Source organism: Silene latifolia, chromosome 6, assembly GCF_048544455.1.
Source record: "Silene latifolia isolate original U9 population chromosome 6, ASM4854445v1, whole genome shotgun sequence".
Classification (NCBI taxonomy): domain Eukaryota; kingdom Viridiplantae; phylum Streptophyta; class Magnoliopsida; order Caryophyllales; family Caryophyllaceae; genus Silene; species Silene latifolia.
This window is the reverse complement of record NC_133531.1, coordinates 21,931,761-22,075,939: the sequence shown is the minus strand read 5'-3', so window position 1 is coordinate 22,075,939 and position 144,179 is coordinate 21,931,761. Positions and strand designations below refer to the sequence as shown.

The 144,179-nt window shown below is 38.6% G+C and overlaps 10 protein-coding genes across 12 annotated transcripts; 4 read left to right on the top strand and 6 right to left on the bottom strand.

The window, feature by feature from the left end:
• Nucleotides 1-23,638: 23,638 nt before the first annotated feature.
• LOC141586523 (uncharacterized) lies at nucleotides 23,639-31,350 on the bottom strand. 2 transcript variants are annotated; one of them, XM_074407779.1, is made up of 16 exons: nucleotides 31,265-31,350; nucleotides 30,975-31,172; nucleotides 29,924-30,267; nucleotides 29,548-29,668; nucleotides 29,060-29,177; nucleotides 28,316-28,398; nucleotides 28,127-28,195; nucleotides 26,690-26,758; nucleotides 26,516-26,596; nucleotides 26,321-26,440; nucleotides 26,122-26,196; nucleotides 25,937-26,017; nucleotides 25,079-25,152; nucleotides 24,913-24,973; nucleotides 24,592-24,647; nucleotides 23,639-24,140 (listed from the first exon to the last, which is right to left on the bottom strand). In XM_074407779.1, the coding sequence occupies exons 2-16, from the start codon at nucleotides 31,131-31,133 to the stop codon at nucleotides 24,056-24,058; spliced, it is 1,596 nt and encodes a 531-aa protein (XP_074263880.1). In that variant the 5' UTR covers nucleotides 31,134-31,172; nucleotides 31,265-31,350; the 3' UTR covers nucleotides 23,639-24,055. The 2 variants fall into 2 exon arrangements, with proteins under 2 accessions (XP_074263880.1, XP_074263879.1); XM_074407778.1 differs by lacking the exon at nucleotides 31,265-31,350 and having other exon boundaries at nucleotides 30,975-31,235.
• Nucleotides 31,351-38,429: 7,079 nt separating this feature from the next.
• On the bottom strand, nucleotides 38,430-39,450 carry LOC141586522 (calmodulin-like protein 30). The gene is made up of 2 exons (XM_074407777.1): nucleotides 39,089-39,450; nucleotides 38,430-38,884 (listed from the first exon to the last, which is right to left on the bottom strand). Exons 1-2 carry the CDS (start codon nucleotides 39,339-39,341, stop codon nucleotides 38,577-38,579), a joined length of 561 nt encoding a protein of 186 aa, XP_074263878.1. The 5' UTR covers nucleotides 39,342-39,450; the 3' UTR covers nucleotides 38,430-38,576.
• Nucleotides 39,451-39,990: 540 nt separating this feature from the next.
• Nucleotides 39,991-45,473, bottom strand: LOC141586521 (L-ascorbate oxidase homolog). Its single transcript, XM_074407776.1, has 7 exons — nucleotides 45,065-45,473; nucleotides 44,653-44,762; nucleotides 42,223-42,493; nucleotides 41,681-41,780; nucleotides 40,869-41,580; nucleotides 40,649-40,727; nucleotides 39,991-40,550 (listed from the first exon to the last, which is right to left on the bottom strand). Exons 1-7 carry the CDS (start codon nucleotides 45,197-45,199, stop codon nucleotides 40,335-40,337), a joined length of 1,623 nt encoding a protein of 540 aa, XP_074263877.1. The 5' UTR covers nucleotides 45,200-45,473; the 3' UTR covers nucleotides 39,991-40,334.
• Nucleotides 45,474-54,081: 8,608 nt separating this feature from the next.
• LOC141586520 (uncharacterized) lies at nucleotides 54,082-54,759 on the bottom strand. The gene has a single exon (XM_074407775.1). It carries the CDS (start codon nucleotides 54,619-54,621, stop codon nucleotides 54,295-54,297), a length of 327 nt encoding a protein of 108 aa, XP_074263876.1. The 5' UTR covers nucleotides 54,622-54,759; the 3' UTR covers nucleotides 54,082-54,294.
• A 24,788-nt stretch (nucleotides 54,760-79,547) lies between these two features.
• Nucleotides 79,548-80,780, bottom strand: LOC141587750 (F-box/kelch-repeat protein At3g23880-like). The gene has a single exon (XM_074409218.1). The coding sequence runs from the start codon at nucleotides 80,778-80,780 to the stop codon at nucleotides 79,548-79,550; it is 1,233 nt and encodes a 410-aa protein (XP_074265319.1).
• A 30,603-nt stretch (nucleotides 80,781-111,383) lies between these two features.
• On the top strand, nucleotides 111,384-113,066 carry LOC141658648 (F-box/kelch-repeat protein At3g23880-like). Of its 2 annotated transcripts, none has more exons than XR_012549332.1 (2): nucleotides 111,384-111,688; nucleotides 111,810-113,066. XR_012549332.1 is itself a non-coding variant. In XM_074465549.1 (2 exons), exons 1-2 carry the CDS (start codon nucleotides 111,549-111,551, stop codon nucleotides 112,575-112,577), a joined length of 915 nt encoding a protein of 304 aa, XP_074321650.1. In that variant the 5' UTR covers nucleotides 111,389-111,548; the 3' UTR covers nucleotides 112,578-113,066. The 2 variants fall into 2 exon arrangements, 1 of the variants encoding a protein (XP_074321650.1); XM_074465549.1 differs by having other exon boundaries at nucleotides 111,389-111,688; nucleotides 111,803-113,066.
• Nucleotides 113,067-115,634: 2,568 nt separating this feature from the next.
• Nucleotides 115,635-116,852, bottom strand: LOC141587749 (F-box/kelch-repeat protein At3g23880-like). Its single transcript, XM_074409216.1, has one exon. It carries the CDS (start codon nucleotides 116,850-116,852, stop codon nucleotides 115,635-115,637), a length of 1,218 nt encoding a protein of 405 aa, XP_074265317.1.
• A 9,523-nt stretch (nucleotides 116,853-126,375) lies between these two features.
• Nucleotides 126,376-128,114, top strand: LOC141586519 (uncharacterized). The gene is made up of 3 exons (XM_074407774.1): nucleotides 126,376-126,485; nucleotides 126,657-126,783; nucleotides 126,989-128,114. Exons 2-3 carry the CDS (start codon nucleotides 126,664-126,666, stop codon nucleotides 127,814-127,816), a joined length of 948 nt encoding a protein of 315 aa, XP_074263875.1. The 5' UTR covers nucleotides 126,376-126,485; nucleotides 126,657-126,663; the 3' UTR covers nucleotides 127,817-128,114.
• A 3,296-nt stretch (nucleotides 128,115-131,410) lies between these two features.
• Nucleotides 131,411-132,487, top strand: LOC141587748 (uncharacterized). Its single transcript, XM_074409215.1, has 2 exons — nucleotides 131,411-132,188; nucleotides 132,291-132,487. Exons 1-2 carry the CDS (start codon nucleotides 131,411-131,413, stop codon nucleotides 132,485-132,487), a joined length of 975 nt encoding a protein of 324 aa, XP_074265316.1.
• An 8,966-nt stretch (nucleotides 132,488-141,453) lies between these two features.
• LOC141587745 (uncharacterized) lies at nucleotides 141,454-142,658 on the top strand. Its single transcript, XM_074409214.1, has 2 exons — nucleotides 141,454-141,974; nucleotides 142,085-142,658. The coding sequence occupies exons 1-2, from the start codon at nucleotides 141,454-141,456 to the stop codon at nucleotides 142,656-142,658; spliced, it is 1,095 nt and encodes a 364-aa protein (XP_074265315.1).
• Nucleotides 142,659-144,179: the final 1,521 nt, after the last annotated feature.

The following is a 144,179-nucleotide window of genomic DNA, read 5'->3' as shown; positions in this document are numbered from 1 at the left end:
TTGCATTTTCTAGTATGGCACTACATTAGAAAGAGCCCTCTTGCAAGAGCTCCGAGAGGATGACATGGAGCAAAAGACAATGAGATATAGGCACAACATTATTGTTTAACACGCAATACTGTACCAATACATGAGTTAACATCTCTGAATTACGACTTGACGAAAATCGTTGTATAAGTAGGTAATTAGTTTACATGACATCTTAGATTCTTAAGACATTAAACTAGCAACTTCAAATCTCTCCCCCAAATCGTATTACGACTGAATTACATGACATTTTACGACTTGACGAAAATCGTTGTATAAGTAGGTATTAGGTTCTTGGAGGTGCTCAGTTGCCCACTGAACAGGCAATGTTGAGGCCTGAGGATAGAAAGTCAATGTTTCAATGCTGCCAATTTCTTATTTTTAACTTTAATTTTGGATAGCAAAAGTCAAGGGAAAGAGAGGGGAGAGGGGAGAGGGGAGAGGGAAGGAGGGAAGGGAATGGGAGGGGAATGTGGCTTGGATGTGGATATTATTTCTTTCTAAATTTTGTCTAATGTGGAGAGATTTTGGCTAGGCTTGGAGGAGAGAAATTAGATCCCTCCAAATCTCTCCCCCTCCATTTACCTCCACCCTCATTTTACTATCCAAACAAGTGTTTTAACCTCCCTCTCTTTCTTTTACCTTCCAAATCCTTCAATCCAAACATACCTTGAGTGTTTGCATCAATTTCCTTCCAAATTTTGTCTATTGTGTGGAGAGATTTTGATTTGCCTTGAAGGAGGAAAAATGGATCCCTCCATTTTCTTCCACCTCTATTTGCTATCCAAACAATAAATTTTAAATTTTTTATTCTCCCTCCAAATCTCTAAATCCAAATACACCCTTAATTGTGGATATTCAACGGGTATTGTGTAGTTGACTACTTTACCGTTTACATGGTGGATAAGGTGAGAAGGGAGGAAAAAGAAAATTAAATACGGAGACTTGATATGAATGAGGCAGTAAATTTTTCAAATACTATTGTCGCTTTTAGGCCCTTTTTTCTGCTATATTCAGTTCAACTTAACTCTTTAACTTCATCTAATAGCTCAGCTCATTCAGCTTATCTATTAACAAATTAACTCTTAGTTCAGCTCCATTTAATTTAATTCAGCTCAGTTTCATTCAGTTCATTTTTTTTCAGACGAAAAGAACAACTCCTTAGTCCTAGGGTTTGAGATCTCGACAAGGTAAACAGTTTTATTAGATATAACAGATGTTACAACAAGTCTTGCTTGTGAGTTGTGACGGTGATAACTCACGAGCTTGTGACACTTTAGAACCCCTTTCTTTTGTACGAAATAACATTTTTTTTATGACGAGGGGTTTAATCCCCCCCGGGCAAATACAACTGCAAACCACGTGTGCCAGGTAAAACTTCCCTTAGGATGACAGGTAACCGCAGCATGTAAGGAATTGAACTCGAGACCTCTTAATTCGTTGCCAATATGCAATGTTTTGAGGCACTCTTGCGCTCTACTATACTCAAGCCACTTTGGTTAAATTAGATGTAAATCGTCTAAAGTTTATGACGCTCACAAAAAAGTAAGAATATATGCAAATGTTAATTTATGCACAAATTTTCACTTTAGATGGACAATATCCGTCTAAATCTGTAGACGGATAGTGTCTCTCTGAAAAAATAAGAGTGGATAGTACAAATGGGTGTGAAGTGAATATTCTCACTTACCCTCCTATTTGCATTTTGTGAAAAGGCCACTATTAATTTACAGTTTTAGACGGATAATGTCCATCTATAATGACGGATTGTAATTTATGATAGGGTGGTGGTAGTAGCTAAATAGAAGTAGCACACAATGATGAAAAGAGAAGAAACTTGGGGGGTGCATCGAGCAGTGCAAACTGAAATGAGATGGACCTAACAAAAATGTTGGGACGTAAAATAAAAGGTTCCTGATTGGGCTAATCTCACACAAAAGCCCTTTTAGTCAAGTCAATCAACATAAATAGCCTTATATAGTCAAGTCAATCATTTTGATTTGACCCAATTAACACCACCTGAAACTTCTCTTTGACATGATGCTTTATCCCACTTTGCATCCCTTTTTTTCAGAATATTATTAATGGATTTAGTCAATAACAATTTTGTCAATAACAGTTTTTTTTTTTTTTTTTTTTCAGGTAACAGGTATATTCGCAAATTAATTACAGCTTAAATATTATTTATATGAGAGATAAGATAAAAGTAAAGTGCTTTAGGAAGTAACATTTTATTTTGTCTTATCTATTCATATGGGCACCATTTAACCTGTTATAAGCTTGTGACAGATATGCCCGCACAAGGAAGACTTACTATAACAATTATTAAAACGTACTTTATTTTCGCAGTAGGTATTTTACTCATTACAATACTATTTACACATAACTTTCCATTTGATACCCTCGTGTTAAAAACACTACTAAACCAATACGGAGTATCTCTCAATTCCTACCCATTCAATTACACTAGAAACAATCAATTTCTGCAATTGTGGATGAACAATAAAGTATATAAAATGTATATAATTTGTTAGCTGTAAACTATTAGACCAAATTGATGATTTTGTTCATTAATTTTGATGATTAATTGTTTTCATTAATGGTCCTCTCAACCCTAAAGCACCATGTATTACGCCGGTAGAAGCTCTGTTAATGCTGTTCCGGTGACTTCCGACGGTTCTTCGTCGTTCGATTTCGAATTCTCCTACCAAATCGACTGATTGACAAGTCGAAAATCAGTGTTTGTATCATTGTATGTTGTCTACCGACGAGTTGTTTCTTAATGGTCAGATTTGTACGATGGCGGGGCAGTTAATATCGCAGGTGGGAGGCGGTGGTGATCCGGTGAAGAAAATGTGGTGGGTCCGGTGGAGGGATCGGAGGTGTACTGCATTGTACAGTCTTTCTTTTCTTGAATGTAATACTAGAGGTTGAGAGGTAGATTGAGAAGGAAAAATGAGAGGAGTAGGATGGTCAACTACGTACTATAATGAGTAAAATGTGTACTGTGTAAATAAATATATTTCATTTTCTACCCCTTCAATAATCAAGAAGATTTTCAATTTTTTCTCACTAAAAATATATATTTTTTAACAAATACTCAGTAATATTTTAAATGAAATGCAACTCGTGGTAAAATAATGTTCTCTAAATTTTTTTACCAATATATTGTTGTAAGATGTAAAATTTTAAAAATAAAGAATGCTATCTACCTTATGTCCTTATCTCTCAACTAGACTTGGCAAAACTTACCATATCAGAATGACGCGACTTGAATAACCTAAACCTGATCCTCCGAATTAAAACCAAATTAGACCTGAAACCCGAATTTATGTGATCTCAATACCCGCCCCGAATAATTATTATCACATATGATTGTTATCTGCAAATAACTTCATAACAACTCACCCAACAATAACCCAAACTCAAAGTGACCCAACCCACATGAACAACCTGGACTAGAATTGACCCAGCCCCACCACCACCTAATTGACCTGTTGCCATGTCTACTCTCAACCTTCTCTTCTACCTTTTTCTCTCACAATCGTTTAAAATATTGTATATTTTGTTGCATCTACAATACTTCGTATATATAGTATAATCGGTTATAGCCTATAGGCTATAGGAAGGTGAAGGGAAAAGGTTGGAGAACCAGAGCAAGTGGAATGAGTATGTGAATAATAACTTTATGCTTCACTAAATAGTGATGTTGCCATGCAGAAGTACAGTGACGGAGCTAGGAATTAACTCTAGCGGGAGCGAGTGTGTAATGGCTTTAAGGAAATTCAAAAAAATATAGAAAATTTTAATTAAAAATTTTGAAATTTTCGATCATTAGTGGGGACGAGCGTCCCTACTAACCTCCCTCTTTAATCCGCCACTATTGGTGCATAATCTAATGTTGCATACTTGCATGTTTGATCCATGCTAGCAACTGTCGATCATATTTTTATTTCTTGTTATGCAGAAATATTAAGTTCAATATATTTTTCAATAGAAGCGCCCTTGTTTAGTTTCGAACCTAGACAAATAAGCAAATAAAATATAGTGTAACATAAGTACATAGCCCATAGAATCAACAAATTACTGAACAAAAGCCATGCAAACGGACCAGTGGCTGTAAAAATTAATTTATGTACTCTCCGCTACCTAATTTGTGTATTCTGAATTATATGTAGTACTTTCTCTATTTCATTGAATTATTTACAAAATTCAACTATTTTGTTGAATTGCTTAGAAATTCAAAATATGTGAATAGTTATGGAACAACGGAGGTCACTATTTGCTCCCAATATTAGACATTTAGACCCACAAATAGGTCCACGGACATAATGTTATTATAGAAGTTGTTGAGAACCTGGGACCTGAAGAAGCACACTTTGCTCCTCCTCCAAAATCTAATAATTGCATACCAAATTTCGAGAGTATAATAAAAATCATGATTATGTGCCAAAAATATGACTTTAGTTTTACAAGAATGTGTTTTGATTCTTGCGTAGATAAACTATCAAGTAAAATAATTAGACGTGTATGAGCTCGTTGTACATAAAATACTTTATAAATCGCCAATTTATTAATGAAACTAGCTAGTTTTATATGCGCTTTTATTGGATACATGAGCTTATAAATGAGTGTTATTAAATTTAAGTGTCATGAAAATTTAAATAAGTTTATAATAGGATATTCAATGTACCAAAATAATTCAAGTTCCTAATCAAAATCATCTGATGCAAACAATGGTACAAAGTGTAAAAATAATTTAGAACGTTACAAATACTCGAAAATAACAATAATGAAATTAAAGGTAATCTAATAATGTGTGTGTTTATAAATTCTAATAGAGTTATTAATAAATTTAATGTAACAAACATTATGTAACTAGAAAGAAAAAAACAAAATAAAAAGAAATAAAGAAGCTAAGCTAAAACGGGAACATCGGAACAAAATGTGGATTTTGACTAATCGGAGACTATTTCATTCATCAAAAGTGTTGCATATTTCTTCTTTAGAAATTCACTAAAATGTTTTACCTTCTTCCGAGTACTTTCTATGAGTTTTAGGACTTATTCCCGCTTTATTTTACATGCACTTCATTAGAATACCTTATTTCATAGGTATTTAAAATCCAAATACCCTATCTTTTCATATCAAATTTAGGTCACATTTATAAAATAGTACAATTATATACCATACCACTTTATTTAGCGAAAATCAATTAAATATGGGTACCCAATTTCAATGAGCCCTAATTCGCATCATATATATATCTTCACACGAGTTTACAACAATGGGATTTATAGGTACTCGTATAAAACGAATAAGGATCCTTTCTATTTCTTTTAGAAAATAATACCCTCAGTTTATCCCATTAACCTTTTATTTTTAAGGGATATTCTCTCGTGTACCACTGAACTTTTTCGTTTTCTATTGTGTACCCCTCGTTTTTCATAAAAAATCTTTGACCGACAATAATTCTCTGTTACGAGTTCAGGAAATGGTAATTTTTTTTCAAACCAATTATCTCATCAAGGCCTTCAATTTGAAAAAAAAATTCGCCGCTTTTTGAACTCGTAGCCGGTAGTTATGGTTGGTCAAACATTTTTTAACGAATAAACTTTGACCGACCATAATTCCCGACTATGAGTTGAAACGTCGGTGAATTTTTTTTCACACGGAAGACCTCTTAAAGACGGTCAATTTGAAAAAAAAGTTTATCGTATTCTGAACTTGTAGCCAAGAGTTATTGACGGTCAAAGTTTTTTTGCATGAAAAGAGGGGTATATCATAAAAAATAAAAAAATTGACGGGGTACACGAGAGAATATCCCTTATTTTTATGTATAAAAACTAGAAGAGTTCAATAATATCATAATGCAATCCGGACCACCAAATAAAAACGAATTACTCTCCATTATTTTTAGAAAATAAAGAGGATCTCCCCCCACACGGTACAAAACTGGTCAACTGCCAAACTTTAGTGTTCATAAGTTGGCGTATTGATATGAAGATACTTATGATCTCTTGGCAGATTATTAAGGTCATATCACAATAAGTTTACAAATTATTGTTAAAAAAATTCAAGACAGAAACACTAGATAGAACAAATTAATAGGAATAAGTTGTAACTTGTAAGAAGTCACACTTATTATAATTTTTAATTACTTATGTCAAAAAAAAAAATCAATTACTTTCTCCATCCCGCTTAATATTTTTACCATTAAGAAAAAAATGAAACTTCTAACGCTAAAAAATTACATACATAAAATCACACTCTACGAAGACCATTCTCTACTAATAAAAACTGAAATCCAACATTACACTAAGAACAATAATCCGTATTTACATATATTTAAAAAATTTATTGGGTAAAATTTTGTAAAAATTATCTCTTTTTATCATCTAAAAAACTCAAACCTTTGTAATGACCCGATTCACACAACTACACAAATCACGACTCTATGCTTCATTTTCAAAATAATAACGTCAAAGAAAGAAGGTACCTTACTAGGCCACTCGGACACTATCATGATATAGTATAAAATATGAGACGGTTTTAATTTTTTAATATGAGACGATATTATCACAATTCCAATAATTTAACTGTTTTAAAAACGGTTATAAATTACAAAGCGTCTTGCTTGTGACGGGCTAATCCCGTCACAAGTTGAAGATCTCTCACAAAAAGGGAGAGGGAACAAGGTGGGGCATCCCCCATGTGCTTCCCCACTTGCCTTTCATGGGTATTTTGTGAGAGGAAATGGTATCCGTCTTCAGCTTTTGACGGATATCGCCGTCTTCAATGAGATTTTGTGTATAAATTATACTCGTATGAGACGATTTTACATTATGGTAAATGGTCCCATTCTAGAAATACCCTCGCTCCTAAGTCCTATCCACCGCACCTTAAATACAAAGCAGACGTCCAAACTTGAGTTTCCACACCCACTTTTATTCATCAATCTTCATCCCTTTTGTCTCTCTTTCTTACTTTCTTTCTCCCTCAAAAAAGTGACACTAATTATGGAGTAACTTAACAAGTCAAGAGGGTTTGACATAGGGCGGTTAGCAGAGATCTTTGGCATTCTGTCCACCTCCATACCTTATTAGATCATATGATTAATACATATTTTCATAAAATTCATGTATATTTCCTATTTATATTAGTATAATTTAGGAGGTGGACATCCTGCCAATAGAGATCTGCTTTGCTTCCCTCTGTAAAACCCTATTGATATCTCTTCTTCATATTCTTCGTCTTTTTTTACCGATTAAAGGGTGGGTCGTCTTATGTTGTAAGACGGTTTTATTTCTTAATTTATGTGATTGTTCTTATTGTTTTGTTGATATGGACGTATGATGGTTGACTTTTACATTGTGTTATAGATTGATTTGTACGTTTTGATTTTAATATTCTGATCTTTTTTTTTTTTTTTTTTTTTTTATAATGAAACCCTAGCTATTTTATCAACTTGAACACGCCAAAGATATTTAGGGCTTGCTCTAATAAATCAAGTACAATTCTTGTGTTCTCCTTTAGGCGTAAGGAGGACGGTCCTCCTCAGAACACACGAATTTTTCATAAGTCAATTACTTGGTATTCAAGATTTATATTTTTCTGTATTAGATCCTTTGACTAGATGCAAGATGTGTCATATCACGTTTATTTGCCCTTATTTGTCACGATTTAGGTTCATGGTCAAGGTCACAAATCTGTGTGTGTGTGTTTTTATATCAAAATCTGATTTATAATCCTTCATACCACTTGTTCCCCAAGACCGTTTTAACTTATGACAACTTTAACACTCTATAAAAATGAAAATAAAAGGAGGTTGTGATAAGTGTTTAAGTGTAGACCGTCTTCATGGTATATGTCACTACTCAAAATTTGTGTAAATATTTTGTGATTGTTTTCTCCGTTTTCGTTAAGTGAAATGTAAATATTGTGAAATTTGTGTAAATTATGATTAATGTTTTCTCCCCTATATATACTCAAACGGTTTACAATTAGATTGAGTACTAAGTATATTTTTTTTAGTTGGAAGAGGAAGTATTTTAATTTGTTGGGAGACTATCTTTATTCCTAGATCCGATTTGGGTTTAATGACAAGTTCATGCAAGTCTAAAAACTTGTATTCGGATATTGTACATTTACTATTGTAAATTCTTAAGTTGTGTCTTAGAAATCTAAGACTCAACTGAAGCTGGAAATATAAGTATTGGCTTAAGTTTTACCATTGTCACTTTAGCGTTTTATTTTTGTATATTTAGCACGATAACTTTGCAAGAGTTGTTCGGTATCTCTAGTTAAACGTTTTGAAATCGACATTTCATGTAACAACTTTAATTTCTTACATATCACTGAACGCATTAAGAAAATGCGTCGAATCTAAGGGAGGAAACTTGTTATGAATTATAGTTTCGTTAGATGATGTAAAATTTCAAGATATATTCTTATTAATTACGAGTATGTTAAAATGGCTTGTTAATTAAAGTATAGTGAGAATATATTGTACCTAAATTTTAACACATTTAGGTTATTAACGTGTGCTCTATATTTTACAAATAAACGTAACGCTTTGAGTAATTAGTCTCCCTCACATACATGTCCTCATTAAAGGGAGTGTTAGGTTGCGGAAAATGGAAGGGTAAATTGAAGAACAGAAATGATAAAATGTAGATGATGATTGAGAGGGAAAGCGACACTACAATGTCATACGGAAGGTACAAACTTAAAAGCGTCCTAATAAATTGGTTCCACACCTCTTTCACCATTTAGGTCTTGTACTCTTTTTTTTTGAATTTCTAAATTGTATCACTCACTATGGCAAGATTTTATTTTCTTTTTTTTTTTACTTTTTTTTATATATATATATATTTGAAAGGATTGTAACAATGTTTATTCCACACCTCTTACAAATAATAAGCTCATTATACAACATGATGAAATGAACGCGTTTTTTGTAAAAGCAATACAAATATTGCTTAAATTAAGTTATTTAACACATTAGAATTTGTCGAAAATAGCATTGATCGGGTTTTGATTTGTCAAGTTCGACGCACAATCTTTATTCACAAGCAATATCCTATTAATGATGTTTTTTTGTAACGTTTGGTGCACACTTTATTAACCTTGAATATACATGATAGCCTGCAATAAACCACATATATTATATAAGGCATCGAAGAATGATCGCCTGTAACTCTTGTGTTTAAAGTCAATATTGCAAAATTCAAATTCAAGTGTTTGGTTGAGCATTTTGAAATGAATAAGTTAAAACTCCAATAAATTCTAATTTTACCCTAACCAATTGGAATTTCATACACACCTTCCTACTCGGGTTTCTAACTCCATCCCCTTCCACACAATTCTTTTTACTTATTACTTCCTAGACATCCTTTTTTTTTTTGTCTCATCTACTGTATCTGGCCCATCATAATCAAAACAGATATTATTGTCTTAAACAAGGATGCTTAAACAACAATGTGTGATACTATTGTGTAGTGTGGAAAGTGCAAATGACCTCTCTTTGCTGATTTTGAGAGACATATATGGGTAACATTTTTCATTACGATTAGTGCTATTATTTTGAATTGAGCAATGAAGCTACATTTGAGAACAAGGTACTTACAAAGCGCATAAGGATAATTTACTTGACACCTTCGAAGAGTGGATAAATAAGCAGTCAACATAGCTATCATGCGAGGAGAAAACGAAACCTAGTGTTTGTTAGTGGTTTGTTACTGTTAGGGATTGTTTGTTTTTCTTTTCCGTTCTTCTTTTATAAATTTGTGTGAGACCCTACTCGCTGTACTGGGTTCATCCTTTTTATTAATAAAAAAAAAAGTGTGGAAAGTGCAATTGAAATCTTCTCCATTTTCTCTCACAAATTCATTTAATACTATTTCCCCATTAAACACTATTAACCTTTTATTTCTATCCATAAATGTACAAGGTTCAATATTATCAAAATACAATCTTAACGGTTCAAAATAACTTGCCTTTAGGAAATAAAAAAGATCTTGATTCTCTAAAGTGTGTGTCAAGTAATTTCTCATGGGAAGTACAAAGGCGACTGGAAGCTAGAAAGCAGAAAGTAGAGAAGTTGTATAGTCGTATCTTGGAGAACACATTGACATAGCAGTAAGAATATAACGATACGGTGTTCTGTTGTGGTATAAATTCAATGCGAAGATGTGATGGGTTATATTTGTATTCATGATGATGGCTACCTTGCATTTAAGATGCTGCAAGTTTCTATGCTGGTACTATCAATTTATTAAAAAAATACCTGCAAATTATTGTAGCCAAATGGTTTCAAAAAACCTCGAGTCTTTCTTGTAATGGACATATACAACGGATATATCTGTCACAAGTTTGTGACGAATATGTCCGTCACAGATTAGAATTTGTGTTCACATAGTTGTAACATCAATTTATGAACTATACCACCACTTATACGGTGTAGAATCTAACTTTTGTAATAAAGGATCCGAGTTCTATTTTAAATAATACGCGCTTTATTAGTTAGTAATAGGACATATATAATTGTTGGACCTCAACCATAACCTTAAGGTTTTGGTTGAGATGGTTCATTTATCATGGTATCAGGGCCAGCGTGACCAAAGGTCACGGGTTCGAATCCTGGCAACCCCAATAACTCACGAAGTGGAAATTCGGCACATGGTATGAGGGGACTTGTGTACTAACCGCTCTTCGAGCCCAGAGGGCACTCGAGTGAGGGGACGTAATAGGATATAAATATAATTGTTGAACCTCAACCATAACCTTAAGGTTTTGGTTGAGATGATTCATCTATCAATTAGTATCCGATTTCAAGAAGATATTTTACATCAAATTATTTTAAAAAAATTCTTTTTTCGTCACAAAGTTAATAATAGGAGATATAGTTTTTATGTATAGATTATTTTAAATGAAAAATTAGTTTAATAAATGAAAAGATAATTTGTTTCCATACATAAGTTTGAGCACTTTGGAGGGAAAACTTTAGAGAAGTTGTATTATCTTAGGCTCTGTTTGGCAAAACTACTCGAAAAGGTAGTTTGAAACACGAAAAGGTAAATTTGAAACCCGAAAAGGTAGTTGAAAAACCGAAAGCTAATTGAAACCTGAAAAGGTAACTGATAAGGTAGCTGAAAATTAGGAGCTGATAAGGTAACTGATTATATAAAAATGTGTTTGGCAAACTAGCTAAAAAGGTAGCTGATTTTGGTAAAATGACGTAAAAGGATATGAAAATTATTTAATATTATAGAATAAAGGGGTACAAAATGAAAAATAAGTTATTTCAGGTACCTGATTTCTCAAATGCTACATGAGGTAGGATTTCATTTCAGGTATCTTATTTGACCAAATAAGCTTGATGGGGCATATTCTGCACCCGCTGACCGAGTCAACATATTGAGCAAGGTCAAAGATATCCAAAGCAAGTCAACACCTTGGACAGCCTAGCCGACGCAGCCTGTCGGCCTGTCCCTTGGGTCTCGGCCTGGCAACTAGCCAGCCGGGAGACATATCCGCGTACTCACATCCAAGACCCCTCGGCACGGAGTCAACAGGGCCCGTCGGCCTGCCATGGGTCCCTCGGCCGAGGGTAGAACAGACTTTCCACCTGCTACGCCACTTGGCCCACTTGGCCACTACGTGACAAAAGGTGAAAGTCTATAAATACTCCACTTCACTCATTGAGAAGGGGATCCACAATCTAACCTAAAAACTCACTATTCATCTGGTATAAACTCCCTTATCTCTCTACAATATACTTTGTCAAGTAACACACAACTTAATCCCTTTAAGTTTACTGACTTGAGCGTCGGAGTGAGTACGCTCGGTGCAAAGCCGAGCCCTCAGTTTGTTCATCGTTTCAGGAGAGACCGAAAGGAAGAGTCAAGACAAGGAAAGACATCATTTCACCAAGCTTACGTGGTAAACAAATCTGCTCTGGAATTATACCCGGAACAAAGCTACTTGCCAAACACTTGCAAAAAAATCAGGTAGCTGAAATTTTGGTCAAATAAGCTACTTTGGTCAAATAAGCTACCTGAAGTGTCGTGCCAAACGGAGCCTTAGTATATAGGAGGATTTATATACTTTTTAAATTTACATATCATTAATATTTATCAGTTCACTTAATTTTATTTTGATATGAAACAAAAAAATTGAAATGGAAAACTAATAAAAAAATTATTTAAGTTGTGAATTTTTTTTAGTGAATGTTTTTTTGGCACGAAGCTAATACTCCAGTAAGTATGTGTCAAGTTATTCTCTACAGTAATAATTATTGCATTATTGAAAAATTTAGCAACTTATACTTTATAGTTTAATATCAATTTTATTTTAATGAAAAAATTATAATTATGAATTTATTTAAAAAATTAGAGTTTATTCATAAGAATATATTCATTAAAAAGATAGAAAGAAAATTTAATTTATTACCCTATTTAGCTAGATGCTTTATAGAGGGAAAAATAAGAGAATTTTTATTCTCTTAGTAGTAGGATTCTATTTGTGTTGTAACATTCTACACTAGTACATCACCTTATTTTATTTTTAACATTATTTAAAATAATAATACGGAGTAACATCTTTCAAGTTTGTAATGCATCATAAATGAGAATTTCTGAGTAACTATATACGGTGCAAAAATTTACTAGTACAAATTATTGAATAACGCCATTTTACGATGTAAGATTTTTTAATTGATTAAACATTTATTTATTACTACTATTGACAAGCAAGTCGTGTTTTTGTATATATAAGGATTGTCTCATGCGGCAGAGCGTCTTTACACAATTCTCCATCCGTCTCAATCATTTGCTTAACTTTGGGTAGTATACCGTGAAAGTGGTAATTAGCCTCCGTAATCTTTTGTCAATTGTGAAATTAAGCAGCATAAATTACAAATAGAGTAATTAGGCCCCATAACTTTGACAAAAAGTGAAATCCAACTCAATTTCTCTTTTCAACTTAAATTATATCATTAAATTATTTTATATATAAGCTCACTATACACTAAATAATTATAAATGATGGGGCATATTCTGCACCGCTGACCAAGTCAACATATCGAGCAAGGTCAAAGATATCCACAGCAAGTCAACGGCTTAGGCAACCTAGCCGATGACGACCCATCGGCTGTCGTCGGCTGGGTCTCGGCATGGCAACTTGCCGGTAGAGGGCACATACCCGCGTACTCACATCCAAGACCCCTCGGCGGTGAGTCAACAGGGCCCGCCGGCCTGCCATAGGTCCCTCGGCCGAGGGGTAGATCAGTCTTTCCACCTGCTAGCCACTTGGCCACTTGGCCACTACGTGACAAAAGGTGAAAGTCTATAAATACTCCTCAACCTTCATTGAGGAAAGCATCCACAACTTAACCTAAGAAACACTATTCATCTGGTATAATCTTCCTTATCTCTCTACAATATACATTTAGCCAAGGAACAACTTATCCCCTAAGTTACTGACTTGAGCGTCGGAGTGAGTACGCTTGGCACAAAGCCAAGCCCTCATTTCGTTCATTGTTGCAGGAGAGGCCGAGAGGAACGATAAAGACAAGAAGGATTCAACCAAGGACATCATTCTACAAGCAACGGGTGGTAACGAATATCTGCTCTGGGATTACACCCGGAACAATTGGCGCCGTCTGTGGGAAAACGCTACTAGAAGCTAGTCACATTCATTCCCAAACAAAAAAAAAAAAAAAACAAAAACCCACCCAAAAAGCTAAGAAGATGTCGAAACAACAAGACGCAGTCGTGACCGACGAAACCGCATTCTACCAAGATGATACCTTCAACAATTCTCGAGTCGTGCGGCCCTCCACCGTGGAGTAATCCAACCGGAGTTTGGGATGCCAATAATACGGACACGCCGCGCCCAACTGACCAGTCACCATCATGGGACATGTGGTTGACATAGCAAAACTGAAAATGGTCCTGGACCTAATTAGTAATACGCCTGCTCACACTGTCACGCCGACAAGAGCGGCGGAAACCGTCCAGGAGACGAGGGCCCAAAATATGACTCCGAGAAATTTGAACGGAGCACTAGGAGAAGCTGACCCAGTCAAGTCGCCGGGGGAGCCCAAAGTGGGCGTGGTAGACCTAAGTCCTTCCCGCGCTCATGGGAGGACAGCGTCCCCGCAAAGACGAACGAGGCTTACCCCAAAGGAGCCAGAGGAGTCCGACTCAGCAGAGTTGGAGAAGAAGTCCGAGTCGAAAAAGGAGTCCTTCCCGCTACGAGGAGAGGAGCCGGATTAGGAATGCGAGGAGCCGATCGCCGCGTGTCGTTCGACGCGTGGTCAGACAGCCCCTCAACGCCTACGTCCTAGAAGTCCAGGTGCCAACTAAGCTCAAGTTGCCACCCCTATCATACAAAGGAGATAGTGATCCAGCCGACCACGCTGAGGCTTTCGAGTCTTACATGTCGGTATGGGAGCAGCCCGATGAGGTCTGGTGCCGAGTTTTCTCAACAACTTTGCATGGGATGGCTCAAAGTTGGTACAAAGGGCTTCTCGACGGCTCGGTATACTATTACGCCGACCTAAGAGACGCCTTTCTAGCCCAGTACTCTTGCAACAAGAGAAGGGCCGTGGAGACATCGGACCTCCTAACTATCAAACAGGAGGGGGGCGAGTCTCTACGAAGCTATGTGAAGAGGTTCGATGGAAAGGTTCAGCAGATTCGAGAAATTAATCCCGAACTGGCGGCCTTCGCGCTGATGAAGGGCCTCCCAAGGGGAGACTTAAAAAATGAGCTCATCAAGTGCGGAGGCCTGGGCTTGGATGCCGCCAGGAAGATGGCTGACCAAGCAATCAAGGTAGAAGACTATCACAAAACCTGGGTAGGCCCCAGCGAGGCCGAGCACTCAGACAAGAAGAGCCACCGGGAGGACAACCCGGATGAAAGACGCCGTGACCACAACGGGTCACGGTCCGATGAAAGACGCCGTGACAACAACGGGTCAAGGTCCGATGAAAGACGCCGTGAGAATAATAGGTCACGGTCGGACAAATCTGCCAGGAAACAGGACTCGACGGGCGCCGGGTGGAGTTCAGGAACGTACCACCAGAGGCGGTATAATGATAAAACCCCTCTCGTCGTATCAGCCGCCGAAGTCTTCGCCCTGAGCAAAAACGAGGGCCAGAAGTGGGAGAGACCCCCCAAGCCAAAAAGTGACGGTGACACGAGCGATCGTGAGTACCACGGCCACACCGGCCATTTAACCAACGATCGCCGGCATCCGAGAATGCCATTGAAGAGCTGATCCGGAAGGGGAGCCTCGGCAAGTACGTTGCCAAAGGCCAAAAGACCGACGCCGACGCCGGGTAAGAAATCCGTCTTCGAACGGATAGGAGTGATCCATGTTGTCATCGGGGGCAACGAGAACGGAGGGTCCGCTCATGGGCACAAACGGCACCTGAACGAGCTATATCAGGCCATCAACTTTGTGCCCAACACAGCGATCCCCGCTTCCAACATCCCCGATATAACCATTGGAAGGAAGGACTACGAAGGAGTCATCGCTCCTCACAGCGACCCACTTGTAGTCAATTTGGACATATCCAACCACCTGGTCAAGAGGTGCCTGATTGACACAGGCGCGTACACGAACATCATGTTCAGGGAGTGCTTCCTCAGCCTCGGCCTGAAAGTCAAGGACTTGAGCCCCTGCACCAACCCACTATACAGCTTCTCTGGGGCCGGCCTGGTACCACTGGGATCAATCAGACTCCCGGTGACGTTCGGCGAAAAGAATGCGGCTAAGAATGTCCTAGCTGAGTTCGTGGTCATCGACGGCTCGTCCGCCTACAACGTTCTCATAGGCCGAGTCACCCTGAGCGAGGCCGACGCAGGTGATGTCCATCCGGCCCTAACACTGATGTATGTCTCGGACCGGGGGGAAGCGCATAAGCTCGTTTCCAAAGACGAGAATGACGAGGTGGTCAACGTCCGGATAGGCGCCGAGGATGCAACATGCAATCCCTCAAAGTAGCAAAGAAATCGAGAGAAAGGGAAAAGTCTATCCTTACAACAGAGAGGCGACCTCATGGATGTAACTAGCGGCTGACTAGGACGGTGTGCCTTTGATAGGCCATTAGGACGCTGGTAATCTCGGGAATACTCTATGTAGCGGCGGAGGTGTCCAAAACAGCTGTGGGCACCCCGACGCATGTTTTTACCTAATGAAAAATCGTCCAAGTCTTCCATCAAAATGCTCGTCATCCCCCTAGTCACTAGGAAGCAGCAGACGCCGGCTCACACTGTCATACCGACAAGAGCGGTAGTCTTTATCGAAGCGATGTCGGCTCACACTGTCATACCGACAAGAGCGGCAATCTCCATGAAGAAATAGGCGCCGTCGCAGTCACCCCAAGTAGTAGACGCCACTAGCCACCCCAAGAGGTTTGACGCCGTCGCAGTCACTCCAAGTGGTAGACGCCACGGCAGCCTCCCATGAAGAAATAGGCGCCGTCGCAGATCACCCCAAGTAGTAGACGCCACTAGCGATCACCCCAAGAGGTTTGACGCCGTCGCAGTCACTCCAAGTGGTAGACGCCACGGCAGTCTCCATCAAGAAATGGGCGCCGTCGCAGTCACCCCAAGTAGTAGACGCCACGGCGAGCACCCCAAGAGGTTTGACGCCGTCGCAGATCACTCCAAGTGGTAGACGCCACGGCCATCACCCCAAGAGGTTTGACGCCGTCGCAGTCACTCCAAGTGGTAGACGCCACGGCGATCAATAACAACAAGCGGATGCTTTGGCACACTTCACACACCGACAAGAGCGGCAATCACCACCGGAGCGTACACCTCGATGGTAACGACCAGCAGCGGTGATACTCGCAAAGCGTTCAAAATGCCTCAGAAGCGTTAACACGATTGAGATACGCACTCTAGACCGCCTCGGCCAAGCCGAGGCGGAAACAAAAGAGACACTCAATTAATAACGTAAGGAGACAACCCAGACGAAGACGCTAAAGTACAATTGAGACGCTCAAATACTAGCGCAAGAAAAAGAAGTGAGGTAAAAACCTCGGCCAGGCCGGAGGCAGAAGAAACGAACTCTTATTAAAAATGTTCAACGAATTACAAGAAATTACAAGGATAAGCCAAAAGACAAAAGGTTACGATATCATCTCCTATGTCTCGTTGTTGCTCGCCATCGCCAGCGGTAGCAAAGACCTTCTTCGATGGGTAACCCAAATAGCCCTTAGCGACCCTCGGCCTTCGCAGCCTCAGCCTTAGCCTCGGCAGCCTCAGCTGCCCTTGCCCACTCGGCTTCCTCCTTGGCCGCCTTAGCCTTCTCAGCAAGAGCTGCTGCCTCCTCGGCCGCCTCTTGCTCTATCTTCACCCTCACCGCCTCCTTGGCTTTCTCCTCCACGGCCTTCTCCTTAGCTTCGAGCTTGTCGTCAAACAGCTCGTCGAATTTGCTCCACGGAAAGGAACCTTCAAGAGGGAAAAGCTCCTCAATTGTTTCCCTGGCAGCTGCTTCGGTCAGATCCCGGAATTCGGAGCACATGTCAGGGAGCATTTTGGTTTGGAGCATCTCAATGTCGTCCTCCTTTTGCCTGATGATGGCCTCCTTGCTCCGAATCACCTTCCCCTGGATCTGAAACCGTTCCCTGAATTCATTCCTCTGCTGGAAATAGAGGTCGGCGTGCCTCTGAACGAGGTCACACTTCGCCAGCTTTTTTCAACTTCGGCCGCAGCGCCTCTCGGCCTTGGCTCTCTCAAGAAGGACCTCCTTTTCAGCGTCCTCCCCGAGTTTTCTCTCGACAAGAGCGCCTCCTCGGCCTCCCCTAAGCCTCTGCTCATTGAGAAGATCCAGCTTCGCCTTCGCGGCCACCTTCTTAGTGGCATTAAGCTCAGCGGATTGAGCCACGACCTTCTCCCGCTCCATGATACGAGCACCGGTCGCTCGTTCCACCTCGCCTCTCTTGATCAACCTCGCGCTTTCCGCTACAAGCGAGAGGGGAAGCCTTCTGGGATGAAGAGCCGGTGGCGACGTTCGATCACCACTGCGGTCGGAAAGGGAAACCTTCTGGGATGAAGAGTCAATGGCGACGTTCGATCACCACGGCTGCGCGGGTTCTCCTCCACTTGCCGCTCAACAAGAGCGGCGGCCGACAATTACGATTTACAAAAAAAAAAAAAAAAAAAAAAGAAGGAGCATCAGTATCAACATACATAGGCATGCCGAAGAGCCTGTCATCGCGCGATGAACCGAAGCTAAATCTGAGCCACCGGATAGATCAATACCGTGCTTGGCCTTCTTGGCCGAAGGACGCATTTCCTCGTCAGCAGCAGGAGCAACGGCAGCGGTAAAGGCTGTCTGCTTTCTTTTACGGACAAGGGGCGACCCCTCCTCCCCATCGGAGTCATCCCCATTGGAGATATAAACGATCTCCACCGTCTCCTTCTGAACAGGGGGGATGGAGGGCGGAGCCGATGTCGACGCCATCACCGCCGAAGGATTTGTTTTTCGAGTGTGGCGTGGCACGTTGCTTACAACCTTCGCCTGGGCCTCCACCACATTCAAACTTTTCAGCTGCTGGTCCATAAGATCATTCGGCGACGTCCTACGGTCATGGGTCAGAGCCTTGGGATGCAAGTTAGCAACGGTTTTGTCTTTGTGCAGCCCCATTCTCCGGAGGATATCCTCAGACAAATCCGGTCCAAAGTAGTCTGCGAAAAAAATAAAAGCAAGAATTAAGTAGAAGAAATAAATCGAAGTTCGAAAAACAGGAACATTAAGAGCGGTGATGGGCCTCATACCGACCCCACTCACCCTGTGCTAGGGCCGGTATGAGGCCGACATGGCAGAGCGGCTCATCCTGAAGAATGATCTGCGTTGGGGGAATCCATTTTTTCGGCACCCCACCCTTGTCCGCCTCAAAAGCCTCATCGCGCCTTCTCATCCTCTTTAAGAAGGACCTTGCTGGCATCCATCTTGAGCTTCTTCCGGCTGACCCATCTGTCATGCTCCGCCTTAGTCTCACACCGCAAATTCACTTGGTGCTGAAAGGAGAGGGGCAGCGGATAGTCATCCGGCACCTTAACATACACCAACCGATCTCTCCAGTCTTTGCAAGAAGTAAGTTTGTCAACAGAGACATAACCTTTCTCCGTGTGCACACCGTACCAACCGACGCGGCCGGATCGATTGACGGGGGAGATAATGAAGCCGGCGGAATAAATTCACCGTCGGGCCTCCCCTTGAAGAGACAAAGCCACACAAAGCCGACTATCGTCCTCATGGCCAACGGATGCAGTTGGGCCACAGCGACGTTCATAGCTTTAATGATGGCCATGACGTACTCATTCAAGCGAAACCGGAGCCCGTACTCCAAGTGTCGCATGTATACGCCGGTATGGCCCGGCGGAGGGCAACAGACGGCCGACCCTCCTCGGGGATAACAATCTTGTATCCCCGCCAAAGAAGAAATGGCCCTCGAAAAATTTCTCACCGAACAACCGGCCAACTTATGGGTCCAAGCTCGGTCAACGCGTACCTTGCAGACGTCACCGTGATCCATAACGTACTGCCTCCCCTCTTTGGGACGAGCCTTTTCAGCATCATCACCAAAATCGTCTGCGTCATCATCGACATCAGAGTCATCCTCCCATTCCTCCAAAATCCGAGGATCGACTTCAGGAGAAGGAGACCTAGGGCCCCCAGGCCTTATCAGGGGGGCGTCCAACTTCTCCTCCTCATCAAGACGCGACGGGGAACCCCCCGGCGCCGGTTTACTAGGCCCGGCATCAGCAAAAGACATGTTTACAATAAAAACTTACAAAGTTAAGAAGTTGGAAAGTTTGTTTGTTTACCTTGAAGAAAAACACCCGCCGGAGTAACAACTCTGAAAATTAGAAGACAATGAAACCCTTGAAAGTTTAGAGAGGAAAATTTTGGAGAATGAAATTGGTGGCCAATTTCACGGAATAACTGCCCTATTTATAGGGAAAAGCCCATGAAGAAGGACCAATCGAGAATGTACCCCATGAAGCGTCAACCAATCAGCGTGCAGACACGTGTCGGACATGCAACCACGGGATGTCAATCGTTGCAACAGTCGAACGTCAATCAATGCAACAGTGACCAAGCGTCTTCAACACGCCCATTCGTATCTCCCCGCCTATTCACCTTCCTCAACAAATTCCCAAGCATCTGTTCTCCGCCGGCCACATGATCAACCAAGCTAAGTAGCGCCGGCCGGGGGCAATCAAAAACAACCGGCACTCTCAACCCTGGTCTCGGCCAGCGTCGCTCTCTTTTCCACATCGGATGACCTTTACGCATCCATGCGGAGGGAGGATATGGTACGGCCTAAGAAAAGACCAGGCCGAGGTAAAAGAAGCCGCCGCAGAAGAAGCCGATGCAGAAATTTTTTTACAAATTACTTGCGCAGAATATACGCTCAAACGTACATCGGAGCCCATACCACGGCATAGACTACGCTGGGGGGCAAATTATGGGGCATATTCTTGCACCGCCGACCAAGTCAACATATCGAGCAAGGTCAAAGATATCCACAAAGAAGTCAACGGCTTAGGCACCTAGCCGATCGACCCATCGGCTGTCGGCTGGTCTCGGCATGGCAACTTGCCAGCCGAGGCACATACCCGCGTACTCACATCCAAGACCCCTCGGCGGTGAGTCAACAGGGCCCGCCGGCCTGCCATAGGTCCCTCGGCCGAGGGGTAGATCAGTCTTTCCACCTGCTAGCCACTTGGCCACTTGGCCACTACGTGACAAAAGGTGAAAGTCTATAAATACTCCTCAACCTTCATTGAGGAAAGCATCCACAACTTAACCTAAGAAACACTATTCATCTGGTATAATCTTCCTTATCTCTCTACAATATACATTTAGCCAAGGAACAACTTATCCCCTAAGTTACTGACTTGAGCGTCGGAGTGAGTACGCTTGGCACAAAGCCAAGCCCTCATTTCGTTCATTGTTGCAGGAGAGGCCGAGAGGAACGATAAAGACAAGAAGGATTCAACCAAGGACATCATTCTACAAGCAACGGGTGGTAACGAATATCTGCTCTGGGATTACACCCGGAACAATAAATATTATAAAATTATTTATTTAATTTATTTACATAATTTTTAGAATATATTTAATATTTTACTAATTTTAATATAATTCACATATACTCCGTATAAGATATTACGTTTACAAAAGTTCAATTTTGTGTAATTCATTCAGATATTTTTTCCCCAAAATGTGTAATAAATTGCATACACCATTTTTAAATTTATAATTTATAATAAGGTTTATTGTATGCTTATAAATTATATAAATAAATGAAATTGAATTTTTTGGTGCAATTTTAGTTAAAAATAAAAATTGGGTTGAATTTACTATTAACAAAGTCAAGGGATCTAATCACTACATTTGAAATTTAAGAGATAATCTCACAATTGACAAAAGTAAATAGACTAATCACCACTTCCGCGGTTAATATAACTATTACAAAAAATAAAATGATAAATAAATAAATGACTGGAATGAAGGAAGAAGGAATATGATGCATGAGTCATGACGATTTTATTTGATAAATTCATAAATTATTTGTAAAATAAAATGCAGTGGCGGATTTAGGGAGAGGCTAGAATAGGCGCTCGTTCTGCTGCCCAAGGAAAAATTAGGTTTAGTTAAAGGGTTATGATAAATACAACCCAGTGGGTTGTATTTAAGCAACTAAAAGAGGAAATAAATAGTTAATATATGCATTAATTGCATTGATTTATGTGTAATTTACTCTCTAATTTCTAAATTAATGTCAAATATAGAAGGGTATTAAATGCTTAAATACAACCAGTGAGTTGTATTTATCATTTCCCTTAGTTAAAATTACCAATTTTTTTTTCCAAATTTACCATTATTTATTCACTCTTGCTGAAATTTTTTCGTTTCCTAACCGTAAATCCTAGCTTCGCCACCATTTAAATGCAAAGGCCAAAGAGTAATAAAAGAGGTGGGTTTGATGATTGAGTCACGGGTAATGTATCCTGCTGAAAATTAATTGCATCCACCTTCTTGTATCTCTTTTGTTGCTAAAGTTGACATTTCTAGACTCTCGCTTTCTCCTTGTTCCATACTCCATAGCCTCCTAATTATTCCTATTTTTACTCTTGATGACAAAGAATATCCATCCCAACTTTTTTACTTTTTACTTTTCTTATTCAACTTTTCAACTTTGGCCAAGGAATTAATGCTCTACTTGAGTGGTTGAGAACTTGAACTCTCTCCTTTTAAGAACTTCTCGTTTGTAAGTAGAGTCAACAAGTTTGATTAAGGATAAATTATAAAAATTTTTAAAATAAGACGGTCTTATCGCATCATACGGTCTTTTTATCATTTATTTTTGTTTGGTACTAATAAATGAATGACTTTTATACAAATGGATCGTTTTATAGCGTAACTGCATGAGATCGTCTCACACAATAACTACCGTATAATATACACCACGGAGTATATTTTTTTATAAGGAAATGAAATTAGGTGAAGGTTCTACATTAGAAAGATATAGATAATCTTGTCTATTAAAAAAATAGGTGAAATTCACAAATTTTTCTTCCAAAAAATATATTTTTATACAATGAATCTATTAATAATCTAATTGTATTTATTAAATAAGGAAATTAATAATTATAATGTATTTCATTATATAATTCTTTCTATTAAAATTAATCTTTTCATCAAATTATATAATTTTCACTAAACACTAAAGTATAATATTTTTACTATAGTATAAATAATATAAAACTATAAACTATTAAATCTTTTATTGATGCTATTATTTGAAAATGACTTGACTCATACTATTCATATTATGTATAAACAAAACTATAAATCGTTTTGAGTTTTGATTACTTTCATAACAAAAAAACTGAAAGAATTTATAAATTGGTATCATTAGCTTTGTGGTATAAAAAACTTTTTAAAAATAATACATTCCAGTACATTACTTAATTCTCGTGGATTAATTTTCAGTTTTAATTTTTTTTTTCTCGAAATAAAATACAATAACGAGAAAAATGAACAATTAATGAGATACCACTATTATTTTACAGTTCAGTTTTACTCAGTTTTTTTGAATAATTTTATAGTTCAATTGTTTTTTTCTCGTATCAAAATATAATGACGTGAAATATGAAAAATTAGTAAAGTGTTACTCTAGCATGATTGAAGAAATACAAAAATAAAAATTCTATAGACTATACTGTGCATTTATTGCGCGAGATTTAAACTAGTTAGTTTTTGTGTAAAGCAAATTACTCGGTAGTATTGTAGACTTGTAGTAGTCTCGACAACAATGAGAATGAATTTACTCCATTTACGAGAGGACTTCGATTCTACTATCAATCATTACATACGGAGTACTTAAAAGAAGAAATTATAATATGGAGCGAGTCTTGTTATAGAAGTTGTTAGGATATAAGCCATGATAATGATCATGTATGCTTGAATATTTATCGAATTACATTTCGAGTATCTCAATCATATTAATCGAATTCCGAATTACTTATACTCCACCCTTGCAGTTCGCCTCCAGAAAGCACAAGCAAAGAAACTTGGTGCAGTAACTTTAATAATACAGAGCAAGGCCTTGGAAACATACTCATTATTCAAGATGTTTATCCACCAGCAAAACACGCAGTCACACTATATCTGAGAGCTATTGGAAAACAATGTACGATGAAATGCCGGTATTATATGACTGAACATTGTAATGCTTCTAACTTAAGAATACAAATATGGTACATTGTCTATAACAGCAACCCCGCTTCAAATGTCAAAATGGGTTGAACAAGAAATATCCATCAAATTATAAAATACTCCACCTCCCGTATCCATTTTCAATCCTTATGTTGAGTCAACAACGAATCTCCATGTTGAATGCAATATGGGAATGAACTCGAACCCAAAGCTTCAGCCATCAACTGAACTCGGCCGTCCATAAAAATGAAGATGAAGATACAGGTACATCAATTCATTCAGTCATGAAGCAGTCCATCTTGACATCAGTTACATCAAGTTGTAGAATCTCCGCCCTACAACCTAGTATTGAACCCAGGCTGCACCGCACATAAAAGAAATTCAGTCACAGACATCATAACAGCAGTGCGAACAAACATTGCGACCAAGCTCAAAAGGTGTGAAGGATCAGTCCCGCCTATGGCATCAGCATACAAGGGGCTTGGATATACTATAAGTTGTGTAATTCAGGATTCAGATCCATTTCCGAAGAATTCAACTTGATTTTTTATAAAAATGACTTGACTTTAACCTACGAGGAAAGTACCATTCCACAAATTCATCTATTCAAAGAACAGTGCTAATTTGCCGAAAGAAAAATGATTAATATGTACTATGTACTAGTTTTAGACTTTTGTTTTGAGTTTTAAGCTCTCAGAATGTATTTATACAAGTGCCCTAAACGTAATTTTGTCTGCCTCTCCAATATACCCCTCTTAATCTGAGAAATGTGGGGGCCTAAAATCCCTTGATGAGTTAAGTACAAAATACCTTGGTTGAGTGCGTCCTAGATCCCCGTGCACAAATTCTTTGATGTATGTTCCAGCCTAGATTGAAACAATATGCCAATGTATCAAAATGACAGTCTAGGAAGTAGATAGATTTATAGATAGCAAGAGGACGATAAAGAGAGTTATAAACAAAGTTACTAACACCGACGAAAGGTTTCGTGACTAGTCGGTGGTTCAATCTGGGTATAATACCCAATTTCTATATTGCTTGATGCTTATCCAATCTAACCAAACCACAGATATGAAGATACTGTTTCAGGATTTAGAGTACGAAGGGGGAGTTCTTGGCCATTACACACACCTGGGTACAGAGATGCAGGAGAAAGTATTGGCTACTTCCAGAAATCTTCTCTATCTTCATCCTGCTCGATATTAAATAACATAATAGACTTCATTTTCAGCAAGAGGAAAAAAAAATCTAGTATCGGGTAAAATCGAGGAAAAAAACATTATAGAGGAGGTCTCACCAGTGGATTATCTTTTCACGTTCTAGAGGACTTCGGCGGTGAAGCACTCTCACTGGTGTCCTCTGTAGTACTTGCTGAAGCAGTAAGAAAACAATTTATCAGACGCAAAATTATCATCAAGAATACAGAAATTAATGAGTAGCAGCAGGTACATAAAAAATGCGAGATTTAGTGAACATATATATATATATATAGCCATAGGATGATTATCAAACATCAAAACTACTAACTCATAAAAAGTCAATTACAGATTTACAGCTGACCTAAAAAGCAATTCATCAAATTCAACTGGCAGGCTTTGATGAGAAGACTTATAATGTTAACTATGACAATAAAAAAAATTAAAATCACAAAGTATCATACTCAAGATATTTTTCTATAGTAGAATATTCCAGATTTAATCCAGAGGCTGACTAGTGACAACAGCTAAATCACAGATCAATCTCCAAGAAAAACCACTCCGCCCTAAGGAAGCTGATAAGAAGGGTAAATGTCTAAGGTAAGGGCAACCCAAGCGAGTGACGGCAGTCCTCATCCGTAAACTGCAGGTGGAATTCTTGGTAAATTTCGGATTTTCAACTGTGCTCGTTCAATTGCTGAGCAAAGGTATGGAGGGTTTGGGACATGCGAGCCCTCTTATCAGCAAAGCTCAGGTCACTAAAGGGCTCTACTTTCTCTTGCAGGAAGTCGTATGTCTCCTTCTTAATATGACTCTCTTAGTGGAGGCATACTTCATAAATTCTTTCTAAATTTGCTTGACTGGGCATGATCTCAAAGAGCCTATTACCCAGATGGTGAATCAAAATAATTAAAATAGTAAACAGAAAGAATGGTGTGATTCCTATAAGCTAAACCCACCAAATCCTTTAACGAAGATATAGTCTCCAAGTCTTTTTCCTCTAGTTCGCGAGAAATCCACACCAGGGCAGCATACTCCTTCTGCATAACATTCAAAAGTTTTAACATAAGTTTGTTAGTCATACATACCAATTGAATCCACTACATTAATAAAAAGGATAATCAAGAATTGCGCCAATAGCTACCTGCTTTTCTGCTTCACCTTCACGCATCAGCGTCCACCCTTGTTCATTGACAACTTTGAGATTTTTCACTTTCACCTATACAATTCACAGGTGTATGACAAGACAGAAACGTAAACATTATTCAAACAATCAGACAGCTAAATGAAAAGCTAACTGAAAAAGACTCGGAGGGTTAAGAACGCGGAATGCTATATCTTACCAATTTGCTTTCTGAGTTATTGATTTTGAATTCCATCTCTCTCAATGATGCTTGTGATGGCTCAACCTTGGGATTTTGGATCTCAAGTAAGAATGGGCGTCCAGAACCTAACATTCGGACCTGAAATTTGCAACTCCAAATAAATATAACCATATCCATCAGATTTACTAAACTAATAACTCACATAATCAGTACATCTATATCTTCTCTACCAGCAGCGTGGAACTTGCAGTTATCACCCCTACACATTGGAAGAACACTATTTGCCAAGATCTCCTACACAATTGGGAAAAATTCACCCTGTCAATATCAGCTAAATCACCCTTTAAACTTACAAACATACATCAGAGTATCAGAGGTTAGCAATACCTCAACAGATGCTTCTCCCATTCTTTCATCATCGATAATCCAACGTGTCTGACTCACATTCCTTGATAACTGCGTCACATTGGACATCACATTAAACACCAAGATCTGATGAAGACAAGGCCAGGAGTTTACGCACTAGTGGCAGATATTGCTCAGTTCTCCTATCTCAGTTAATTGCCAAGGCAAAGGGTATGAAAGAGTAAAGGCCAGGCAAATATTGAATACATAACCAATAAACCATGCGCCTGATTACAACCAGAATTGTATTGGTGGTATACTGGTATGGGTAAACTATAGATAGATCGTACAATTACGTGCAACGGTGCAAGTTATAACCGTGATAGAGTAACTAAGGGTTCAAGCCAGCAAGGCAAAATTTGCTAACTTTACTGGTTGTTTTTTTTACCTAAAAATACCCCTTCCCCTGTTTTGTGTAAAGAAAGAAATGTTACAAAATGGTATAAATGGATTGATTCACGATGATAGTTGTATAAAAGGATTGCTATATGATGGTATAAACGGATAGTTTGAAAATGGTATAAATGGATCGTTTCACTCTTTAAATTTCAATAACTGTCAACATATGTAAAATTATGAAATTTGACTTGTGAAAGCAGCATTTTCCACTATGGAACTACTGTACAAGTTTTATAATCTTACAAAATTGTAATATTGTCCCTCTTTATAGAAATTATTCCAGAATATATTGGCAATAGTTAGGAGATAAAAATCAAACCAACACCATGGAAAAGCGGAAACACCATATAAAAACAAAAGGAAGTAGAAAGTATGAAGTACATTATTTAATTGTGTATGTCATTTCTATAGTGGAAAGGTTGTGTGCAGTGGTAGATTCTGCATTGTTGGGAAAGACCCCGACCCATGCTTACAATCTAAGTTCATGCCTATTTCAGATACAAAAACTAGCACCTCGGCACCGCACCCCCAATGATCAATGGTTATGTAGTGGATATTCTAAACCAGAGGTCAGGGCTGTTTGGCTCCCATTTTTTACTGCTCCAAGATCAGCCATTGGTAATGCGCATTTGGACTCTCTAGATCTAGTGACAACATAGTCACTCTAGGATGAGGGCAGGTCAACTACAACGTTTTAGGGGAGTGCAAAAATCAACATAATATGACCAATGTGAGCATGTCTTAATTGGTGTACTCAGAATGCTCTTCCACATACACCAAAGAGACATATTCTTTCAGAGTTGCAGCTCAAAACCCAAAGAAGTTTTAGGGTATGGTATGATTCAGGCAATCTCTGGAGCCAACTTGAAAATCCAAGTAGCATTTGAAAATCAAAAGAAAAAGTTGAGGATGGAAAAGCAACTGATGCAAAATGGTTGCGTACTACTGTAGTAGTGTAGTACGTATACATTCAATGGTTGGAACAAACCAAAGTTTTTTTATTCAGTAGCTTAGTATTACCTTCAAGTATCTGCCACCGATAAAGATGGGTGTTCTATGAAGTTGTATCGTCAAGCAGCATGCGGAAACCTAGAATTATAGAAATTGGTAAAAATCCAAGAACACGTGCCCCCAACAGGGTCGAATGTAATATAGTTCCTATAATCATGACTTATTGCAGAGAGAACAAAAAAGGTACAAATCAATCACCTTCCCATTTGTGAGAGAATTTTCATCCTTCAAATTGTCACCAATATCAGAGCCATTACTAGTTCTTATGCCATTGCTGATACCTGCATTTGGAAGATAGAAACCATCGGCTTTTGATGTCAAAAAAACCATGTATGAACTATAGGACTGATTCATGCTTTTATCTGAAAGCCAAAAGGCAGATAAACAGGAGGCTAATTTTGAAGAAACAAACACTAGTTTTCAGAAAATACAACTCACTTCCGCTGAAATTACTCTGTTGGTCATTTGTCAATGGAAAGAAAGATTTCCATTTCCAATGGAGTTAGTGAGTTATCATTCTTTGGTTTATAGTCAAGAACTCAAGATGATGGGACATCTTACTTGCATGCCTCATTTGTGTCTGTACTCTTCAATTCTCAGCATATATCCATTCACATACATTTAGTTCTCTTTGAACTTGTTGGAAAAAAATTATGAACATACTTTTTTATCCCTTTTTGCCCAGTGGAACTCGTGGATGAAGAAATTTACAAGCAAATAGCAACACCCTTGACTCCAAGCAAATATATGACGTTCAAGGAAACAATTCCCTTTGGAGAGACACATCCAGTATAAGCAAAACAGTAGTATTCATATTCAACTGATAACAAAAGACACATGATGTCCTGAACTAGTATTCAACCTACATAGGTAGCTACCAGTCTAGGCTAATGAACTTGTCAAAGAAGTGCAAAAGCAGCAGACAATAAAATGTAGTCATGCCTGTTTTTTGTTTCTTGTACGCCTGCTTGCTCTCCCTTTCATTTACAGTCTTCGTTGGGTAGTCAGAAGAAGTGTAAGTTAACCGAACACGGAAGGAGCTCGTACCAGATTTGATACCCTGCAAAATAATACGGCTAAATAAACTGCAATCTCGTGATTGAGAAATGTTGTTGCAAACACACAAGTCAGCCAAAAACAAGTTTGAACTTTGGAAAGGTAAGAATAATGCTTCCACATACACTATAGTACTATCATGACAGAATAGACTTACTTCCTGTCCAATTTTCTTTATGTTTTCCTTATTCAGGTTTCTCAATCATTTCTTTACGTTTACCTTTTAAGCATGTAAAGTTACCTTTTCTCTTCATGTGCAACTGTGCAAGTTGCTTTTTCTCCGTTTCTATTTGTTAAGCATACCCTCTCTCTATTTATATGTCATTGTGCCAAAAACAAACGTAAAATTAATCGAGGCGGGAGGGAATACTTACTAACAGTGTCTCGAGGGGCTGTGTGATAGATATCTTTAGGGCATCCTTCACTGAAAGGGCTTCTGATTGAAGCACGTCTTGAAACCAAATTTCTGAACCATACTTCTCTTTTATAAATAACCTACACATTGATTGATAAAGCGAATCATAAACAACATAATTCTGATGATTCCTTGTGAAATAGCAAATTTAAGTGAGTACAAGATAAGAAATGCGATGTCCAATTTCAAACAAACAAATTACAGGGGTGCAAACAGAAAAGCTCAAGATATGTGAGAAGAAACAATAAAAAAACGGTGCATTAATTTCATAAACCGTGCACAGGAAAGAGCTACCAGCCTATAACGAATAATGGCTGTAAACAAGGACAACTAACCTTTTAGCATTGTCTTTCTCCACAATAATAGGAGGGATAGACACTTCAAGAGTAAAATCATCAATTTGATGGCCTTCTTGCCTCGCAAGTTCCGCTATCAATACAGCTAAGTCATTGGCACAATCCTTCTTGACTAGGGATTGTTTCTCATCAGCATAAATAAACTGGAGGATACCAAAACAGACACTACAATAAACATCCTTCTTATCTGATTCCCCCGACAAAGAAACATCAGAACTGAGCTGATCGCCAACAACTGCAGAGAACAAACTAAAGATGCTCGACGAGTTGCAGTAACTTGGACCATATTTCCCCAATAGTCGTAGTACACACTGAGGGCATACCTGGTATTAACACATTACATAATCTACGAGTATTAACTTCACATAATTATCTCATAATATTACATAAAAGAATAGTATTGAGCGTCTGGATGTGATCATTGCACTTCGTAATAAAGATCAAATTCGATAAAGTTGCTTTTCACATAATAGAGAGACATAATGTATTCCAATGAGTGCATATTCCAAAGCCGAGATTAATCACATCACATATATTACAAAAACATCTGACACACCATAGTCCCTTAACCGTGTTCGTGACGTTCCATACATAAGACCAGTAAAATACTGACGACTTCATTGACAGCTTCATAGTTCGTACATAGTGTAAATTGCATTACAGTGAACTCACGAAGGCAGGCCAAGATAATTACATTGCCGAGATTGTATAATTAACGCAAACGAGCGAATTAACTGACAAATAACACGAACATCTGCATTCAACAAGAATTCACAAGACAATCCTGATCACCAAAATTACTCTTTTAGCATCATTATCATAAAAACAAGCAAAACATGAATCTTCCACTGGAATTTGTAAAAATAAAAACAAAAACTAACGATATTCAATCGATAAACAAACGAACAGTAATCAGACTGTTTGTAATGCTACTGATAACCTAATTGAAAAATTAGCAGCGCAAATTCAACAAACAAAATGCAAAATGCAAGATAAAATAAAATAAATTAACGGAAACTATATTATTAACCTCTAAGGATAGTAAGTCCTTAACTACTGCAGGCGGTAGGGATCGAACGACGTCGTCAAGGAGGCGGAGCTCTTCGTCGGCGGCGGCGGCGGAGGATAACGAGTTTTCCGGCGGATGATTTGCGACAGAAATAGATGCTTCGTCGTCTATGGCGGCCATTGTTTAATGATGAAGGTGTGAAGGGAGCTTCAGTTGGAGCTGCAATGGCGGCACAGGTTTAAGTCGAAATTGAAGAACACAGGGAAGTGAGGAACTGCAAAACTGAGACAGAAAGAACAAAGAGAAACTACCTCGAGTTTGACCCGTAAACTCGACCCGTATCGATCGCGTCAGGTTTGGATTTCTGTTTGTCTCAAATCTGTCAATGTTAATTGGGTCCTTACTCATTGTCTCTTAGCCCGAACTAGACCGGATTGTACAACGCAACCCGACTTTTTTACGGATTTTTTCAAAACAAATTATTGTCAATCTGTTTAACCCATTAAGGCTATGTTCTTTGAATCCATTTTTGAAATAATGCTCAAAAATAAAAAATTTGTCGGTTTGGGTCGGTTTTAAAAATATTTGTCAAAATGGTGCCCACGTAGGCTCGGGATTTCTGGACCTAAAACACGCCACTACCAATGGCGTGTTTATAATGAGTAGGGAAAGAAACTTCATTAAAAAATGGACTAAAACAAACACGCCATTGGGAATGGCGGGTTTCGGAGCGGAAACACGCCACTCCCTATGGCGTGTCTTTGTAATTTTTTTTTTTTTTTTTTTTTTTTAAAAAAAAAAAAACTGTCAGTTGAAGAAAAAATTTGTTGTAAAGACACGCCACTGCTAATGGCGTGTTTCCTTCACAAAACACGCCATTGGTAGTGGCGTGTTTCAGGTCTAGAAATCCCGAGCCTACGTGAACACCATTTTGACATATATTTTCAAAACCGACCCAAAACGGCAAATATTTTATTTTTGAACATTATTTCAAAAATGGACTCGTGTTCTTTTGGACTTAATTTTACTGAATTTTTTCTGAGCTGAACTTAAAGTACAAATATATTTGTGAAAAGGTGAGCTGAACTAAACTGAATTAAACTGAACTGAAATGAGCTCAAATTAAGGAAAAAAAAATATTTGTGTTTGAGAAATTGGGATGGAGATTGAAGAGAATAATTACAAGTGTATATACGTTTCTTGGGAATATACGTTTTTCACTAAAATTATACTCCTTTAAATAAAGTATTCCTCGCAATAAATAATACTCCCTCCTAGTCGGTCATTTCTTCCCTCTTTCCTTTTTCATGATAGTCGGATTTTCTTCCATCTTTCCTTTTTTGGAAAGGTTTGTGTGGTCCAAATTCATTTGCATGTGGGGTACAGTGTTTTGTGTGGTCCAAAATCATTTCTTATTTCTTGTGCAAAATGATAGGGGAAGAAATAAACGAGTAGGAGGGAGTATGATTTTGGTGCATGAGATGAAGTATTAAATTGTCTTTATAGCTCATTAAGTCATTCACAAAATCTCATTTGTGACGGCACATATCCGTCACTCTTGAGTGACGGATACCATTTTACCTCACAAAGTACCCACTTTTTCTCTCTCTGCAACACTATTCATGTGGTCCCCTTTCTCCACTAACCCATTTTGTTACCATTTTAACTCACAAAATATCCGCCACAAATGATAACCCGTCACAAGGGAGACCAATTATAAGTCATTAACCCCATTTGACGGAAGACTAAGATAGTTCCAAATTGTATGTCAATAGACTAATGATACTCCCTCCACACACTTATTTTCACTCTATTTGTTTTATTGCGATTTTCAAGACGACACTTGATTAGCCAAATACTAGATCGTTAAAATACTAGAATTAACCTATCAAATTAACAATTTATAGCCTAAACTTTGACTCTACTAACTTTAAATTAAAACAATAGTAAAGCGGAAGTAAAGGGTCGAACCCAAGAGAAGGGATTAAGACTAAAACTTGAATCGTAAACTATTGACTCCTAATGACAAAGCTACAGACAAACAATGATTATCAACAATGACAAACAATCGATAAACATAGAGAAAGGGGGGTTTTTGAGTTGATTGGTAACATGAAACAAAGTAAAATTGCAAACTTTGTCTAAGAAACAATATAACAAACACTTGGTGAGTAAGATGATTCAATAATTAAGAGAAACTTGGTGCAATTCTTCCTTTGTAACCAACAATGGTAAAGTTTAACTCTTTAATAATTCTCCTCTTAATTTCTACCCAATACTTTCAAGTCAAGATGTTAACATACACAAATTAAACCATCTATGTATATTCTTCAAGTTTAACCAACAATTCATTAAACCATGAGTGCAAGTTAAGCATGAGCATTAAAGTTATGCCAAGACAAGAAGCTAGGATCAATTCTCACAAGATTAAACCATACAAATGAGAAAACACATGAAATTTCCTACTTATTGCATGAATCCTTTAAACCAAATCAACATACAACAAGCTTGCTCCAATTAATTCTAGATAGATTAAACCATTTCTCTAGAATTTGCACTAGTTGAACAAATATCAAGCATGGATGGCCAACCCAAACATAAACTCATTCAACATGAAGATTAAGCATAAGGAAAGATCATTAGATAAATAAGAAGAGATTAAAAGAGTCTTACAATACCAAAGTTGGAGACTTTGGATGAATTACACCAAGAAGGGAAGGATTTAGCCTTCCATAGTCTTCATAAACCCAAACAATAAGGAAAGATTACAACTTTCAATGGAAATTGTCTTCTAAATTATTACAAACTTAAACCCTAAGAATGAGATTAGATGAGATGATATGATGGTAGGTGAATGTTTTAGGTCTTCAAACTTTCAGGTATAAATAGGGCTTCACGAAAACCTAGAAAGATTTCCAATTAAGAAGCCCAAAACGAAGATTAGAAAACCCGTAAAGCGGAAGCCGCGCAGTCGCGCAACCATCTTTTCTTACTGCTGCGCAATCGTGCGCACCTGCGCACCCTGTTTGCGCAGGCTGCGCACAGGCTCGCATATTTGGACTTCTAATTCCCAAGAGCTAGACCTCTTCAAATGCCTTCATTTCTTCCAATCTTCACTCCTACTTCTCCCAACTCGTTTCTAGGTTACATGCGAGCCTCTTGTGCTTTGTCTTGACCTTTGAAAGGTGCTCTATGCCTCCCGGGTTCCGTGCATGAAGATCAAGTGTCCAACCGAGGTAAATTAACACAAGTTACCACATCATACCCAATTGCCAAGTGCTAGGAAAAGCATACTAAAAGACCCATATTAAAAGACATGAGGGTGATAAAATCACCCTCTTAGACCGACACAAAACGTTACTATCAACACTTTGACCATATTTATCGACGTCTATATGTTACTTATTTTACTTGAAATTTTTTTTCTTGAAAATTGTCATGAAAATAAGTGTAAATGTTTTTGTTTTATAATCTAATCTAATATTTTTTATTCTCCGACCTTCCAAAAACAAATTAGGTGAAAATAGTTGTGTAGGGGGAGTAAATGGTTATTGGGCTGGGCGTGCCACTTCTTGATCTAAAAGTTTGGTATGGACTTGGCCTAATTCGATCTTTAGAGGAGTTTAGGTTAACTCGGCCCGATTGAGCGACATTTTCGGTCCACTTTATCATTTTGCAATGGTGAAGTTTGAGAACCTTTAATGATCCAGGATGTTTAGAACATTAGGGTAAGGTGCCTTGCCTGTCCACCAGATGCAAGTTAAACATATTGTGATCAACTAAGCCAACTTATATAACCAAGATGCAAAGTTTAGAAACTTGGACCTTCCAAAAACAAATTAGGTGAAAATAGTTGTGTAGGCCTGAGGGGGAGTAAATGGTTATTGGGCTGGGCGTGCCACTTCTTGATCTACAAGTTTAGTCCGTACTAGGCCTAATTCGATCGTTGGAAAATTTTACGTTAACACGGCCCGATTAAGCGACATTTTCGGTCCACTTAAAATTTTGCAATGGGTGCAGTTTTGAAAACCTTTAATGATCAAGGATGTCTAGACTCTAGAACATCAGGGACTCAGGGTAACTGAGTACACAAATTCTTGTTTCAGACGGACATTTTTGGTCTCATTTGTCAGACGGATAAAATGTTGCCATTTTTTAAGAAAATGTAACCAATTAATTCACAAAATGTTATGACTAGAGGTGTCATTTTTTACCCTGAAAATGATGTGAACAATAATGGTAACATGTTATCAGAAAATAACAACATTTTATTGTAAAATGATGACATGTTACCCGTCTTATTTCAGACCAAAAGCAATGGTCTTAAGAAAAACGGACTGAACTGAGTAAGGTGCCTTGCTTGTCCACCAGATGCAGGATAACATTGTGATCAACTAAGCCAACTATATAAGCAAGAACTAGATACAAAGAACCTTTCATGAATTGTCGACTTTAAAAAAACCCCAAAAATAAAAAACCCCAATTATCCACCTTCTCCTCGCCGACGGCTACTCCGGCTGCCACTTTGGGTCGCCGGCGAGACTCTTTTAACCTTCTCTTTCCTACCCCTCACTGTTAACCGGTGAGTTTTTATCGCATTAGTTTCGCTTCACTTCGTCAATCGCGATTGGGATTTGGGGACTTGCGCTTTGTCGCCTGCGAGCATGACGGTTGTCAATACCGACCATCGCATCTCCGTTTCTTCACTCTAGATTGATCTTTGTCTCTTTAAGGTTCAGGTTTGTTTCCTTTTACGCTATTGTCTGATCGTCTGATCGATTGTTTCCCGTTGTTGTTGGTATTTTCGTGGCTGATAATCACCAGGGACACCGTCTTCTCCAATCGTCTGCTCTCTGTTGTTGTCAGCTTGTTTTTCTGGGTATTTGTTTTTCTCTTTTCAAGCCTGGTTGCTGGGTGTTTGCTCTCTGTCGAGGGGTTTTGCTTCCGTTTTTATCAGTTTTTATAAGTAGTTTGTTGTGGTGTATTGTACCCCTATTTCGGTACTGTGTATTTATGGCTTCCGCTACCGTTTATCATAAGTTTCTTGAAGCTTTTGCTAGTGCCCATGTTAGCGACGGGTTTATGGAGACTGATGGGGATAGGATGTTAGGCTACTTTATGAATTTGCACGGTCAAAGACCGTTAATCTTAGGCGAGGCGAAGGAGCTTAAAGATAAAGGGAATGGTCTTTTTAGGCAAAATTTCTTTGATAGTGCCGCAAAGATGTTACGATGAAGCTTGTAAATTGCTTAGTCTGAGCTTGGGAAATATTGAAGGTGAAGATATTCAAGCTCTATCTCGATCTTCTTGTTTCCCTTATGTCTAATATGGCCGTATGTGCCACGAAACTTGAGGAATACTGAGTCGCCTCGGGTTTATGCTCCTTGATTTTGAACACTTTCCCTCATAATGTTAAGGCACTTTTTCGTAGGGCGGTTGCTTATATGAAGTTGAAAAGGTTTTCGAAAGCTGAATTGGATCTGGTTCAGGCCTTAATGGTTGAACCTAGTAATAAGGATGTCTTAAGGGAGTTAGAGGTGGTAAAAGGTCACCTTCTAATCAAGGAAAATGGTAAAAGAGTTCTCGAGGTTGCTCGAAGATTGCTTGGATGGGAACAACAAGAAGTCCTGTTCATGTTCATGTTTCGGCATCGGCATCTGGTACGGGTATAAAAGATAGTGAAAGCGTGGTTACGGAGGTGATGGAAGAACAAAGTGATGTGAGTATAATGGATGTGAGTATTAATGATACTCTGAGTGTGAATATGGAAGGAAAGGAGGTTCAAAGTATTTGTGCTAAAAAGTCGGTTCTTGAGTTCTCCAAAAAGGGAGGCGGTAGTTCCACTCTAAGGATCCCCGCAAATTCTTATGAAAAGTTGTTGGAAGGTAGAACGGTGAGCTATTACCGTAAAGGAGATATGTCAACTTTAACAATTCGAATTCTTAAGGGTGTGACTACTAAAGAGAAAGACTCTATAATAAGAGAACGATGTAATGAAAAGAAGAAGAGAAAGAAGAAGAAGAAGAGGAGAGGTACTAAAAAGGGGAAATTTAAGATGATGGAGGCTATGAATGAAGACATTCCCCCTTCTGATGTTATCAATGTGGAACCTGATATTCCTAGCGTCATTTTGAGCTCGTCCTGTACCGAGGACGTGACGTCTTGCGCATCTTCAATTTGTGATAATTTTCCTCCTCCTAGTACTCATTTCCCCAAAGCTCGCCCTAAGAAGTGTCAGATTCCCTCGTTTGAGAAGCCTTCGGGCGCCCCTTTTACTCCTCTGTTTTGCAGGTACCCCTCTACTCATAATGTGCACGAGAAAAGGAGAATCGCCACTTCCAAGAAGAATCAAAGCCAAGGGGATGAACCTCCAAGACACAATTTATCTACTTTCTCAAAAAGTAGATCTCTCTCCCATAAATCTCTACGTCCTCGTGGCGTAAGTGTGTCTTGTTGGAGGTACTCCACCGAAGCTCAGTTAATGAAGAAGAGAAAAGGAATATTCGCGCAATTGTCAAGCTCTGATCGTCCCATTAAGAAACCTTCTTTGGCTGTCAACCCCATTTGTAGTTTACTTCCTTATGCTAATAATGTACCGACCCCATCCCTTAGCTATGCACCTAGGTCGTTTAATAATATTGTTCATGACCTTGCATGTAAGGTTATGACTAGTTAGGGATACCTCTTTTTACCGCTGCCAAAAAAAAAAAAAAAAAAAAAAATGAATTGTCGACTTTAGGTCGGTAGACCGATAGACAACTAATACTAACTAGACCTGTATTCGGGGCGGGTTAGGGCCGGGCCGAGTTCTCCTGGTCAGACCCGGGCCAGGCCAGGGTGAGGGGCGGGCTTGGCCGGGCTGGGATATGTTTGACCCGGGCCAGGGCCCGAGGCCGGCCAAGGGCAGGCCGGGCCTTACCAATTTATTTATTTTTTTTTATTTTTTTTGCTAAAATGGTGGGCCAAGGGCTGGCCGGGCTGGAATTTTAGGACCCGTGCCAGACCAGAGCCAGCGGCAGGCCAAGGCCGGGCCGGGCCAGGCCAGGTTGCATAAAATAACGGGCCAAGTCGGGTCAGGTCCGGGCCGGGCCAGGTCAGCCCGTGCTGATGACCAGCTCTAATTACTGACCAATATGTAACCGATCCTAGCCCAAATATCATAATCGATGCAATCACCATTAGACCGAACCTGAGAATCATACGCATAAATCTTAAACACAAATTGTTGTGTAAGACGACTCTATCCATAAGACTAGCCCAATACCTAGAAACCCAAATAAATTAGTTAATAAACTTGTAAAAAATTATTTTAGTTTGATAACCTAAAATTTTATATTGATAAATTGTATTTTTAGATTGGTTAGTTTTCATCATAAAATGTCAAGTCGCTAAAATAAAATTAAAATATAACTAAATTTAATTGTTTTCTTTGGGCTTTTCTCTTTTGGGTCAGTCTTATGCTATAAGACGGTCCTATAGGAGAGTTGCTGAATCTTAAATAACCTCAAGAAAGTTACATAGTGAATTAGCAATCTTAAACCGAACCTAATTCCTCATGTATTCCTTATTTCCTCATTCAAACATTAGGTTAATGATAAGTCTCGCTCTGGCACATGATCAAGTCTAGAACCGAGTCATACTACGAGTCATCATGGTCATAAACTCGTCCATACTAATGAACCCATCACCATCCGTATCAACTGCAACCACCATACGCCTGCAATCACCAAGACTACACCTTTCTCCTAGCCTCTTTAACGTCTCATGCAGTTCCTCTGCACTTATCTTCCCATCCTTGTCCATGTCGAATGCCCTAAAAGCGTTCCTGATGTCCATCGCCCTCACTCCGCCTCCATTGTTGTGTAAAGCCATAAATTCCTTGAAGTCAATGTACCCATCTTTGTTCGAATCAGCCACTTGAAATATCTTTCCTGTTAGAACAACATAGTCAAGAATTAGATTGTGATATTAATAGAAACTCCGGTTTGACTGTACTAATCTAGCGCACATGTCAGCTAGCTTAACTGGTAAAGTAGTGAGGGCCTGAGGGGTGTTACTCATGACCCGGGTTCAAATCTCGTCAGCATGACAACAAAAAATTGTACTAATCTACTAGTAGTTATTTTTAACATTACCTACTTCAAGCATGGTACTTCCGGTCTTCCCCATAGCGCGAAGAATGGCCTTATATTCCTCTTGTGAAATCTTTCCATCCTTGTTTTTATCAAATCTATCGAAAACCTGTTTCATTTCATCCGGGCTTGGCTGAAAAACTGGTACGGAACTAGAATATTGCTTGTTACTAAAGGAAAATAACCGCTTTGTGTTCGTTGAAAACATGTTTTTTGACAGGCCATAATGGAAATCAAGAAAGCGTACGCTCGTCATGAGTTCCGAATTGAATGGTGGGCGATTCTGGTTTGGAGTTGAATTTTTGGTAGGAAAGTAATGGCCAAGAAGTCCCTTTATAACAAGTCTGCAGTATAATATTTCGATGCGAAAGTAAGGAGATAAGAACTAAAATACAGGCACCCCATGAATGCACAAAAGTTGATATTCCTTGCTTACTTTTTTTTCCTTAAGAAGTTGAAAGTTACAGGAGATCAGGAATATCAAATTGACAAAAGGTAAAGAAAGATTATTCCCTGAAAAAGTGTGGAGTAAAGAACATATTTTTTCCCTGCATAGTGCAAGAAATTCTTCTGTTACGATATTCGAAAATCTGTGGTTCAAATGACTTGTTATACAGCCACAAAAGTAAAGAAAACTTTGATTGTTCACAAATACTTGTATGTAAGGCGGTTTTACACAAATTTATTGTAAAACAGGATATTTTAGTAACCACCAAGAGGATTGTGTTTGGTTTTGTTTTACAACTATATAGTGTAAAACCGCCTTACACAGGGCTAAATCTTGTTCCGAGCTTGAGAGTTGAGACCCTAGGAAAACAACAACAATCGCTAGTCCATTGCGACTCTAGGATTCAAGTTGAACAAGAAGATACATACCTCAAGGGAAAATAAAGATAGTCTACATGTTCTTCAAAGACAAATATTATTTTGGAAAGAATACGACGACCTTGAGAGGAGGTCGTTGCAAATGTAGTACTAATGATATAAGCTTACGCTGGGTTTAGAGCGTCGTGATACATTTTCTTTATAGAACTACAAAGATAAGTATATATAATTATATATATTCTAAAAAGACAAATATTACGAGTATTAGAGATGTAAAGAATACGACCTTGAGAGGAGGTCGTTGAAAATGTAGTACTACTAATACAAGCTAAAGGATATAATCTGCAACTCAAGTGAAAGCAAAAGATTTGCTTTCTCTTGGCTCAGTCTCAACATTTGTATAAGTTACCAGCATGACTAGTCACTAAACCAAAGGACGGGTTCGTCTGCCAGCTGCTCTTCCACAAGTAAGAGCATTCTTAGGAATCGGGTACTCATCCCTTAGGGATGTCGATGGTGTGTAGACGCGGAGGTAAAATTGTTGTCCTAGGTATTGTCTAGCCCAAAACTCGGTCCTCAGGTTCCACATTCCGACATTGTCTAGCGCTACCCATATTGCTGTCCATGAGTTTGGATACACCTACAGTTTACAAAATCATCAGTTTTTTACCTTTCTGTTATGATTAACAGTCAAATTTAGCAGAACAAGGAATTGGTCATTTCTTGCTAATAAGTTACCTGTGTGGTACTTCGGAAAACTGCATCGCGCAGATTATACTGGCTTCTACTAGCTTCTGACCATGTTCCACCATCCATCCTGTATTGCAGCAGGTAATTTATGGTCAGATAGGGTTTTTTTTCTACTTGATCACTAATTTCTCCGTATATATGGTCAGAGAGAATAATACCGTGTTAAAAGGATGGAATGATACTAAGAAATGTGATTGGTAACACTTACCCAACAACGAAGAAGCTGTAACCATCCAAATGGTAGCTCTGAACAATGTCTTCAGGGTTCTCAAAGACAATCTCAACAAATGATCTGTAGTCTGCACCCATAACAGCAGTGTCTTGGTAGATTCCTCCTCCATATGGAGTGCTAGAGATACTTCCCACTCGGAAAACTCCTCCGATATTAAAATAGTCTGCGAGCTTGAGAGGAGTATCAGCAGGGATAAACGAGACGCTGTTGATGGCATATCTTTGCTTGCCATTCACTTGTCCAGGGGAATTTTGTAGCCTAATCGTCTTGGTTGTGTTGATCATTCCATAATGGTATGACCCTTGGGGGTTAGGCCTCGGACCACTGGCTGAAAGATTGGTCCTGATGGCACGCGCCTGGTTGAGGGACCAGTCGATTTGGATCGTTGGTCCACCAGGGATTGGGCCGGAGGCAGAGCCAGCAGAGTTTGCATATCGAAGGATACCGGTTGTGGTGAGGACAGGGTTAGTAAAACGGGATGAGACCACAACGTAGTAGTCCTGACCAGGTTGGTCGGCTGTCACAAGTACCGAGTACGACTGGCCCACGTGGACATCGAGTGAGGAGAAAGTGGTTTGGAGGGTATGGGTCCCTTCAACTTCCACTAACTGCATCTTGTGACCTTGTATCCGAAAGTTCAGAGAGTTTTGCAGTCCAACATTGGAGATCCTAAGCCTGTATGTCTTCCCTGTTTTAGCAAAAATCATATTTTAGCATATGGTATGGTGAATTGTTTAATTGTCTCCTCCATGAACGCATAATATCGAGCAACTTTGGAGAAAACAGACCTTGTTGTACGTTGAAAGTAGCGCCACTTCCACGTCCATTAATTAGGATACCATCTGGAGATGGTAGCTTATGTCCGTTGTCAAGGATTTGTTGCAAATCCTGCAATCCACCAAAGAAATCGTTAGTCGTTGGTGAGACTGTCTCAGAGATGCCATTAATATCAGTCAGATTAAATGCATAAATAGGTGACTATGTGAGCCCATCTCTATTGACATTTTCTGAAAAAGAAACACATCATCAACAGCTACGGTCCTACGGATATCTACTATAGCCTTAAGACAAATGCAATGAGTGTTAGCGCCCATACTCGCATATGTAGGAGCTACAGCAACCTACACTCCTTTATTGTTATTGTAAATGGAGCCATAAGAGCTCTTTTGACGCAGAAGCGGTATCAAACGCAGGTCATGAGTACCGCTAGTTAAAAGACTTTGCCGTAATGCCATCAGTTAACAGTCTAGCCACGTACGAGCTATATCAACCTAAACTTGTCTTTGCCTTATAATGACTTATGTATAAAAAATGGTTGCTGCAAAATTACCGTGTGATTAGATTTGTACCAATCACCAATGAGTACAGTGTAGTCCTCGGCAGGCTGAGGGAATGGGACAGGAATGAGAGGCCGACTTAGGATCCTAATACCTCCGAACCCACCAGCAGCCTTGTGGAAAGCGAGAGATGGGAAGTAGTAGAAGCTACCGATCTGATCTTTGACTTGGAGAATGTAAGTGAAGTTCTTCCCTGGAGGAATAGGGCAAGTTGTTCCATATACACCATCTTCATATGAGTTTCTTCTGTTCTGAACTCCATTCCTAAGGTATGCACCAACACAGTACCAATTTAGCTATGAATGTCCATTTTAACTATGATGGACATTTGAACATATCTCATCAACATTTAGCTATAAATGGAACAGAAATTATGAACCTGAAGACATAATCTGATAAATGAAAATATCTATAATGACATTGGTTTTCGATTATGCGCTTAAACTAAAAAGCGTAATGAAGTAAAAAAAATCTTTCTTAATCAAACTTCAAATGGTTGGGTTGTCAGAGAATCCCCTGATTAAGTGGTTCTAAATAAGGGTTGTCACAGAAAAACTTTGAATGGTCCGAAAGGATGATCAGCCACACTGGAACGGGGCTGAAACACGGGCGAGACTCCTACGGGAGGCAGCAGCGGGGAATTTTCCGCAATAGGCGAAAGCCTAATGGAGCAATGTCGGGTGGAGGTCTAGGACAATCATTCAAAAAGACGGTAATCCAATCTAAATTCGTGAACGGATCGAAACTAATCAAGATAACTAAATAGTCAACTCGAACAAGAAACTAGCAGAATCCAAATAAATCAAAGAAGATAACAATTTATGCAGAACTCCATACTTATAAAAATACACAAAATCTCATTGAAGACGGCACGTATCCGTCACTTTGGAGTGACGGATACCATTTCCTCTCACAAATGACCCAAATAGAGGAGAGAGGGAAGCACATGGGGTGCCCCCATCTTGTCCCCTCTATCCGTTTTGTGAGTGATATTACCCGTCACTTGTTCCGACCCGTCTTCAGCAAGACTAACTGATAAAAATAAAGGATAAAGAGTGATGGCTAACAGTACAGCAATTAGTGCCATAAGAGTGATAAGACCCATAACATTACTAGTTTAGCTCAAGGTTCCATTTCGCGCTTTTAAATGAGAGATAGCAATTAATAACGGAATCCGGGACCATAACTCTAATATTATGTCCACTAGACCACTACCAGTCTACCAGTCCACCACCCTTTTCATTGAAACGCAAAATACTTCAATAACTCAGATTATCATCACTATATAACCGAAATTGTCCATAAATAGTAGCGGAAAAAAATATATCCACAGTTAGTCTTTGAATTTAATTCAATTTTATAATTTATGTTTTTAACTTGACATAAGGCATTTCGTTAATTTTAATATTGAAAAAATATATAAAAAAGTAACTTATAAATTTTCCAGATAAAAAATAAATAAAAATTCAAGGTCTGCGACGGTGTAAAATGACACTACTTTCTTGCATATAACGTAGCCATATTCATCAAGTATATAATATAATCTTTTGTTAATCTTTTATTCCTTTCCGTAATTACTTGTTTGAGCTGCAGTTTTACAGTCCACAGTTCAAAGTAGGCAGACAGCTGAAAAGCAGATTAAATAACAACTGCAGTGGAGAATCTACTGATCATAACAGCTGGTAAAAGATTAAAAGGTGCCATTAAATTCAAAAAAAAAGAGACACGAAAAGCCAAGACATTTGGATCCAAAACCCAGATCTCAAAAATCAATACTTTAATACTTTTATGTCATATTGTCATGTTTAATATTTGTAATAGTACTTACTAATCATAGTAATTAGCACTATGTAATGTGTACAAAATCACGTGTAAACCGTAGACGACAATCAATTAAAAATCAATAAATTCCTAAACAAAACATATTTTTGACAGACTAAAAAACAACATTCTTGAATTTCTAACAAATCCTCCTTTTTTTTATTAGTTCGATCAATGTATATCGTCACTAGATCGCTACATGACAATGTAATTTAAATAACTTAAAAACTTTTTTAAAGACGTATTTCAAGTCCTAGAGTACATTTCAATGTGACATTATAATCAACCTCGGATTTAGGAAATCCAATAAAATACTACTAAAATCTAAATAAGACGGAAAAGAGAAGATCGGTAGCAAAACTCGTTAACCAAACAAGAAACTCTCTTTGTCTGACACTAACTAATACAGCTCAAAAACAGACCACACATTCATACACACATCTATTAAATAATTTTTTAAACAAGAATCTCTCTTTGTCTGAACTCTGACGTAATTTTTTTACACTTGTACTACCACTGAAAGTTAATTTACACTTGTACTACTTCATTAACAGCAGCAGTAAAGTAATCAATCAAGTAAATGGGTAACTAGAGAAAATTACCAGGAGAGAAGGAAAGGAACATCAAGACTGTTGTAAACATTGATTATAAGATTGTCATTAGTTACCGAGTGAATATCTGGTCCGGGAAATTGCCCATTAATTAAAATACCCTGCACATTACAAAAAAAAACCCGCTTATATAAAATTATCACAAAACCAATTCTCATATAAGACGATCTCAACACGACACGATCTCGTAATAAAATTGAGACCACTAACAGATATAACTAATTAGTTATGACATTATTGTCTTTACTATAGGATAAAATGCTAAATGAGTCCACTACACTTAAATGGGTTGATCTCATTTAACATATACTTAAAAGCGGCCGACACAGCTTAAACTTTTGGTTGAGACATTATCGACTATAACCACTAGACTAAAACTTGGTCGAGAGAAAGATGGGCAAACCTGTTGAGGAGTACCAAGAGGCCAAATAGTGCCATAAGTGACATTCCAGTCAAAGAATCTATAAGGATCTTCAGCAACGACAATGGAGAAATAAAATACTAGGCATAAAAATGCCTGCATTATTCTTTCACTCATTATTTTTTATTTTTTTTATGAAGTTCAAAAAATGAAAGAATGAGTAAAATGGGGGTGTGTTTTTTGTGTGATATAGTGTATGGATTTATGAAATGTGGGGTATGAATTTTGAATATATTTATGTGGTATGAGAAAATAAGTGCGGTACAGAGAAGAGACAGAGGAGAGAAGAAGAGGGAGTGATTGGAGGGAAAATGGTGAGGGAGTGTAGTAAGTTGGTTTGAGAGTGTAGAGGCCCCCAACACAAATTAATAGAGAATGACAAAATGTGCTTAATTTGAAATGTGCCTTGTAATATCATGCAACTATTCAACATTCAACAAGTTGTTTCGAGGAAGAAGAAAAATAAATACTCCCAAGAAAATTAATACTACAAGTTGATAGTTATAGACTTATAGTACATAATCCTAAGGGATATGGTTGTGATCTTTTTGGGGAGATTATTTTTGTGAGGTAGATTTAATAGCAAATTCATGTTTCACAAAAAAAAAAAAAAATTCTCTTCAACAAATAAGATGGAGTTTCATGATTATTTTATGGTTAAATGTAGTCACAATAGTTCATCTACTGTTATAGCTTATGATAACTTATTTTTCAAAAGCCGACTTAAAACCCCGTCTTATTGTTTTAGACGAACAGCTAGTCTTGCTATAGACGGATATGACTTAAAACCCCGTCTTATTGTTTTAGACGAACAACTAGTCTTGCTATAGACGGATATATCCGTCTATAAATTTAAAACGAGTCAAATAAATAACGAAAGTGCGTCATCACTAGTTTCTTTATAGACGGATATATCCGTCTTATAATAAAACGGTCAAATAAACTTGAAAGTTGTGACATTTTTGGCCCCAACCACCCCAATTGTTGCTTGTCCTGTTAGGAATGTGATATTATATTTGGCCCGTCTTTAGTTATAGACGAATATGTGCCGTCTATAATGAGAGTTTGTGTTAATGTTTAGGTGAGTTTTGTTCTCTCTTTTATAAAGTATACGTGAACTATTGAGTCATATTCTTTTGAATTTGAAACTAATCGATCTGACGAATCGAATCAACTTATAGGATCTGAATCGAATCGAACTTATAGGATCTGAATCGAATCAATCGAACTTATAGGATCTGAATCGAATGAACTTATAGAATCTGAATCAATCGAACTTATAGGATCTGAACTAAACTTATAGGAATCAAACTCGGAATCAACTTATAGGATCTGAAGTGAACTTAAATTAAGTGAGGTATAGGATCGAATCAACTTATAGAATCTGAATCAATCAATCAATCGAATCGAACTTATAGAATCTAAAGTAAACTTAAATTAAGTGACTTTAAGTCCAAAAGAACAGGGTCTGAGTAAGATAGATGAATTATTATTATGCTAATTTGAAGGAGCAAAATGCAAGCAACTCCTTTTGTCCAACTATTTGGAATCTCTTACTATACGTTAAAAATTGGATAAAATAGAAGGAAAGAAATCCAATAGTCTATAATACTCCCGAAAAAGCATTGTCAAAATAGTTAAAGAATACAGACTACTTACATCTAAGACCCTGTTCTTAACAGGACTTAAAGTCACTTAATTTAAGTTTACTTCAGATCCTATAAGTTAAGTTAAATTCAGTTTAGATCCTATAAGTTCAGTTCAGTTTAGATCCTATAAGTTGATTCGATTCGATTCAGATCCTATAAGTTGATTCGATCCTATACTCACTTAATTTAAGTTACTTCAGATCCTATAAAGTTGATTCGATTGATTCATTGAGATCCTATAAGTTGATTCGATCCTATAAGTTGATTGATTCGATTCGAGATTCTATAAGTTGATTCAGATTCCTAATCCTATAAGTTGATTCGATTCGATTCGAATCCTATAAGTTGATTCGATTCGGATCAGATTAGTTTCAGTCCAAAAAAACAAGGCCTAAGTAGTAAAAATGGATACGATCAATATGTTATCCTCTTTATCCAGAGACATCTTCCTTACTATTATATAGTCGAATATTGTTCTATATCAGTAAAAATTAAGATGACAGATAAGTAGTTAGTGAAGTGTTCATCCTTTTATGAATTATTAAGTTTAAGTTGAAATCTCGCTCAATCTATGCTTGTTGAGACACTGATCGAATTCATGTAAAGTCGAACTTATCATTAACCGGAAAAAAGCAAATAACGTCTACACATTAAGGTGTAAAAATGGAAAATGAGTTTACTAAAACTAGAACAAATCCTCTATATACTAAATGAATAGGAAAAATTCAAAGTTTTCCCGCCTAAAATATTTCCCATATTTTGATATAATCTCTTATTTTCTTTCCTATTTCAAATATAGTTCCCTATTTAAGATTTGATTTTAGGTTTTTAATGATAAAAATTTCGTTCTCGATACAATAAGTTGTACCTAAAAGATATGCTATTAAAAAAGTTATAAAACAATATCATTAAATCTGTGTAAAAATTTTTTTTTCATTAAGAGCATGTGCATCAGTGGGATTTTAGTTCCCCAAATGCTACCTCTCTCCTAATATGGGGAGCCCCATGAATGCTTCTAGTGTCCCAAAAATTGGGGTTGCTCACTATATAGGGTAGGTTCCCATATTCAAAAGCCATGCATGTGAACACATAATTACGTATTTTAATTATCGAATATTGTAGTCGAAAATTTATGGTGGGCCATGAAAAGGTAGAAAAAATGACTTTGGGGAACCCCATTGATGTAGGGTGTAATTGTGAAATGGAGAGGGCAGATTAAATAATTAGTGAAAAATGATGTGGAAAAGAGAGAGAAGATATGGGGCACCCCATGAGTGCCCATGCTCTAAAAGACACATTTCATGTTATGAGTATTACTTTTTTTTTTTCTCTCAAATCAAAATACAATGATGAAAAACGTTAAAAAATAATGAATTGTCAATTTACACTCTATAAATATAATATACTAAAAGGTAAAATTCTATAAACACTGTGCATTCATTGCACGGGGCCTATACTAGTTCATGTCTAAATGAATAACACAACATAGTTGAAGCAATTGAATCAGAAATGACTCAACATAGTCTTAACGAGATCACCAATCAACAGAATAATTACTCCGTATTATCCAAAAGCATTCCATTAACAGAAAAAAGAGGACAAAAAAAAGGGAAAGTAGGAAAAAAAGGTGTCGGTGAAGTCTGGGTGGGGGCTACTAAGAACCGTGTTTGGTTTGTTGGTTAGCGATATCTCACATGTGACTGTCTGTGTCTCTGCTAAATGAGGAGACTACGTAGTAGTTAAGCAGTGAGACTGTTAAACATGGAAATATAATTAAATGACTAATTTGGTCTTGCTTGTTAATTATGTCGTTGACCATTGAAAATTTTTGGCCTGAATTGCTCTGAAAATAAGGTGTTTTGGTATTTCAGATGTACACTATACAAATGACGCAGATAGGATTGCTCATTCAGTCATTCCATAGATTCAACCACTTAGTGTGTGAGATCGGAAACTTAATAGGATTGCTCATTCCATTGCAAAAGCTGCTATGGACTGATCATGACTATTATTTTTTAAAAAAAAAGAAAAAAGTGTGAGATCAAATACAAATTAAGCTCCAATAGCTTTTAACCAAAGTCTCGAGTGTATGGTTAAATCGCCCTTGAGAGCATAGTCATATTACTCTCCAAGTCATAAAAAACATTAAAGAAGATTCTTTATTGGAGAGGGCAACATAAAAAACCCTTCAAATTTCAACCAAGTTTTAATCACTAAATTCCACCATTACGAGCAAAAATGTTCACTTCTAATTACATACTACCTATTATCATATGCATTGCATAGCAAAACTCCTAATTCCTAAATCCTAATCTATGGTTTTAAAGTTTTCACTTTAATACTCTGAAGCTTAGTCTATACGAGTATATTCTTTCTTTCAGGACCTATGTAGATCATCAATTAGCCTTTGAAGGTACAAGGTTTCACTAATCTTAACATTTGGGCTAAGTTCTCATTGTCGGCCTATGCATTAAGAGGTCCTTGACTCTTTGCCAATTCAAAATTATCAAGAAACTATGCTTTCACTTTCACATATGAATAGAGGGGTCCCAAACCGTAGCGTAATTGGCGGCTTCACTATTACAAGAAAATCAAGATACACTCAAATCTGTAGAGGGAGGAGAGACTTGACAATTACAAGAAAATCAAGCTATGAGTGTTTTAAGCTGGCTTGTCGAGCCCTTGGAATAATTTTTGTTAAGTAGAGCTTGACCGAATCCAAGCCGATCTCAAGCTAAGTTAAGACCCAGATCAGAAGCTCCTAATACTCTCCGGCATGTGTCATATTTTTTGCTTTTTGGAGAGAATAACTAAAAGCTTTTGCTTTCCTATATGGTGGCTATATGGAATACTTATTACATAGCAAATGACCACAATACCCCCACAATCCACCTGCTCTTCTACCCAAGACCCAACCCACCCTACACTAAGGCTTAACCCAAACCCACTGCACTCACGACCCACCCAAAAGACCACCGCACCCAAGCCCTAACAACAACCAACCCCACTTCACAAGAAATACAAAGTGTGAATGAGAAAGTCTTGGGTACACGGACGTACCATTTCAACGTACACCCTACCAGTGAGAACAATAATTAGGCTTCTAATTGGTAAGAGTATACGATAAGCTTGTACACATGATATACCTGAGAATTTCAAAAGTGCGAATCCAATATATAAACTTGATCTATGGAATGGACTAAAATCCTAGTGAAGAAATGCTACCATCTCAAAATTCCGTACTCTTCGCTCTCTTATTATGAATCGTCAACATTTTGAAAAAACCCGTCATATATGATTTAGCCATTCCATATTTCCATCCAACTAATACGAAATGTATCACAATCAAATATCACGAACTCGGAATGCACAATCTCACAAATCTTGCAACACTGTAGACCTGAAATCTCATTCAAAACATTCCTCAAGTAGCAAAGTTAATAAACTCATTTCTTTCCTTTACTAAAAAGGGAAGGCAAAATCTATTTTCTTCGTTAGAAACAATTCCAAAGAATGCAAATAGAAGCGAAACAACAAGCACAAAAGCAGTGAGAAGCACAAGATTAAATCTAAGACTGGGAAAAACTTTACTCCATTGTAGCTTGCTCTTTTCCCTCTCCCACTTAATATCCCCAAAAGATAACTTAAGCCCAGGTTCCCCCATTGTTACCTCACTTCCGACCAAAATCGAGTTGTTTACTCCCTGAATATTATTGCTTATGTAGATATTCATGCCACAACATTCTGGTACTTCTTTCATACTGCTATGAGTTACGCTCATCACTGCACCTACGTTGCTTCCATCTACGTTGACCCGATCAAAGGTGGCACGACTACCCTCTCCTCCAGTCATGAGCTGGTGCACTAACCCCAGTAGTTTGGCACTAGTTTCAGAACTCCCTTCTTTAGAGTTGATGGAGCTCTTCATGTTTTTTTTTGGTGCCACCTTAAGACTTTTGTGCCTCCTTAAAAATAATCTAGATCTGATTTCTATTTTCCTTCTAGCACAAGTAAAACCTAGATTCCCTAGGAATAACTTCAAAAAGACACAAACTTTGATGCATAGCTTGTTCAATGTAGTGAGCTGTAAGTTTCAAAGCGATGTCTAGATGTCGTAAACTAATGATAAGACTCGTAACTAAGAGTCTCTGAAGAGGAACTCTAGGGTGGATGGCAAACAAATATGTGGAGATCAGAGAAGAACACTCTTTATAAGACTTTTTTATGTTTTCAGATATAATAAAGAGTAAAGACCATATAACATTTAGTTCATCTCTCGGAGAACTCGAGTTCAAGGGCCTAGGAAGGTAGTGGTTACAGCCACAAGTACTTAAAACCCAACAAAGTACCTAAGTTTTGTAAATGAACATAGTTATCCTAAGGAGAAGCAGATATTAGACACTGTGGACACATTATGTCTCTGTTATTGAAAAAGACGAAAACAAAATAACTACTCCCGTTGTGCAATGTCAAAATCAAATTGAAACAAAATAGCTAATGCTTTGAAAATGGAATGGAGTTACCCTAAGAAGCAGATTTCTCACATTGTGGACATGATATCTTTCCGTTGTTGAAAAAAATGAAAAAAAGTATTTCTGTTATTCAATGGCAAGATCAAAAGAAACGCGTGGGTCATTAAACTCTCGATTCCAAAAGTTCCGGTTTGCCATGTTTATACAAGCATCTACGCATCAGTAAGACAACAGGAACGACAAAGAAAAATGGAAAAATCGGTACAACAAAAATTGAAAAGAGATTACCTTTCAAAGCAGGGTTCCGAGCAGTCGTCGGTCGTCACTTTCAGCATAGCCATTCTGGAGCCTTTAGAAACACTGCTCTATCCTTTGATCCTCTGTTTTTTATCTATAGGCCTGCCAATTCAGTCTATCACATAATTCACATTTTCAATGGCTAATAATACATGCTAATATTAGGTGGGAAAACAAGAATGATGTACAAATCATTATCAGAAGCGATATCGACACAGAACAAGGTTGTCAGTCCATGTAAAGTGTTACGCTAGTGAACACACATCACTGAGTATGACCCTACTAAGATCAACATCAAATCAAAACACCCAGCCTTTGTGAGACCCGAGCAGAAGTATCCCTTGTAGCCAGATGGAACCAGAATTACCAGATGAATACGTGAAAAGCGGGCAAGTCTTACTAGAATCTCCAGAATCAGGATGCCAATAGCCAAGTGAGAGGATAAGCATTAAAGTATTTATCACTCAGTCCACCGAATCCAACAACAAACATTACCTAGTGCCTCAAGGGCTCCGGGGTCCCACAACGATGCCGGAGATTAGCCAGTGATAGGAAGAAGCATACATAAGCAAAAAGTGAGGGTACAAGCTCTGAGCATCTATCATCCAAGTAAAGGATGTTACAAACGTAGGAGGCGTTGTTATAAGGTAAGACAGTAAGAGCCATAGCGTGCTAAAATCATAATGCGAACAACAAGATCCTTGATGTTTTGAATCAACCTGATTCTCCTTCTCTAAGGGTGTATTTGGATAGCAAAAGTGGAGGGAAAGGGAGGGGAGGAGGAGGAGGGAAGAGAAAGGGAGGTAAGGGAAGGGGAGGGCAAATGGGGTGTGGGTGTATGGATACAATTTCCTTCCAAATCTTGCCTATTGTGGAGAGATTTTGATTTGCCTTGGAGGAGGGAAAATGAATCTCTCCAAATTTCCCGCCCTCCATTTCCCTCCACCCTTATCTGCTTTCCAAACAAGGGATTTTATATCCTCTACTCTCCCTCCCTTTCTTTTACCTCCCAACCCCTCAATCCACACACCCTAAGGGTGTGTTTGGATAGCAAAAGTGGAGGGAAAGGGAGGGGAGGGGAAAAGAGGGAAGGGAAAGGGAGAGAAGGGAAGGGGAGGGGGAATGGGGTGTGGGTGTTTGGATACAATTTCCTCCAAATTTTGCCTATTGTGGAGAGATTTTGATTAGGCTTGAGGAGAGAAATTGGATCCCTTCAAATCTCCCCCCCTCCATTTCCCTCCACCCTCATTTGCTATCCAAATGAGGGATTTTAAATCCCCTACTCTCCCTCCCTTTCTTTTCCCTCCAAATCACTCAATTCAAACACACTAAGTAATATCTACTCTTTTTTAAACCAGTTCAGTGAGTAGTGAATACTATTCTGGTTGTGGTAACACTTACACAGTCCTACACCACTCGGTAACACCCCAGCCCCTCGTTGAGAACCCAATCTACACCATTCATAAATGATCAAATGATAGCTTACAATAATTGCAAATGATCAAATGACCCATTAATAAACGCTTCACTTTCTACAGTCAACTATACCCTCAAGGCCTCAAAACATGAAGCCATCTAAATATCTAATTACGAAGCGGTGTGTTCAACCAGTGTATACTACACTTGTTTCCTTCAAGTAGAATGATAAAAAAAAGTCAACACTCCAACTCCAGCTTCACTTTTGATATCTCAATTTGATCAGTGCAACTTTAACCAACAAACCAAAAAAACCCTATAACTTAGCTAAGCTACTTTAGGAACAACTGAACATTCAACACCCTGAGTTATGTAATTTCATAAAACAAGAAGTATAAACTCTAAGAATGTAACATAAGAAAACGAGCTTTATTATAATCTCGCAAATAACTACACCAATCTAAGTTTTCATCATCATATACTATAGCTAAATCTAGCTCTCTACAATCAACCTAAAGTTGCACACTGCAAAATTTCTATTCAAACATGATAGCATAAGGTATCATCATCAACCCATTACAATACTCAAAGTTGAAGTGTTAAAACACTGCGAGATTGCAAATCAAATAGACAATTACTAAAAAACGCTGCCTCAGTTTCGCTTCTCTAGCTCTCTACAATCAACTCTAAAGTTACAGTAGATGGTGTTGCACCAATGGCAACATGCAACATCATATACTGTAAGTAAAGTAAATCTAGCTCTCTACAATCAACTCTTAAGTTAAGTGGTGCACAATTCAATTCAAACATAACATAAGTTATAATCATCAGCTCACTACCAAACTCAGAGTTAAACACTGCGACGTTGCAATTCAAATAGACAATAACAGAAGTCATCAATCATACGGAACATGGCAAAAGAAACAAACTTTTAAATCAGAAACTAGCATTTATACTGCAATATTGTCAATAGAAACACCGAGTAGTATCATTAAACCTACAGCTTTCTGTCATTTCTGCAAAATGCACAAAATTACCCCACATTATCTATTCTAAACCCTAAATCACTACATCATTGCCACAAAATTAGCAATCAATCACAACATTATCTCCTCATCACACTCATTATAACTCTTAACATAAGTATAATAAATCAAAATCAACATAACAAAAGAAGTAAACTTGCATAAATCATAAACTCGAATTTATTTCGCCAAATTCTCCGCAAAAAAAAACAGAGTAATCTCATTAAGACAACATTCTCGCAATTCCACAAAATGCACAAAACCTACACCAAATTATCCGCCCTAAACCCTAAATATCACATCATCATCATTTCCATCAGCAATCAAATCGCCAAAACAACGAAAAACTAAAATCAATTGTCATTATTATCGCCGAAGAGAATGCGAAGACGAGCAGCGAAGACACCAGAAGAATCAAGCGAAGCTTCGTGAAGAAGACTAGACTTGATATGCGCCAATCTTTCGACAAGAGAACGGTGTTCATCTTCGAGATCGGCGGCGTCTTGTTGAAGGTCATGAATGCGATACTTTTGACCTAATGATCGGCAACTGAGAAGAAGGATTCCAGTCATGGCGAAGAATTGGACGAAGCTGTGCTTTCTTTTCATGGCGTTTCTGAAGAAGCTCGGTGTTCGTTTTTCGGTGGTGGCGGTAGGGTTTGGTTGCGGTAGAGACGCCATTGTTGGTGGTAGTTGAAGGTCGGATGCAGGTGTGATTACTGATTAGTAGAGTTGGATAAATTACGAGTTGACGACCATAGGGGACATAGAGGGAGTAGGAAAGATTGGGAACCTAACCCGAGTGCTGGAAACTGGAACCGAACTAGAAGCCGATTAAAATTTCGGATAGATTTGTGAGAGACGGTAGGGCCCAGTTTTTTTGGACTGAAATTGTCTGAACTGAACTGCACTTAATGGAGTTGAACTGAACTAATCTAAACTGGAAAAAAAAGAAGATAATAATAATAATATTACCAATAATAATAATAAATATTATAACAATATTATTCATTATTATTATTATTATTATTATTATTATTATTAATATATTAATATAATATAATAATAATCTAATAATATATATATAAAAAATAGTAATATAATAATAAATATAGTAATAATAATATATTAGTAATATAAATGATAACATTATTAATAATAATATAATATTAAATAATACAATATATTAATTATAATAACCAAAAAATAAATACGGTAAGTATAATATAATATAAATATTATAAATAATTTTAACAATTAATATAAATAATAATAATAATAATAATAATAAATATTAATACTTTATACTACTAATATTTCCATTAATCATAATAATATAATAATAAATAAATATATTAAATATAAATAAAATAATAAAAACAATAGTAATATAATAAATATATATTAATATAATAATAAAAATATTAAATAGATTAATATAATTATAATAATGATAACAATAAGAATATAAAATAAGAATAGTAGTATTAATGTTGAACTAAACTGAACTGAGCTGACCTGAACTGAACTGAACTGAATAGAGCTGAACTGAACTGAACTGAGCTTATAAGAACTGAAATTAAGTCCAAAAGAACATGGTCTAGGTCTCATGAGAGACCGTCTCTCACCTTTTTAAGTAATTTTTTTTTTCTTTTTTTAAAATCCCGGGTACTAATTTATACTATCACTCAAATCTTCGGGCGCAGCAACAACAACGTTTTGTGGGATATCGTCCATCCATACTCTTCTACTCCACCTATTATTATCCATGTTAACACAAAATTTGTTTTTACTTTTTAGTAATCCTTTTATCGTTATTGATCTTGGCTTAAAATGCTCATTTCATTGGCAGTGATTATTTTTAGTGAGTGACAATTTTTAGTGAGCATAAATTGATTGAAATTCAAATAACCAAACTTAGTAATGATCCAAGTAGATCTTGCTGAATAATGACTATGGGCATTAATGATTTAAGATTGACACTAATTGAATACCGGTTAAGCTTGGTTTAACAAAATCAAATAAACCATTTTCAACCGTAAAAATTCTCTACCTTTTTCAGGTAATTATATGATTGGTTTGTTTTAGGATTCCATGTTTTTCTTCCCTTTATATTAGGGATGACAAAAGGTAGGCATGCCACTACTTGAGTAGGGTCCTATACCACATCCGTTCCCGTATTCTCATGACATCCAAATCTGGCCCATAACCAAATCGAGACCAGTTTGGTGTTTTATATGACATTACTACCTTGTCAAAATCGGGCTTGATGCTTTTGTGCCGAAAGGTAGAATTCAGTGGTTTTAACCCTGATTAGTGAAAATCGGTTTTGGTGAATTTTATATACCTAAAACGAATCAGTATTTCGATTTCGATCCATTTTATTATTTCGGCTCACTGGACGGAACCGACGGTTCGGCCATACAAGACTTTAGAAGCCCATTAGTGATCATGTCCAGTATAGACGACCAACACAAGCAATTTATATTACCAATCGGTCATCCCCATTTCTTGTCGACCATTTACTTCGCAAGCACAAAGTGTTGTGGAAACAATGAAGAACAATAATAATCCCGCAATTTCCTCAAATCTGCGGCAGATTTCAGAAACTTCATCAAACATTCTGAGGAGTCTATTGATCGAATACGAAAGAGGAGGGGAGGGGGGTGAATTGAGTATTAAAAACGATGACCGCTTTTTCGAAATATATGATATAAATTAATTACTTGATTTTATTGATTAAAATCAACTAATTAAATCATGAACAATAAATGCAAAATCGAAATAACAATAATAAAGAGAGAGAGAAAGAGAGACACACAGGATTTTGAAGTGGTTCAGTTTCACAAGTCGAAACCTACGTCCACTATTCTCGATTAATAATTTTTAGTACCTTTCTCCGGATTACAAAAATTATCAATCCACTCGTATAATCAACTATATGATTATAACTCAGATTGAGTATCGCTAAATACTCTAGGTTGCTCTTACGTTAATAAGAAAAATACAACGATAAATACTAATCTCACGTTATGCGAGTGAGTATAATACCTTTGTGTATTTAGTATCCTATAACGATTTTTCTTCGAGTGATTGACAAATTTGATGCGTAATTTTTGTATAAGCAAATTTGGAAAATAAGAATTAAAGCTCAAATGATTTTTGCTTAAAAATATTTTTCTCTCTAAAAGTGTAGATGTGTGTTCTAACTTTTATTGTTGAATGAATGAGAGTATTTATAGTAGAGTGAATTAGGGTTTGGAATGTTCTGGAATTAGGGCATATGAATATTCTGGAAGAATAAATCCTAACAACTTGATGAACAAGTAAGAAGCAAAAGGAAGGAGGAGTTTGGCCTCCCTAGGGTTTCGGCCACCCTAGGGTTTCGGCCTCCCTAGGGTTCGGCCCACCTAGGGTTCGGCCACTAGGGTTTGGCCGACCTCTAGGACTCCTTCGGTCCACTTCTTGCTTCTATAGCCCGCAACAAATCGAGATAGAATTTAGTTAAAGCCCTAGGTTGCATGACTATATAAATATCGTGTTACAAACCAATAGTTTATTTAACTTAAATTCTAATTAATTAATTCCAACTAAAATAAATACTCTCTTATTTTTATAAACCATTAAAAATATATTTTCCAAAAATTAACGCATCATTTTTGTCTAGCAATGAAGTTATGTCTATTAGGTCATAACTTCACTAACCTTTAAATCAAACAAAGTAAAACCATTACCGAATGACGACCTATACTATCTAATCTTCAGTAGATCTTCAGTAAACGAATCGTCTCTTCACAAGTCTCTCATCTTGAGTCTCGTGGTTGATTTCCAATCTTGATCTAGCTTGAAAAATCTCGCTTGAAAACATCGATCAAGTATATTTGAAGTTGTACCTTCTTGGTCCAAACTTCAAGCTTGCGTCTTTGTAATTATTCCTTTCTAAATTAAAACTTAAGCACACAATTACACGCATATGTTTATATATTAAGTCCACATACAAATCATTACTGTCATTATCAAAACAATTAATAAGGACTAAAGGTCCAATAAATTCCCCCTTTTTGATGATGACAAGTCTCCTATGATTTGTGTCTAAGTCTAGTTCCTCCTCAACATAATACTTCCCAAATTATAGAACAGTTGAGCGTAGAAACTAATGATCTCTTCAAAGTTATAACTATAGAACGCCATGAGAGAATTAACGTTGAGACGGTCGCAAATCATAAAAACAAATATTCCCCCTCTTGGCATCATTGAAAAGATAAGAACAAACATAAAACGACCAGAATAATATATTATGAGACAAGAATTAATCAGAAAAACATATTATATTAAACGCAATCTAGTTCTTAATTAGCATAATAATATTATAAACTTGCAATCACAAAAGGAATAATGCGGAATTGAAAAAGCTAATATCCATAAGAATGGATTTTTATTGTGAGCAAAGGAATTAAAAAGATAAGGCTAGGTTGAATGGATTAGGGCAAGATGATCAAGGGTAGCGTGGGCTTGGCGGGTTGGACCTAGGACGAGTTCGGTATTCCAAGTCCTCGAGTCGCGCATGACAATGGTCTAGGAGTGCAGCTTGGGCAGTTAATCGAGTATCGAAGTTACCAATCCTCAAAGTCATAGCTTTAACTGCTTCATATATAGTTTGCATTTCAGACCTCATCTCCTTCCCAGATTGTAAAAGCTCATCACCAAACTTAACCAAACCAGCCATACCTTCCTTTATTTGAGTAGACTCGGAGTGAGTTCGTACGACGGCCTTAAAAACACTGTCGAGTCGTGTATCAAACCGTGACAACACGGTGTTTATACGAGCCGAGCTCACTTCACTTGGTCCACTAGTATCAACTCTCCTTTCCTTTTTAATTAGATCAAACAACTCTCCTAATTTCTTGTCTTGCTCATTAATTCTTCCAAGAATAGAAGAGAAATTCGATTCCATCTTAGAATCCAACATCTCAAAGCTCACATGGCTTTTTCCTTCTTTTTCTCCTTTTGTCTCAAAACCTAATTCGTTGCCATTAATAACGAGCTTCATATAAGATAGATAAAGATCGCTCATCTCGTCATTAGTGATAACTCCATAACTATGCTTCCCAATTACTCCTTTCTTCTCTAAAATTCGTGAGATCCAATTCCCATAAGGCAAACTTAAAGTAGAAGCTAAATCATCCATCTTAGCCGTTACACTAGCTTGTATAATTTTATGAAACACAAGCAAGGGTAGACTAACCTTTTCTCCTTCAAGCCAAGCCTTCATAATAATCATCTCATGAGCCCCGAATTTATCTCTACCTTCTTTTTGAGGAACAATGGTATTCCAAAGAAAGTTCAAAAAGAACCTCAATGTTGGCGACAACTTCAGATTAAGATAGTCTCGGACGGTTGCATCTTGTTTGAAATACCGTTTCACTATCAACCTTTTTTCAGGTAACATACTACCCCATTCTACGCTTGGATTGATTTCGATTCCTCCTCCAGGAACTCGAGCCAAGTCGCAGAAATCACCAGGTGAGACTTTTATGGAAGTCTCATTGACCACAGCAAACAAATTTCCTTCCTTAAGATGAACAGAAGCATAAAATTGATATACCTCAATAGGAAAGACATGACCACTTACAGCAACAATATTTTCCCATCCTTGATCCTTGAGAAAATTTCTGAAAAACCCAAGTGCTTTATATTTCTTTAACCAATCAATCGAATATACTCGTCCTGCGTGAATGCGATATTGAGCAACTTGATTGACATCTCTTCGTTCTACTTGAGTTAATCTAAGATTATTCAGTCCGTTATTGGTGTAATCATCCATATGCTGTGCGTAAAGAATACGTGAAGAACCATCTTGAAGTTTATAGTTTTCAGTCTTTGAACTTACCTCAATTTCCGAAACCAACTTTCCCTTACCCTTAAACAATTTTCGTCGCTTTGTGAGGTTGGCGGGTTGGTCGACGGCGGACCGTGGGGAGCGAGGGGTGTCGGCCGGTGAGGTGGAGCGGGTTCTTGGCGGTGATTGGCTTACCTTCTTTCTAATAACAACATGTTTCTTGGATTGAAAACGGGTTGTAGGTTGATTAGTCATTATTACAATTGAAGATAGTAGTAAAGGTAATTAGGGTTTAGATGATTAGAATTGATGAGAATTATGGAGAGATTAAAGGAGTATATATAGCATAAGGAATTTGAGTTTAGGTAAGAATATGATTCCTTAAAAGATACAGAATAATACCAATTTCCTTATTTCTTTAATGCCTTTTTTTTTCGGCATCTTTCCTTTTTTTTTTTTTCTCGTGCCTTTTTTTTTTCTCACGGCACTTTCCCTTTTTTTTTTCGTGCGTTTTTTTTTCTTCGCACTTTCCCTTTTTTTTTTTTTGCATTATCTCCTATTAGATGTAAGATTAGGAAGGAATCTTTTGTATTTGGAGTTTAGGCAGGATTTGTGTAGGAATATGATAAGATAGAAATATCTTTATTATATTAAGGCAGTTTATTGTAGATTTTGTCGATTTTTGTAAGGAAATGTGATTATGCAGAATATAAAATACTACCATACACATAAGCAAGATATAACACGTAAAATAAATATTATTTAACATAATTAAACTTGCAACAAAAATATACGGACACAATCGTACAATCTTATCTTCCTAGCCAGTCATTTAGGTTCCCAGACATAATTATGACGGATTTAATTATCACTAATTAAACCAATCTCAAGTCTCAATAACTCAAAGCGTTTTCTAGCTAATGCCTTAGTCAAGATATCAGCCCATTGCCTTTCAGTACTACAAAATTCAAGTGAAATATTGCCTTTCTCTACATGATCTCGTAGGAAATGGTGTCGAATATCTATATGTTTGGTCCTCGAGTGCTGGGCAGGGTTCTTAGAAATTACTATAGCACTCGTATTGTCACACATAAAAGGCATACGACCTACATTTATACCATAATCACATAGTTGTTGCTTTAACCAAAGTAATTGAGAACATACTAGTCCCGCAGATACATACTCGGCTTCAGCAGTAGACATTGCAACTGAATTTTGTTTCTTCGATCCCCATGTGATAATACAAGGTCCAACAAATGTTGCATACCCAGAAGTGCTTTTCCTATCTAAGGAACATCCTGCATAATCTGCATCTGAATATCCTACTAGATCGAAATTACACTCAAGTGGATACCATAAGTATAAATTAGATGTACCAATTAAATATCTCAAGATACGTTTAACTGCAATCATATGTGATTCTTTAGGGCACGATTGAAATCGCGCACAGACACATACGCTAAACATTATATCAGGACGACTTGCAGTTAAATATAAAAGTGAACCAATCATACCTCGATATGTAGTCTCATCGACACACATACCATGTTCATCTATAGTCATCTTCTTTTCAGGTACCATAGGTGTATCGTATGATTTTACATTTTCCATACCGAACTTTCGGATTAGTTCCTTGATATATTTCTGTTGGTGTATCTTTATACCATCCTTTGTTTGTTGAATTTGTAAGCCTAGAAAGTACTTCAGTTCTCCCATCATGCTCATTTCAAACTCAGAAGTCATTAGATCAGAAAAATACTTGCACAATTTTTCATTAGTAGAACCGAATATAATATCGTCTACATAAATTTGCACAACAAGTAAATTAGAACCCTCGGATTTTAGGAACAGGGTTTTATCGACAGATCCTCTTGTAAAATTATTTTGTAACAAGAACTTGGATAATCTGTCATACCATGCCCTTGGAGCTTGTTTCAAATCATATAAAGCTTTGTCTAATTTATAAACGTGGTTTTGAAACTTGCTATCTAAAAATCCGGGAGGTTGTTCTACATAGACTTCTTCCTCCAAATAACCATTAAGAAATGCTGTCTTAACGTCCATTTGGAACAGTTTCATTCCTTTATGAGCAGCAAAGGCAATAATGAGACGTATAGCCTCAAGTCTCGCTACAGGTGCAAAGGTCTCGTCATAATCGATCCCTTCCTGTTGATTGTAGCCTTGGACAACTAGTCGTGCCTTGTTTCTTGTAATAAGTCCTGTATCGTCCAATTTGTTTCTAAACACCCATCTTGTACCAATAACAGTTCGATCACTAGGTCGTGGCACTAAGTGCCATACCTTATTTGTGACACCCTTCAAAAAATAGCGTTATCTAATTACTTAAATGCGTAAATTCTACGGAAAAACTGGTAGGATATGTTTGTAAATGGTTCAACTAGACCAAATCCTGCAATTTCAAAAAAATTTCTAACTAAACCATTCACAACCAATCCAACATTCCCAATAGACGGGTGCCAAAACCTGCAATTGCTACAATCTAACTTACTTAACACCGCTAAAGGTAAGAAAATACATAATGATACAACCCAAAATGGAAAAGGAGACATATGTCCCTTCAAATTATATACAAACCAAAAGTTAAAAGGTTATTTACATAACCAAAAGATAAAAGGTTTCTACAAAAGAAAACCAAACTAGGTCCAAGGTTCCTTGCTCACTAGCTCGTCTGTGACCCCAACTAAGCATCAACAACCTGTCAATCGCATTTTATACAAACACGAAAGCCACAATTCAGTGGGGAGTAACTTCGAGTCCTCCCAGCCACGAATCGTCAAAATTAATGTAACATGTAATGTAACATGTAAACAATACTATAAACGATGAAATTTTCATATAATCTAACCTATGACCCCTAAACTGACCAAACTAAACTATCATGTGAATCATATAATTCAAATAGTAATCCAAACTTTATCAATCAGAACCGGCTTACATCTTACCTATTACGATTTCATAAAATCACCATACAAGAAAGGGCAATATATCAAAGACAGGCATAAGTTCTTAGTACGGTCAATAGTCACTTTGTAACTCGAGTCTATACCACGAGGTAGGGAAGGTAATCGAACCGGTATCTTGGCTCAGCGGTTAATATTAATAAAACATGGCCAAGAGACAACACAACCCTAGCCTAAAATCACAAGAGACCTAGACATGCGGATACACACCACCGCACCCAAGACCCACAACTTTTTTTAAAACAAAGTGAAGTGAGTACCCTAAGGAGTCCACCAAAGGGTTGGCTAGTACTTAAGCTGACCACTTACTATCAAAATAAGTAACTGAGGTCATGCCCCAACTTGGATAAACATCCACTAGTCAGGAACACAAAGGCTATCAAGCAGTGAACATATACTCGTCAAAGACTATAAAGACCTATCTATGATGAAGGCCGAAATACTCACCTAGGACCTAGTCCCAGCTAGTCCCAGCTTGAATACTTTAGCCCACACCACCCAAGACTCACCACACAAGTCAAGTAAGACACCCACTTAACCTTAAGAGGGCAAAAAGTCCAACTACCAACATAAATTCTAACCTTCTATCATGTGAAAGGCTATATAAATGTCTATTCAGCAGATAAACCAACAGTTCCTCAATAAGTATTCGATGCTGATTACCAATTCTAACAATATTAACAATATTAAAGGCTTTAGGGGAAATCTAGGGCCATTACTACAAAATAAGAAGCTATTTAAATTCAACTAACTAAATAAGAAGCTATATAAATTCAACTAACTACACATGTGAAATAGAGATATAATAAATGGCCTAAAGCAAGAAAAAGGCCGATTATCTAATTCATTCAACCGAATTTTTACCCGCAACCCCACCTGCGATGTGCGGGTCAAATTGCGGCTGACCAATCACTCAATTAACTGACATCGCATCAGTCAAAGGGACTAAGGCTCAGTTTTCGGCACAATCAACAAAACATTACATTTATCGCTATAAAATTCATTTTGTAAACTATCCTAACATGTGATAACTATTAATATAAGCATAGTTTTACCATTGACATAATTTTTATTACTAATATGATTCAATTCCTAAAGTGTACTCATACTAACTATGTCATTAATAAACCCGAAATGACAAATTTTGCATGGAAGACCGCGAAACAAGCAACGGACTGACCCGGGCCATCCGTGGGCTAGCCGTGGGCCTGCTGCCGCCACCCATACTCCTCTCTTTTTTTCCGTTTTTCTTCATTTTAACTCGTTTTAAGCATAATCTAATGGTTCCCATATCATTTCCATACTATTATGATAATTTAAGCTAACAATTGACATGCATGCAACCATTCTAAACATGTGAAAATTACTACACCAACAAAAATTACAAAACATACAAAAACAACATAGCTTGTGACGATAATTCGTCGAGTAACTCGAAATATGTTACCTTAAGCTAGAAAAAGAGCGATTAGCACCTCAAAAACCCAAACCCTAACAACAACTAGCCGCTATCCTCTACAATATACGAGTCCCCGAACTCGTCCTCCAATTCTTCACCTAAATAAACAATAAAAACACAAAAATTAAGCATATATACCGAAATTCCGAAATTTCATCTTAAAACAACTTCAAGAAAACTGAAATTAAATTATACCAAGTTGTAGATCTCGTCGAGGGGATTCCGGAAAGGTAAATTACGCGAAAAACCGATAAGAAACGAGGGAGTTGTGTCGATTTTAGCTTGGAATTTAATAAAAATGGAGTTTTTGGTCTTTTAGAATAAGGAAGAAGATGAAGGAGGAATGAAAATCAGAAAAAAAAGAAAAGAAAGGGGGAAGGGGGCTGGTCCGCGGGAAAGGGAAGAGGAAAGGAGAAGAGCGGAATTTTTAGTCGGGATTTTTACGAGTCGGGTTTGACTTGTTTCAATAATAATTAAATCCGTAAGTCAAATGCAAATTCCGTCAAGACCAAAGTTTTTAAACACGAGATTACAATAAAATTGAGTATTCATACTACCATTTCCAAATTCGTTTACCTAACGTTCAAAAATATTGTCATTTTCCCCCCGATACGCCCTTATTTCGAAATAAAAAGTTTTACACGGTTTAAACTATTTTTAAACATTTCAAAACTATCAAAATAAATACTTTTCTTCAAAATATAATAAAATTATATTTCTTTGAATTATTTTTACTTTAAATACTTAAATATCACTTTTATTTGATTAATAAATTATTTCTGAAATGTATTAACAGTCCGAAATTACGGGGCGTTACAATCACCCCTCCTTTTAAAAAGTTTCGTCCTCGAAACTTAGAAGGAGAAATTTTAGTATACAACATCTTAATAATATAATTATAAGAAAATATAGGTATCTTTTCAATGAAACGGTGATACTCTCGTTGATCAGACAAGAATATCCACATTCATATCAAGATATAAAAATATCTCTACACCAATAAATGAGAAAACCCATTATTGGGACGTCTCCAACAACGAGATTTAACACTCATTAATGTTAAAACCATTAAAAATCATAAAAGCATTTTCAAAATTTTAGTTTAAAGTTCTATAATAAGAACAATAATCAAAAGAGCTGTATGAATTTCATGAGGTAAGAATTGAAGTCGAACCTAAATGGGTGTCAAAGATGGAGTTTCATAGGTTACCAACATCAAACTTATGAGAGGAGATAAAACATTAAGTCTCTCTCAACTCAAGAACTCTCAAGAGTCAACTAATACTAAATCACCAATTCATTATGGTCATCAACATCCCAAGGAGTATTTTTTTTTTTTTCAAATTTGACATCCTAAAACGTGCTTACCACAAAATTCCCAAGAAACAAGGTCTTAATTGTAACAACACCTTATCGCCTCAGAGTTCCCAAAACCATAAATTGAAACTATGTTCTTTAACCTAACGATTTGTGTTAACCATACCATTACCCTTTTCTATTTTTGGTTTTGTATATAATTTGAAGGGACATATGTCTCCCTTTTCTATACTCAAGAACTCTCAAGAGTCAACTAATACTAAATCACCAATTCATTATGGTCATCAACATCCCAAGGAGTTTTTTTTTTTTTTTTTTCAAATTTGACATCCTAAAACGTACTTACCACAAAATTCCCAAGAAACAAGGTCTTAATTGTAACAACACCTTATCGCCTCAGAGTTCCCAAAACCATAAATTGAAACTATGTTCTTTAACCTAACGATTTGTGATAACCATACCATTACCCTTTTCTATTTTTGGTTTGTATATAATTTGAAGGGACATATGTCTCCCTTTTCTATTTTTGGTTTGTATCATTCTATTTTCTTATTTAGCTATGGCATGTAAGTAGTTCATTAGCATTGCAGGTTTTGGCACCCGCCTCTTGGGAATGTTGGAAATGTTGTGATTGGTTTAGAAAAGTTTTTGAAATTACAGGTTTTTGGCTAGTTGAACCAATTACAAACATATCCTACTATAAGAATAGCCAAAAACTAGGTCCAAGGTTCCTTGCTCACTAGCTCGTCTGTGACCCCCAACAAAGCATCAACAACCTGTCAATCGCATTTTATACAAACACGAAAGCCACAATTCAGTGGGGAGTAACTTCGAGTCCTCCCAGCCACGAATCGTCTAAATTAATGTAACATGTAATGTAACATGTAAACAATTTGATAAACCATTTACTTATCATGTATTCTAACCAATGACCCCTAAACTGACCAAACTAAACTATCATGTGAATCATATAACAAATAGTAATCCAAACTTTATCAATCAGAATCCGCTTACATCTCACCTATTACAGTTCATAAAATCACCATACAAGAAAGGGCAATATATCAAAGACAGGCATAAGTTCTTAGCACGGTCAATAGTCACTTTGTAACTCGAGTCTATACCACGAGATAGGGAAGGTAATCGAACCAGTATCTTGGCTCAGCGGTTAATATTAATAAAACATGGCCAAGAGACAACACAACCCTAGCCTAAAATCTGCGCAGACCTAGACATGCGGATACACACCACCGCACCCAAGACCCACAATTTTTCTAAAACAAAGTGAGTACCCTAAGGAGTCCACCAAAGGGTTGGCTAGTACTTAAGCTGACCATTTACTATCAAAATAAGTAACTGAGGTCATGCCCCAACTTGGATATAAATCCACTAGTCAGGAACACAAAGGCTATCAAGCAGTGAACATATACTCGTCAAAGACTATAAAGACCTATCTATGATGAAGGCCGAAATACTCACCTAGGACCTAGTCTCAGCTAGTCCCAGCTTGAATACTTTAGCCCACACCACACAAGACTCACCACACAAGTCAAGTAAGACACCCACTTAACCATAAGAGGGCAAAGAGTCCTACTTACCAACATAAATTCTAACATTCTATCATGTGAAAGGCTATATAAATGTCTATTCAGCATAAAATCCAACAGTATCCTCAATAATTATTAAATACCAAATTTCAATTCTAACAATATTAACCATATTAAAGGTTTCAGGGAATCTAGGGCCGTTTCCACAATATAAGAAGCTACTTAAATCAACTAATTACACATGTGAGATAAAAATATAATGAATGGCCTAAAACAAGAAAAAGGCCGACTATCTAATTCATTCAAAATTTCATCCAACCGAATTTTTACCCGCAACCCCAGCCCTGCGACAGGTACGGGTTAAATTGCGGCTGACCAATCACTCAATTGACTGACATCGAATCAGTCAAAGGGATTAAGGCTCAGTTTTCGGCACAATCATCAAAACATGGCAATTATTGCTATAAAATTTACCTTGAGCCTAATCATTACAATTTCATCTTATAAACTATCCTAACATGTGATAACTATCAATATAAGCTAAATTTTACCAACCTCATTATCTATACTACTAACATTATTCATTTTAAGCCATTTTATTACCATTTCATTTTATAACCTATACTAACACATGCTAACTACCAATATAAGAATAATTTCTACTACTAGTATGGTTCAATTTAAAAGTGTACCCATATGTGACTTATACAACTCTAACATTAATTAACCCGAAATGACCAATATTGTACGAAAAACCGCGAAACAAGCACGGACCAACCCGGGCCAACCCCAAGGCCGGTCGTGGGTCGCCGTGGACTCTCATTTCTTGGCCGTCACCCCTACACCACCATTTTTCCATGTTTGTTTAGTAAAAGACCGTCTGAACACTAATTAATCGTTCCCAATTCAACTTTGTTAATTTAAACTAACAAAAGGCATAAATTAAACATGCATGCAACAAATTTTACATGTGAAAACTACTATTCAAACAAAAATCACCAAACATACAAAAACAACAAAGATTGTGACGATAATTCGTCGAGTAACTCGAAATATGTTACCTTAAGCTAGAAAATGAGCAATTAGCACCTCAAAACTGAAACCCTAACAACAACTAGCCGCTGTCCTCTACAATATACGAGTCCCCGAACTCGTCCTTCAATTCTTCACCTAAATAAACAATTAAAACACAATAATAAGTACCTAAAACCGAATTTCCGAAAATTCATCTTAAAACAACTTAATAAAAACTGAAATTAGAATATACTAAGTTGTAGATCTCGGCGAGGGGATTCCGGAAAGGTAAATTATGCAAAAATCCGATAAGAAACGAAGAAATTATGGCCAAAACAGCTTGAATTTTTGTTGAAATTTGTTTGGTTTTGGTTTTAGAGGATGAAGATGACTTAAGAACAAAAAAATCAGAAAAAAGAAAGAAAAGGGGAAGGGGGTGCCGCGTAAGGGAGAAAGGAAAGGAGGAAAGGAAGGTGCGGGATTTTTAGTCGGAATTTTACGAGTCGGTTTTTGCTCGTTTCGATAATAATTAAAACCGTAAGTCAATTGCAAATTCCGACAAGACTAAAGTTCTTAAACACGAGATTACAAGAAAATTGAGTATTCATACGACCCATTTCCAAAATCGTTTACCCAACGTTCAAAAGAATTGTCATTTTCCCCCCCCGATATGCCCTTATTTCGAAATAAAAGATTTTACACGGTTTAAACTATTTTTAAACATCTCGAAACTATCAAAACAAATACTTTACCTTAAAATATAATAAAATTATATTTCTTTGAATTATTTTTACTTTAAATACATTAATATTAAATTTAACTTGATTAATTAATTATTTTCGAAATATATTAACGGTCCAAATTACGGGCGTTACAAATCACCCTCCTTTTAAAAAGTTTCGCCCTCGAAACTTAGAAGGAGAAATTATAGTTATAAGAAAATATAGGTATCTTTTCAATGAAACGGTGATACTCTCGTTGATCAGACAAGAACATCCACATTCATATCAAGACATAAAAATATTTCTACACCAATAAATGAGAAAACCCATTATTGGGACGTTTTCAACAACGAGATTTAACATTCACTAATGTTAAAATCATTGAAAATCATAAAAGCATTTTCAAACTTTTAGTTTAAAATTCTATAGTAAGAATACTATCTTTACTAATTATGATTATACAAGGCTTAGTAACTCGGAAAAATAATAAGAAAAGGAATCATTACACAAAACGAGAAATAGTTTAGGTATCCAATTGAACACTAGGGTTGAAAGAGAGTGAGAAATCATTTTCAAATGTTATTGAAAGAGGTCAATTTGTAGATTTAACTCCAAATTAAGGAAAAATGAACCAAAAGTTTACTCAAACTATATAGAATCTATGTAAGATGGAAAACAACTCGGGGACGAGAAGTGCAAGTCGCGATAGGGAACTCACACCCAACAGACAAGAAGGAATTAAACTCTTAAAGGTGGAACTTTTGGATGAAGTCAATAAAGATGTCAACGAACAAGACGCTTTACTCAAAAGGTCAAATGAGTTCCATAAAGGCGAACACAATGGAACAAGCCAGAATAGCAAGAATGACAATTGTCAGAGATCGGAATTAGGAAGATCGGTACATCGAGAAAGGTTCACTCAATTTTCCAACAATATTCCAATTCCAATAGAAAGATTCCTCAAAGGATTAAATATAAGGTTGATATATACAAAACCAAAGTAGAAAAGGTTTACTAAAAGAATAGCCAAACTAGGTCCAAGGTTCCTTGCTCACTAGCTCGTCTGTGACCCCAACTAAGCATCAACAACCTGTCAATCGCATTTTATACAAACACGAAAGCCACAATTCAGTGGGGAGTAACTTCGAGTCCTCCCAGCCACGAATCGTCAAAATTAATATAACATGTAGTAAAACATGTAAACAATAATTAAACAATGTAATTATCATGTAATCTAACCTATGACCCCAAAACTGACCAAACTAAACTATCATGTGAATCACATAATTCAAATAGTAATCCAAACTTTATCAATCAGAACCTAAACACATCTCACCTATTACAGTTCATAAAATCACCATACAAGAAAGGGCAATATATCAAAGACAGGCATAAGTTCTTAGTACGGTCAATAGTCACTTTGTAACTCGAGTCTATACCACGAGGTAGGGAAGGTAATCGAACCGGTATCTTGGCTCAGCGGTTAATATTAATAAAACATGGCCAAGAGACAACACAACCCTAGCCTAAAATCTGCGCAGACCTAGACATGCGGATACACACCACCGCACCCAAGACCCACAATTTTTCTAAAACAAAGTGAGTACCCTAAGGAGTCCACCAAAGGGTTGGCTAGTACTTAAGCTGACCCCTTACTATCAAAATAAGTAACTGAGGTCATGCCCCAACTTGGATATAAATCCACTAGTCAGGAACACAAAGGCTATCAAGCAGTGAACATATACTCGTCAAAGACTATAAAGACCTATCTATGATGAAGGCCGAAATACTCACCTAGGACCTAGTCCCAGCTAGTCCCAGCTAGTCCCAGCTTGAATACTTCAAGTCTATACTACGAGGTAGGGAAGGTAATCGAACCGGTATCTTGGCTCAGCGGTTAATATTAATAAAACATGGCCAAGAGACAACACAACCCTAGCCTAAAATCTGCGCAGACCTAGACATGCGGATACACACCACCACACCCAAGACCCACAACTTTTTTTAAAACAAAGTGAAGTGAGTACCCTAAGGAGTCCACCAAAGGGTTGGCTAGTACTTAAGCTGACCCCTTACTATCAAAATAAGTAACTGAGGTCATGCCCCAACTTGGATAAACATCCACTAGTCAGGAACACAAAGGCTATCAAGCAGTGAACATATACTCGTCAAAGACTATAAAGACCTATCTATGATGAAGGCCGAAGTACTCACCTAGGACCTAGTCCCAGCTAGTCCCAGCTTGAATACTTTAGCCCACACCACACAAGACTCACCACACAAGTCAAGTAAGACACCCACTTAACCATAAGAGGGCAAACAGTCCTACTTACCAATATAAATTCTAACATTTTATCATGTGAAAGGCTATATAATTGTCTATTCAAATACAAATCCAACAAAGTGTCCTCAATAAGAATTCAATACTAACTTCCAATTCTAGCAATTTTAACAATATTAAAGGCTTTAGGGAATCTAGGGCCATTACTACAAAATAAGAAGCTATTTAAATTCAACTAACTAAATAAGAAGCTATTTAAATTCAACTAACTACACATGTGAAATAGAGATATAGTAAATGGCCTAAAACAAGAAAAAGGCCGATTATCTAATTCATTCAACCGAATTTTTACCCGCAACCCCAGTAGTGCGACAGTGCGGTCAAATTAAGTGACCAATCACTCAATTAATCGACATCGCATCGGTCAAAGGGACTAAGGCTCGATTTTAGACAATCAACAAAACATTGCAATTTATCGCTATAAAATTCATTTTGAGCCTATTAATTACAAATTCATTTTGTAAACTATCCTAACATGTGATAACTATTAATATAAGCATAGTTTTACCATTAACATAATTTTTATTACTTATATGATTCAATTCCTAAAGTGTACTCATACTAACTATGTCATTAATAACCCTTAAATGACAAATTTTGCATGGAAAACCGCGAAACAAGCAACGGACCGACCGACGGCCAACCGTGGCTAGCCGTGGGCTCCTTGCAGACCTGCCGGCCTGCTGCCCGCCCCCCTACACCACCATTTTTTCCATTTTTATATAGTAAAAGACCGTCTGAACATTAATTAATCGTTCCCAATTCAACTTTGTTAATTTCAACTAACAAATGAATTTGTGTGGTGAATTGATTTTGGCTCTTAGAACCAATTGAGTTGAGGAATACCTACCATTGTGGAGTCCTTGTTAGTCCTATGATTTGTTAGACTTTTGAGGCTTTGTTGAGCACCTTAGTGATGTAACTTTATCATGTCGATCATAAGCTTTGATGAGTGTTTGGTAAGCGGTAACCCTTTCATTATGCCACTTCTGTTCTCCTTTCTTTCTCTTTAACGTTCGTAGAACCCTGTTCTTATGCCAAAGTTTACGTATCTTCTTCTTGTCCGAGATATCTTCTTAACTCGAATACCTCTTATTTTTGGGTGATTGTAACGCCCCGTAATTTCGGACTGTTAATTTATTGCGTTCGAATTGTTGAAGCTCATCTTGCATAGCGGTTATCCAATCAGGTTCAGCAAGATCTTCTTTAATATTGGTAGGTTCAATAGTTGATAGAAACGAGAAGAACGAGCAGAAATTATTCAAGGACCTTCTAGTTTTAATGCCTTGCTCTAGATCCCCTAGGATTTTGTCCAAAGGGTGGGAGCTTTGATGTTTCCATTTTTTGAGAACTCTAGGCTCATTATCATTTGATGGACTAGCATCATCTCCAGACGAAGAATCATGATTTGTTCCCCCTGAGTTGGACTCGGGATTTTCTTCAGAAGCATCACTAACTTCATTAGAAATATCATGATCTGGATCGGAAGTTACAACATCATTAGGTATAACTTCAAGATCTCTTTCTTTATCTAAGGAAGGGTCGATAGTATCATTAACTATGGACTCATCACTTCTCTTAGGATTGTTTGCAGAATTTTCTAGTTCATCATTGATACCTTGAATATCTTTATCTTCATTTAAGGGCTCATTTCTTGCTAGAAAGAAATCGGGCTCATCTGGATCCTCTTCTTCCTGTTCAACTTTATCATACACATTATCTTCGTCAAAGAGAACATGAACACTTTCTTCTATGCGCAAGGTTCTTTTATTGAACACTTTGTAAGCTTTACTATGATCCGAATATCCCAGAAAAACAGCTTCATCACTTCGGGGGTCAAATTTTCCTAAATTTTCTTTTCCATTATTGTGAACAAAGCATTTGCTCCCGAAGCAACGGAGATGTGATATATTGGGTTTTCTCCCTCTTAAAAGTTCATAGGGAGTCTTTTTCAAAATAGGTCGGATCATAGCTCTATTATGCACATAGCATGCGGTACTAACGGCACGCTTCCGCCCGAAAGCTTCTAGGAAGGCCACTACACAAAAGCATAGTACGAGCCATATCCTCTAGGGTTCGATTCATACGTTCCACGACACCATTTTGTTGTGGGGTACGTGGTGCGGAGAAGTTATGCCCCACGCCATTTTCCCTACAATATTCTATAAATAATTGATTATCAAATTCCGTGCCGTAATCCGTCCGAATCGAAATAAGCTTATTATCATATCTATTTTGGGCAAGCTTCATTAATACCACAAATTCATCGAAAGTTTCATCTTTAGAGGAAAGAAAGATTGGCCAGACATACCTTGAGTAATCATCGACTAGAACAAATACATACTTTGATCCACCACGGCTTCTAACTCTCATAGGTCCACATAAATCCATGTGTACCATCTCAAGTGGTCGTTTAGTGCTAACTATTCTCTTAGGTTTAAAAGAGGATCTAACATGTTTTGCAAATGCGGGTACATGAGTCACACATTGTCTCTTGCTCGAATTTAATTGAGGGCAAGCCTTCAACTAAATCCATGGACTTAAGTTTCTTTAAAATAGTTGGACTAATGTGTGCAAACCTCTTGTGCCACAAGCAAGACTCATCTGAAGTTACTTTCATACACGCAAAGGAATTTGTATTGACAACATTTAAGTCAATCATATACACATTCCTCATACGGTGACCCTCAAGTAAAACATTACTAGTACCTTCAATTATGATACGACAAACATCGGTATGAAAAACAACTCTATTTCCTTTGTCACATAATTGAGAAATACTAAGTAAATTATGTTTAAGACCACTTACCAGATATACTTTATCGATTGAATGAGATGTTGAAATTCCAATTCTTCCTACTCCAATAATCATACCCTTCTTGTTATCTCCAAAGGTAACCTTGCCACCAAAGAAGGGCTCTAGTGAAATAAAAAGATTTCTGTCTCCTGTCATGTGTCTCGAGCATCCACTGTCGAGATACCATAGATTATTTTCTTTCACTTCTACCTGCAAATGAATCAAATACAACTTTTAGGTACCCAAGCTAGGTTGGGTCCTTTATGGTTAGTAATTCTATATATTTGATCCTTTCTAACCCATACTTGTCTTATTATTCTTTTGGCTTTAACATTGGGTTTTCTTGGTCTTTGTCTAACAATCGGAACATAAGGTACTCTAGGTTTTGTTCTATCGAAAGTAGCTTTAGGTCTAGTACCTTCATGAGACGCTTTAGGTTTAGGGTTATGAACTTTAGGCTTGAATGTATGCTTTCGATTCTCATTTATTTTGTTTGATTTGAAGGAACAGATGAGTAATCAAAAGCCATATCATAAGTCCATCTAAACTCATTATTGCGTTCTTCATTGTCGTTAAGTTCATCTATAGTAGAGACATCATCTTCCACTATGAAATCACAAGTCTTAACAGTTTCAACATTCTTTTTCTTATCCCAAGCAAATTTGACACAATTGACTTGTATATGTCCAGTAGAGCCACAGTAATTGCAAATCAAGTATTCTGGAAGATTAACGTATTTTCTTTTTCTGAAATCATTTTCAGAAGTATTAGATTTGCATTTATCATGGTCTCTACGACTATAGCATTCATGACCAAGTCCCATCTTCATGTTATTCTCGTTGTTCGATAAGGAAGTTTAAAACCTTTGTGCTTCCTTCCCACTTATCATGAACTTTTCGTGCATGTAAAAGTAATTCTTTCAAGGATTCAATTTCTTTTTCACATTTTGAATGATCTACACTTGAATCCTTGGAAGAGTTACCTTTCTCAAAGTCTTCACGAAATTTATCAAAACGTTCATTCAAGACACGTTTCTCAATTTCATGTTGTTCCTTAAGTTTGGACAGACTTTTACTAGCTTCTTCTAATTGCTTAGAGAGAAATACAATTTCTCTCTTGTGTTCGGAAACCACACTATCTTTGCCATTAAGCTCATCTTTTAAAATCTCATTGACTTTCTTCAACTCAGAAGTTATAGCATCACTAGCTGTAACTTTAGCTTGAAGATGCTTAATGTTGAGTTTAAGCTCTGAAGTTATGGCATCACTAGCCTTAACTTTTGATTCAAGAGCGTTCTTCTCAGCATTCGTCATGTTTGAAGTTATAGCTGGAGTAGCCATAACTTTAGATTTGAGCTTTTTGGCTTTGGCTTTCGAAGTTGGTTCTCCTCAAAGAATATCTAAAATCTGTTCCTTAAGGTCTTTTAACTCTAGACTTTGTTCATGACAATGATCAAGGGATTGTTCACAACATTTAATTAAATTATCCTTAGAAAGTTTCTTAACACGCTTTTTAAGTTCAAGATAATTTACCTCTTCATCCTCTCGAATCAATCAATTTCCAACAAGACACTTCTCGATTTGAAGCATTGCTTTCATTGTCGCTTTCGGAGAATAGGTCAAGACTGACGCTACTTAGACAAACGTTGGCGCTTTCTTCTTTATCTTGGATTCGCCATCTTCGTGGTCCAAGTCTCCCAACAATATGCCATCTTAACTTGCTTGAATTCTCTCTTTGTTTTGTCACGTTGATTTTTGTCTTTAATTTTCTTCCATGTAGGGCAATCTTTGATCATGTGATCATTATCACCACACTTGAAGCATCCACGATTAGAGAAGGACCCTTTTGACTCAAAAGTTTTCTTGGGAGTTTGCTTTGATTTGTTATTGGTCTTATTTTGATTTTGAAAGAAGGGCTTTTTCTTAAGACGTTTAACAAACAATACAGTTTCATCTTCAATATCTGAAGAATCATCAATCTTGCTAGACTCAGCTTGTAAGGCCATCTTTTTGCTTGTGCCAACTTCCTCCTCATCCTGATTAAGAGTAATCTCGTGAGCCATTAAGGTTCCGAGTAGCTCCTGATAGGATAATGAAGTTAGTTCCTTACATTCTTCTATGACAGATACTTTATGTCTCCATCTCAGACATACTTCGAGTATTTTTCTAGCAATTTCCTCGGAGTCAAAAGTTTTTCCTAAATTCTTTAGCTCATTGATGATGCTAGAAAAGCGAGAGGACATGCTATCAACTGACTCGTTTTGCTCCATGGCAAACAGCTCGTATTTTCGCATTAGTAATGCCATACGTTGCTTTTTGACAACAGTGGTTCCCTCATAGGCTAATTCTAGACCATCCCATATTTCCTTGGCAGATGAACTGGTTGAGAAACGATCGAATTCAGTGGCAATCATACCGTTTTGCAATAAGCTTATTGCTTTTGAATTCTTCTCAGCCTTTTTATAATCCGCCTCAATATAGTCTTCTTCTTTCTTTTCGACGGTAGTGCCATTGGTGGTTGCAAGTAAGATCTTATTCGGACCATTCTTGATAATCAACCAACACTCCCAGTCGTTTCCCTTAATGAAGTGGGTCATCATATTTTTCCATAAATCATAATTCTTCCCATTGAATATAGGACACTTTAGGTGTTTGGAATCCATTTGATAAAAAAAAATAAATGCAGCGAAAAAGACGATAAATAGACTACAAAAAAACGATAAACTCTAGCTGTTAGGCTATCAAGAGCACGAGGCTCTGATACCAATTGAGGAGTCTATTGATCGAATACGAAAGAAGGGGGGGGGGGGGGGGGGAATTGAGTATTAAAAACGATGACCGCTTTTTCGAAATATATGATATAAATTAATTACTTGATTTTATTGATTAAAATCAACTAATTAAATCATGAACAATAAATGCAAAATCGAAATAACAATAATAAAGAGAGAGAGAAAGAGAGACACACAGGATTTTGAAGTGGTTCAGTTTCACAAGTCGAAACCTACGTCCACTATTCTCGATTAATAATTTTTAGTACCTTTCTCCGGATTACAAAAATTATCAATCCACTCGTATAATCAACTATATGATTATAACTCAGATTGAGTATCGCTAAATACTCTAGGTTGCTCTTACGTTAATAAGAAAAATACAACGATAAATACTAATCTCACGTTATGCGAGTGAGTATAATACCTTTGTGTATTTAGTATCCTATAACGATTTTTCTTCGAGTGATTGACAAATTTGATGCGTAATTTTTGTATAAGCAAATTTGGAAAATAAGAATTAAAGCTCAAATGATTTTTGCTTAAAAATATTTTTCTCTCTAAAAGTGTAGATGTGTGTTCTAACTTTTATTGTTGAATGAATGAGAGTATTTATAGTAGAGTGAATTAGGGTTTGGAATGTTCTGGAATTAGGGCATAGGAATATTCTGGAAGAATAAATCCTAACAACTTGATGAACAAGTAAGAAGCAAAAGGAAGGAGGGTTTCGGCCACCCTAGGGTTTCGGCCACCCTAGGGTTCGACCCACCTAGGGTTCGGCCACTAGGGTTTGGCCGGCCTCTAGGGCTCCTTCGGTCCACTTCTTGCTTCTATAGCCCGCAACAAATCGAGATAGAATTTAGTTAAAGCCCTAGGTTGCATGACGATATAAATATCGTGTTACAAACCAATAGTTTATTTAACTTAAATTCTAATTAATTAATTCCAACTAAAATAAATACTCTCTTATTTTTATAAACCATTAAAAATATATTTTCCAAAAATTAACGCATCATTTTTGTCTAGCAATGAAGTTATGTCTATTAGGTCATAACTTCACTAACCTTTAAATCAAACAAAGTAAAACCATTACCGAATGACGACCTATACTATCTAATCTTCAGTAAACGAATCGTCTCTTCACAAGTTTCTCATCTTGAGTCTCGTGGTTGATTTCCAATCTTGATCTAGCTTGAAAAATCTCGCTTGAAAACATCGATCAAGTATATTTGAAGTTGTACCTTCTTGGTCCAAACTTCAAGCTTGCGTCTTTGTAATTATTCCTTTCTAAATTAAAACTTAAGCACACAATTACACGCATATGTTTATATATTAAGTCCACATACAAATCATTACTGTCATTATCAAAACAATTAATAAGGACTAAAGGTCCAACACATTCACCAACAATTCACCACCAATATTTCAGAATCTAAGTACTTACCCCCCGAAGTTTGGACTCTGATTTTGTTATCATTGCCGGCTAAAACCCTATTAAAATTCAGGTGCATATGTAAATCTTGGTGCTCTATTATCGATGACCCTCATTTCATTTACATGCATTATCAACTGTGTAAATCAATTCTGGGAATAATCAGCTATTGGTATCCCTCGAGGGTTTTGGGCGCAATCGAAATAAATGGTGTTTGTTGACAGTTTGTCAGCCTGAAACACTACAAAGCACCAGTCTCATTTTTAGTAAATCTGATTCGTACCGCTACCGTATTGCAAGTAGCTGTAATGGGTTGCTGTTAGTGGTACAACATCGCCCTGATGGTTCTCATATAGAATGGAGATTGTGGAACCCTTGTATTCGCAAATCTTTTCTACTTCCTACTTGCCCACTCCACATTTGTTGGTATTTGTTTGGGTTTGCCACTGATAGTAAGGATTTTAAAGTGGTTGCATTAACATTTGAAAAACGTTCGGGTATACGGCCTAGGAAGATACTTTTTGCAATTTATTCACTCCGTGATCAACTCTGGACTATTAGAAATCTGAACACTACTTCCGTTACTTGTATCAATGTGCTTTATTCTCTGTCAAAAGCTTTGTTCTTTCAAGAGCAGCATACTGGCTTGCAGAAAATGATTACCAAAGGGATGAACCAACTCATCTTGGTTCCTTTGATTTTGAAAAGGAAAATATCGACTTTTGGAATCGCCATTTAGTTTGGACGCCAAATGGCTTCTACAGGTTTCTGTTTCTTCTTGGGGGGTCATTAGCCGTTTTTAGTATTTCCAAGGTAACTTCCAGCATATGGGTGTTAGAACAAGACAATGAAAAGGGGCCGTGGACTCTACGGTTTTCAGGGAAATCAACTTCGGATGCTTATCAATTGTTCTTCGATTGCATTATTCATCATATAAAGTTGTTCTATATTGAGAGTGATGGTGGCTTTTTTGTTTTTGGGGACAAGGCTGATAATATAGCTAGTTGCCAAGTAAAGAAGTTGATAAGTACACCGAGCTTCTATTTTCAACTGGAAGCGTATTCCGAGAGCTTGGTGTTGTCCAAAGGATCCGGAGCCCGTGATTTGAGGGATTTCCCATGAACACCAGAATATTTCTCCTCCGATCACTTGTAAGAATCTATAACGCAGCATGAAAGCAAATTCATAATTCATTCATATAGGAGAAATTGCACATAAAAATTCTACGCATACGACATAAGATAATATAAACTCGTATCAGCAGTTTCGATCCATACAAAGCCAGGGGGATGCCAAGAAAAAAAGCAATATGCTAGGAATAATACAATTTCTCACTAATCAAGTAGCAAGAGCAATGAGAAACAATTGACATATTCAAGATTAGTCGACTAACAGCGAGAGGTTCTTCCCAAAACTAGTGGTAAATCCCTCAAATCCCAGGCTCCGTATCCTTTGGACAACATCAAGCTCTCAGAATACGCTTCCAGATCAAAATAGTAGCTCGGTGTATTCTTCAATTTCTTTACCTGGCAACTAGCTATATTATAAGCCTTGTCCCCGCAAACAAAAAAACCACCATCACTCTCAATATAGAACAACTTTATATGATGAATAATGCAGTCGATGAACAAGTGATACGCATCTGGAGTTGATTTCCCTGAAAACCATAGTGTCCACGACCCCTTTTCATTGTCTTGTTCTAACACCCATATGCTGGAAGTTACTTGAGAAATACTAAAAACGGCTAATGACCCCCCAAGAAGAAACAGAAACCTGTAGAAGCGTGTTTCGTCCAAACTAAATGGCAGTTTCAAAAAGTCGATATTTTCCTTATCAAAATCAAAGGAACCAAGATGAGTTGGTTCATTCCTTTGGTAATCATTTTCTGCAAGCCAGTATGCTGCCCCTCGAAAGAACACCGCTTTTGACAGAGAATAAAGCTCACGCATACTAGTAATGTTCAGATTTTTAACAGTCCATAGTTGATCACGGAGTGAATAAACTGCAAAAAGTATCTTTCTAGGACGTATATCCGAACTATTTTCAAATGCAAACGCAACCACTTTATAATCCTTACAAACAGGGGCAAACCCTAACAAATACCAACAAGTGTCGAGTGGGCAAGTAGGAAGTAGAAACGATTTGCGAATACAAGGATTCCACAATCTCCATTCTATATGAGAACCATGTTGTACCACTAACAGCAACCCATTACAGCTACTTGCAATACGGTAGCGGTACGAATCAGATTTCATAAAAATGAGACCGGTGCTTTGAAGAGTTTCAGGCTGACAAACTGTCAACAAACACCCTTTATCTCGATTGCTCCCCAAACCCTCGAGGGCTACCAATAATTGATTATTCCCAAAATTGATTTTACACAGTTGATAATGCATGTGAATGAAATCGGGGTTATCGATAATGGAGCACCAAGATTTACATACGCACCTGAATTTTAATAGGGTTTTGGCCAACAATGATAACAAAATCAGAGTCCAAACTTCGGGGGGTAAGTACTTAGATTCTGAAAGATTGGTGGTGAATTGTTGGTGAATGTTTGATGAAGTTTCTGAAATCTGTCGCAAATTTGATAAAGTTGTGGGATCCTCACTGCTCTTCATTGTTTCCACAACACTGTGCTTGGCAGTAACAGCAAGAAATTGGGGATGGGCGATTGGTAATAAATTGTTGGTTTTTTTTTATAGGATTATTTCATGGGAATAATCCCACCTATGAGGGCTATGACCCCCTGCAAATAACACTCCGATCTATCAGTAATTCGAATTAAATCCATCTTATTCACTAGTCTTCCCATAACACATTAAGAAGACCGGAAACTTGAACAACCGGTAAGCCTTGTTAATTTTAGGTTAAAATAATGAGAAGTGTGTTCAACACACTTTAAACACACAAAACTGACTCTCTCTCTCCTACGTCTTCATCTCTTTGGTTGTTCATCTTCCAAAAACCCGTCATTCTTAATCTTCATCATCAACTTGTAATTTCTCCATTAATCTTCATCCATCTCATCAATTTACATCTGGTGTTCGTCATCTTCATCCATCTCACCATTGGGATCTTCAGCGGCAATGGAAAAAGTAAGTCTCTCGTTTACTTAAAAATTTCAATTTGATTTTAATTTTAACTGTTTAATCTTGTTATACTATGTGTTTTAGCAGGATTTTCCCTGAAAGGATCCGGCTTGATTATAGATTAATTTGGGTATCTAGCTCAATAAGTTTAGAACAATAATATAAATGAATAATAACAAAGAACTATGTATAAGACGTATTACTTTGGAAAACTAAGTACTGATTTGTGTATATCGATCACTGGATATTCAAGAAGGGATGAGAAGAAAAATATGAATAATAACTATTGAATCATGAATCCCTTTAAAAAATGGCAGATTACAATATTTATAGTTCTCAAAATACTAACGTTGTATTGATCTCAACGTTCCTCTCCATAGTCGGAGTTGTTACCGGATTAATAGGGCACATTCCCTATTAATTCGGTTGACTCGTTCTCCTTTGATTAATCTTTAGCTTTTTCTCCTTTTTGCACGTCTAGGTTCATGGGTGATATAGTCTTATAGTTAGACTTGGTCTTCCTTGAGAATAGGACATGAACATTTATCTTTGTATAACCGTTTTGCTGCTCTTCAGCTTAATCCAGCCTGCTTAGGTGTGCTGCCAGGCTATTCCGTGCTTACCATCAGGCTTCTCTTCCAGGATTTAGTAGCCTGCTTACTATAATATTCTTCAATAGCCAAATTGTAGTTAGACTTGTCCGATCTCTGGTTGCCTCAATCAGCCTAGTAAGGTCAGGCCAGGTTAGAGTCGGACCGAGGCTAAATGGGCTAACAATTGCCCCTTGACATTTTACCCGTGCTGGATCAGGCCAGGGGTGAGATGTCAATTTTACCGGGCTAAACAATAAAGAGAGTTATATTTGCTTAATGACTCTTAGACTTCTAGTTACCGTTAAACACTATAATGGCTAATGATGTCATGCTGACAGTTTTGCATTTTCTAGGGTTTTTGCACCGTTATTCCCCTTCTATAAATACGGTATTTGTGATGAGAATGTTTTTCACCAAATTTCTCCCACTTTCTTTGCTAAATTTTCTCTAAAATTCTCCCCTATTTCCCAGGAACTCCATTCTGCTAACTTTATAAAATAAAATTCATCACAATAAACTAAATAATAAAGGATATGGGAGCCAAAAAGTGTCCTGCACCCCATAAAGCTGCTGCTGAACCTGAACCCAAAGACGTCCAGGAGGAGGAGGTGATTGAAGTTGATCCTCCTGCTCGTGCTATAGCTTTTAAATATCAGGATTCCATTTTTTCCGCTCTTCAATCTCTGGATCCTTACTTTCCTGAAGAAAACCTATTGAAAGCAAATTATGATAGGGTTTTAAGGGAGAAGAAATTAATTCTGATTCGATTTGAAGTATGGATTCACGAGTCTTGTCGATCGAGCTAACTGGGTGTCACCTGGTTGGTTTTGTATTTTCGAATGGGCGTTCAAAGCAGGTTGTAAGTTACCTTTTACTCTTTTAATGATTGATACCATTCGTGCTATGGAAGTATCACCTTTTCAGATTATGCCAATGGTTTGGAAACTTGTTCATTCCATTGAAAATTTATGTGCTAAACACAATCTTGTAATTACTATTAATGATATTAAGGCAATATATCATATGAAAAATCCTGTTAATGGTCGTTTTAATTTGAGAATCAAGTCGAAGATGTCTCCATTAATCACTAACCTGGACTCTGGAGATGATAAAAGCTGGGCAAAGACTTTCCTGTTTATACGGACTGAGAGTCTGGGGCAGGCTTTGATTACCCGAGATATCCCCTCGGAAAGTGGTAGGTTTCTGTCTTTGCTAGTTTGCAATATATATTATGCGAAATTAGGATGTTTTGAGTTTCACCTGTGTATTTTTGATGACTTTTATAGCTCCTGATTAAAACTCTGATCCTCTTGACGAGGAAGCTATTTCCAGGATAGAGGCTTTCCTTGCTATTCCTGAGGAAGAGAGGGCCTGGCCTGCTAGTCTGGGCAGGGATCTATTGCCCCGGTATATGAAGACCAAGCTGAGTGTGGTCAAAGTACCCAAAGGCAAGCCTAGCTCAACTGCTCTTTCATGTACGTCTTCTATATGTCTTTATGTCAATTGTTGTCTTCTTATCGCTTCTCATCTGATATTTATGTATATTCTTTATATATTCAGTATTCAGGTCTTCTGCTAGGTTGGCCGACTTTGGGGAAGATTTAAAGGTCAGGGTGGCTAGAATTGCTTGATCGGTCCAAGAGCCGGGAGGCTAGTGGGAGTGATAAGACGCTTGATATTTTGGTTTCTGATGTCCAGCCTCCCCAAGAACCACCCAGGCTAGTATCGCCAGAGGTCGTTCAGGCTTCTAAAAGGAGGAGGGAAGATGTTATTCCTGAAGAGGAAGGGGGAGAGAAAGAGCCTATTCAGGCTCAACAAATCAGGAGTATCAGACAAGTGTCTGCTAGGATTGACGATATGGACGCTGCCCGGGCACGGATAGATGAATTTTCTGCAAAAATGGGCGGCCAGCTTTTGTCTGCTAATACCCTTGAGTCTTCTACTAAGGTGGTTTCTATCCTGACTTCTCTTGTGACAAAGGCTGCTGAACTTGCTTCTCAAGCTAAGGAGGTTAGTTGTAAAGTGATGTTTTAATTGTTTATGTGCTCTTTGTGTTGCTTTATATTGGGCTGATTAATTTTGTTTCTTGTAGGGATTGGATGTCGGGTTGGCTACTGCTTGTCAGCTCAGGGATGCCCAGGCTAGGGTTTCTAGCCTGGAAGAAAAACTGGATAAGGTTAACCGCGAGCTGCACACATCCAGGGGTAATGAAGTAGTACTTCAATCTCAGCTGGCGACAGCTAGAGAGGCATCCAGGGCTGCTATAGTTTGTGAGGTGGCTGCAAAAAATGTTGAGAAGGTTGTCACGCAAGAGTTGGAGGTCATCAAGGGAGAGCTGGGTGAGAAGCGGTAGGCAATGCGGGATCACCGAGGAAGAATGAAGAGCTTGGTCTTTGAGAAGGAATTAGTGGAGGCGCGGCTTGCGATCTTGCTCGGTACTTCTTTGGGAAAGGCCAGTTGATGCTATGAGGGATCCGGAATCGACCGGGCTAATTGGGATCCTGACCGGGATGAGACAAGATCGGACACTCGGTATCCTGATTTGGCCAACATGGGTCAAGAAGAAGAAGTGGATTCTCCTCCTTCCAAAGAAAAATCTGGTCATCAGGAAATGGTGGATGGTTGTGAGTCGGTTACTGGCTCAAAACCTACTTAGATTTATGTATTTCTTTTTTGTTTTGGCCCATCCAGGGGGGATGTTCCTGGAATGAATATTTAGGTATTTTTTGGCCCATCCAGGGGGGATATCCCTGGAATGGATAATTATTAAGTATGAGGCAAGGCCGGCTATTTTGGATGAATAAATATTTGGTCTTTGTTGGTTCCTTTTTGTGTTTTGATAAGGTACTTTTGTAGTATTGGATGTTTTTACTTTGGATCGGCCGATTATTCGATTGATCGGGCGATTTTGTCTTTGATCTCGCCAGATTCATCGTGTTATGGGTGGGGTTATTGCCTGTCTGGAGGGCTTACGTCCCATGCCTGTCTGGAGGGCTTATAACCCATCTATGTTATACAAGTCAGGAAGAAGTTTTCCAGATTTGTATATTAAGTGGAGCTCAATATTTAAGGCCTGTTTTGCAACTGAAAATTAGGTATCAGTTGGATATTGGCGAGGTGGCCCCCAATCTTTATGATTTGTTTTAAATAAAATGCAGTATGTAAAACAAGTATTGAAGATTCTACTTGGTAAAAGTAAATATGAGAATATTGACAAGTACTTGGGCACATAATTGAAGAAATCATATACGGCATTTATTCATATAATGACAAGTATCATACATTTAGTTTCATATCAGGCCAGGCAAGAAAGGTGAAAATTATACCTGGACTGGGAGATATATTTTATATGTGAAATAGTTTAAGTGTGAAATATTCCAAGCTCTTGGGATCATTTCGCCGTCCAGGGTTTGTAATCTATAAGCTCCCTGGCCGACTATTGAGTCAATCAGGTTGGGGCCAATTTGCCAGCATTCTTTTCTTTTGTGTTTTGGAAGACTTTCCTGAGGACAAGGTCTCCTACCCTGAATACCTTGGCTTTGACAGTCTTGTTGTAGCCTTTTGCAACTCTTTGCTTTGATATCTTTGGCAATCTAATCTTTGTTTGCATCTCTTAGCTCTTCCGTTAAGTCAAGGTTGTCCTCCATTAGAGGTATATTGCTTGTTATTGTGTTCAGGCTGCATCTGGCTGATGGAATGTCGACCTCGGCTGGGATTAATGCTTCACATCCATATACCAAGGAGTATGGGGTTTGACCTGTGGATGTTTTAGGCGTGGTTCTGTCAGCCCAGAGGACCAAGGGGAGCTCTTCAGCCTATCTACCTTTCCTTCTTTCTAGCTTCTTCGTTATGCAGGTGATTATTACTTTGTTCTTTGGATTACACTGGCCGTTAGCTTTTGGATATCCTGGCGTGGAGGTTACAGTTGATGTTCCATTGAGCACGGAAGAAGGTCTGCTGTTCTTTTTCCCACGAATTGTGTGCCATTGTCGCATACTATTTCGGAGGGGATGTCATATCTACATATGATGTTGTGTTTGATGAATGCTATGACATCCTTTTCTTTGACTTGCACGTATGAATCGAAACTTCTATCCACTTGGAGAAGTAATCAGTCATTGCTAGCATGAAAACTTTTGTCCGGGTGCTTGAGGTAGTTTCCCTACTATATCCATGCCCCACTTCATAAATGGCCAGGGTGCAGATATGGAATGTAGTTCCTCAGATGGCTGATGGATATATGGTCCGTGAATCTGGCAAGCTTCACATTTAGAGCTAAATTCCACGCAATCGGCCCTCAAGGTGGGCCAATAATAACCTGTTCTGAGTACCTTGATTGCCAGGCTCCTTCCGCCTTTATGATTTCCACAGTATCCTTCATGGATTTCGATAATATCATCCAGACTTCTTGTGGTTCCAGGCATCCGAGGTGCGGCCCGACTGCGATTTCTTAAAAAGCACGTTGTTAATGATAGTATATGAAGCAGCTTTTATTTTTAGTGCTCTGGCATCTTGCTTATTTAGGGGAAGGATTCCCTGTTGTAGCCCGTCGTAGTAGGGTTTTGTCCAAGAATTGGCAACATAAATTGGGAAACTTTTATCTTGTCTATTTATTGCAGGTTCTAATAAATGTACGATGGGTATTTTGTCGAAGTCAAGGGGACTGAAGTTGGATCCTAGGCCGGCTAGGGCATCGGCCTGGGTATTTAAGTCCCTGGGAATTTGGTCAATATTAAAATTGCGGAATTTTGATTTTAAAATTTGAACAACTTCCAAATAAAGCATCATTTTTGAGTCTTTTGCAGTATATATTCCGTTTACTTGGTTGGAAATAAGAAAGGAATCAGTACGTACCTTTAGGTTTTGCACACCAAGGTCAATACATACCTTTAATCCAGCTATTAGGGCTTCATATTCTGCCTCATTGTTGGTAGCCTCAAATGCACAACTTATAGCTTGTACTATCTTATCCCCCTGTGGCGATTTTAGTACTACCCCCAGGCCTGTGCCTCTCATGTTGGCTGCACCATCGACAAATAGGGTCCATTCTAGGTCCATTTTGGTCGTTTGGTCGAGTTTATTTACTTCTTTTATTAGGTCGGGTTTTAGGGTTGGACTAAAATCAGCCACAAAGTCTATAGTGCTTGTGACTTAATTCTTGTCCTTGGTTCAAATGTTATGTTATATGTGCTTAGGCTGGGTGACCATTTGCACATTCGACCGGACAATTAAGGCTTCCTAAGTACGAGACTTGATAGGAAGATTGTTCGACTATTATAGGGTGGCTTTCAAAGTATGGTCTTAATTTTGTGCAACTCATAATTAAAGCTAAAACATATTTTCAAGTAGGCCATACCTGATCTCTGCGCATCCGATGAGACTTTTACTTACGTAATAGAAAGGGGTGTTGTTGTCCGTCTGCTTCTTTGACCAAGACTGCACTGATTTTAGCTGGGATCGAGTATCTTTGTCGGGGTTCATCTTTGATTTGGTTTTGCCGGAAGGGAGGAGAGGATAGATATATTTTCGAGGCCCTCAAAGGCGGCTTTGATGATCGTAGGTCCATTGAAAGTCTTTGTTCTTCCTTAGCGGACTATAGAATGATTTGCATCTCTCGTGATCTTGAAATGAACCTGTTCAGGGCCGCTATTCTTCCAATCAGCTTTTGTATGTCTTTGACCGTCTTTGGTGGTTCTAGCTCCGGATAGCTTTGATCTGTTGGGGGCTAGCTTCTATTCCTCTTTTTGTCACCATATAGCCCAAGAATTTGCCTGTTGAGACTCCAAAATGGCATTTTTGTGGATTGAGCTTCATATTGAATTTCTCCGGTATTTGGAAGGCTACTTCCGGGTCTTTGACGTGGTCTTCCGCCTTTTTGACTTGACTACCATGTCATCTATGTAGACTTCCATGGTATCTCCTATTTGGTCTTTGAACATCATGTTGACTAGCCTTTGATAGGTTGCACCTGCATTTTTAGTCCAAAGGGCATAGCGGATAACAATATATTCCTCTTTCGGTGATGAAAGTTGTGCTTTCGATCTGCAGGGTGCATCTTTATTTGATTGAATCATTTGAGGCATCCATGAATGTTAACATCTCGTGGCCTGCAATGGCATCCACCATTGCATCGATGTGTGGCAGGGGAAATGGATCTTTTGGGCAGTCTTTGTTTAGGTCGGTGTAGTCTACACAGACTCTCCACTTGCCGTTTTTCTTTTGGACGACTACTACATTTGCAAGCCGATCGGGGTACATTACTTCCCGATCATTCCCATGTGTCCGATGGCTTGTCAACTTCTTGGTTGATGATTTCATGCCTCTCTGCGGCAAAATTTTCTTCTCTTTTTCTTTGTACAGGCTTAAATGATTTGTCAATATTCAACTTATGAGTTATAATATCAGCATCTATACCAGTCATATCAAAATGTGACCAAGCAAAAAGGACATTTTAGTTTTGAGAAAGGCGACCAGATCGGGTCAAGACCGAGTCCGGTGCATCGACCCTACATGTACCTTCCCGTCGGGGAACTCGGGTCCAAAATGACCTCTTCTGTTTCCATCCGTGTTTATGCAATATATTCTTCCCTGACAGTGACTTTAATTGCTATGCAGGACTTACGACTTTGAGGGTTTCAAAGCCTGGTGTAGCATTCTGAGCCGTCCTTTGTTCTCCCACGATGGTGGTTATCCCCATTCGGTTGGTATTTTCACACATTGATGGTATGTTGATGGGATTGCTTTGACATTGTGGATCCGTGGTCTGCCCAGGATTACGTTATATGAGGATAGGCAATCCATTACTCCAAATTTTTCATATGAAGCCACGCCTTCCACATAGGTTGGCAGGCTAATTTCTCCCAGGGTGTTCTTTGTTTCTCCGCTGAATCCAACCAGGACGCTGGATTTCTTGATGATCTTTCCTTCATCTATCTTCATAGCTTTGAGGACGTCAAGCATCATCAAATTGATTGAACTGCCTCCGTCTATTAGGATTCTTGATACCTTAACTGTGCCAATTTGCATGGTAATTACCAAGCTGTCATGGTGTAGATCTGATATTCCCTGTAGGTCCGAGTCATCAAAAGTAATAGCAGGCAATGACTTGGACCTAGAAGGGGGCTGAAGTCTAGACTCCCTGGATATTCTTTTGGCAGCCGAGCTGGTCAGACCACAGATTTCTGATCCTCCATTTATGAACTTGACTTCATAGATGGGAGGAGGAGGAGGATCTTTGCCGTTCCCTGAATCTCTCTTGTTTTGTCCTTCATCTTTGTTCTTTGGCTGCTGGATTAAGTCCTTCAAATAGCCTTTCTTTAGGAGATATGCCACCTGTTTCCTGAGTTGGATGCATTCTTCTGTGGTGTGCCCGATGTCCTGATGGAAGTCACACCATCTTGTTGGATCTTTCATGGGGTTGTCGGATTTCTTGGGCCATCTGACCGTATCTCCCAGGCTTTCCAGGCATTTGATTAATCCTGCAGTATTAATAGAGAAGTTATATTCAGGAATAGTTGGAAGGCTAGAAAGGTTACCTTTGTATTCTTGTGCCATGTTGACTTGGATCGTTCGGGCCTGGAATAGGTCTTGATCTGGGGTTGCCTCCTTTACGTAGGAGCTTTTCTGTTAGTGTGACCATAGCCTTGTTTTCCTCCGGATGAGTTTGTTCTGAAGTTGAGATCTTCCTCCAATCCGACATGTTCTAAGGCGATGGATTGAACAGTGGCAAAGGTTGGGCGGCTTTCTTGGTTAAGTCTCGCATAGATGTCACTTGTCAAGCGGGACTCCTTGCACAAGGCTTCTACTGCTGTTTCTTCGTCACACCTGGGAATGGCCACCTTCTCTTTGACAAATCTGGCCAGGAATTCTTTGAGAGATTCTTTAGGGAGTTGTTTTACCCTGAACAGGTTATTGGGTCTCTTGGCCATGTCTCTGCTGCTTGCGAATTGTTGATTGAAGGAATTAATCAGTTCTGCAAAATTCTTGATACTTCCATTTGGGAGATTAATGAACCATTGTAATGCTGCTCCGGTCAGGGTTGTACCAAAGCCTTTACACATGCAGACCTGCCTGAGTTCACTTTGGGTATTGAGGCGATCAACATCTTCTCGTTTGAATATGGCAACGTGATTTTGTGAATCAGAGGTCCCATCATAAGTTCTCATGGATGGGACGGTAAATTTCTTGGGGATATCAATCTTTGCAATTTCATCTGCAAAGGGTGAATCTGCAAAGCTGTCAACTTCTACTTCAGCCACAGGGTCCGGCACTCCAGGTATATTTTCTATTTTGTTGTGGAGTTTTTGGATTTCCTGAAGCATAGCCATCATTATTGCTGCTTCAGTTTTGTTTGTTTCATCATTGGGAATGATTTGGGCACCGGATAATGTATCCTTCTCCGGAGTTCCAAAATTGGAAAAGTCAATGTTTTTGATAATGGATGAGAATGGGGTTCCTGGTTCGAACCTGGTCTTGGAGCCCGAAGCCTGATTTTCCAATTTTTTCCTCAGGCTAGACTCGATTCCTTGACTATTGATTTACTTCTCATTGGGTTGCCTTCTCTTGAATTGCCTCCAATTCTTTGATTTTAGCCAGGGCAGCCGCTAATTGTTGTTCTGGGGTGAGTTCCACCATTTTTGTATGTGAATATTAAATGGAGAATGGTAAAAGGAATTTTTTGATTAAAGAACTAGATGCCCCACGGTGGGCGCCAATTGTTTTAGCAGGATTTTCCCTGAAAGGATCCGGCTTGATTATAGATTAATTTGGGTATCTAGCTCAATAAGTTTAGAACAATAATATAAATGAATAATAACAAAGAACTATGTATAAGACGTATTACTTTGGAAAACTAAGTACTGATTTGTGTATATCACTGGATATTCAAGAAGGGATGAGAAGAAAAATATGAATAATAACTATTGAATCATGAATCCCTTTACAAAATGGCAGATTACAATATTTATAGTTCTCAAAATACTAACGTTGTATTGATCTCAACGTTCCTCTCCATTGTCGGAGTTGTTACCGGATTAATAGGGCACATTCCCTATTAATTCGGTTGACTCGTTCTCCTTTGATTAATCTTTAGCTTTTTCTCCTTTTTGCACGTCTAGGTTCATGGGTGATATAGTCTTATAGTTATACTTGGTCTTCCTTGAGAATAGGACATGAACATTTATCTTTGTATAACCGTTTTGCTGCTCTTCAGCTTAATCCAGCCTGCTTAGGTTTGCTGCCAGGCTATTCCGTGCTTATCATCAGGCTTCTCTTCCAAGATTTAGTAGCCTGCTTACTATAATATTCTTCAATAGCCAAATTGTAGTTAGACTTGTCCGATCTCTGGTTGCCTCAATCAGCCTAGTAAGGTCAGGCTAGGTTAGAGTCAGACCAGGCTAAACTGGGCCTAACACTATGTTTATGCATGTGTTAGTGTAGTATAATTTGGCTGATATACTCTTTTATAATCAAATTTTGGTATTTTTCATCATTCAATTTCAAATGCAATTAATCTTCATAAATCCACATTGTTTATTTCTCTATTAGTAAAATCTAGTATTTCTTCAGTAGTTTTGATTTTTATGTTTATATTGTTAATTTAGGCAAGTCCTTGGGACATTGTTACACTGAAACTGTGGCATGGAGGTTCCATGAGGAAAGGTTAATTATATCTGGTTTATGGCAGTAGGTCTTTTAGGACTGTGGGTGTGGACCCTGATGAGGTTTGTTGGTTTACATTACTTGAAGAGGCTGAAAAAGTGACGGGTTTAGGAGAAATGTAGATGGTATTTTCTATATGCACCATGTGCTAGGCTTGCAGAAGGTTGAAGATGATAAAGATGTTGGGGTTATGACTAAGTGTCAGTTGGGAAAAGAGTTGTTGAGTGTTATCTTGTTTCTGAGAGGGATATTCCTGAGGTTATGGAATTGATGAATGATGAGGAGTTCAAAACTATTATTCAATTACCCCAGAAATTCACACCAAGGAGGAAAGAAGAATCTAAGGGCATAAGGGTAAATGCTGTTGTAGAAAAGGGACCACAAATGAAAAGCCCTTCTTGTAAAGGAGGTGTGAAATGCTCCTGAAACCCTAAAGGCATGTACCACATCTAAACAAAGTGCCTCCTCCAAACAAGCAGCCATATCTAAACAAACTCCCTCATCCAAAGCATCAAAACAAACTGCTCCATCAAAACAAATAGTTCCTGAAAAACCATTTGAAGCACCATTCACACTTCCTGAACCTTCTAAGCAACCCTATGAATCATTTTACGATTGCAATGACACAAGAATTGCAGATCTGTTTGACAACTATGAAGTTGAAGCTGACAATGCTGGGTTAAGTATATTAGATGAGGTTGAGTGGGATGAATTGAGTGAAAGTGAAGATCCTGGGTATGATCCTGATGAGGATGATGTTAGTGATGGTGATGATAGTTCCAGTGAGGTCAACTTAACTGATGATGAGTTAATTGAAATTGATGTCTTGAATGACGAGGTAGAGAATTTTATTGAGAAAGAAATAGAGTCAGATGGTGACTCTGATGAAGAGTTGCAGTTAGCAAGGCAACTACAGATAGAAGTTGCCTCTATCTTGTTACCTGGACAAGAGAAAGAAGTTGAAGGTGAGAAAAAAGTTGTTGGTCAACTAATTAAGGCTGATGAAGTTAGGGTAAGTGACTACGACAATAGTGGTGATGAGATTCACACCTCTGCTGAAAGTGATGAAGATCCCATACCAGGTAAAAGAAAGAAGAAAAGGATACCAGAAGTTGATGAGAAGACTGATTTCAGCAAGCTAAGGAGGTGTGTAGGCATCAGATTTCCAAATAGGGAGTTTTTTAGAGATTGTGTGACAAGGTATGCTATAGCACAAGGTAGAAATCTTACTTTTGATAAGAGTGACAAAGCAAGAGGGCAAAGGCTTGGGGTGAGATGTGTTGCTGGTTGTCCCTTTAAGTTATATGCCAGTTGGAACAACACAAGTGCATGTATGTTGGTGAAATCAGTTGACCCAAATCATACCTGCCACAGAAACATGGAAAGAAATAGGCAGATGAAGTCAAATTGGTTAGCCAAGCAATTCTTGGAGGTGTTCAAAGCAAGGCCTCATTGGCCAGCTGCTGATATTATTGAGACAGTAAGGAGAGCATACAAGGTCCTCATCAAGAAAAATTTTGCCTACAGGGTGAAATATTTTGCTCATAGAATGCTTCATGGTTCTATGAAAGAGAACTATAGTAAGATTGGGAGTTACATCCAAGCTTTGACTGATGAAGAGCCAAACAGTGTATTCACCTTAACTACCATTCCTGGTAAAGTACCTGTATTTCAAAGGCTGTTTGTTTGTTTTGATGCTCTGAAAAAAGGGTGGCTTGAAGGATGTAGGAGAGTCTTATGTGTTGACTCCTGTTTTCTGAAAATATTTTTGGGAGGTCAACTAATTGCTGCAACTGGTAGAGACGCTAATGAGCAAATGTATCCTGTAGCATGGGCTATGGTGGAAGGGGAAACCAATGACAGCTATGAGTGATTTTTTAAGGAACTGAAGAAGGTCTTAGCAGAAGAAGATGGTGATGGGTGGACTATCATATCAGATCAACATCAGGTATTAGCCATCCTGTTAGTTGTACATGTTTTTTAGTAGTTAATTAAATCAATATCAGTTATAAAAACTTCTTTAATAACTTGATTGTACTTGTGTATGCAGAGTATCCTCACAATGGTTGCACAGGAACTCCCAAAGGCAGAGCATAGACATTGTGCCAGGCATATCTTTGCAAACTGGCACAAGTCTTATAAAGGTGATGAAATGAAGATGATGTTCTGGAATTGTGCTAAATCATACAATCAAGCTGATTTTGATCAAGCTCTAAGTGACACGAGAGAAGTTGATCACAAGGCAGCTGAAGCCTTCTTAGCTTGTAATCCTTCAGTCTTCTGCAGGGCTTTCATCAATACCACCACCAAAACTGATGTAACTGTGAACAATATGGCAGAAACATTCAATGCATATATCATAGATGCTAGAGCAAAGCATGTGATATACATGCTTGAACACATCAGGACAGCTATGATGCAAAGATTGGCTTTGAAAAAGGTTGAAATGGAGAAGAAGGATTTGACAGTGTGTCCTAGAGTTCAGGCCAGATTGGAAATTGAGAAGGATAAAGCTGCTGCCTATGAAGTCTTCCCTTCATCCACCACAAGGTTTCAAGTGAAACAAGGCATAGATTAGGTCTCAATTGACTTGGTTGGAAGGACATGTACTTGCAGGAAATGAGACTTGACTGGGACCCCATGTAGTCACGCAGTGTCTGCTATCTTCAATGCTCATGGCCAACCTGAAGAATATGTGGATGACATGTACAAGAAAGATGCCTATCTTAGAGCATATGGTGGTTCAATTGCCCCATGTCTGGGCCAAAGGCATTGGCCAAAGGTTGCCCTTACTCTAAATCCACCACCAATAAAAGTTGGTCCTGGTAGGCCAAGGAAGAAGAGGAGAAGAGATCAACATGAGGATCCAAAAAGAAGTGGGAAACTGACTAAACATGGGTTACAAATGACTTGCTCAGTTTTCAAGTCAAAGACCCATAATAAAAGAACCTGTCCTGATAAAGACAAGGCTATTGAACCACCAGCAAAAAGGGGTAGGGGAAGGCCAAGGGTGAACAATGTAGTGACTGAAGGTGTTGCTTCAACATCTACCCTTCACCATACTGCTACTGCACATCCCACCAGAACTGGGAGAGGTGGAAGGACTGTAAGGACAGGAAGAGGTAGTTCAAGGGGTGGTTCAAGAAGTGGAGGAAGAGGGACAACTAGGGGAAGAGGTGGCAGAGGAAGGGTAAGCATAACTAATCATTTTTGTTGTGATTTTTAACTGTAGTGTTGCATACAGTTTGAATGTTAGTTGATAACTGTTCAACTGTGATGGATAATGGTTTGGTTTTTATGTCATTGAAACAGGCACCACAAGGACTTGGAGTTTTATTTGATGACAATGGGAATACATACACCAATGTACAAGGCAATACTAGAGGACCAGTGAGCATCAGTAGAGACCAGGGGCCAAGTACTCAGCCTACCCAAGCATCAATAAACCACCCATAAGAAGCAAGAAAGGCACACAAGCTGATTTGGTGCAGTTTATGTTAGTTTAAGTTAGCTTGTCAGGATCAGTTTATGTTTAGTTAATGTTAGCTTGTTATTTTGGACAAAGTGGTTGAACCACAACAAGCTCTAGTTGTTTATGTTTATTTTGGATTTCACTGCCTATTAAGGATGGTGTAATCAAAAACAAAAGCTGCTGCTTACATTTTGGAATCCGTATGAATGGAATGACTATTAATGGATGGATTAACAAACATTACAACACTGTCATTGAGAACTTCTTTTACATTGCTCAACCTTCATTGTTTCATACATCAAATAACACTCTTAAACATACAACAAAATGCAACAATAACCCAGGAAACCAACAATGCATACAACATAATTAATTTTTCGCTTTTCCTATACTTTCTAATTTCAGAATTTAATTCTACCACAACCCCCTTCAACTTTTCATTCTTCATCTTCAACTTCTGTATTTTCTCAAGCAATATCTTCTTATCTGAGTCTTCAGTTTCCGAGTTCACTTCCGCCAATTGAAATAAGTCACAGTGATTCCGCTACAATTCAATTTAACATACCAATTTCAATTAATTCAGATTTTCTAAAATTTAACCCATTAACATAGGAAATAACTAAGAAATGAGTTAACATACCGGCCAAAAAGCACATCCATAAAACCATTTACCAGCGTGTTCTCCCTTCTTCGCAAACCTCAACACTGCTCCAACATTGTGTTTGCATAAAACCGTGTTTTGGACGATCTTTGAACTCCATGAATTAGATGAGCTTGCATAAGAACTTTTCCCCATCAATTTGGAAAGAAAAGGGGAGTTGAAAAAAAGAAAGCAGAAGGAGAATTAGGGAGAAGGAGAATCAAAAAAGCAAAAATGAGAAGAAAGAGGTTGAAGAAAGGAGGAGGAGATGTGCAAAAATGGAGGAAATCAGTCGAAATATGTTATATAAGGAGGAGAGAGACTATAACCTAAAGTAACCGGTCATGATATTAAGTGAGTGTTTTATGGGAAGACTAGTGAATAGGATGGATTTAATTCGAATTACTGATAGGTTGGAGTGTTATTTGCAGGGGGTCATAGGTGAGATTATTCCCATGAAATAATCTTTTTTTATAAGGTAAGAAAACTCTAAATTGTTGGTGTTGGTCGTCTATACTTGACACTGAACAGGATACCGTGGTGGACTGGTGGGTTAGGACTTGGGGTATTTAGGGCTTGGCCAACCCGAAACCGGCCCAGGATAGGGAGGGCACCGGCTCGGGATTTGGACCAGGTCGGGTGGAGTTGGACTCGAAACTGGCCCAACTAGGGCTACAAGACGGGTTTTGGGTGGGCCTCGTTTAATTTCCTGGACTCGTAGCCGGGTTACGATAGGGAACGGGTCGGACCAAGCTACAAACGAGCCTGGTGGGTTGGCTCGGGTATTAGGGACTTAGGGTGGTCGTGTTAAATGTTGTTGTAGATGGGATTTGGAGAAGTGGGCGGGGTTTAAATGGTGGTAGTGGGCTGTGTCGTGTCGTGAGTTATATCGTCTCTCATACCTAATACTCCCTCCTATTCAAAATAACTCTCCCTATTAGAGGGTGGCACGAGAATTAAGGGTGTGAATTAGATAAGCTAAAGTATTGTGAATCTATTTTTAAAATAATGTTTAAAAATAAAATATTTATCGTTTTGATTCGGTTTTGAAAATATTTGTCGAAATGGGTGTCCACGTAGCCTTGAAAATTCTGAACCCGGAACACGGGATAAACGCGCCATTTGGGATGGCGTGTTAAAAAAAAAAAAAAAAAAGTGAACACGCCGTTTGGAATGGCGTGTCTCTTTTCCTCCTTTTTCTCTTACCTTCATCCCTGTAACACTTCACATCTTCACTCCTTTATTCTTGAAAACAAAAAAAATCAACTCTTGTCATCTCCTTTAAATTCATATGAGCATGAGCATCCAACATCTGCAACAAAAAACAACCTCACTTAATCAACGACCCACTCCACTCCGTTGCCCACTTAGTCGTTCGACCACCATCGATGCCCATCTCCTTTTGCTTCGCCCGACCCCAACTTTCAACCGCCCACCATCACTGCAATCGAGCAAGCATGTCACTTTACTCTAGCATGAAACCGACCTGAAATAATCCATACTACACGATCCGAATCCAATCACAAATCGATTACGTTCACCGATTGGTATCAATCAGAAATTAATCACCTATTGATCTAGTGTAAGGTGCGATGTTTCATGAATTTGTTTTTTGTCGATGTAGTGCCCTGGTTTGTTGTATAAGTGAGCAAAGGACGAAGGTGATTAATCCGGATCTTGTGGTGCGGAAACGGTAGAGCAGATCAACCATTATTGATATCAATGGAGCATATAAGTATGTAACGGTTGAAAGGGAGGATGAAGGTTGGACGAATGATTGAGATGCTATCACAGAGAATTAAGTAGCGTGAACACGCCGATGCTATTGGCGGGTCTCTTGTAACATACAATCCATGTGAAATGGCGGGTTTGTCTCCATTTTTTTTTTTTTTTTTTTTGCAATTTCTAGTTTACGGTAAACCCGCCATTTGGAATTGTAACAACCCGGATTATAAAATAAAGGAAAAACTTATATAAAGTAAATATCAGAGTACGATACTGACAAAAGGGTCAAGGTGGCGGAAACACCTGACCAATCCGGTTCGCTACTAAATCCAAAACAACTAATACATTATTCAAAAGGTTCTTAAAACTTAAAAGCAAACTCCTATTTTATTAGTAAGCTCGCTTCGCATATTCTCCAAGCAAGCATCAACCAAACAACAACAAACTGAACAACCTGAAAGGGGGGTCGACAATCAGTCGGGAGTAACTAGATCATCTCTCAGTCATGTTTACAACAATTGAATATAACCAATAACCATTAACAATTGAAGTGCATAACTAGTAAACATGTGAGATCATCTACACTCATGAAAATCAAACTCAGACTTACTACTCATGATATTCATAACACTAGATGGATGAGACTATATGAACTTAGACCATATGCAACCACTAGACCATGGACACCTACAAACCAAAGTAGACACGATCCACAACACATAAGGCACAAAGCTAGCAACAAAGCATAGTGAATAGAGCGAACGCCGCTAGAACATTTAACTGATGAACTAGCAGATGGAACGTTTAACTGACGAACCATCGGTTGTGAAGTATTTAACCGATACTCCACGGTACTATGTATAGCGTATCACCACTGCCTATATGCCTAAGACCTGGCCAGACCTCTCGATGCATTAATTGTACACCGAACGACACTCGGGACCCAGAACGTTTAACTGACGAATCTGGCCACCCCCGAACATAGACCAATAAACCTCGAAGAGCAGCTCTTGATTCATTCCGATAGTATTTAACCGATACTAATGTCATCTATTCAACCAGCCAACAAATAAATGTACAGTTTAACTGACTGCACACGACATGCGTGAACTACATCACGACTCAACTCAGAATAACAGTTTAACTGACTGTCCAACTCATGCAAATGCACAGTTTCATTGACTGTACAACTCATGCGTGAATAACATCACGACTCAACATAGTAGAACAGTTTAACTGACTGCCCTACCAACATATGAACTAGAGTAACCAACGACACATGCACGCATTGTCACATAATAACCTTACACAACACAACATGTGAAACAAGTATCAACCATACAATGTTATAGTACTCCAGCTATAACTTGAACATTAACCATTCAATGTTATAGTAACCCTAACCATAACATGAACTCTGGATGCGAGGTTATAGTAACCTCTGCTATAACTTCAACCTATATAACTTGAAGTTATACTTACCTCAACTATAACCTTGACACGAAACTCAAAGTTATACTAGTTCCAACCATAACCTTGAGCCATAAATCTCAGGGTATAGGGTATGTTAGTTCCAGCTATAACCTTAACTCGCACTTCAATGTTATAGTAGATTCAGCTATAACCTTGAATCATATTTCCAAGGTTATGCCTCAAACAACCATAACTAGAGTAACGACCCAATATTGTATTAACTTTAGCTATAACACTTGAATCATCATCAAGGTTACATTAGCTTTAGCTATAACTTTGGAGAGAACCCTTGGCCGCCTATCATGCCGCCACTAGGGTTTGGTTCGCAAACCCTAATTACGCTCATGACACCCATAATAAACATGTAAACAACATACGAGACATAATTAAAACATTAAATCATATACAAACCTGCGAAAACATAATTAACATGATAATAAACAATCAAAACATGTACTAATCATACAAATCAATCATTAAATCACATTAATTATATCAATTGGCATAAACACAATTAAAGGAAAACACCTAGTTACCTTATTAGCGATTATTAATGATGCAAATTAATGAAAACCTCCAAGAAAGACACGACCATCAAATCCTTGTCTCCAACACGTGTCAACATCCCAAAAAGCGACACAAAATAAAAGCACAGACCGAAACCCTTGAAAACGTCTTGAAAGGCTATTCTTCTTCTTCACCCATTAAAATAAGAGACCTTAAAGGTAGGTCTAAAGATCCATACAAATCATTCTCATAAAAATATATGGAGAAGAATATGTTGTAGAGGTAAGAGCAAGGATTATGAAAATATAATTTTCTTTTGAATTGGGAAGAAGGAAAGATATTCAACAATGGAGTCAAAGGGAGAAAAGAAGAACAAAAGAGAGAAAAAGAGGAGGAAAGAGGCGCGGCATCTTACGTGAGAAACAAAAGAATGACCTAGTTGCTTGCTAGGTTAAATTCTATTTATAAGAGATTAACTAATGGGCTTTGGGTCCATTAGCTCACACAATGGATTATCTGATTACAAAACTGATTGGACCATATTAAAACACAAGGAGACCTTATAATAGAAAAGTAGTTATTAAATTAAAATAGTAAAATTGTGCACGGACATTTTAACCTTACCAAAGTAGATTAAAATGAGAAATAATAAAATAGATAACGAAGACGATAAATATAAATATTTCCAAAATACATCCATCCATTTCGAAATAATTAATTTAATAAAATACTTTTATAATAAAATATTATTATAAAATACGGGGTGTTACAGGAATGGTGTGTCTATCCCGTGTTCCAGATTCAGAATTTTCCGAGCCTACGTGGACACCATTTCGACAAATATTTTTAAAACCGAACCAAAACAACAAATATTTTATTTTTGAGCATTTTTTTTAAAAATCGTTCAAGTATTGTGGTAATATAAGATAATTGGAGAGAGGGAAGGTATTGTGGGGTATTATTGTGAGGTTATGTGATTAAAATAAGTATTGTTGTGGGGTGAGTTGATTAAAATAAGTATAAAACTTTACTAAAAAAGGAGAGGGGAAAGGTTATATGAATAGATGAAAAAAGAAAGGGAAAGAGTTATTATGAATAGGAGTGAGTATAAAAAATTGACTCGATTTGAGAAAAGACAAAAAATCTCTCCTACTTCTCTCTAAAAAAATCCTAGCCTCCATCAACCAAATTTGGGGCTTCCATCGACCATTGATCGATGGTAAGCTCCTTACATAGTTTCATTTATCAATTACTAGTATGAAATATTATGAATTAATCAATACAATTCTTCTTTTTCGTGAGATCCATTTTTCTGTCTCTATTGAAGTGCTACTGGAAGCCTTGTCATTTTTCTTAAACTCTTTTCTCTCCGTCTTTGGTTCAGAATGGGTAAAAAGTCGTCCTACATGGATAGCGATAGTAATCTCCATGTCGTGAGCTCGAGTGGCTAAATCATGGAATGTTATTGGCTTGTTGCCTTAGAGGATGTAGACTAGCTTCACATTCATCCCCTGGATGCACATTTCAATAGCAGATGTCTCCGACAAACGATCTTGGCACTCGAGGGTTAACGAGCGCATCCTACTTACGTTGTCGATAACGCGTTCGTCTTTCCATTGCTTCGTGTTAGTGAATTACGTCATGTTTACAATACGCCTGGTACTGTAGAAGCGATTAAGGAACTCTTTTTCCATCTGGTTCCAACTGTCGATTGACTCGGCGCTTAGATTTGTGTACCAATCAAAAGCAGTCCCTTTTAGAGATCGGACGAACTGCTTGACAAGGAGATCGCCATCAGTACCGGCAGTGTTACAAGTTTCAATGAAATGGGCGATATGTTGCTTGGGATTGCCCTTTCCATCAAACTGCTGAAACTTCGGTGGTTGGTAGCCGATAGGCATCCTCAAATAGTCAATCCTCTTACTATATGGCTTGACGTAACAGTGATTGCCGACGGAGTCAAAGTTTCCATCGAACTGACTTTTTAAGGCCTTTGCGATCATCTTTTGGACGTCTTTAACAGTAAACGACCTATCCTTATCACGGTCATCATCGTTCTCGCTGGCGTAATCACTATCTTCATTATGAAATGACGAACCAGGCCGCTTCTCCAACTTTTTTGTCAAGGCGACAATCTGCTTGGATTTCTCTTCGTTTTTCTTCTGGAGGCCTTCGAGAATAGCTTTCATTTTTCTAAGCTGTTCCTCCATATTGTCGCCCTCAATTACCATGACGGGTGCGACCATGAAATATGACTGTTAGCTTGACATCTCCTCGTTACGCCTTTGTGGTGACGACGGAGACGAACCAGCGCTACTGTGGCTATCCTCGACGGTGGATGGCTCGAACAAAGGGCTAGTGTGAACAGTCATCTCCCCAAAAGTGCCGTACATTATCTCTCGAAATGTTGACGAGACAAACTGAGGGTCGTCGACTCGGATGTGAGAAGATGAGCCGAACACAAGATATTCATATGGCCTAGAGTCGCCGGCGCCATATGATTCCCTTGGAGCATTGACGGTGACATTGGATTTGCGGAGTCTCGTAGGCACGGATGCGGAACGGAGTCTTGCTGCAGCGGTACGGAAGAGGATAGATCTGGTCCTGCGCCTTGTAGAAACACCAATGGGCGATCTGTCGAGAGATCCACCGAGACGGGTTGAGCTTTCGTTGAAGGCCATTGAAACGATTGTTGTGAAACTTGATTGTGCGAAAAAAGAGATGAATAGTAGAGATGTCCTACTCGGCGTGCCAAATTTGTAACAAATTTGCGTTAAATCTGCAAATAAGAGATAAAACACAAACAAATGCAACAAAATAATAATTTTATTAATTCAAAGAATTGCGGGTACAATCTACAAGTTATTCTACTGATTCGATTTCCGTACTTTGAATGAATATGAGGGTCTTGATTTGAAGATTTGATTCTCCTTTGATGAATTTGACTTGCTTTTCCTCAATTGACTGCAATTAATGCTTGGCGTCGGATTGAAGAATAGTCCTTTGTTTTTCTCTAGTTTTCTCTTAGGAGAGATTTTTATAGAGAGGTAAATATATTTTCTTTTCTCTTATTTTCTCTTGGGAGAGATTTTTTTAGAGAGTGTTTTGTAAGGAGGTTTTGTGTGTAGTATATTTTTTGTGAGATTTTGGTGATTATGAAGATTTTGGTGAAATGTGTTGATTCCGTCTCAAAAGAGGTATAAACTCTCAATTTATAAGCCTTTCGTTTGTTTGTTTTTTACGGGTAAACACATGCAACCCATTTCCATTATTCTCGTTGACTACTCCCTAATCTCATGCACATTCTCCATGATTGGTGGAACAAATTAATCATGCGGTTATGGACTAAGTCCTTATCATTTACACAAAATCTCATTTGTGACGGCACGTATCCGTCACTTTGAGTGACGGATACCATTTTCCCTCACAAATGACCCAAATAGAGGAGAGAGGGAAGCACATGGGGGTGCCCCCACCTTGTCCTCTCTATCCGTTTTGTGAGTGGCATTATCCGTCACTTGCTCCGACCCGTCTTCAGCAAAACTAATTGTATCATTTAAAACCAATCATTATCACATAATTTATGTATAAGCGGAAATAGTTTCCAATGCTCACGCACACGGCACACGACACACATCACACATGGTCTTGCTTCCTGCTCGACAATTTTGCGGGCTTTGTCAACTTCCATTTGGTAGGCTTGTCCAGCTTTATGAGTCCAATTCGGATGTAGCACTATTACTTTTTGGACTCGTAATTTACACCCCATACTTCATATTAGAAATATAGCACAACCCATTTTTCAAGTGGATCGCCTTTATTTCTTGGCAAAATGGACAAGTACAGACATATTTGTTTCGGGTAAAATCCACCGACCCATTTCTCAGACGATAGACTTTTATATGAGTCAACATTTTGATTTTGACCCATTTCAAAAATGTAAGACATATTTTTATGTCTACAATGTCCTTTTCTTAAACCTAAAATGTCAGGGAATGGGAGGAAAATGTGTTTCAATTTCAACTACAATTTTTTTAGTTTCTTATCAAGATATCAACTCCTCAGTCCTCACCATTCGCTCCTTGTAATCTTTTGCCATGGTATGTTTGATATCAATCAATTTACACATTATACCATTTGATTTCAAGAAGGTGGCTTTAAGTAACACATGTAACTTTCGTATTCTGGTCTGTATCAAATAAGCCAATAACAAGAAATGGAAAAAAAATGATGTACATAGATCTGCAAATAATATGACCTTACCGAAATTGGTGTAGTTCGACTCGTCCTCCAAATGACACCCGTATATGAGTAGAAATCTGAATTGACCCGCTTTAATTTGCGTTCTGATTGCTCTAAACTGAACCTTGCCCTCGCTCGGAGCATAATTGAATCAACTGAATCAACATATCATTTAATCTCATACAATTCGACCCAAACACTAAGGCCTTGTTTGGATAGAAAAAAAGGAGGGAAAGGAAGGGGAGGGAGAAGGAGGGAAGAGAAAGGGAGGGGAGGCGAGAGGAGGGAGAATGGAGGAGACGATTTTCCCTCCAAATCTTGCCTATGTTGGTGGGGAAATAATTTGCCTTGTAGAAGGGAAATGGAGGGATCCATTTTCCCTCCCCTCTAAATCCTTTTACCTTCATTTTGCTAACCAAACAATGGATTTTCCATCCTTCCAATTCCCTCCCCTCCCTTTCCCTCCAAATCTCTCAATCCAAACACACCCTAAGTGACTATACATTCCGATTTGGCGAGGGAATGAAAAAAAATAACAAGAGGCGGCCGGAGTGAGGTTGGCCGGATCATCAGCCGACGATTGGATTGACCGGAGGTGTTAAGGGTATAATTGTAAAAGACGTATGTGAAAGAGTAAAATCCGTATGTGAAAAAGCACGTCCCTTATATTATTGGTAGTAGGCAGTTTTGTTTTAGTTAACAAACGGTTTTGTTGTTTTAACTTTAAGCCTAGGAGCCCCAGGTAAGCCTAGGGATGTCATTGGGGTGGGGCGGTGGTGGATATAGGCTCCCCCGTACCCGTACCCATCAAGAAAAACTCGTACCCATCCCCGCCCCACCACCCGTGGCGGGTACAAGTTTCCAAAACCATCCCCATCCCAACGGGCGGAAATATAAAACCGTACCCGCCCCGCTTGTCCATTAACCCACTGCACCATAATTTTATTTGATAAATTTTTTTCGCAAAAGTTTATTTAATCACTGTTAATTTCCATTTTTTTGAATTTATCTTTATAATTTTAGTTTTTTCACCAAAAAAGTTAGTAAAAAACTTTATAAAATAGCTATTATTAACATTATATCTGGCGGTTGGCGGGTATGAGGCGGGTAAGATGCAAAATCCATCCCCGCCCCATTACCCATGGCGGGTACAATTTTCGTACCCGCCCCCGTCCCACCACCCGCCAAAGCTCTACCCATCCCCGCCCCAACTGGGGCGGGTGCGGGGCGGTACCCACTTGTACCCGCCCCGCTAACATCCCTAGGTAAGTCTCCTGCTTATTTTGATGGGCTGGTTTGTAGAATCAAATTAATCCCGTTATAATAACCTGCCTACTAAAGATCGTCGACAATTTTAATGAACTTCCAAAACTGCCCCTCCCTCACACTCCCCCTTATATTTTCAATATTATTCAAAAACTAACCTTTCACACTTCCAAATTTTAAAAAAAAAACCCGACTAACATAACAACAAAAAACCGTTTCAACCGCATCATTTCCGTCATCAAATTCAAACATTCAACAAGGTATGTGATTGTTATTATTTTTTTTTTTTTGAGTATTTTCTTAGTTTGTAAATTTGTGACGGAATTAGGATAGATGCCTTTATTGTAGATGGAATTAGGATAGATGCCGGGATTTGAATCGGATTTAGTCGTTTTTTCAAAAAATTTAATCGTGAAATTAAAAAAAAAACGGAATAAAAAATACGTACCTGGGCTGGGACGAAGAACATTTTCGTCCGGTCCAGGCCCAGACGAAAATGTTCTTCGTCCAGTGTGGGTGTTGGACGAAAAACATTTTCGTGCCTGGCTGACTGACGAAAAAATGTTCTTCGTCCAAGCCCATTTTCGTGTTTTTTTTTTCTTTTTTTTTTTGAATTTCTCGTTTGTTATTTTTTTTTAAAAAAAAACTTATTTTTCCGTCTTGTTTTGTTATCGTTATAAAATAATAAATTATTAATAATAAACCTCGTCCGTGTCGAATTCGTTGTAAATTTATTTATTTTATTTTTTAAATTTTTTAAAATTTTAAAAAACCGTCTCGTTTTGTTTTCGTAAAAAAATAATTAATTATTACTAATAAACCCCGTTCGGGGATATTTCGTTTTATTTTAATTTTTTAATTTACTTAAACTTATTTTTATAATTTCTTTTGTTTTATTAATTTAAGTAATCTTGTTTTGTTATCGTTATAAAATAATAAACCTCGTCCGTGTCGAATTCGTTGTAAATTTATTTATTTTATTTTTTAAATTTTTTAAAATTTTAAAAAACCGTCTCGTTTTGTTTTCGTAAAAAAATAATTAATTATTACTAATAAACCTCGTTCGGGGATATTTCGTTTTATTTTAATTTTTTAATTTACTTAAACTTATTTTTATAATTTCTTTTGTTTTATTAATTTAAGTAATCATTGCGTTTTTGTTATTTTTTGAATAGATGGCCGGTGGAGGAAAAAACCGTCACGTTCGAGCTCGAAAGGGGCTCCAGTTTGAGTCTGAGGTTGGAGATGGTAGTACCCAGTCGTGGACTGCGGAGCATTTGGAGGAGGTGGTTCGGTCTGGTCATGTGATAGGTGAGGAGGAGGCGGGTGTTGAGCGAGTGCATAGGGTGCCCTGTAGACGGGATGGGGAGGGGTGTTTTCAGCGGATGTCGGATGGTAGTTCTAGTAGTGTCGTGGTTCCGAAGAAGAAGAAGTCGGGTAAGGATGTCTCTTGGTTGATTTCCGATCCTGTTCCGGGTGGTCCTCAGTTTCCCCACGTGATTCCCAGCTTTGGGGGCCACATTGCCAACACCTTATGGTCGAATCCTAATGAGGTCGGTCGACCAGTTTTGACGGGTTACCACCGATTTGGTAAGACGAGGTTGTTGAGTTGTTGGCGACTACCTTCGGCCGTTCAGTCTATTTATGACGGTAGTGGTCTTTCTCACCTATTAGATTCCATGGCCGAGCATTTTAACATGCCCCTTATTTCTGCTTTCGTTGAGAGATGGCAAGCCGACACCAACAGTTTTCACATGCCTTTTGGGGAGATGTCCATACTCCTTCACGATGTTGCGCAGATCTTAGGTGTTCGGGTTGATGGTAAATGTTGTAAGGTGGAGAGTACGGACGGGACGTTGGCGGATCCCCTTATGTTTGTTTGTGGCTTCTTTGGGATTTCATCAAACGAGTTGAGCTTGCCGTTAAACCCTAGTAAGAAGGCCCATATTTACAAGAGTGGGGGTATATTGGTAGATGCAGTTTGTGACATGGCGACAACTAGTTGTGATGTTGTTTTTGCTCAGGGGTTTTTGGCTGCGGTGTTGGGGTCGACACTTTTTGTCGACAAATCAGGTGATAGGTTACGTCCTCAGTTGTTTCCCTTAGTGACTGATACTGATTGTGTACACCAATACGCTTGGGGAGCCGGTGTACTAGCCTTCATGTACCGACAGCTGGGTGTGGCTTCACGTGCTGGTGTGAAGACTATTGGTGGTTGCTTGACTTTGTTGCAATCGTGGATCTATGAGTATTTTCCTATGTTCAGACCCGGTCCACCTTTGGTAATTGACCCTACTCAGCCTCGGTCGTGTTCTTGGAGATCCGTTGGTCCCTTCGCTCAAAATGCGGAGAAATTGTTGGAGTATCGGAGGTTGTTAGATGGGCTTACATATGCTTCCATTAGGTGGGATCCGTACGGGCCGCGTCAGAAGGAGTATCATCCTCGTACTCTGTTTGCCGGTTGTGTTCGTTTCATGGACATAGCCGAGCCGTACCAGCCCGATCGGTGTTTACGTCAGTTTGGGTATGTGCAAATAATACCCAATCCCATTATGAGAACGGTAGCGCATCGTCCTGCTTCGGGGATAGCGTACGAGGTTAGTGTCGGGGCTGCGGTGGCCGATCATCTTTGGGATTGCTGGGAGGATCACTTGGTTCACCTTTCTCGTAGATCGAGACCAGTTAGTTTCCCGGGTGAGATGGCGCCAGATTATGAGGATTGGTATAATGGGAATTCTCACCCGTTGATCATTGATCCCGACCACCATGATGCCCCCGCTGCACATGATGATTTTGATATTCCTGCTGAGGTAATAATTATACTTACCGTTGTTGCAATAATTGTTTAACTTTCTTACTGTTTGTCGGTAATTTTTAAAATGTCTTAGTTATTTTTGTCAATTTGCAGACTGCACGTGCTATAATGTTTCAGTTTGCCGAAGCCGGAATGATTGCCGATGACGAGAAACAACTTGCCTTTTTCCGCAAGATGATGAAGAATTTCGAACCATTTGTTGAGAGGGCTAGGGAGATACAAAGGCATAGAGGACCTCATCAAACACCCGGTGATCGTGTTCAGCGTAAATCAGATGGTGTGTATACTGATAGCGAGGAAGAGGATGATCAGTAGTCGGGAGACTAATTTGTGTTTGTTTTCATTTATTTTGTACGTTTTTGAAGACATTCTTTATGTTGGATGATTATGTTAGTTGACTATTTGAACCTGTTTAATTCAAAAAACATGACGGTTTTAAATTAAAAATTTCTTAAATTTACGAATACATAACAATCGATGCAAATTCATACATTTCTGGAAATACTCACTACTTCATGACAATGGCCAACATAAAGAAAACAAACAAACATAAGATACACTTGAAATAAAACTTCATCATCCTTGACATTTCCGAAATCTCTTTTTTTAGACCTATCACTTGCTCTTTCATGACATTTCCACTTGATGCATCATCACCTTCATCTTCACATGCTATCTTCAACTTTTTTGTTATTGTCAAATGATCTTCCGTCAACCACGACACAAAATGATCGCAAGGTAAACACTTTAATTAGGTTTCTTTGGATTAGTAACTGACCCGGAAATCTTGATGATAGCGTTTTTGTGACAACGATTGCAACATTGATTCTTAAAATTAAGGCCTTTAATTGGGTGGTTTCCCCACATTGAGGATGATGTTGACATAAGTAGAGAGATGAAGAAGAAAATAGAAGAAGATGAAGATGAGTGAAAAATAGAAGAAGATGAAGATGAGTGAAAAAAATACAAGAATATGTAGATGTTTATATAGGGAAAAATAACCGTTATAATTCAAAAATAACCGTTACAATTCAAAATAACCGTTAGAATTAAAAGTAACCGTTACAATTTAAATGTTACCGTTACAATTCAAAATAACCGTTAGAATTCAAAAATAACCGTTAGAATTTAAAAAAAACCGTTAGAATTAAAAAATAACCGTTAGAATTCAAAAATAACCGTTATAATTAAAAAAACCGATAGAATTCAAAAATAACCGTTATAATTTAAAAAAAAACCCTTATAATTTAAAAATAACCGTTATAATTCAAAATAACCGTTATAATTCAAAAATAACCGTTATAATTTAAAAATAACCGTTATAATTCAAAATAACCGTTATAATTCAAATGTTACCGTTATAATTCTAAATAGCCGTTATAGTTAATAGCTTATAAATAGGCCATTCTAGGTCAATTTCAATCACAACATCCAATCCTATTCACTCACTACAATACTAAAATGGTTCTCACAAATACTCAAAAAATCAGAGGTTATCAAGGCAGAATCGATCTAATTGTTCAAAATTTACCAGTTCTAATTTCTCGTCTTGAATTAGTGGTTCCCAGTGCCACTGTATGGCACATGCTTGAAGAGCCTCCAATTGGTAGCCTTTGTATAATTTTAACCGGAAACCCAGATCATATTCTAACTCCAAAGAGAGAGATGAGGTTGTTTCGATGAAGCGATAACGAGAAGATGTGGGAGTTTCGCAGGTTAAGAAGTGATCTCTTTACCTATTTTGAGCGCATCCTCACCGTGATCGATTACCCAAGACTATCAGACTTATGTGCCGGTAGAGTGCTCAACCTAGGAAATGTTTATTTCTACATCAATGATTTGTTGACTCAATATATGCCTACCCAACCTCAAGAAATTGAGGTTCAAGATCATGAAGAAGATAAGGAATCGTCATCTTCATCATCAGAAGATAATTAAGTTCGATAGTTATTTAATTATGTTAAGTTTTAATTAATATCGTTGTATGGGTTTAGGGTTTGAGGTTTGGGGTTTGGGGTTTGGGGTTTTGGGTTTAGGGTTTAGGGTTTAGGGTTTAGGGTTTGAGGTTCGGGGTTTAGGGTTTAGTTATGTTTTAATTATGTTTTAAGTGGTTTATGTAATGTCGTTGTATTTCAAATTAAGGAATGTTTTAATTAAATTATGTTAAATTATGTTTTAAGGAATGTTTTAATTAAATATCGTTGCATATTAAATTAAATAACGTTTTAAGTCATTTAATCGGTTAAATAAATTATAAACTACAATAATCGGATAAATAAAATATAAGGTACAATAATCGGATAAATAAAATATAAGGTACAATAATCAGATAAATAAAATATAAGGTACAATAATCGGATAAATAAAAGCTAAGATCCGGTCTCGAAACTGCGCCATAAAGATAGCTGATGTCGATACATGCCACTATAATGAGCTACGCTTTCATCATGTACCCAACAAGGGGCTATTGGAGGCATAGGTGACAAGGGGCGTACCCGGAGCCTTAGATAGTGGTTTCCCGCATGTAATACCCATAAGACACCATATGAGGTACGTACTCCGGTGGGGGCTCGTAAAGGCAAATAAGTATGACTACAATTCCAATGTCGGTGACCTTCTTGATCGTCCCATGAAGAAATACAACTCTCTTGTTGCTTGCTCTTTTTATACCAAACCCGAGTCGGAGTCCGATCTCAAATGCCCAATTAAATGCTTCCATACTTGATGCAAAGAATCTGGTAGTCGTAAAATGATCTGAGTAATCAATACCGTCTCCATCGTTATTCACCTGCGCACGCATTTCGATAAATTAGTTAATAATAATTAATTATTTTGTACGAAACGAGTCGGAAAAAATAAAAAATAAAAAAAATATAATACAAAGACGGTAATTAATTATTTTAATTGTTTTATACAAAACGAGTCGGAAAAAAAAAATATAATACAAAGACGGTAATTAATTATTTTAATTGTTTTATACAAAACAAGTCGGAAATAATAATACATAAAAAAAATATAATACAAAGACGGTAATTAATTATTTTATACAAAACGAGTCGGAAAAAATAATACATAAAAAAAATATAATACAAAGACGGTAATTAATTATTTTATACAAAACGAGTCGGAAAAAAAAAATATATAAGACGGAAAAAAAAACACGAAATGGGCCTTGGACGAAGAGAATTTTCGTCCAAGGCCTATACTGGACGAAGGAATTTTTCGTCCAACACCAGCCCTGGACGAAAATTCTCTTCCAGCCCATTGTTCATATTTTTTTTTTTTCGATTGCATTTTCAACTAAATCCGTCACGAATTCTATCATAATTGCGTCTACAATCAAGGAATCTATCCTAATTCGGGAATCAATCGATAATAAAACATAAATTTTAGACAAAACTAAATCGTAAACTCACCTCGTTACTAGCTTCATTGTTGAAATCGTTGTTAAAATCGTTCTCGTTCATCCCGCTTTTTTTTTTTTTTTTTGAAAACCGTCTTTTTTTTTTGTTTGAAATATTTTAGTGAGACGGTAATTGACTTGAGTTTTAGTGAGACGGAAATTGACTTGTGTTTTAGTGAGACGGAAATTGCATTTTAGTGAGACGGATATGGAGTTATGTTATGGAGGGCAAACTTGGAAATTTACATTAATTGTCGACGATAATTAGTAATATGTCGACGACATATAGCAGGACCCGTTAATAATCAAACTAATCTCACCGAACAATTTTTTTAAGTTTTGGGCCGTCCGTGTCAGACCCAAGCCCGCTAACGAACACCTATTCACCAGCAGCAGAAAACTGTAAATCTACCCAAAGTTTAATACCAATCGGCAATCGGCAATCGGCAATCGGCAATCGCCCATCCTCAACTTCTTGCTTTTACTGCTAACCATATTGTTATGGAAACAATGGAGGAGAGCAGTAAGAATCACACGGCTTCATCAAATCTGTGGAATATTTCAGAATTCAACTACTTGCCACCTGAAGTTTGGACCCAGATTTTATTATCATTGCCGGCGAAAACCCTATTAAAATTCAGGTGCGTATGTAAATCTTGGTGCTCTATTATCGATAACCCTGATTTCATTCACATGCATTTTCAACTTTGTAAAATCAATTCTGGTAATAATCAGTTATTGGTATCCCTCGAGAGATTGCAGGGCCTTCTAGATGAACGGTGGTTGTTGACCGTTCGTGAGGCTGAAACTCTTCGAAGCACCGATCTCATTTTTAGGAAATCTGATTCGTACCGCTACCGTATTTCAAGTAGCTGTAATGGGTTGCTTTTAGTTGAAGTGGGACAATATGGTCCTCATGGTTACCAGGAAGATTTGAAATTGTGGAACCCTTGTATTCGTAAATCGTTGCTACTTCCGACTTGCCCGCTTTCCCTGTCTTTTTTCACAACTATGTATTTGTTAGGGTTTTCCCCCGATAGTAAGGATTATAAAGTGGTTGCGTTTGCATTTGAAATTAGTGACGATATACTGCCTGGAAAGTTGCATTCTGCAGTTTATACACTCCGTGATCAACTATGGACCGTTGGAAATCCGATCACTACTTGTATGCGTAACCCTTATTCTTTGTTGACTGCTGTGTTCTTTCGAGGGGCAACATACTGGCTTGCAGAAAATGATTACCAAAGGAATGAACCAACCCATCTTGGTTCCTTTGATTTTGATAAGGAAAATATCGACTTTTTGGAACTGCCATTTACTTTGGACGCAACACGCTTCTACAGGTTTCTGTTTCTTCTTGGGGGGTCATTAGCCGTTTTTAGTATTTCCAAGGTAACTTCCAGCATATGGGTGTTAGAACAAGGCAATGAAAAGGGGCCATGGACTCTGGTTTTCAGGGAAATCAACTCCGGATGCTTATCACTTGTTCTTCAGCGGCTTATGTTCTTATCAAAAGGTGTTCTATTATGAGAGTGATGGTGGCTATTTTGTTTGCGGAAACATGGCTTATAATATAGCTAGTTGCCAAGTAAACAAGTTAAAAAGATCACCGCGCCACTATTTTCGACAGGAAACATATTCCGAGAGCTTGGTGTTGTCCAAAGGATACGGAGGCCATGATTTGAGGGATTTCCCATGAATACGAGAATATTTCTCCTACTATCAGTACTATGTTTCGTCTTACCAATGGTTTTGGGAATAACCTCTCGCTGTTAGTCAACCAACCTTGAATATTGCAATTGCCTCTCATTGCTCTTGCTGCTTGATTAGTGAGAAATAGTACTATTCCTAGCATATTTTGTAGCTTCTTTGTTTTCTTGGCATCCCCTTGGCTTTGTATGATACGGCTCAAAACTGCTGATACGAGTTTATATTATCTTGTGTCGTATGCGTAGATACTTTTATGTGCGCAATTTCTCCTATATGAATGAATGAGCTTACTTGCCGTGTAGTGTATTATATATTGTTAAAAATGATCCGACTTGGTTACTTACTTGAGATGTTGTTGGCTACGCATTTTGACGTGGTAGCAGGGACGTCGCTGGTAATCAATAAAACTGTGATTGTTCTTTTCAAATCTAAGCAGCAAACGATGGTAATCCATATATTATACGAACTGTTATACATTTATGCAACATCTCCTGTATGAATGAATGAACAATGCTGCACTTGATCTTGTATGCTGATTGCTGAGTAGTATAATATTGGTATATTGGTACATGTGATCGGTCTGACTTGGTTACGTGATAATGCATATACAAATGCAGCGGTACACTCGAAAGGAACACCCCCAATGACTACGCGGTTGAACAAAGGACGTGCAAGGAAGTATAATAATTCGCATCATCTGCTTGTCATTTTTGCTGTGTAGTTTCGCTTTATAATCCTTATTTGGATCTCTGTAGTCTGTAGGCATCAATTGAGATGTTCTTGATTGCTCATTTTGACATGCTAGTTGGGAATTCATGAAAATGTAACTGTTCTATTCAAATCTTAGCTGCAAATGACATTCGAAGTTCACATCTTGTATGGTTCGTCTATTCGACTGCGAGAGGCTTTTGAGATGTTCGGACTTTTGGAGTTTGTTTATTTTGACCCGCTAGTCTTGCTATAGACGGATATATCCGTCTATAACTAAAAACGGGTCAAATAGCTTGAAAGTGATGATATTTTTGGTCCCCACTATCCCACTTGTTGTTTGTCCTATCAAGAATGTGGTATTGTATTTGACCCGTCTTTAATTATAGACGGTTATATGCCGTCTATAATGAGATTTTGTGTATTGTGACTTTGTGAGGGTGTGTTTAGTTTTTGAAATGGGTTTTTTGTCAAAAACTACCTTATATTTAGGGGTATTTGTAAAAATACTACCTTACATTATTTTTTTTGTTTTCGACTACCTTTGGTTTCTTTATTTTTGGTCAATAACTACCTATGCTAAGAGTCTAGACGGAATTGGCGGTTTTCGCTTTAACCTATCTCGCATGAGTCCTTTATGTTTCAAACTTGCTTAGACCCTATTTTGGGAAGTCATGATGTACTTACGCTTAACTTTAAGAGATGTTCATAGTTATTATTGAAGTGCGAAAACATAAATTATGCTTATTTGAAGTTAAATTGTGGTTTGAACGCACTTGATCATTGTTGTTTTGTGTTAAGAGAGTAATGTGAGATAGGTTAATGTCGTTAAATCAACCAAATTTCGCCATATTTTCAGCATAGGTAGTTTTTGACCAAAAAAAGAGAAAATAAAGGTAGTCTAAAACAAGAAAAATAATATAAGGTAGTATTTTTACAAATACCCCTAAATATAAAGTAGTTTTTGAAATAAACGAAAGTTTTTTGTGAAAAAAATTGACAGGGTAAAGCAACTAGCCACTATTCCACGTATCGACTTTAATTTACCTTTATTGCATAACACAATAAAAATTTAAAATTTTCCTGTCAAAAAAAAAAAATTGAAGTGAGAAAATATTTTTTAAAGGGTGTACTACTGTACTGTGTACACAACAAAGCCGCTATGTGGATCAGCCACTTTGCTCTTAATACTCCATTTTATTTGCTTTTTTTTTTTTCTAGTGAAAGGTTGCGAAACGTCGTCGACATTATGTAACGAATCATCGACGTTTTTTTTAAAAGACGTTCACTGCCCTTACTCACACTCCCTCCCTCCCTCGCCCCCCCCCCCCCCTCTTTCCTCTATTCTCTCCAAAATCCTCCCAAACAACTAACTTTAAAAAAAAAAAAATCAATTTATCGGTAAGTTAACTAATTAACTATTTATTTTTTTTTCGTTTGAATCGAATTAGTATGAATAACAATATAATCGAATTACCTTATAAATGTGGACTAGTATGAATTGAATTATAATCGCTTTATCTTATGAATGTGGACTTTCGAATTTTAATTTTTTTTGCTATGAGACAATGAAACTCAACGTCCAGAATGGACTTAGACGGCCATATTCAACGTCTGTAATGGACATGGACGACGAAACCTAACGTCTGCCATGGCCTAAGACCATGAATGTCCACGTCTAATAGAAAAAATTAATTTATAATAAAACGCCAAACGGCACTTACACAAAATAGGTATAATCGAAAATAATTCTAATAGAAACCGAAAGACAAATTTCTCCTGTAAAACTACGAATCTCATGACATGATATGATAATTCTAATAGAAACCAAGTCGGATCACTTGTAATAATATATAATACACAACACGTCAACACAGCATGTAAGCTCATTCATTCATATAGGAGAAATTGCAGATAGAAGTATCTAAGCATACGACATAAGATAACACAAACTCGTATAGCAGTTTCAAGCCAAACAAAGCCAAGGGGATGGCAAGAAAAAACAGAAGCTACAACAATATGCTAGGAATAGTACGGTCTCTCACTAAGCAAGTAGCAATTGACATATTCATGGTTAGTTGACTAACAGGCTAACAGCGAGAGGTTCTTCCCAAAACCATTGGTAAGACAAAACATAGTACTGATATAGTAGGAGAAATATTCTCGTATTCATGGGAAATCCCTCAAATCCCAGGCTCCGTATCCTTTGGACAACATCAAGCTCTCAGAATACGCTTCCAGATCAAAATAGTAGCTCGGTGTATTCTTCAATTTCTTTACCTGGCAACTAGCTATATTATAAGCCTTGTCCCCGCAAACAAAAAAACCACCATCACTCTCAATATAGAACAACTTTATATGATGAATAATGCAGTCGATGAACAAGTGATACGCATCTGGAGTTGATTTCCCTGAAAACCATAGTGTCCACGACCCCTTTTCATTGTCTTGTTCTAACACCCATATGCTGGAAGTTACTTGAGAAATACTAAAAACGGCTAATGACCCCCCAAGAAGAAACAGAAACCTGTAGAAGCGTGTTTCGTCCAAACTAAATGGCAGTTCCAAAAAGTTGATATTTTCCTTATCAAAATCAAAGGAACCAAGATGAGTTGATTCATCATCCCTTTGGTAATCATTTTCTTCAAGCCAGTATGCCGCCCCTCGAAAGAACACAGCTTTTGACAAAGAATAAAGCTCACGCATACTAGTAATGTTCAGATTTTTAACAGTCCATAGTTGATCACGGAGTGAATAAACTGCAAAAAGAATCTTTCTAGGCCGTATATCCGAACTATTTTCAAATGCAAACGCAGCCACTTTATAATCCTTACTATCAGGGGCAAACCCTAACAAATACCAACAAATGTGGAGTGGGCAAGTAGGAAGTAGAAACGATTTGCGAATACAAGGGTTCCACAATTTCAATTCTATATGAGAACCATCAGGACCATGTTGTACCACTAACAGCAACCCATTACAGCTACTTAAAATACGGTAGTGGTACGAATCAGATTTACTAAAAATGAGACTGGCGCTTTGAAGTGTTTCAGGCTGACAAACTGTCAACAAACACCCTTTATCTCGATTGCGCCCCAAACCCTCGAGGGAAACCAATAACTGATTATTCCCAGAATTGATTTTACAAAGTTGAAAATGCATGTGAATGAAATCAGGGTCATCGATAATAGAGCACCAAGATTTACATACGCACCTGAATTTTAATAGGGTTTTCGCCGGCAATGATGATAAAATCTGGGTCCAAACTTCGGGGGGTAAGTACTTAGATTCTGAAATATTGGTGGTGAATTGTTGGTGAATCTTTGATGAAGTTTCTGAAATATGTGGCAAATTTGATAAAGTTGTGGGATTCTCACTGCTCTTCATTGTTTCCACAACACTGTGCTTGGCAGTAACAGCAAGAAATTGGGGATGAGTGATTGGTAATAAATTGTTGGTGTTGGTCGTCTGGACACTGGACAGGAATACAGGATACCGTGGTGGACTGGTGGGTTAGGAGTTAGGGTATTTAGGGCTTGGTCGACCCGAAACCGGCCCAGGATAAGGAGGGCACCGGCCCGGGATATGGACCAGGCAGGGGTGGGCCAGAATTTAATATATGAGGTAGCAAAAAAAAAAAAAAATACTTTATATATGCATGTAAAGGGATTTGAACCCAAGACATTTGGTGGAAAATCAAAGCCTTTACCATTGAACAAGGAGATGTTTATTCTACATCTAATGGAATAATATCTAGTTATCTATTGTTCATCAATAATTAGGGTAGCAAAAATCCGTCTTGTAAACCATCTTTTTACATTTGGGGTAGCGGACGCCACCCTTTGCTACTAGGTGGGTTCGGCCCTGGATAGGGGACGAGTCGGATCAAGCTACCAACGAGCCCGGTGGGTTGGCTCGGGTATTAGGGACTTAGGGTGGGGGTGTTAAATGTTGTTGTAGATGGGACTTGGAGAAGTGGGTGGGGTTTAAAGGGTGGCAGTGGGTTGTGGCGTGCCGTGTGTCTAGGTTGCACGAAAACGGAGACGGACACACGACACGGACATGACACGGTACTTCAAAATTTTCCAAACACGGACACGGCAAAAAAAAAATTAATACACATATTAAAATAAAGGGAATTTGAAGAACATTATAACCAACATCTAAACTTTGGTCATTTAAACATTTTAAATCCACCAAATCGTAAAATGACAACCAATATTAATGTCTTATACGTTAAAATCAACCTGTCTTAAAAGCTAAAATTTTCCAAATTACAAACCCAAATTTAAATAAGCATTCAAGTCTTATAAAATTCTTACTCTTTAAAAAGAGAGAACTTCCGGCACTGTAGCAATGAATAGTTTGTTGCCACTGTCAACCGTTGATTTCTCCCTTTCAATCCCACCCTTCCCTTCTAACTTAACCTAATATCTTTCGTCCATTGTTTTCATTCCGCCTTTCAATCTTCCTGCTCACTCTCAATCTGCTTCACAGCTTCGCCATCAACCACCCTCTTCTCAATCTCAAAATCTCAATCTCAATCATGCGACATCAATCGAAGCTTAATCTTTTTCGATCTTCAACACATGTTTCAACAAATTACCTCTGTTTTCTTTTGTTCCATTCTCCTCATTCCAATTCCCATCCGTCTCTTGCTTCTACATTTAACAATCCACATCTCTGATCAACACTTAGGTATTCACTTCTAATCTTAAATCTTATTATTTGTTGATTTCTTGAGACTAATCTGTTTTTCTCTCGTTTTAATAACTGATTGTTAAGTGCTTAACATGTTGGTGAAAGTGCACTCTGAGCTCTGTATCCGTAATTTTTACTATAGATTGGGAACTGTTAGTTACCATTTTGGATTTGGGGCTTTGTTTAGATCTTTGCAGCGACGCCGAACGCCCTTTTTGTAATCATCATTGTTATTATTTTGGGTACGAATAGTCTTTGGTACTATTATTGTGTTCGTTTTCGATTATTTTTAGGATTATTCTTCTTTGTAATTATTGTTATTAATATCACTATTATTTGTATCGTTATTATTATTAGTGGTGTTGTTATTATTGTCTTCTTTTGTTAACGGAAGTGTTTGTTGGTATTACTTTAGTTGTTCTTATTGTTGCCGGCATCGAAACTATCGGTTAAGAGACAACTTCTAGCACTGCAGCCATGTGTGATCAGTACTTGTTGTGATGGTTCTTTTTGGGTTGACCATTGAGCCGATCTGAAATTTGGATGTGCCATCGGGCCAAACAGGTTTTAGAGATGTTCATAACTAGGAGAATTTTTATTGTACCTGGCTGCTTTGGAGCCTAGGCCCATTTCTGCATGTTCTGCTCATATACATTACATCTAGACGCATTTGTCTTTTTATCTCACCTTGGTATTAATGGATCGTCTTGATCTGTTTCTGTATGCTTAGGAACTAGCGGTGTCAAGGCTTTTGGTGGCTATGGACCTATGGTGTGTGCGTATCCCTAACCGGATGTGTAGGACCGTTTATGTACGCGATCTTTTAACTTGTTTTCTTATTACTTTTGTATTTACTTCCTCGGAAAAAAGCTTACAGCTGTTCTCGTGTGTTCAGGTGCTCATGGTATCCAAATTCTCGCTACCTATTGATATGTGAAACATCCGATCGTTAGGTTGTCTATCTTTGGGTCTTGATGTATTCGGTACTTTAGTTTGCTTTTCTTTGCCCTAGTCAAGACTTCCTCGACAGCGTTTACATCTAATCCCGACGCTTTAAGAAGCGCGAGCTAGGAGGTATTGTATTCTATTATGAATCTTATGGTTATTGATGTTTTTAAACTGATGAAGCTTCCATATTCTTCTTGAATTTCTATGACTATGGGGCATTACTGTGATTGTTATTGTCTACAGATTAGGTAAGCTTCAATCAATAGTGAGCTGTACTGTTAGTTTCTCAGCCTTTTCTCACAACAAATGACGATGCCATCACCAATGGGGGTTATTCGAGGTGGTTGCCAAACATCGATGGGTGTTATTAGAGCTAGAGGCAAGTAATCTGTTGTTGGGGTTAATTAGGTCGGTCTTGAGTTCAGATAACCAAAAACTCTCGCCTGTATTGTATTATACCCTGCTGACACAATTTAGCACTCGAGGTTAAGTGTACCCTTAGTTTAGCTGGATCATGGATTCAGTGGCTATGAATTATACGTTGCCAACGGATTGGCTCTGGAACTGTTCAGGTGTTGATTTTGGTGTGCCTGAATGCCAATAGTTCTGTTTATGATTGTATTGTAGCTGTGTTTAGAGTCCTATAGGTTTACGTGGTGTACCAAACAATTTCCCAGGAAAACAAATAACCCTCACTTACGTTCCAATTCATTTTTGTACACTGCCCTTGTGTTGGGCTGTGGTGAGTGCTCTGATTTATCCTTTTCTCCTTTTTTTTGCCTTTGTGGCCATTTAAGTACCCTATTGAATTTTGTTCTTTTGGTGGTAGCCATTTCATGTTTTGTTGTTCTTTAGCTTATTTCTCTTGCGTTTTTTAGTGTCTTTCGATTTATTTTACTGAACTTCGTTGTCCTGTGCAAATCTTATTGTTTACAGTTTTATAAAGTATAGTATAGTACTGCTACACTTGGTTACCTTGTAGAAGTTTGTTTACATTCATCTACAAAAAATGGTTATAATTACATTTTTCCTTTGGAAACTTATTATCATGGGTCCGACTATTTTCCTGCAATGTGTACTGTGTTTGCACTTTGCTGCATTTATTTCGTGTTAGTTCTTGTTGTTGGGTGTTTGATCAGCCTCTGATGTTCTCCACATTTAGCTGTGATCCTCAAGTTACTTGAGTGGATTGGTGCTCGATGAAGATATTCTCGAAATCTAAAGCAAAAGTATTTGGAGGTATCTAACAAGGGAGTCTTTGTTGCTTGTGATTTTTTCTGCTTACACTGATAGGTTACTTCTCTTTATACTCGAAATATGGCTAATTGGGGGTTGGGGTGATACTGTAAGGATTCTCATAGTAGGCCACCCTACCTTAGCCTGCAATTTTTTGAATCCCTTGAGGCATCAACGCAGCGTTATTATTGTGGCTAATTTTGTATTATTGTGGTAGACTGATCATCCGGAAGCCATGGATGTTCTTGGAAGGACTTGAAGGTCTTTTCTTCATGCAACGAGGAGCAGAGTAAGGAGATTTTTCCCAATTGTTGACATGAAAGAATTTCAGTCTTGGTGCATTTTATGTCTTTGTCGTTTTGTTTCTTTGTGGAATCTTTATGGAGTTTTAAGAAAACTATAGATTAAAATTTGGATACTTGAATTCTTTGTCATTGTAGAGTGAATGTTCAGTTATCTAATTACGGAGACACAAAACCCAGTAACCCACAAGGACACAATCCATTTTTTCGTGCCAAGTTGTATCGCCGGCCTTAAGAATATGAAGTTGTTGCTGTCATCAATCGAAGGTACGAAATTGAAAAATGTGCCCGTGTGGTTTACTTATGTGTTCATTTAAGCTTCATATTATAGTCAAGCTCCACATATTTTGTCCATGTATCAAGTTGATTCATCTGACTACTTTTTCGTTTCATGTCAAGTTTTTCTCAAACGAGATTGTAGATACAGTCATTCAATTTCTCCTTCACTGGTATCATCTACATGTCCCTTCTTGATTTATGTTGCAGCCTGGTTACTGAATGTGGTCTTAGCTGCTTTTATATTTGGGTTTTAGGTCTTCTTTAGCTTTGTTCTTGAGTCTGTTAGGGTGGTGTGATGACAATTTTGTGGGTTTTAAAGGGATGTTGGTTGTGTAATAATGCAGGGGATTGGTTTGTGCGAGATTTGGTGAGATTACGAGTTGTCTACATTTTCGGCTATGCTGTTCTGAATAGGTAAATTTTCAGTTAACTGTTCATAACCCATTGCACATTTAAAGCTCCTTAGTTAATAATTCATTTTTTAACTTTAGCTTATAAGTAGTGACTTGATCCAGAATAAGTAATTGGCCATCTGAATGGTTTTCTGTGCACACAAGACAATTTGGGGAGTTCTTGGATTTGGGGATATACGTGTAGAATGTTATTGCAACACTGGCTCATGTTTAGAGCGGTCCTGTGAATTGTGTGATGGAGTCTGGCAGTTTGCTAACTTATTGGGTGTTAGAACATTGGGAGGCTGTTATGGGATGACCAATATAAAATTTGTCTTGAGTCTTGCTTATGCAAATGTGTGGTCATGGTAGCTTTGTGTAGAATTGCAGAAATGGTACATTTGTTTGGTTAGTGGAATTAATATTCTCACGTGTTAGTGTTTCTTATACATGGAGGTACTTTTGTCTGTTTGAACATTCAGGATGAGGCGTCCAGTTCTCCGTCCACAGACAAATTATTTCACTTATTTCTCCTCAGAATTAGCACTTAGGTTAGGTGTAATCTTTGACTTACGTTGCCATTTATTTATTGTGTGTCATGTTGATTGCTTTGTTAATTAGCCTTTGTGGCTTTTTGTTTGGTCGAATTATGTGAAAATTAAAGGTTGTTGGTTTTTTATTTTTTTTCGCAGTAGTTTTGGGCCTTTTGACCACATTTTGGTGGCCTGTTGAGATTTTTGCCTTTAAGCCTACGTTAGTATATCAATTGTGTTCATATTTTGTTAACCCTTTTATGTGGAGCCTAGATTAGTTCATTTCTGCTGGTTTTAAAGTTTCATTTTCTGGTTGTTTGGCTGGAACTTTCTTCTTGTCATCTACTCTCCAACCTTCTCTTTTAATACAGCAGTCTAATACGCATTCTAATACGAGTAATATGCAAGTGAATGAAATAATAGTTTTATACTCCGTATGTATTAAATAATGTAGCAAAGAGAAAATCGATACCAATTCTCGACATTTTCGATACACCTGACCACTCCAGTAGTCGACCAAGTGTATGAACAACAAAAATTGACGTTGAAGAGTCACTCCCATGTCGCCACTCCAAAGAGATATTAAAACAAGGAAAACAATTACCCCCCCCCCCCCATTTGCTAACTTTGCTAATACTCTAATAGTAATTAAGGCTCTGCACGTTTATCCTTCAACTTTAGTAAATTTCTTCCCTTTTCTCTAATTCTTTTAAATTTCAAATTTGTAGTTAATTAATTAATTAGTCATTTGCTTGAAACCCATTTTGTAATATTACTCTCCAACTTCTGGGTTTTAAAGTTTTTGATCTTTAGCTGCTTCATATGCAAGAAAGTTGATGTCTTTTATACCTTAAAATTGTTGCTTGATTACTTGCACTTGCATTCTAATCAAGTGATAATTTGTTTACCTTTGATAAAAATACCGCTCAAAAATAATATAAAAGGTAAACAAATGATTGGGATGGATGAAGTATTATTCTCTTGATAATAGTATGCTTAGAAAGTATACATTTCTAATGTTTTAGATTCTATTCTAATCTTTGATATGATGTGATTTTGTTTTTGGTTCATTTATTCTTTTCTTTTTTATCTATGGATTTTGTTTTTAGATGCATTGTTTTTGCAGGTGTATTTGTGTTTTTTATTTGCCCTTTATTGGATGGTAGTTTTTGGGTTTTATAATTGCTTCTTGTTTCTTCTATCTTGGTATTTGGATGAAGGTGTTACATTATATTCTTAATATGCTTTTATTTTTTCACCCCGAATCCACCAACTTTTGTGTGGCAAAAAAGTTTGGAATTTGTTGAGCTCTTTTTATATATTTTTATTGATTTATAATTATATATGCACTAAGTATAAATATTCACCTTTATGGTAGTACTATTATCATCTTCTTTTGGGTGTTAGATGAAGTTAGCATTTGACTAAACGTTGGGATTTTGCGTCTTTTCTCTAAAATTCCATTAATTTTCCACCGAGATTGTTATCTGCAGATGCTTGCCGCCATACATTTATTATTATCTATATTGAAGTGATTCTAATTTGATTTTTTTCGTTTCAAAAAATTGTAAATGGGGAGAAAATAAAGAATTGGTTATATTGGTGAGGGTAGTTTGATTAGTGATTAACATTGTGTTAGTATGGAGTTTTGGGGACGATTGCGCAAAATGAGTATATGACATACACGGATCCTTAATAACCAGTTGCTGCTTGTGTAAAGGATCTTTTGAGCTGAATGACATTGGAGGAGAAGATTGGTCGATGGTCGAGATTGACCAAACTCGCTCTTGCTAAGTCAATGAAGACTTACTCTATTGGTAATTACTAATTTTCTTTTTCCAATTGAGGCAATAAAGCCAAGGACCTGGTATTCTTTGGCCTTGATTTATGATGGAATAAATAAAATGGCTAACTAAAATGGCTATGCTCTTCTAATTGTGAAGTAGCCATCACTCAATGAAATTGTTTCCACAATTTTCATTAGGGTCATCTGAAACAGCCTCTTAAGGTTGCATATATCGACCCCGCATCGTATGAAAGTGTTGAGGTTTATGTTCATGGTTCTTGTTGTTGGTGGGAGTCGTCCGAACTCCGAAGTATGTTCATATCTTGTATAGGCCTGGTGTTGCTTCTGTTGTTTAGTTATATGAGGATTCTCTTTATCCTTATTAAAAAAAACCCTATCTATCTTAGCTGAGGATAGTTGAGGAAATTCTTGCCTAGCATTCCTTTGAAATCTAATATTATTATTTTGTTTATATTAGTGTGTCGATAATCCTTGGTCGTCTTAGTTGTTTATCTAAAGCCTCGACAATAAAACCACACTCAAACTGATTTTCTAGGTACCTAAATTTTATGTAATTTTATAGTAATAGTGAAGGTAGGGAATACAAATGATCTTGCAACTATTGTCTTTAATATTTTGGTATTGAAATCGATGAAATTCTATATGCATGCCCATGTTTTTTCCCCCACTCTTTATTCTCAAAATCATCTTTCATTATTACAGAAGATTGGTTGCTTACGTGGGATGATGCATGCCCTTGTTTCTTTCCCTCTTCCAAGCCTATTACGGCTGATTATCCGACAAAGTGCGGCCGCACACGAAGCTAACTCGGATTTCTCAATTCATGAGACGTCATGTTCTCAACTTCTAATTTAGTAGGTTTTAATTTGATATTATGTAATGGGGCCTTTAATTTCATCGATTGTGGTTGTTCATAACTTGGTACTGTAAACGATTATCTCCAAGTCTGATCTTGTATATATGTCGGAATTTGTATGTTATTCCTGAAGGAATGATCTTTTGTGGGTTGATGCATCGTTCATGTGAGTTTTTCTTCTTCTTCACATTGTCTTTTCTCCAAGTCTGATCGTGTATATATGTCAGATCATGTACTTTGCATTGTTATCTTATCCTATATTTCCGTTTGCACCATGTGCTGGTCTTAAGAAAAAACAGGTGTGTCTCACCAATTGACGGCGTTCAAATTTATATTATTTTGAAGCGGTGATTTAAGTATTTTACATAGATGTTTTTTTTTGCGCTACTTGTTCTACCAACGTTTTTGTCCAGGGAGAAGGTAGTTTCCCTTTTTATTTCGATGCCTAATAATGAGATTTGTTAGACGATTGGCCAAATTGGGGCACTGCGCCCGGTAGGGCGCGGAGCAACAACTAGTTAAATAAAAAGTATCAAAGGTTCCAAATTACAAACCCAAATTCGAGTCTTACAATACTATTCGCCATAATCATCAAACCGAATATTTTTCGCAAAATATATTAACATTAAAAGGCACCAGAAATAAGTTGGACAAACAATGCTCACCAAAAGCTAAAAAAAAGGGAGTTCACGGATCATCCTTCTGACTTATTTTCCGTGGTTTGTTGTTCTTCCTACTCTATCTTGTAGGTACCCTCCCTCACATTTACTTTCAGGTGGATTGATTATACTTCTGGAGCTTGAAAGGTTTTGTGAGAAGTATTTTGGAAATATTTGAACCTAAATATTTTCATTGGTTGTGCACCCGATGGTTGTACTTGATCTTTGACGGATATTGTCGTGTTTAGGATGAATCCATGTTAAGTTCGGAGGAACACTTTTCATGATATTGAGCTTATGGATTGGGTAATATGAAAGCTATTTTTCCTTACTTCTTGTTAGTCCACTATGTCATCTTTGGTCAGGGGTTATCCCCGTGTTTCCTTTATTATGATGTCGTTTTTAGTCATAGTAAAGTGGGACACGTTTTGGGTTGTTTCCATTCTGTTATCACATGATTTATTTACTTATTCTATGACGTATGTTTGATAAACTTATCTAGTTTGTATTGTACTTATCTATTTTTATAAATGACAGGTGACAGGTCGGTCGGTGTTATATGTTGTGTTATATGATGGGGGTTACAAGACGAGTGGCTAGCGAGCGTTGTTGAGGCAACGATACACCCTTTCAATTATCGTTCGTTATTGCATTTTTGAAATTCGGAGGGATCCGAGATCCCTTGTATATTTCTATTCGTATTATGTATTTATTTTGTAGAAGTAGTAATTAGGTTAAATAGTTTTCAAACGCTTTCAGTGAACTCTGCGGTCATGCCTCGAAGTTTTAAAATTTACATATTTTTCCGCTGCTAATTATTTATTTATTCTTTTGTATAACCGCGGGAGTTTCACACCTATACCACATCCGTTCCCGTATTCTCATGATAACATCCAAACCCGACCCATAACCAAACCGACAACAGTTAATTCTTTAGGTTCAATTAACCGGTTTGGTGTTTTATATACGACATTACTACCGTGTCAAAATTGGGCTTGGTGCTTTTGTGCCGAAAGGTAGAATTCAGTGGTTTTAACACTGATTAGTGAAAATCGGTTCGGTGAATTTTATTTACCTAAAACAAATCAGTATTTCGATTTCCATCCATTTTATTATTTCGGTTCACCGGATGGAACCGACGGTTAGGCCTTACAAGACTTTAGAAGCCCATTATTGATTAAGTACATCTCCATTAGGCAAAGGAAAAACCCTATTTTTGGTGCTAGTTGAAGAAACACGTTAGCTCGAATTAATTCACTCTTTGCCAGTTTGCCTCTTTGCCAAACTGGTCACTCCCCTCATCTCGTGTAAGTTCTATTTTGGCTACCACTGTAGCAAGTACAGCAATTTGGCAGATTTGTGCATGTTTCACGTTTGTTTTTGTTTAATATCATTTCGTCTAATTGAATTAATGTTTACTTCTTTGTTAATGGCTATCTTAATTTAGATTATAATGAATTTTATTGTTGTCGTAACAGGGTTAATATGGAGAGTTTCATCAACGATAATATCGAAACTGAAAAAAGTGTTTCAGCGGTTGAATTAGAGCCTTCTCAACCGAAGAGGGAGAGGAAGAGAAAGAGGCGAGGCAAAAAGAAAGTCGATGTAAGTGACACTACTTATAGTCGTAAACGATCTAATTACCATGATCATGAATGGCTTTCGAGTATTGGTTGGGCCTGATTCACTTGACAAAATCAAATACTCCGTAAATCATTTTCAGCTGCAAAAAAGTCGTCTGTCTTTTTTTTCGTAATTATTATGGTACATGGGTTTTTCAGGCTTCATGTTGATCTTTTCTTCTTGTTAGGAAAACGCAGACACAGTAAACAAACCAGCCGAGACAGCAACAATGGGAGCAGAAACTCTAAACACAACCACTTCAGTGAAGTACAGGGGTGTGAGGCAGAAAAAAGGGGGGAAATTTTCGGCTGGGATTCGACATCCTATTCTCAAACAGCGCATTTGGTTGGGGTTGTTTAATACTGCTATAGAAGCTTCTGAGGCGTATCAGCTTAAAATGAAGGAATTTGAGGCCCTTCTTGCAGAGAAAAAACTGAATGCTTCTTGTTCTGTTGTTTCCGTCGATTCTGAAAGTGCACTGCCTGAGATTGATACTAATTCCAATTCACAAACCAATGGAGTTGATATTTCTGATGCTTCTGATACTAAGGTTACTCCAAACACAGGCACTTCAGTGAAGTACAGGGGTGTTAGGCAGAGAAAATGGGGGAAATGGGCGGCTGAGATTCGACATCCTGTTTTTGGTAAGCGCATGTGGTTGGGGACTTTTAATACCGCTATAGAAGCTTCTGAGGCTTATGAGCTTAAGAAGAAGGAATTTGAGCCCCTTCTTGCGGAGAAAAAACTGAATGCTGCTGCTGCTTCTGTTGTTTCCGAGGATTCTGAAAGTGCATTGTCTAACAACTCTCTTGCTATACTGCCTGATATTGATACTATCAATTCACAAACCAATAGAATCGAGATTTCTGATGTTCCTGATACAACGGTCATGGACTCTAATGCAAAGGAGGAATGTGATGTGATTCCTGATGTGAGCACTATTAAGGAGGAATTCCAAAGTGACATTGGCCAAGGTCTTGACTTGGAAATGGAGCTTTGTTCGTCGCTCTTGTAAACGGCTTTCCTCCCATAGTTTTATCAGTAGCGGCTTTGATGACCTTGGACACACTGATCTTCCTGATTTTGATTTCAACATGGAAAACAATGAGCTTGCATGGATTGAAGAATCTCTCAATTTCTCAACAGCAACAGCCGTGTTGTCCTGAAGTTTCGTAGCTCGTAATGATTAGTATTAATATTTTATTAATTTATAGGCCTGTATAAACAAGTATTGGGTTTTGAACTAAGCTCTCGAGTTACGGTTTTTTTTCTAGTAAGAAATATTTCCAGAGGAATGAGCTTTTGGGTGTTTTACTGCTCATTTTCTATACATCTTCTCAGTATATCAGGACTGTTCTGAATTCTGATACCAAAAAAAAAAGAACTCCAATGCCAGAACATCTCAAAAGTCCCTTGCAGACGAATCACCCATCACTCACATAGTAATATACAAGATGTGAAACTTGAAACCGTTGTTTGCAACTTAGATTGAAGAGAGCAATCACAGTTTTATGGATTACCGGCGACTTCCCTGTAAACTGTCAAAATGAGTAGCCAAGAACATCTCAAGTAAGTAACCAAGTCGGATCACTTGTAATAATATATAATACACAACACGTCAACACAGCATGTAAGCTCATTCATTCATATAGGAGAAATTGCACATAGAAGTATCTAAGCATACGACATAAGATAACACAAACTCGTATAGCAGTTTCAAGCCAAACAAAGCCAAGGGGATGGCAAGAAAAAACAGAAGCTACAACAATATGCTAGGAATAGTATGGTCTCTCACTAAGCAAGTAGCAATTGACATATTCATGGTTAGTTGACTAACAGGCTAACAGCGAGAGGTTCTTCCCAAAACCATTGGTAAGACAAAACATAGTACTGATATAGTAGGAGAAATATTCTCGTATTCATGGGAAATCCCTCAAATCACGGGCTCCGAATCCTTTGGACAACACCAAGCTCTCGGAATACGCTTCCAGATCAAAATAGTAGCTTGGTGTATTCTCCAACTTCTTTACTTGGCAACTAGCTATATTATAAGCCTTGTCCCCGCAAACAAAAAAGCCACCATCACTCTCAATATAGAACAACTTTATATGATGAATAATGCAGTCGAAGAACAATTGATAAGCATCTGGAGTTGATTTCCCTGAAAACCATAGAGTCCACGGCCCCTTTTCATTGTCTTGTTCTAACACCCATATGCTGGAAGTTACTTGAGAAATACTAAAAACGGCTAGCGACCCCCCAAGAAGAAACAGAAACGTAGAAGCGTGTTTCGTCCAAAGTAAATGGCAGTTCCAAAAAGTCTATATTTTCCTTATCAAAATCAAAGGAACCAAGATGAGTTGGTTCATTCCTTTGTAATCATTTTCGCAAGCCAAGATGTCTTGCCCCTCGAAAGAACACGGCTTTTGACAGAGAATAAAGCTCACGCATACTAGTAATGTTCAAATTTTTAACAGTCCATAGTTGATCACGGGGTGAATAAACTGCAAAAAGTATCTTTCTAGGCGGTATACCCGAACTATTTTCAAATGCAAACGCAGCCACTTTAAAATCCTTACTATCAGGGGCAAACCCTAACAAATACCAACAATTGTGGAGTGGGCAAGTAGGAAGTAGAAACGATTTGCGAATATAAGGGTTCCACAATCTCCATTCTATATGAGAACCATCAGGACCATGTTGTACCACTAACAGTAACCCATTACAGCTACTTGCAATACGGTAGCGGTACGAATCAGATTTCATAAAAATGAGACCGGTGCTTTGAAGAGTTTCAGGCTAACAAACTGTCAACAAACACCCTTTATCTCCCCAACCCCTCGAGGGCTACCAATAATTGATTATTTCTGTTAGGCCCAAAATCTAGATATGGGCTGATCTGGGCAGCAGGTCTGGAAGCAGTGTGAGACGCAGGGCGTCAGGGAGCCAGGGTGGCAGCATCAGCGCATAGTACAAGACATGGGCTTTGATCCGCGTAGAAGAAGCATACGAGAACTCTATCACCTATCGTAGTCCAATAAAGGAAAGTCCTATTCTATGTTAAATTAGGAATAACTTGGAAGAAAAGTAAGGAACCCTAGCTGAACGAGCTACCCTATATAAGGGGCCTCAATGCAAAGAAGGAAGATCATCGGAAAATACAAGAAATATACCCTAGCATCCATAACAAAACGCACGAACTGTACTTCCCCCCGAATTATAGTGAAAATCTTGGTGGGATTCCGTCTCCCCCCGCGTTTGTTTCCCAAATTTGGTTTTCCGCGTCACCAAAATTGCTTGTGTTCTTCATTTACGTTGCACATTCAAATTAGCATACAACAAACAATCAAATCACAATTCAGACCTAATGTTAAGACTACTTTAACCCTAAATTGGTAGAAATTTACCAAAACAGTTTGGCGCCCACCGTGGGGCATAGTGGTCGTCTTCGTTAGTCAGTCTACACAGCAAGCACAACATGTCCGGACACCAAGAAACCAACCCAGTAGCACTAATGGTGCCCCCGCAACGCGGTACCGCCCCTCTCAGCGGCGAACACAGTACCATCTCCCTCAACAAAGAAAGACGCACAACCTCGATTCGGACCACCACTGCTGCCCAGATACCAGCGTTTAAGCAAAGCCAAAGTTCCCAGGTAGCAGCAAGCCCGTCTTCGGAGAGAGTCCAGACTAGAGATTCAGGAGTCGTCCAGGGACGGCAAGGAGTCACACAGCCTGAAAGAGGAGCACAATCTAGGCAACAGGCTCAGGCTCCTCCGAGTCCCACCAGCATCATGATAAGCGGATTGGACACATTAGCAAGGACAATCCGGACAATGCAGAACGAGAATAGAAGCATGAGATCCCAGATGGAAGAGGACAACAATCTCCTCCGAGCACAGATCAACGAGTTAAGAAGCCATGCCGCTAGTTCAGCCCCTGGGTGCAAGAAGACAGATTCGGGAGGCCACCAGGAGAAAGTGGGGACTGGAGGCTGACGCGGGTGTTGCCACGCAAAGTGGCACTTAGGCTGGACATGGATGCAACACCACAGCCGAGAGGAGGCCTGGTCCCAACAGGACTGGGGGCATTGACACCAGATGAGGAGCCGGCACGCCAAGAGCCAACACCCACGTCAGATGCAGAAGGACGCCAGCGGAGCAGAGCAAGAACATGCGGTCCCCGATGATCGTGGCTCCGATTCAAATCAAGCCGAGTATACCTGGGAAGCGGCCGGCCGCAGCAGCAGATCGCAGATGCGCCAACCAAATGCGATCTTAGGACAATAGAACTTCGTACGAGGAGCGAACATCGATCACAGGGAGCATCTGCGACCACGGAGAGAGACATACATAGAACAAAGAATACCGGAACTACGGGCCTCCTCCGGAGGGTCCCGGAATCTGCCGCCTATGGAGATGGCTGCGCCCGAAAGCTTACGCCGACTCGCCGTTCATCGACGATATATAACTACACTGGCCTTACCAAAAGGATTCAGCGTCCCAACAATGACCCTCTTCGATGGAACCACAGACCCCTGCGATCACATTAGCCAATTCAAGCAGAAAATGATGGTTACCACAGCCACATGAGCCTCAAAAGAGGCATGTATGTGTAAAGGATTTGGTTCGACCCTAACCGGAGCAGCACTACAATGGTTCGTCGGCTTGCCTAACGGGACCATATCTTCATTCGCCGATCTGGTTAACGCATTCAATCGCAGTTCTCCGGAAATGAGAACACCAAAGCGACAAGTGATCTCAGATAGGATCTTTTCAGAAATAGGTGAATCAATCAAAGATTACGTCACCAGGTTCAATGCAGAGAAAGTCTCAATACGAGGCTGCGATATGTCCACTGCCATCAACGCCTTCAGGCAGGGCTTGGATAAGGAATCAAACCTCTACAAAGAATTAACGATGTACCCTTGTGAGAGATTCGAAGAAGTCCAGCAGAGAGCTACACCGACATTAAGGTTGGAAGAAGACATACAAGCTAGAAAGGGAATAACAAACTTCGACAAACCTAGCAGGAAAATCTCAACTGAAAAGAAAGACGAACGAGCTAAACCATACAGCAGACCCAATATCAGTAGAATAGCAGAAAAAACCCAGCAAGTTGACGACTCTCAGCATCCTCCTAAGCTATCTGAATACGGATTCAACACGGGAATGGAAGGGTTGTTGAAAGCGCTCAGAGGCCTAGGTGATCAAGTGAGGTGGCCAAAGCCTCCCACTCAGGATCGACCCAACGACGACAGAGACAGCAACAAGAGATGCGAATGGCATCAGGACATAGGTCACAGGACAGAAGACTGCTACAGGCTGCGCAAAGAAGTAAAGTTCCAGATACGCAGGGGAAACTTGGACCACCTATTATCACGTGGGGGCAAGCAGGACAGGAGAGAAGCAAAAAACCAGGTGCTCCCCTCTGCCCCACCCATATGAACGAAAATTATTAACGTGATAACTGGCGGATCCGAGCTATCAGGTTTGACATATTCCGCCGCTAAGAGGAAAGCCACCGGAAGTAAAGGGGATCATCCAGAATCTTCATACAGAGTAAGCCAGAGCAATTTACCCCCGGTAACTTTCGACAAAACCGACATAGAAAGCGGTGCAGAGCAAGACGACGATGCCCTAACTATAACATTATCCGTTGCAATTGCACCGTACGAAAAGCATTAGTGGATACAGGGAGTTCGGTGAACCTCATCATGCTGGAAACCCTCAAAACCATGGGTTTTGATAAAGAAAACCCGATAAAGAAATCACCCTGGTGGGGTTCAGTGGTGAGACTGCGCATTCGGTAGGTGAGATAACCATCCCAACGTATATTGAAGGAGTTAATAAACTGGTAAGATACTTAGTCATTGAGGGTCCGACCACTTACAACGTGATACTAGGAAGACCATGGCTGCACCAGATGAAGGCGGTGCCCTCAACATATCATCAGTGTCTCAAGTTCCCAACACCATGGGGTACGGTCACAATAAAAGGGGATCGAGAGGAATCCAGGAACTGCTACGCTCAAGCCCTCAAAGCTACAACCAGGCTCCCCTCATAGCAATTACAGAACCGGGGCACCTCGAAAAAGTAAAAGGAGCCCCCTCAGAGGAATTAGACCAGGTCCACCTGGACGAGGAACACCCGGATAGGATGGTATTGATTGGAGCAACTTGCAGTGAAGAGCTGCGCAGCCAGCTGACTCAATTTCTGAAAACCAACATGGACTACTTCGCTTGGTCCCACAACGATATGATGGGTATAGATCCATCCGTTATTTCACATAAGTTAAGTGTGAATGTAACACCCCCATACTCCAAGTGCCTTACCAGGACCACTCAGGTATGAAGACATTACCATCTCGGTTACCCGAGGCAATGATAATCAAACAACAATAAAGAAACAACGTTTATTATAAATAATTTAGTGAATAGTTACAATCCTCAAAACCAAACCAAAAGTACGATACATGATTCCAAACTGACTGTTCTAACTGAAATGTAAATAAACTAAAGGCTACAAATGGAAGACTCCTATCATCATGTCGTGGCATCCCGGCTATCCCAAGACTCATCTCAATACCTGCTCAATATCTGCTCACCATCCCCGAATGGATCACCGCAGGTTTACAAAACAACATCGGGTCAGTACTAATCACACAATCAATATGTATAACAATAATAAGATAAACAGACAGCTTAACTGTCACACACACACACACAACCAACCAATTCCCATCATCTCAATCTCGACCGTCCACCGGACCCGACCACCGCCAGCTGGGGGACCGCAGCCGTACCCACCAAATCCCCGCTCCACATAGTGAGCGATAACCCTGTCCATTAATGTGCACATCCCCTTCCGTGGCGGGTTCCACGAAGGGCGAAACTAGGGCGTGAAGCCACTCCCGCAAGTGACCCCACTCAGCCGAGGCCACGCCTCGCGAACCATCAACAACGATCACAACCAAAATCACAGTACAATTATTATATCAAACAACCAAATACAATACATCAACCAATATCCCATTATGGGACTAATACTCGAGTAGAAATCCTACCCGTATGCAAACAATCGACGGTCTCTCTGCCGAGTCAAAAAGCCTATTCTATGAACCCTCCTCCTATCATACAACACATATAGGCTACCAATCACATACTACACATAAAAACCCCCAATCTCTAAATTAGGGTTTAACCAAATCAAAGGAAATACAATAAAAAGGGTATGTAGATCTTACCCTCGACGCAAGGAACTCAACGGTATACACAACGACAAGAACTGACCGTCTGAACTCCGGGAATTGCTAAGAATGCGATTAGGAAGATGAACTTGTTGCTTTCTCTCTTAAACAGGGATTTAGGTTTTGTAAAAGTGGTTTAGAATAATGACGACGGAACTTAAATACCTTAATCGCATAATTAACAAAACCCGAGAAAACTCCCCGTAAAACCGGACACTCGATCGAGTACCCAAGGTACTCGATCGAGTACCCCTTACTCGATCGAGTGCCCCACTACTCGATCGAGTACCCAACAGTCGAAACTATTTTATTTCGCAACTTACCCTTACTCGACAGAGTAAGGGCTACTCGATAGAGTACCCCAAGACTTATAAATACGGAGTATTACAGTCTTCCCTCCTTAAAAGGAACTTCGTCCCCGAAGTTCAAACCACTACTAAACAAAGGTACTCCCATAACATTCCCGACTCAAAAACCAAAACAAAATTCAACATAAAACATGATACTAACCCAACTCATCCCGACAAACATCCCGACACAACATATAAAAGGGGTATAAAGCTCTTAAAAACGCTTCGCGATCATCTCCTACCCCCCTAAAAGAAACAAGGTTACGTCCCCGTAACCATACATACCTGATCAAAAAGGAAAGGGTAACGCTCTTTCATAGCTTCCTCTGGCTCCCATGTCGCTTCCTCGGTCTCGTGGTTAGACCAAAGGATCTTAAGCAAAACTGTCTCGCCACCCCTAGTCTTTCTAACCTTTCGGTCTAGAATCTGCTTAGGCACCTCAAGATATGATAAGGACTCATCTAGCTCTAAGCTCTCTGCCTCCAACACATGTGACGGGTCACTCACATACTTCCGCAGCTGCGATACATGAAACACATTATACACTCTTTCTAACGCAGCTGGTAAAGCCAGACGATAAGCAACTTCCCCAACTCGCTCTAAGATCTCATAAGGCCCTATAAACTTCTGACTTAACTTGCCTTTCTTCCCAAATCTCATAACCCCACGCATAGGAGACACTTTCAAAAGAACCTTGTCCCCAACTTGAAACTCTATGTCCCGACGATGTAGATCTGCATAACTCTTTTGTCGATCCTGGGCTGCTCTCATCCGTTCCCTGATCATCTTAATCTGTTCCACCATCTCATGCACCATCTCTGGTCCTAAAACCACCGCCTCAAAGACTATCGTCCCAACAGATTGGACTCCTACATCTCCTCCCATACAAAGCCTCAAACGGTGCCATACCTATACTTGGTGTGATAAATCTGTTATTGTAAGAAAATTCTATCAAGTCCAACCTCTGCTCCCAGCTACCACCAAAATCCATCACACAGGCTCGCAACATATCCTCAAGAGTCTTGATTGTTCTCTCGTCTGCCCGTCTCGTCGCGGGATGAAATGTCAGTACTCATCTTCAAAGTTGTTCCCAACGATTCCTGCAACTCCTTCCAAAACCTCGATATAAACCTCGCATCTCTGTCAGACACTATGTCCTTAGGGACTCCATGTAACTTAAGCACGTTCTTTCGATAGGCCATAGCCAATTGTGCCTTAGTCCATGTATCTTTCATTGGAACAAAGTGAGCTGACTTGGTCAGACGATCCACTATCACCCAAATCATGTTGTTACCTTGTTGACTCTTTGGCAAACCCACAATGAAATCCATGGAAATGGATTCCCACTTCCACTCAGGCACCTCTAAAGACCGAATATTACCTTGTGGTCGTCGCTGTTCTCCTTTAACTCTCTGGCATGTCAAACAACGGGACACAAACTCAGCTGTCTCTTTCTTCATCCCAGGCCACCAAAACGTTTTCTTCAAATCCTTGTATAGCTTGTCTCCACCTGGATGAACTGAATATGGTGTGCAATGTGCCTCTGTCATGATAGTCTTTTTCAACTCCTCGTCATTAGGAACACACCACCTACCATCAAACCTCAAACTACCATCTGTATGAATAGAAAACCGGGACACTGTCCCTTTCTCTACTCCAGCTCTCCACTCCACTATCTTGGGATCCAAAGCCTGCTTATCCCGAATATCATCATAAAACTCAAGATATAATGTCATATCACCCATGGCATCTCCTTTCTGCATCATATGTATCCCAAAACTCGCTACCTCATCCCTCAGCTTCATCAAAGATAGAGCTGTACACAAGGAATGTAAACTCTTCCTACTCAAAGCATCAGCTACAACATTGGCTTTCCCTTCATGGTAGATGATTTCCATGTCATAATCGCCAATCAGCTCCATCCACCTCCTCTGTCTCATGTTCAACTCCTTCTGCGTGAAGATGTACTTGAGACTCTTGTGATCAGAAAATACCTTAAAGATTGCTCCATAAAGGTAATGTCTCCAAATTTTGAGAGCAAACACCACTGCACCCAACTCCAGATCATGAGTAGGGTAGTTCTCCTCATAAGGCTTCAATTGCCTAGAAGCATAGGCAATCACTTTACCATTCTGCATCAACACACATCCCAACCCATTCTTCGAGGCATCTGTATAAACCTCAAAGTTCTCGCTCCCTTCAGTAATGCTAAGACTAGAGCTGTGGTCAAACGCTCCTTTAATGTTTGGAACGCCGTCTCACAACTCTCATCCCAACGAAACCTGTTCTCTTTCCTCATCAACGCTGTCATCGGTCTAGCTATCTTGGTATGTCCACCTCTCTAATCTTCACCTGATGGTACCCCGACCTCAAATCAATCTTAGAAAAGACTGTTGCACCACTCAACTGATCAAACAGGTCATCTATCCTTGGCAAAGGATACTTGTTCTTTATCGTCACACGGTTCAGCTCCCTGTAATCTATGCATAACCTCAAACTCCCATCTTTCTTCTTCACGAAAAGAACTGGTGCTCCCCACGGCGATACACTTGGTCTAATGTATCCCTTCTCTATCAGATCATCCAATTGCTTCCTAAGTTCCTCCATCTCCTTAGGACCCATACGATACGGTGCCTTAGAGATCGGCCCCGTCCCCCGGCTTCAACTCAACAAAGAAATCTATCTCTCTCTTCGGTGGCAACCCCGGAATCTCCTCTGAAAAACATCTCGCAAACTCCCTACCACCGGTATCTCATCAATCACGGACTCTCTATCCGATCATCTCTCACATGGCACAAGATCGAGGACATCCCTTCCTCGTATAAGACTTCAAGGTGACAATTAATCAACTTAACTTTGGGTTTGACTAGAAACCCACGATAAGACACACTAACACCCTTAGGACCTCTTAAAGACACTTTCTTTTGATGACAGTCTATCTTAGCTTTATACTTTCCTAACCAATCCATCCCAACTATCATCTCAAAACCGTTAAAAGGAAACTCTAGCACGTCTACAGGGAAATCAACTTGCCCAACTATCAAAGATACATCTCTCGAACAATCTCCCACACGATACGACTCACCCGAAGGTATGAAAACTTGCTCACCGACACTCATATACTCTCAAACCCAACCGTTTGACATGACTCAAGACACAAACGATCGAGAAGCTCCCGAATCAAATAAAACAAATGTAGGAATACCATTAACAAGGAATGTACCGGTGATAACGTGCGCATCTTCCTCACCGCTTTTTTCTTCCATCATGAATAACTTGCCATCGGTCTTCCGCCCACCTCCCGGACAAGATTAGGCGATGTGGTCGGCTTAGCACCCGACCCTTGATTGTTGTTGTTGTTCGCTGGTGTTTTCTCGATAAGAATTACCGCCGTTGCGGTTGCCTCCACTGCAACTCGACTTCCCGGTTTGGCCATGATCCACCCGGTCCCGTTGCTCGCGAAACTCGCGCAGTCTCTCGGAAAGATCCTGGTGCACTTGTGCACTCATGTCTCTTGTGGCCTACACCACCACAACTATAGCAGGTCACTCCCCAACTATTACTCACACTTCCACGGCCACGCCCAAAGGAAGCCCCAAAGATCGAACCCGGACCCGGAAGAAAACCCTTTAGACCGATTGTGGTTGCCTTTCTTGTGATTAGATTGGCCACCACCCTCGCTCTCGACTTCTTCTTCTCACCACCTAACCTCTCCCGAGCCATCTCCACCAACCTCTCAGCTCTCCCGAGCCCTCTCATAAGCTTCCTTAACATCGCAAGGATTCCCACGGGTAACTTATCCATGATCTTAGGGGTCAACCCCTCTCAAACCTCAATGCCGATTCTCCTCACTCAAACCCATATCCTCGCATACCTAGACTTCTCATTGAACAAACTGTAGTACTCACCACAGACATCTCAAATGGTCATCTTAAAACCATCAAACTCTTCTCTCATCTTACTCCTCACGTGTTCCGGTACAAACTCCTTCCTCACGGCCCTACGAAACTCCTCCCAAGGTATAGCAAGTAAGCCTTGGTTTGTATATATCTCCTTAGCACTCACTTTCACCGAATCCCACCACTTGCCTGCGCCTCCCTCGTATAGAACGCAGCTGTTCCACCCTCATCTCATCGGACAAGGTGAACCGGATCTAATATGTTCTCCATCTCTCTCAGCCAACTATCAAGTAGGTTAGGCTCCCCAACCCCCTTGTATTCTTTCGGGTTAAACCTCGCTATATAAAGGCTGATTTTTGAATGGTCAACCTCCTTCTCCTTATCCTTATTCTTATCCTCATTCACTTTCTTTAGGGTCTCGAAGAAGAGCATCCTGGTGCTCTAACATCTTAACGATGTCATCCACGGTCATAAGCTCGGCTCTCTCGCATACAAAGCGCGTTCTCTTGGGCGGTATCTTGAAACTATACATATATAAGAAAGGGTAGATATGAACATACATACTAAACTTCAAAACACGAAAACACGCCACCCAGAACCCACTCGATCGAGTTCCCAAACACACTCGATCGAGTAACGGGCTACTCGATCGAGTGCCCCACGTACTCGATCGAGCACCCAAACTTCAGACCCCAAACAGACCTTCTGATCTCTTACCTACTCGATCGAGTATCTAGGCTACTCGATCGAGTGACCCCCTACTCGATCGAGTACCCCTAGTTACTCGATCGAGTGCCCAAAAACGCTATTCGACTCAAAATCGTCAAAACCCACCCGATCGAGTCGGTCCCACTCGATCGAGTTACGCTAACACATAAAAGCTACCCGCATGTTACGTCATATGCTAACATGCTAAACTTATAAACCACATTATATCATAATTCACATGCTACGCATCTTTTCTACTGTCTACGAGATCGTTTCATCATATTATTAAATGCCACATTGTAAATCATCCAACATGTTATCATCTCATCAACAAATTCCCACATATCACCATTTTCTTTCACATGCTCAACTTTCTACTTCAACACCCAACAATTAACACATTTCACCACATTCTTACACAAGTTAACCAAACACACATACGACTCGACAAACACTTCCCCCATGTGACCGGTTCAAAGTTGTAGGGCGACCCCTGCGACTTTAGGACGTCTCCCAAGCCTTTGCACTAGCTCCTACAACTTTTACCCCGGGTTCATTTTAATTGACTCCCTATGTTCATTAGGTTCCTTGGTTACAGGTTTTAGGATCGTCGCTCTGATACCATTTGTAACACCCCCATACTCCAAGTGCCTTACCAAGACCACTCAGGTATGAAGACATTACCATCTCGGTTACCCGAGGCAATGATAATCAAACAACAATAAAGAAACAACGTTTATTATAAATAATTTAGTGAATAGTTACAATCCTCAAAACCAAACCAAAAGTACGATACATGATTCCAAACTGACTGTTCTAACTGAAATGTAAATAAACTAAAGGCTACAATGGAAGACTCCTATCATCATGTCGTGGCATCCCAGCTATCCCAGTACTCATCTCAATACCTGCTCAATATCTGCTCACCATCCCCGAATGGATCACCGCAGGTTTACAAAACAACACCGGGGTTAGTACTAATCACACAATCAATATGTATAACGACAATAAGATAAACAGACAGCTTAACTGTCACACACACATACACAACCAACCAATTCCCATCATCTCAATAATGACTGTCCACTGGACCACCACCCGTGGGGGGCCGCACTGCACCCACCAAATCCCCGCTCCACATAGTGAGCGATAACCCTGTCCATTAATGTGCACATCCCCTTCCGTGGCGGGTTCCACGAAGGGCGAAACTAGGGCGTGAAGCCACTCCCGCAAGTGACCCCACTCAGCCGAGGCCACGCCTCGCGAACCATCAACAACGATCACAACCACAATCACAGTACTATTATTATATCAAACAACCAAATACAATACATCAACCAATATCCCATTATGGGACTAATACTGAATAGGAAATCCTACCTGGTATGCAAACAATCAGACGGTCTCTACTGCTGAGTCAAAAAGCCTCTTCTATGAACCCTCCTCCTATCATACAACACATATAGGCTACCAATCACATACTACACATAAAAACCCCCAATCTCTAAATTAGGGTTTAACCAAATCAAAGGAAATACAATAAAAAGGGTATGTAGATCTTACCCTCGACGCAAGGAACTCAACGGTATACACAACGACAAGAACTGACCGTCTGAACTCCGGGAATTGCTAAGAATGCGATTAGGAAGATGAACTTGTTGCTTTCTCTCTTAAACAGGGATTTAGGTTTTGTAAAAGTGGTTTAGAATAATGACGACGGAACTTAAATACCTTAATCGCATAATTAACAAAACCCGAGAAAACTCCCCGTAAAACCGGACACTCGATCGAGTACCCAAGGTACTCGATCGAGTACCCCCTTACTCGATCGAGTGCCCCAGCTACTCGATCGAGTACCCAACAGGTCAGAAACTATTTTATTTCGCAACTTACCCTTACTCGACAGAGTAAGGGCTACTCGATAGAGTACCCCAAGACTTATAAATACGGAGTATTACACTGAACCCAGGCTGCACCCCGGTACAGCAGAAGAGAAGAAAATTCGCGGCAGAACGAAACGAGGTCATTAACAAGGAAGTAGACAGTCTCTTGGCAGCAGGTAAAATTAGAGAAGTTAGCTACCCTGAATGGCTTTCTAATGTGGTAGTTGTGCCCAAAAAGAACGGCAAATGGAGGGTATGCGTAGACTTCACAGATTTAAACAAAGCTTGTCCCAAGGACCCCTTTCCACTGCCACATATCGATGCAATGGTGGACGCTACTGCGGAACACGAGGTACTCACTTTCCTCGACGCCTGGAGCGGTTACAATCAGATCAAGATGCATCCGCAAGATCAAGAGAAAACAACATTCATGTCAGAAAGAGGCATATATTGTTACAAGGTCATGCCCTTTGGCCTAAAGAACGCCGGGTCCACTTACCAACGGTTGGTAAATAAAATGTTCAAGCAGCAAATAGGAAAGACCATGGAAGTATACATAGACGACATGGTAGTGAAGTCCAAAAAAGCAGGAATGCATATGGAACACTTAGCGGACACCTTCCAGACATTAAGGGGGTTTAAAATGAAGCTTAATCCGTCCAAGTGCTCGTTTGGAGTATCCTCGGGAAAATTCTTAGGATATATGGTGACCCAGAGAGGAATTGAAGCAAGCAAGGAGAAGATAAAAGCAATACTCCAGCTGGAATCACCGCAGAAGCCAAAAGATGTGCAAAGGTTAGCAGGGAAGGTGGCGGCCCTAAACAGGTTCATATCGAGGGCTTCAGATAGGTGCAAGCTGTTCTATGATATATTGAGGAAAAGTCAGAAATTCGAATGGACCGAGGAACATGAAAAGGCATTCGCGGAACTCAAAAGCTATCTAAGCACGCCACCGTTACTCGCGATGCCGGAGCAAGGGGAGCCACTATTCCCGTACTGCACATCGACACGGAAAGCAACATTTGTAAGTGCGGTCTTGGTCAAAGAACAAGAAGGAGTGCAACATCCTGTGTATTACATTAGCAAGTCTCTGCTTCCCGCAAAGACCAGACTATTATGAGGAAGCCTGAACTTTCGGGCAGAATGACTAAATGGTCAGTGCATCTTAGTGGGTATGACTTATAATTCGAACCCAGAACAGCGATAAAATCCCAAGCCCTAGCAGATTTCATCTCTGACTTCTGCCCTACTATCCGTGGGGAGGCAGAAGAAGGAATGCTGACAATAACGGGAAGTCAGGATAGCGAGATATGGACCCTATACATTGACGGAGCCTCAAATGCAAGGGGAGCTGGTGTAGGTTTGGTCCTTCGATCACCTAAAGGTGATATGATAGTACAAGCTGTTAGGTGTGAGTTCAAAGCAACCAACAACGAAGCCGAGTATGAAGCCCTTATACTTGGGATGCAGATGGCGTCGGGGCTTAAGGTGAGGAACCTGAGGGTGTATAGTGACTCCTTACTTGTGGTGAATCATGTAAACAACGAATATGTGGCATGTGATTCAAAGATGATAGCCTACTTGAAGATAGCCACAGAGCAAAAGTTGAAGTTTAGAACGTTCAAGATAACTCAGGTGCCGCGAGATCAGAACGTGGAGGCAGACGCCCTGGCAACGTTAGGGGCCACCTTCCACCACGTAATCACAAATATACCTATCACCCATGTATTGACCCCAGCCATCCGTAAGGAGCTAGATCGAATCCGGTGAAAGAGGTCAGACACATGCAAGATACGCAGGAGCCGTGGACTCGGTTTCCGCAGTAGGACAACATGATCCAGATTGGAGAGTACCGTACGTAAATTGGCTAAGGGATGGGACACTCCCTGGGGATAGAAAGGAAGCACAAAGTTTCAGGATAAAAGCCTCCAGGTATATCATGATTGATAACATTATCTTCAGAAAGTCATTGGCGGGACCATGCCTCGGTGCTTGAGCAAAGAGGAAGCGTAAACGGTCTTGCAGGATGTTCACGGCGAGAATGCGGAACCATGCCGGAGGACGAAGTTTGTCTAACAAAATCTTGAGACAGGGGTATTTCTTGCCCACCATGCGCGCAGATGTCGTAAATCATGCCAAACGCTGTGAGTCATGTCAAAAGGCGGCTCCAAAGAATCCACCAAACAAAGAACCAATGCATCCGATTATCTCTCCATGGCCATTCATGATGTGGGGCATGGACATAGTAGGTAAGCTGCCCAGGGCTCCAGGAAACAGAGTGTATATGCTAGTTATGACTGATTACTTTTCAAAGTGGATTGAGGCAGAGGCAATGACAGAGGTAAAAGAACGGCAGGTGATCTCTTTTATCAAGCGCAACATCATAAGCAGATTTGGGATACCATCTGAGATCATATGTGACAATGGATCCTAGTTCATATCGGATAACACCGAGGGCTTCTGTTCATGCTGGAACATAACACTGAGAAAGTCAGCCCCCAGATATCCACAAACCAAAGGCCAAGCCGAGTCCAAAGAACAAAATCATTGTGGAGAACCTCGAAAACTACCGGAAGAGTTGGGGAAAATGGGCGGATGAACTACCATTAGTACTGCCGTCGACGAGCAACAACACCGAAATGGCAACAGCCAAACTCCATTTAGCCTCATATACGGAGTGAGGCAGATACCCTCGAAGTCTCGGTGCCCACGCACGATACTACTGTCGACGCAGAGCGAACAAGGTCGAAACGGCTAGAGCCCGGATACGATTGATGAGTCATGAGAAAGTGCCTACATACGTATGGCGTCGTATAAACAATATGTAGCAAGGACGTATAACAAGAATGTCAAGATCAGGACCCTTGAAGTAGGGGACCTCATACTCAGAAGGGTATTCGAAAATACCAAGAACCACAAAGCAGGCAAGTTTGCCTACAAATGGGAAGGACCATATCAGGCCGAAAGCATTGTCAAGAATGGGGCATACAGGTTGATGACCATGCACGGTCAAATCCTGGATAAACCCTGGAACATTCGTCACTTGAAACGGTACTTTGTCTGACAAAGTGCCAAAACTTTAGTGTACAAAGGACCTTTCAAAAGTCCGTGAAGCACAAAAAAAAAAGGTGGGGGTTAGTATATGCTTTAGGTATTAGTGTGTTTCAGAAAACTTTTTTCTTTTGTTTTCCCTAATTTTTCAGTTTTTAAACCAAATAGAGTCGTTTTTAAACCAAGTAGTCCAGTGTGGCTTCCGGATCCAGTGTTGCCCTCGGAACATCATGAGATAGC

Bases quoted from the DNA above. Each gene is read 5' to 3' on its own strand.
- LOC141586522 (XM_074407777.1), bottom strand. From the start codon at position 39,341: ATGACGAGCGTACGCTTTCTTGATTTCCATTATGGCCTGTCAAAAAAC. The intron at 38,885-39,088 runs GTAATGTTAAAA...TTGTTCTAACAG, and splicing joins AAGTACCATGCTTGAAGTAG to GAAAGATATTTCAAGTGGCT.
- LOC141587748 (XM_074409215.1), top strand. From the start codon at position 131,411: ATGTGTAAAGGATTTGGTTCGACCCTAACCGGAGCAGCACTACAATGG. The intron at 132,189-132,290 runs GCAAGCAGGACA...CCGAGCTATCAG, and splicing joins CCACCTATTATCACGTGGGG to GTTTGACATATTCCGCCGCT.
- LOC141658648 (XM_074465549.1), top strand. From the start codon at position 111,549: ATGGAAACAATGGAGGAGAGCAGTAAGAATCACACGGCTTCATCAAAT. The intron at 111,689-111,802 runs GTGCGTATGTAA...ATCCCTCGAGAG, and splicing joins AAAACCCTATTAAAATTCAG to ATTGCAGGGCCTTCTAGATG.
- LOC141586521 (XM_074407776.1), bottom strand. From the start codon at position 45,199: ATGAGTGAAAGAATAATGCAGGCATTTTTATGCCTAGTATTTTATTTC. The intron at 42,494-44,652 runs GTAATTTTCTCT...TGCATACCTTAG, and splicing joins GTTCCTTTCCTTCTCTCCTG to GAATGGAGTTCAGAACAGAA. The intron at 40,728-40,868 runs GTAAGTGTTACC...GCTGCAATACAG, and splicing joins TACAGCTTCTTCGTTGTTGG to GATGGATGGTGGAACATGGT.
- LOC141587745 (XM_074409214.1), top strand. From the start codon at position 141,454: ATGGTAGTGAAGTCCAAAAAAGCAGGAATGCATATGGAACACTTAGCG. The intron at 141,975-142,084 runs GTCTCTGCTTCC...ATTCGAACCCAG, and splicing joins CCTGTGTATTACATTAGCAA to AACAGCGATAAAATCCCAAG.
- LOC141586519 (XM_074407774.1), top strand. From the start codon at position 126,664: ATGGAGAGTTTCATCAACGATAATATCGAAACTGAAAAAAGTGTTTCA. The intron at 126,784-126,988 runs GTAAGTGACACT...TCTTCTTGTTAG, and splicing joins GAGGCAAAAAGAAAGTCGAT to GAAAACGCAGACACAGTAAA.
- LOC141587749 (XM_074409216.1), bottom strand. From the start codon at position 116,852: ATGAAGAGCAGTGAGAATCCCACAACTTTATCAAATTTGCCACATATT.
- LOC141587750 (XM_074409218.1), bottom strand. From the start codon at position 80,780: ATGAAGAGCAGTGAGGATCCCACAACTTTATCAAATTTGCGACAGATT.
- LOC141586520 (XM_074407775.1), bottom strand. From the start codon at position 54,621: ATGGCGTCTCTACCGCAACCAAACCCTACCGCCACCACCGAAAAACGA.
- LOC141586523 (XM_074407779.1), bottom strand. From the start codon at position 31,133: ATGGCCGCCATAGACGACGAAGCATCTATTTCTGTCGCAAATCATCCG. The intron at 26,759-28,126 runs GTAATACTAAGC...AATGTGACGCAG, and splicing joins TCGGTGGCAGATACTTGAAG to TTATCAAGGAATGTGAGTCA. The intron at 26,197-26,320 runs GTAAGATATAGC...TGAATTGTATAG, and splicing joins ATAACTCAGAAAGCAAATTG to GTGAAAGTGAAAAATCTCAA.